Source organism: Chiloscyllium punctatum, chromosome 6 (genome assembly GCF_047496795.1).
Source record: "Chiloscyllium punctatum isolate Juve2018m chromosome 6, sChiPun1.3, whole genome shotgun sequence".
NCBI classification, from domain to species: domain Eukaryota; kingdom Metazoa; phylum Chordata; class Chondrichthyes; order Orectolobiformes; family Hemiscylliidae; genus Chiloscyllium; species Chiloscyllium punctatum.
Genome location: NC_092744.1, coordinates 112950466 through 113094644, shown reverse-complemented (window position 1 = coordinate 113094644; position 144179 = coordinate 112950466).

The window sequence follows — 144179 nt, the reverse complement described above, 5'->3', positions numbered from 1 at the left end:
CCCAATCTGTCAATGTAACACACCCAGGGAAGAGCAGACTGACCCCCACTCTGTCAATGGAACACACCCAGGGAAGGGCAGACTGACCCCACTCTGTCAATGTAACACACCCAGGGAAGAGCAGACTGACCCCACTCTGTCAATGTAACACACCCAGGGAAGTGCAGACTGACCCGACTCTGTCAATATAACACACCCAGGGAAGAGCAGACTGACCCCACTCTGTCAATGTAACACACACAGGGAAGAGCAGACTGACCCCACTCTGTCAATGTAACACACCCAGGGAAGTGCTTACTGACCCCACTCTGTCAATGTAACACAACCAGGGAAGTGCAGACTGACCCCACTCTGTCATTGTAACACACCCAGGGAAGAGCAGGCTGACCCCACTCTGTCAACGTGACACACCCAGGGAAGAGCAGACTGACCCCACTCTGTCAATGTAACACACCCAGGGAAGTGCACACTGACCCGACTCTGTCAATGTAACACACACAGGGAAGAGCAGACTGACTCCACTCTGTCAATGTAACACACCCAGGGAAGTGCAGACTGACCCCAATCTGTCAATGTAACACACACAGGGAAGAGCAGGCTGACCCCACTCTGTCAATGTAACACACCCAGGGAAGAGCAGACTGACCCCACTCTGTCAATGTAACACACCCAGGGAAGTGCACACTGACCCCACCCTATCAAAGTAACAAACCCAGGGAAGAGCAGACTGACCCCCACTCTGTCAATGTAACACACCCAGGGAAGGGCAGACTGACCCCACTCTGTCAATGTAACAAACCCAGGGAAGAACAGACTGACCCCAATCTGTCAATGTAACCCACCCAGGAAAGAGCAGACTGACCCCACTCTGTCAATGTAACTCACCCAGGGAAGAGCAGACTGACCCCACTCTGTCAATGTAACACACCCAGGGAAGAGCAGGCTGACCCCACTCTGTCAATGTAACACACCCAGGGAAGAGCAGACTGACCCCACTCTGTCAATGTAACACACCCAGGGAAGTGCACACTGACCCCACCCTATCAAAGTAACAAACCCAGGGAAGAGCAGACTGACCCCCACTCTGTCAATGTAACACACCCAGGGAAGGGCAGACTGACCCCACTCTGTCAATGTAACAAACCCAGGGAAGAACAGACTGACCCCAATCTGTCAATGTAACCCACCCAGGAAAGAGCAGACTGACCCCACTCTGTCAATGTAACTCACCCAGGGAAGAGCAGACTGACCCCACTCTGTCAATGTAACACACCCAGGGAAGAGCAGACTGACCCCACACTGTCAATGTAACACACCCAGGGAAGAGCAGACTGACCCCACTCTGTCAATGTAACACAGCTAGGGAAGAGCAGACTGACCCCACTGTGTCAATGTAACAAACTTGGGGAAGAGCAGACGGACCCCAATCTGTCAATGTAACACACCCAGGGAAGAGAAGACTGACCCCACTCTGTCAATGTAACCCTCCCAGGGAAGAGCAGACTGACCCCACTCTGTCAATGTAACACACCCAGGGAAGAGCAGACTGAACTCACTCTGTCAATGTAACACAACCAGGGAAGATCAGACTGACCCCACTCTGTCAATGTAACACACTCAGGGAAGAGCAGACTGACCCCACTCTGTCAATGTAACCCACCCATAAAAGAGCAGACTGTCCCCACTCTGTCAATGTGACACGCCCTGGGAAGAGCACACTGACCCAACTCTGTCAATGTAACAAACCCAGGGAAGAGCAGACTGACCTCACTCTGTCAATGTAACCCACCCAGAGAAGAGCAGAATGACCTCTTCTGCAAAGTTACTCACACAGTGAACTGCAGACTTCCCCACTCTGTCAATGTAACCCACCCAGTGAAGTGCACATTGACCCCACTCTGTCATTGTAACACACCCAGGGAAGAGCAGACTGACCCCACTCTGTCAATTTAACACACAATGGGAGAACAGACTGACCCCACTCTGTCAATTTAACACACCCAGGGAAGAGCAGACAGATACCACTCTGTCAATGTAACACACCAAGGGAAGAACAGACTGACCCCACTCTGTCAATTTAAGACACCCAGGGAAGAGCAGACTGACCCCACTCTGTCACTGTAAAACTCCCAGGGAAGGACAGACTGACGCCACTCTGTCAATGTAACTCACCCAGGGAAGAGCAGACTGACCCAACACTGTCAATTTAACACACCCAAGGAAGAACAGACTGACCCCACTCTGTCAATGTAACAAACCCAGGGAAGAGCAGACTGACCTCACTCTGTCAATGTAACCCACCCAGGGAAGAGCAGACTGACCCCACTCTGTCAATGTAACACACCCAGGGAAGAGCAGACTGACCTCACTCTGTCAATGTAACACACCTAGGGAAGAGCAGACTGACCCCACTCTGTCAATGTAACACACCCAGGGAAGAGCAGACTGAACTCACTCTGTCAATGTAACTGACCCAGAGAAGAGCAGAATGACCGCTTCTGCAAAATTACTCACACAGTCAACTGCAGTCTTACACCACTCTGTCAATGTAACACAACCAGGGAAGAGTTGACAGACCATACTCTGTAAATGTAACAAACGCAGGGAAGAGCAGACTGACCTCACTCTGTCAATGTAACACACCCAGGGAAGTGCAGACTGACCCCACTCTGTCAATGTAACAAACTTGGGGAAGAGCAGACTAACCCCAATCTCTCAATGTAACACACCCAGGGAAGAGCAGACTGACCCCACTGTGTCAATGTAACAAACCCAGGGAAGAGCAGACTGACCTCACTCTGCCAATGTTACACACCCAGGGAAGAGCAGACTGACCCCACTCTGTCAATGTAACCCACCCATAAAAGAGCAGACTGACCCCACTCTGTCAATGTGACACGCCCTGGGAAGAGCAGACTAACCACACTCTGTCAATGTAACACACCCATAAAAGAGCAGACTGTCCCCACTCTGTCAATGTGACACGCCCTGGGAAGAGCACACTGACCCAACTCTGTCAATGTAACAAACCCAGGGAAGAGCAGACTGAACTCACACTGTCAATGTAACCCACCCAGAGAAGAGCAGAATGTCCTCTTCCGCAAAATTACTCACACAGTGAACTGCAGACTTACCCCACTCTGTCAATGTAACCCACCCAGTGATGTGCACACTGACCCCACTCTGTCATCGTAACACACGCAGGGAAGAGCAGACAGATACCACTCTGTCAATGTAACACACCCAGGGGAGAGCAGACTGACACCACCCTGTCACTGTAACACTCCCAGGGAAGCACAGACTGACGCCACTCTGTCAATGTAACACACCCAGGGAAGAGCAGACTGACCCAACACTGTCAATTTAACACACCCAAGGAAGAACAGACTGACATCACTCTGTCAATGTAACACACTCAGGGAAGAGCAGACTGACCCCACTCTGTCAATGTAACACACCCAGGGAAGAGCAGACTGACCTCACTCTGCCAATGTTACACACCCAGGGAAGAGCAGACTGACCCCACTCTGTCAATGTAACCCACCCATAAAAGAGCAGACTGACCCCACTCTGTCAATGTGACACGCCCTGGGAAGAGCAGACTAACCACACTCTGTCAATGTAACACACCCATAAAAGAGCAGACTGTCCCCACTCTGTCAATGTGACACGCCCTGGGAAGAGCACACTGACCCAACTCTGTCAATGTAACAAACCCAGGGAAGAGCAGACTGAACTCACACTGTCAATGTAACCCACCCAGAGAAGAGCAGAATGTCCTCTTCCGCAAAATTACTCACACAGTGAACTGCAGACTTACCCCACTCTGTCAATGTAACCCACCCAGTGATGTGCACACTGACCCCACTCTGTCATCGTAACACACGCAGGGAAGAGCAGACAGATACCACTCTGTCAATGTAACCCACCCAGGAAAGAGCAGACTGACCCCACTCTGTCAATGTAACTCACCCAGGGAAGAGCAGACTGACCCCACTCTGTCAATGTAACACACCCAGGGAAGAGCAGACTGACCCCACACTGTCAATGTAACACACCCAGGGAAGAGCAGACTGACCCCACTCTGTCAATGTAACACAGCTAGGGAAGAGCAGACTGACCCCACTGTGTCAATGTAACAAACTTGGGGAAGAGCAGACGGACCCCAATCTGTCAATGTAACACACCCAGGGAAGAGAAGACTGACCCCACTCTGTCAATGTAACCCTCCCAGGGAAGAGCAGACTGACCCCACTCTGTCAATGTAACACACCCAGGGAAGAGCAGACTGAACTCACTCTGTCAATGTAACACAACCAGGGAAGATCAGACTGACCCCACTCTGTCAATGTAACACACTCAGGGAAGAGAAGACTGACCCCACTCTGTCAATGTAACCCACCCATAAAAGAGCAGACTGTCCCCACTCTGTCAATGTGACACGCCCTGGGAAGAGCACACTGACCCAACTCTGTCAATGTAACAAACCCAGGGAAGAGCAGACTGACCTCACTCTGTCAATGTAACCCACCCAGAGAAGAGCAGAATGACCTCTTCTGCAAAGTTACTCACACAGTGAACTGCAGACTTCCCCACTCTGTCAATGTAACCCACCCAGTGAAGTGCACATTGACCCCACTCTGTCATTGTAACACACCCAGGGAAGAGCAGACTGACCCCACTCTGTCAATTTAACACACAATGGGAGAACAGACTGACCCCACTCTGTCAATTTAACACACCCAGGGAAGAGCAGACAGATACCACTCTGTCAATGTAACACACCAAGGGAAGAACAGACTGACCCCACTCTGTCAATTTAAGACACCCAGGGAAGAGCAGACTGACCCCACTCTGTCACTGTAAAACTCCCAGGGAAGGACAGACTGACGCCACTCTGTCAATGTAACTCACCCAGGGAAGAGCAGACTGACCCAACACTGTCAATTTAACACACCCAAGGAAGAACAGACTGACCCCACTCTGTCAATGTAACAAACCCAGGGAAGAGCAGACTGACCTCACTCTGTCAATGTAACCCACCCAGGGAAGAGCAGACTGACCCCACTCTGTCAATGTAACACACCCAGGGAAGAGCAGACTGACCTCACTCTGTCAATGTAACACACCCAGGGAAGAGCAGACTGACCCCACTCTGTCAATGTAACACACCCAGGGAAGAGCAGACTGAACTCACTCTGTCAATGTAACTGACCCAGAGAAGAGCAGAATGACCGCTTCTGCAAAATTACTCACACAGTCAACTGCAGTCTTACACCACTCTGTCAATGTAACACAACCAGGGAAGAGTTGACAGACCATACTCTGTAAATGTAACAAACGCAGGGAAGAGCAGACTGACCTCACTCTGTCAATGTAACACACCCAGGGAAGTGCAGACTGACCCCACTCTGTCAATGTAACAAACTTGGGGAAGAGCAGACTAACCCCAATCTCTCAATGTAACACACCCATGGAAGAGCAGACTGACCCCACTGTGTCAATGTAACAAACCCAGGGAAGAGCAGACTGACCTCACTCTGCCAATGTTACACACCCAGGGAAGAGCAGACTGACCCCACTCTGTCAATGTAACCCACCCATAAAAGAGCAGACTGACCCCACTCTGTCAATGTGACACGCCCTGGGAAGAGCAGACTAACCACACTCTGTCAATGTAACACACCCATAAAAGAGCAGACTGTCCCCACTCTGTCAATGTGACACGCCCTGGGAAGAGCACACTGACCCAACTCTGTCAATGTAACAAACCCAGGGAAGAGCAGACTGAACTCACACTGTCAATGTAACCCACCCAGAGAAGAGCAGAATGTCCTCTTCCGCAAAATTACTCACACAGTGAACTGCAGACTTACCCCACTCTGTCAATGTAACCCACCCAGTGATGTGCACACTGACCCCACTCTGTCATCGTAACACACGCAGGGAAGAGCAGACAGATACCACTCTGTCAATGTAACACACCCAGGGGAGAGCAGACTGACACCACCCTGTCACTGTAACACTCCCAGGGAAGAACAGACTGACGCCACTCTGTCAATGTAACACACCCAGGGAAGAGCAGACTGACCCAACACTGTCAATTTAACACACCCAAGGAAGAACAGACTGACATCACTCTGTCAATGTAACACACTCAGGGAAGAGCAGACTGACCCCACTCTGTCAATGTAACACACCCAGGGAAGAGCAGACTGACCTCACTCTGCCAATGTTACACACCCAGGGAAGAGCAGACTGACCCCACTCTGTCAATGTAACCCACCCATAAAAGAGCAGACTGACCCCACTCTGTCAATGTGACACGCCCTGGGAAGAGCAGACTAACCACACTCTGTCAATGTAACACACCCATAAAAGAGCAGACTGTCCCCACTCTGTCAATGTGACACGCCCTGGGAAGAGCACACTGACCCAACTCTGTCAATGTAACAAACCCAGGGAAGAGCAGACTGAACTCACACTGTCAATGTAACCCACCCAGAGAAGAGCAGAATGTCCTCTTCCGCAAAATTACTCACACAGTGAACTGCAGACTTACCCCACTCTGTCAATGTAACCCACCCAGTGATGTGCACACTGACCCCACTCTGTCATCGTAACACACGCAGGGAAGAGCAGACAGATACCACTCTGTCAATGTAACCCACCCAGGAAAGAGCAGACTGACCCCACTCTGTCAATGTAACTCACCCAGGGAAGAGCAGACTGACCCCACTCTTTCAATGTAACACACCCAGGGAAGAGCAGACTGACCCCACACTGTCAATGTAACACACCCAGGGAAGAGCAGACTGACCCCACTCTGTCAATGTAACACAGCTAGGGAAGAGCAGACTGACCCCACTGTGTCAATGTAACAAACTTGGGGAAGAGCAGACGGACCCCAATCTGTCAATGTAACACACCCAGGGAAGAGAAGACTGACCCCACTCTGTCAATGTAACCCTCCCAGGGAAGAGCAGACTGACCCCACTCTGTCAATGTAACACACCCAGGGAAGAGCAGACTGAACTCACTCTGTCAATGTAACACAACCAGGGAAGATCAGACTGACCCCACTCTGTCAATGTAACACACTCAGGGAAGAGCAGACTGACCCCACTCTGTCAATGTAACCCACCCATAAAAGAGCAGACTGTCCCCACTCTGTCAATGTGACACGCCCTGGGAAGAGCACACTGACCCAACTCTGTCAATGTAACAAACCCAGGGAAGAGCAGACTGACCTCACTCTGTCAATGTAACCCACCCAGAGAAGAGCAGAATGACCTCTTCTGCAAAGTTACTCACACAGTGAACTGCAGACTTCCCCACTCTGTCAATGTAACCCACCCAGTGAAGTGCACATTGACCCCACTCTGTCATTGTAACACACCCAGGGAAGAGCAGACTGACCCCACTCTGTCAATTTAACACACAATGGGAGAACAGACTGACCCCACTCTGTCAATTTAACACACCCAGGGAAGAGCAGACAGATACCACTCTGTCAATGTAACACACCAAGGGAAGAACAGACTGACCCCACTCTGTCAATTTAAGACACCCAGGGAAGAGCAGACTGACCCCACTCTGTCACTGTAAAACTCCCAGGGAAGTACAGACTGACGCCACTCTGTCAATGTAACTCACCCAGGGAAGAGCAGACTGACCCAACACTGTCAATTTAACACACCCAAGGAAGAACAGACTGACCCCACTCTGTCAATGTAACAAACCCAGGGAAGAGCAGACTGACCTCACTCTGTCAATGTAACCCACCCAGGGAAGAGCAGACTGACCCCACTCTGTCAATGTAACACACCCAGGGAAGAGCAGACTGACCTCACTCTGTCAATGTAACACACCCAGGGAAGAGCAGACTGACCCCACTCTGTCAATGTAACACACCCAGGGAAGAGCAGACTGAACTCACTCTGTCAATGTAACTGACCCAGAGAAGAGCAGAATGACCGCTTCTGCAAAATTACTCACACAGTCAACTGCAGTCTTACACCACTCTGTCAATGTAACACAACCAGGGAAGAGTTGACAGACCATACTCTGTAAATGTAACAAACGCAGGGAAGAGCAGACTGACCTCACTCTGTCAATGTAACACACCCAGGGAAGTGCAGACTGACCCCACTCTGTCAATGTAACAAACTTGGGGAAGAGCAGACTAACCCCAATCTCTCAATGTAACACACCCAGGGAAGAGCAGACTGACCCCACTGTGTCAATGTAACAAACCCAGGGAAGAGCAGACTGACCTCACTCTGCCAATGTTACACACCCAGGGAAGAGCAGACTGACCCCACTCTGTCAATGTAACCCACCCATAAAAGAGCAGACTGACCCCACTCTGTCAATGTGACACGCCCTGGGAAGAGCAGACTAACCACACTCTGTCAATGTAACACACCCATAAAAGAGCAGACTGTCCCCACTCTGTCAATGTGACACGCCCTGGGAAGAGCACACTGACCCAACTCTGTCAATGTAACAAACCCAGGGAAGAGCAGACTGAACTCACACTGTCAATGTAACCCACCCAGAGAAGAGCAGAATGTCCTCTTCCGCAAAATTACTCACACAGTGAACTGCAGACTTACCCCACTCTGTCAATGTAACCCACCCAGTGATGTGCACACTGACCCCACTCTGTCATCGTAACACACGCAGGGAAGAGCAGACAGATACCACTCTGTCAATGTAACACACCCAGGGGAGAGCAGACTGACACCATCCTGTCACTGTAACACTCCCAGGGAAGAACAGACTGACGCCACTCTGTCAATGTAACACACCCAGGGAAGAGCAGACTGACCCAACACTGTCAATTTAACACACCCAAGGAAGAACAGACTGACATCACTCTGTCAATGTAACACACTCAGGGAAGAGCAGACTGACCCCACTCTGTCAATGTAACACACCCAGGGAAGAGCAGACTGACCTCACTCTGCCAATGTTACACACCCAGGGAAGAGCAGACTGACCCCACTCTGTCAATGTAACCCACCCATAAAAGAGCAGACTGACCACACTCTGTCAATGTGACACGCCCTGGGAAGAGCAGACTAACCACACTCTGTCAATGTAACACACCCATAAAAGAGCAGACTGTCCCCACTCTGTCAATGTGACACGCCCTGGGAAGAGCACACTGACCCAACTCTGTCAATGTAACAAACCCAGGGAAGAGCAGACTGAACTCACACTGTCAATGTAACCCACCCAGAGAAGAGCAGAATGTCCTCTTCCGCAAAATTACTCACACAGTGAACTGCAGACTTACCCCACTCTGTCAATGTAACCCACCCAGTGATGTGCACACTGACCCCACTCTGTCATCGTAACACACGCAGGGAAGAGCAGACAGATACCACTCTGTCAATGTAACACACCCAGGGGAGAGCAGACTGACACCACCCTGTCACTGTAACACTCCCAGGGAAGAACAGACTGACGCCACTCTGTCAATGTAACACACCCAGGGAAGAGCAGACTGACCCAACACTGTCAATTTAACACACCCAAGGAAGAACAGACTGACATCACTCTGTCAATGTAACACACTCAGGGAAGAGCAGACTGGCCCCACTCTGTCAATGTAACACACCCAGAGAAGAGCAGCATGACCCCAATCTGTCAATGTAACACACCCAGGGAAGAGAAGACTGACCCCAATCTGTCAATGTAACAAACCCAGGGAAGAGCAGACTGACCTCACTCTGTCAATATATCACACCCAGGGAAGAGCAGACTGACCCCACTCTGTCAATGTAACACACCCAGGGAAGAGCAGACTGAACTCACTCTGTCAATGTAACCCAACCAGAGTAGAGCAGACTGAACTCACCCTGTCACTGTAACACACCCAGGGAAGAGCAGACTGACCTCACTCTGTCAATGTAACCCACGCAGAGAAGAGCAGAATAACCGCTTCTGCAAAATTACTCACACAGTCAACTGCAGTCTTACCCCACTCTGTCAATGTAACACACCCAGGGAAGAGTAGACTGACCACACTCTGTAAATGTAACAAACCCAGGGAAGAGCAGACTGACCTCACTCTGTCAATGTAACACACCCAGGGAATTGCAGACTGACCCCACTCTGTCAATGTAACACACCCAGGGAAGAGCAGACTGACCCCACTCTGTCAATGTAACACACCCAGGGAAGTGCAGACTGACCCCACTGTGTCAATGTAACAAAACCAGGGAAGAGCAGACTGACCTCACTCTGCCAATGCAACACACCCAGGGAAGAGCAGACTGACCCCACACTGTCAATGTAACCCACCCATAAAAGAGCAGACTGACCCCACTCTGTCAATGTGACACGCCCTGGGAAGAGCACACTGACCCAACTCTGTCAATGTAACAAACCCAGGGAAGAGCAGACTGACCTCACTCTGTCAATGTAACCCACCCAGAGAAGAGCAGAATGATCTCTTCTGCAAAGTTACTCACACAGTGAACTGCAGACTTCCCCACTCTAACAATGTAACCCACCCAGTGAAGTGCAAATTGACCCCACTCTGTCATTGTAACACACCCAGGGTAGAGAAGACTGACCCCACTCTGTCAATGTAACACACAATGGGAGAACAGACTGACCCCACTCTGTCAATTTAACACACCCAGGGAAGAGCAGACAGATACCACTCTGTCAATGTAACACACCAAGGGAAGAACAGACTGACCCCACTCTGTCAATTTAAGACACCCAGGGAAGAGCAGACTGACCCCACTCTGTCAATGTAACACACCCAGGGGAGAGCAGACTGACACCACCCTGTCACTGTAACACTCCCAGGGAAGAACAGACTGACGCCACTCTGTCAATGTAACACACCCAGGGAAGAGCAGACTGACCCAACACTGTCAATTTAACACACCCAAGGAAGAACAGACTGACATCACTCTGTCAATGTAACACACTCAGGGAAGAGCAGACTGACCCCACTCTGTCAATGTAACACACCCAGGGAAGAGCAGACTGACCCCACTCTGTCACTTTAACACACCCAGGGAAGAGCAGACTGACCCCACTCTGTCAATGTAACACACCCAGGGAAGAGCAGACTGACCCCACTCTGTCACTTTAACACACCCAGGGGAGAGCAGACTGACACCACCCTGTCACTGTAAAACTCCCAAGGAAGAACAGACTGACCCCACTCTGTCAATGTAACACACTCAGGGAAGAGCAGACTGACCCCAATCTGTCAATGTAACACACCCAGGGAAGAGAAGACTGACCCCAATCTGTCAATGTAACACACCCAGGGAAGAGCAGACTGACCTCACTCTGTCAATGTAACCCACCCAGGGAAGAGCAGACTGACCCCACTCTGTCAATGTAACACACCCAGGGAAGAGCAGACTGACCTCACTCTGTCAATGTAACCCACCCAGGGAAGAGCAGACTGACCCCACTCTGTCAATGTAACACACCCAGGGAAGAGCAGACTGACCTCACTCTGTCAATGTAACACACCCAGGGAAGAGCAGACTGACCCCACTCTGTCAATGTAACACACCCAGGGAAGAGCAGACTGAACTCACTCTGTCAATGTAACTGACCCAGAGAAGAGCAGAATGACCGCTTCTGCAAAATTACTCACACAGTCAACTGCAGTCTTACACCACTCCGTCAATGTAACACACCTAGGGAAGAGTTGACAGACCATACTCTGTAAATGTAACAAACCCAGGGAAGAGCAGACTGACCTCACTCTGTCAATGTAACACACCCAGGGAAGTGCAGACTGACCCCACTCTGTGAATGTAACAAACTTGGGGAAGAGCAGACTAACCCCAATCTCTCAATGTAACACACCCAGGGAAGAGCAGACTGACCCCACTGTGTCAATGTAACAAACCCAGGGAAGAGCAGACTGACCTCACTCTGCCAATGTTAAACACCCAGGGAAGAGCAGACTGACCCCACTCTGTCAATGTAACCCACCCATAAAAGAGCAGACTGACCCCACTCTGTCAATGTAACACACCCAGGGAAGAGCAGACTGACCCCACTCTGTCAATGTAACACACCCAGGGAAGTGCACACTGACCCCACCCTATCAAAGTAACAAACCCAGGGAAGAGCAGACTGACCCCCACTCTGTAAATGTAACAAACCCAGGGAAGAGCAGACTGACCTCACTCTGTCAATGTAACACACCCAGGGAATTGCAGACTGACCCCACTCTGTCAATGTAACAAACTTGGGGAAGAGCAGACTAACCCCAATCTCTCAATGTAACACACCCAGGGAAGAGCAGACTGACCCCGCTGTGTCAATGTAACAAACCCAGGGAAGAGCAGACTGACCTCACTCTGCCAATGTTACACACCCAGGGAAGAGCAGACTGACCCCACTCTGTCAATGTAACCCACCCATAAAAGAGCAGACTGACCCCACTATGTCAATGTGACACGCCCTGGGAAGAGCAGACTAACCTCACTCTGTCAATGTAACACACCCATAAAAGAGCAGACTGACCCCACTCTGTCAATGTGACACGCCCTGGGAAGAGCACACTGACCCAACTCTGTCAATGTAACACACCCAAGGAAGAGCAGACTGACCAAACTCTGTCTATGTAACAAACCCAGGGAAGAGCAGACTGACCTCACTCTGTCAATGTAACCCACCCAGAGAAGAGCAGAATGTCCTCTTCCGCAAAATTACTCACACAGTGAACTGCAGACTTACCCCACTCTGTCAATGTAACCCACCCAGTGATGTGCACACTGACCCCACTCTGTCATTGTAACACACCCAGGGAAGAGCAGACAGATACCACTCTGTCAATGTAACACACCCAGGGGAGAGCAGACTGACACCACCCTGTCACTGTAACACTCCCAGGGAAGAACAGACTGACGCCACTCAGTCAATGTAACACACCCAGGGAAGAGCAGACTGACCCAACACTGTCAATTTAACACACCCAAGGAAGAACAGACTGACATCACTCTGTCAATGTAACACACTCAGGGAAGAGCAGACTGACCCCACTCTGTCAATGTAACACACCCAGGGAAGAGCAGACTGACCCCACTCTGTCACTTTAACACACCCAAGGAAGAACAGACTGACCCCACTCTGTCAATGTAACACACTCAGGGAAGAGCAGACTGACCTCACTCTGTCAATGTAACCCACCCAGAGAAGAGCAGAATGACCGCTTCTGCAAAATTACTCACACAGTGAACTGCAGACTTCCCCACTCTAACAATGTAACCCACCCAGTGAAGTGCAAATTGACCCCAATCTGTCAATGTAACACACCCAGGGAAGAGAAGACTGACCCCAATCTGTCAATGTAGCAAACCCAGGGAAGAGCAGACTGACCTCACTCTGTCAATGTAACACACTCAGGGAAGAGCAGACTGACCCCAATCTGTCAATGTAACACACCCAGGGAAGAGAAGACTGACCCCAATCTGTCTATGTAACCCACCCAGGGAAGAGCAGACTGACCTCACTCTGTCAATGTAACACACCCAGGGAAGAGCAGACTGACTCCACTCTGTCAATGTAACACACCCAGGGAAGAGCAGACTGAACTCACTCTGTCACTGTAACACACCCAGGGAAGAGCAGACTGACCTCACTCTGTCAATGTAACCCACCCAGAGAAGAGCAGAATGACCGCTTCTGCAAAATTACTCACACAGTCAACTGCAGTCTTACCCAACTCTGTCAATGTAACACACCCAGGGAGGAGCAGACTGAACCCACCCTGTCACTGAAACACACCCAGGGAAGAGCAGACTGTCCCCACTCTGTCAATTTAACAAACCCAGGGAAGAGCAGACTGACCTCACTCTGTCAATGTAACCCACCCAGAGAAGAGCAGAATAACCGCTTCTGCAAAAGTACTCACACAGTCAACTGCACTCTTACCCCACTCTGTCAATGTAACACACCCAGGGAAGAGTAGACTGACCACACTCTGTAAATGTAACAAACCCAGGGAAGAGCAGACTGACCTCACTCTGTCAATGTAACACACCCAGGGAATTGCAGACTGACCCCACACTGTCAATGTAACACACCCAGGGAAGAGCAGACTGACCTCACTCTGCCAATGTAACACACCCAGGGAAGAGCAGACTGACACCACTCTGTCAATGTAACCCACCCACAAAAGAGCAGACTGACCCCACTCTGTCAATGTGACACGCCCTGGGAAGAGCAGACTAACCTCATTCTGTCAATGTAACACACCCAGGGAAGCGCAGACTGACCCCACTCTGTCAATGTAACACACCCAGGGAAGAGCAAACTGACCCCACTCTGTCAATGAAACACACCCAGGGAAGAGCAGACTGACCCCACTCTGTCAATGTTACCCACCCAGGGAAGAGCAGTTTGACCCCACTCTGTCAATGTAACACACCCAGGGAAGAGCAGACTGACCCCACTGTGTCAATGTAACACACCCAGGGAAGAGCAGACTGACCCCACTCTGTCAATGTAACACACCCAGGGAAGAGCAGACTGACCCCACTCTGTCAATGTAACACAGCCAGAGAAGAGCAGACTGACCCCACTCTGTCAATGTGACACACACAGGGAAGAACAGACTGACCCCACTGTGTCAATGTAACAAACTTGGGGAAGAGCAGACTGACCCCAATCTGTCAATGTAACACACCCAGAGAAGAGAAGACTGACCCCACTCTGTCAATGTAACCCTCCCAGGGAAGAGCAGACTGACCCCACTCTTTCAATGTAACACACCCAGGGAAGAGCAGACTGAACTCACTCTGTCAATGTAACACAACCAGGGAAGATCAGACTGACCCCACTCTGTCAATGTAACACACCCAGGGAAGAGCAGACTGAGCCCACTCTGTCAATGTAACCCACCCATAAAAGAGCAGACTGTCCCCACTCTGTCAATGTGACACGCCCTGGGAAGAGCACACTGACCCAACTGTGTCAATGTAACACACCCAGGGAAGAGCAGACTGACCAAACTCTGTCAATGTAACAAACCCAGGGAAGAGCAGACTGACCTCACTCTGTCAATGTAACACACCCAGAGAAGAGCAGAATGACCTCTTCTGCAAAGTTACTCACACAGTGAACTGCAGACTTACCCCACTCTGTCAATGTAACCCACCCAGTGAAGTGCACATTGACCCCACTCTGTCTTTGTAACACACCCAGGGAAGAGCAGACTGACCCCACTCTGTCAATGTAACACACAATGGGAGAACAGACTGACCCTTCTGTCAATGTAACACACCCAGGGAAGAGCAGACAGATACCACTCTGTCAATGAAACACACCAAGGGAAGAACAGACTGACCCCACTCTGTCAATTTAACACACCCAGGGAAGAGCAGACTGACCCCACTCTGTCAATGTAACACACCCAGGGGAGAGCAGACTGACACCATCCTGTCACTGTAACACTCCCAGGGAAGAACAGACTAACGCCACTCTGTCAATGTAACACACCCAGGGAAGAGCAGACTGACCCAACACTGTCAATTTAACACACCCAAGGAAGAACAGACTGACATCACTCTGTCAATGTAACACACTCAGGGAAGAGCAGACTGACCCCACTCTGTCAATGTAACACACCCAGGGAAGAGCAGACTGACCCGACTCTGTCACTTTAACACACCCAGGGGAGAGCAGACTGACACCACCCTGTCACTGTAAAACTCCCAAGGAAGAACAGACTGACCCCACTCTGTCAATGTAACACACTCAGGGAAGAGCAGACTGACCCCAATCTGTCAATGTAACACACCCAGGGAAGAGAAGACTGACCCCAATCTGTCAATGTAGCAAACCCAGGGAAGAGCAGACTGACCTCACTCTGTCAATGTAACACACCCAGGGAAGAGCAGACTGACCCCACTCTGTCAATGTAACACACCCAGGGAAGAGCAGACTGAACTCACTCTGTCACTGTAACACACCCAGGGAAGAGCAGACTGACCTCACTCTGTCAATGTAACCCACCCAGAGAAGAGCAGAATGACCGCTTCTGCAAAATTGCTCACACAGTCAACTGCAGTCTTACCCAACTCTGTCAATGTAACACACCCAGGGAGGAGCAGACTGAACCCACCCTGTCACTGTAACACACCCAGGGAAGAGCAGACTGTCCCGACTCTGTCAATTTAACAAACCCAGGGAAGAGCAGACTGACCTCACTCTGTCAATGTAACCCACCCAGAGAAGAGCAGAATAACCGCTTCTGCAAAATTACTCACACAGTCAACTGCACTCTTACCCCACTCTGTCAATGTAACACACCCAGGGAAGAGTAGACTGACCACACTCTGTAAATGTAACAAACCCAGGGAAGAGCAGACTGACCTCACTCTGTCAATGTAACACACCCAGGGAAGAGCAGACTGACCCAACACTGTCAATTTAACACACCCAAGGAAGAACAGACTGACATCACTCTGTCAATGTAACACACTCAGGGAAGAGCAGACTGACCCCACTCTGTCAATGTAACACACCCAGGGAAGAGCAGACTGACCCCACTCTGTCACTTTAACACACCCAGGGGAGAGCAGACTGACACCACCCTGTCACTGTAAAACTCCCAAGGAAGAACAGACTGACCCCACTCTGTCAATGTAACACACTCAGGGAAGAGCAGACTGACCCCAATCTGTCAATGTAACACACCCAGGGAAGAGAAGACTGACCCCAATCTGTCAATGTAGCAAACCCAGGGAAGAGCAGACTGACCTCACTCTGTCAATGTAACACACCCAGGGAAGAGCAGACTGACCCCACTCTGTCAATGTAACACACCCAGGGAAGAGCAGACTGAACTCACTCTGTCACTGTAACACACCCAGGGAAGAGCAGACTGACCTCACTCTGTCAATGTAACCCACCCAGAGAAGAGCAGAATGACCGCTTCTGCAAAATTGCTCACACAGTCAACTGCAGTCTTACCCAACTCTGTCAATGTAACACACCCAGGGAGGAGCAGACTGAACCCACCCTGTCACTGTAACACACCCAGGGAAGAGCAGACTGTCCCCACTCTGTCAATTTAACAAACCCAGGGAAGAGCAGACTGACCTCACTCTGTCAATGTAACCCACCCAGAGAAGAGCAGAATAACCGCTTCTGCAAAATTACTCACACAGTCAACTGCACTCTTACCCCACTCTGTCAATGTAACACACCCAGGGAAGAGTAGACTGACCACACTCTGTAAATGTAACAAACCCAGGGAAGAGCAGACTGACCTCACTCTGTCAATGTAACACACCCAGGGAATTGCAGACTGACCCCACTCTGTCAATGTAACACACCCAGGGAAGAGCAGACTGACCTCACTCTGCCAATGTAACACACCCAGGGAAGAGCAGACTGACACCACTCTGTCAATGTAACCCACCCACAAAAGAGCAGACTGACCCCACTCTGTCAATGTGACACGCCCTGGGAAGAGCAGACTAACCTCATTCTGTCAATGTAACACACCCAGGGAAGCGCAGATTGACCCCACTCTGTCAATGTAACACACCCAGGGAAGAGCAAACTGACCCCACTCTGTCAATGAAACACACCCAGGGAAGAGCAGACTGACACCACTCTGTCAATGTTACCCACCCAGGGAAGAGCAGATTGACCCCACTCTGTCAATGTAACACACCCAGGGAAGAGCAGACTGACCCCACTCTGTCAATGTAACACACCCAGGGAAGAGCAGACTGACCCCACTCTGTCAATGTAACACACCCAGGGAAGAGCAGACTGACCCCACCCTGTCAATGTAACACAGCCAGGGAAGAGCAGACTGACCCCAGTCCGTCAATGTGACACACACAGGGAAGAACAGACTGACCCCACTGTGTCAATGTAACAAACTTGGGGAAGAGCAGACTGACCCCAATCTGTCAATGTAACACACCCAGAGAAGAGAAGACTGACCCCACTCTGTCAATGTAACCCTCCCAGGGAAGAGCAGACTGACCCCACTCTGTCAATGTAACACACCCAGGGAAGAGCACACTGAACTCAGTCTGTCAATGTAACACAACCAGGGAAGATCAGACTGACCCCACTCTGTCAATGTAACACACCCAGGGAAGAGCAGACTGAGCCCACTCTGTCAATGTAACCCACCCATAAAAGAGCAGACTGTCCCCACTCTGTCAATGTGACACGCCCTGGGAAGAGCACACTGACCCAACTGTGTCAATGTAACACACCCAGGGAAGAGCAGACTGACCAAACTCTGTCAATGTAACAAACCCAGGGAAGAGCAGACTGACCTCACTCTGTCAATGTAACACACCCAGAGAAGAGCAGAATGACCTCTTCTGCAAAGTTACTCACACAGTGAACTGCAGACTTACCCCACTCTGTCAATGTAACCCACCCAGTGAAGTGCACATTGACCCCACTCTGTCTTTGTAACACACCCAGGGAAGAGCAGACTGACCCCACTCTGTCAATGTAACACACAATGGGAGAACAGACTGACCCTTCTGTCAATGTAACACACCCAGGGAAGAGCAGACAGATACCACTCTGTCAATGAAACACACCAAGGGAAGAACAGACTGACCCCACTCTGTCAATTTAACACACCCAGGGAAGAGCAGACTGACCCCACTCTGTCAATGTAACACACCCAGGGGAGAGCAGACTGACACCATCCTGTCACTGTAACACTCCCAGGGAAGAACAGACTAACGCCACTCTGTCAATGCAACACACCCAGGGAAGAGCAGACTGACCCAACACTGTCAATTTAACACACCCAAGGAAGTACAGAATTTCCCCACCCTGTCAATGTAACACACTCAGGGAAGAGCAGACTGACCCCAATCTGTCAATGTAACACACCCAGGGAAGAGAAGACTGACCCCACTCTGTCAATGTAACAAACCCAGGGAAGAGCAGACTGACCTCACTCTGTCAATGTAACACACCCGTCGAAGAGCAGACTGACCCCTCTCTGTCAATGGAACACACCCAGGGAAGAGCAGACTGAACTCACTCTGTCAATGTAACACAACCAGGGAAGATCAGACTGACCCCACTCTGTCAATGTAACAAACCCAGGGAAGAGCAGACTGACCTCACTCTGTCAATGTAACACAACCAGGGAAGATCAGACTGACCCCACTCTGTCAATGCAACACACGCAGGGAAGAGCAGACTGAATTCATTCTGTCAATGTAACCCACCCATAAAAGAGCAGGCTGACCCCACTCTGTCAATGTGACACGTCCTGGGAAGAGCAGACTGACCACACTCTGTCAATGTAACACACACTGGGAAAAGCAGACTGACCCCCACTCTGTCAATGTAACACACCCAGGGGAGAGCAGACTGACACCACCCTGTCACTGTAACACTCGCAGGGCAGAACAGACTGACGCCACTCGGTCAATGTAACACACCCAGGGAAGAGCTGACTGACCCAACACTGTCAATTTAACACACCCAATGAAGAACAGACTGACATCACTCTGTCAATGTAACACACTCAGGGAAGAGCAGATTGACCCCAATCTGTCAATGTAACACACCCAGGAAAGAGAAGACTGACCCCAATCTGTCAATGTAACAAACCCAGGGAAGAGCAGACTGACCAAACTCTGTCAATGTAACAAACCCACAGAAGAGCAGACTGACCTCACTCTGTCAATGTAACCCACCCAGAGAAGAGCAGAATGACCTCTTCTGCAAAGTTACTCACACAGTGAACTGCAGACTTCCCCACTCTGTCAATGTAACCCACCCAGTGAAGTGCACATTGACCCCACTCTGTCATTGTAACACACCCATGGAAGAGCAGACTGACCCCACTCTGTCAATGTAACACACAATGGGAGAACAGACTGACCCCACTCTGTCAAAGTAACACACCCAGGGAAGAGCAGACAGATACCACTCTGTCACTTTAACACACCCAGGGGAGAGCAGACTGACACCACCCTGTTACTGTAAAACTCCCAGGGAAGAACAGACTGACGCCACTCTGTCAATGTAACACACCCAGGGAAGAGCAGATTGACCCAACACTGTTAATTTAACACACCCAAGGAAGAACAGACTGACCCCACTCTGTCAATGTAATACACTCAGGGAAGAGCAGACTGACCCCAATCTGTCAATGTAACACACCCAGGGAAGAGCAGACTGACCTCACTCTGTCAATGTAACACACCCAGGGAAGAGCAGACTGACCCCACTCTGTCAATGTAACACACCCAGGGAAGAGCAGACTGACCTCACTCTGTCAATGTAACACACCCAGGGAAGAGCAGACTGAACCCACCCTGTCACTGTAACACACCCAGGGAAGAGCAGACTAACCTCACTCTGTCAATGTAACACACCCATAAAAGAGCAGACTGACCCCACTCTGTCAATGTGACACGCCCTGGGAAGAGCACACTTACCAAACTCTGTCAATGTAACACACCCAGGGAAGAGCAGACTGACCAAACTCTGTCAATGTAACAAACCCAGGGAAGAGCAGACTGACCTCACTCTGTCAATGTAACCAACCCAGAGAAGAGCAGAATGTCCTCTTCTGCAAAATTACTCACACAGTGAACTGCAGACTTACCCCACTCTGTCAATGTAACCCACCCAGTGATGTGCACACTAACCCCACTCTGTCATTATAACACACCCAGGGAAGAGCAGACTGACCCCACTCTGTCAATGTAACACACAATGGGAGAACAGACTGACCCCACTCTGTCAATGTAACCCACCCATAAAAGAGCAGACTGACCCCACTCTGTCAATGTGACACGCCCTGGGAAGAGCAGACTGACCACACTCTGTCAATGCAACACACCCTGGGAAGAGCAGACTGACCCCCACTCTGTTAATGTAACACACCCAGGGAAGTGCGCACTGACCCCACTCTGTCATTGTAACACACCAAGGGAAGAGCAGAATGACCCCACAGTGTCAATGTAACACACTTGGGGAAGAGCAGACTGACCCCAATCAGTCAATGTAACACACCCAGGGAAGAGAAGACTGACCCCACTCTGTCAATGTAACCTTCGCAGGGAAGAGCAGACTGACCCCACTCTGACAATGTAACACACCCAGGGAAGAGCAGATTGACCCCACTCTGTCAATGTAACCCACCCATAAAAGAGCAGACTGACCTCACTCTGTCAATGTCACACAGCCAGGGAAGAGCAGACTGACCCCAATCTGTCAATGTAACACACCCAGGGAAAAACAGACTAACCCCACTGTGTCAATGTAACCAATTTGGGGAAGAGCAGACTGACCCCAATCTGTCAATGTAACACACCCAGGGAAGAGAAGACTGATAAAACTCTGTCAATGTAACCCTCCCAGCGAAGAGCAGACTGACCTCACTCTGTCAATGTAACCCACCCAGGGAAGAGCAGACTGACCCCACTCTGTCAATGTAACACACAATGGGAGAACAGACTGACCCCACTCTGTCAAAGTAACACACCCAGGGAAGAGCAGACAGATACCACTCTGTCAATGTAACACACCAAGGGAAGAACAGACTGACCCCACTCTGTCAATTTAACACACCCAGGGAAGAGCAGACTGACCCCACACTGTCAATGTAACACAGCCAGGGGAGAGCAGACTGACACCACCCTGTTACTGTAAAACTCCCAGGGAAGAACAGACTGACGCCACTCTGTCAATGTAACAGACCCAGGGAAGAGCAGATTGACCCAACACTGTTAATTTAACACACCCAAGGAAGAACAGACTGACCCCACTCTGTCAATGAAACACACCCAGGGAAGAGCAGACTGACACCACTTTGTCAATGTTACCCACCCAGGGAAGAGCAGATTGACCCCACTCTGTCAATGTAACACACCCAGGGAAGAGCAGACTGACCCCACTGTGTCAATGTAACACACCCAGGGAAGAGCAGACTGACCCCACTCTGTCAATGTAACACACCCAGGGAAGAGCAGACTGACCCCACTCTGTCAATGTAACACAGCCAGGGAAGAGCAGACTGACCCCACTCTGTCAATGCGACACACACAGGGAAGAACAGACTGACCCCACTGTGTGAATGTAACAAACTTGGGGAAGAGCAGACTGACCCCAATCTGTCAATGTAACACACCCAGAGAAGAGAACACTGACCCCACTCTGTCAATGTAACCCTCCCAGGGAAGAGCAGACTGACCCCACTCTGTCAATGTAACACACCCAGGGAAGAGCAGACTGAACTCAGTCTGTCAATGTAACACAACCAGGGAAGATCAGACTGACCCCACTCTGTCAATGTAACACACCCAGGGAAGAGCAGACTGACCCCACTCTGTCAATGTAACACACCCAGGGAAGAGCAGACTGAACTCAGTCTGTCAATGTAACACAACCAGGGAAGATCAGACTGTCCCCACTCTGTCAATGTGACACGCCCTGGGAAGAGCACACTGACCCAACTGTGTCAATGTAACACACCCAGGGAAGAGCAGACTGACCAAACTCTGTCAATGTAACAAACCCAGGGAAGAGCAGACTGACCTCACTCTGTCAATGTAACACACCCAGAGAAGAGCAGAATGACCTCTTCTGCAAAGTTACTCACACAGTGAACTGCAGACTTACCCCACTCTGTCAATGTAACCCACCCAGTGAAGTGCACATTGACCCCACTCTGTCTTTGTAACACACCCAGGGAAGAGCAGACTGACCCCACTCTGTCAATGTAACACACAATGGGAGAACAGACTGACCCTTCTGTCAATGTAACACACCCAGGGAAGAGCAGACAGATACCACTCTGTCAATGAAACACACCAAGGGAAGAACAGACTGACCCCACTCTGTCAATTTAACACACCCAGGGAAGAGCAGACTGACCCCACTCTGTCAATGTAACACACCCAGGGGAGAGCAGACTGACACCATCCTGTCACTGTAACACTCCCAGGGAAGAACAGACTAACGCCACTCTGTCAATGTAACACACCCAGGGAAGAGCAGACTGACCCAACACTGTCAATTTAACACACACAAGGAAGTACAGAATTTCCCCACCCTGTCAATGTAACACACTCAGGGAAGAGCAGACTGACCCCAATCTGTCAATGTAACACACCCAGGGAAGAGAAGACTGACCCCACTCTGTCAATGTAACAAACCCAGGGAAGAGCAGACTGACCTCACTCTGTCAATGTAACACACCCAGGGAAGAGCAGACTGACCCCTCTCTGTCAATGGAACACACCCAGGGAAGAGCAGACTGAACTCACTCTGTCAATGTAACACAACCAGGGAAGATCAGACTGACCCCACTCTGTCAATGCAACACACGCAGGGAAGAGCAGACTGAATTCATTCTGTCAATGTAACCCACCCATAAAAGAGCAGGCTGACCCCACTCTGTCAATGTGACACGTCCTGGGAAGAGCAGACTGACCACACTCTGTCAATGTAACACACACTGGGAAAAGCAGACTGACCCCCACTCTGTCAATGTAACACACCCAGGGGAGAGCAGACTGACACCACCCTGTCACTGTAACACTCGCAGGGCAGAACAGACTGACGCCACTCTGTCAATGTAACACACCCAGGGAAGAGCTGACTGACCCAACACTGTCAATTTAACACACCCAATGAAGAACAGACTGACATCACTCTGTCAATGTAACACACTCAGGGAAGAGCAGATTGACCCCAATCTGTCAATGTAACACACCCAGGAAAGAGAAGACTGACCCCAATCTGTCAATGTAACAAACCCAGGGAAGAGCAGACTGACCAAACTCTGTCAATGTAACAAACCCACAGAAGAGCAGACTGACCTCACTCTGTCAATGTAACCCACCCAGAGAAGAGCAGAATGACCTCTTCTGCAAAGTTACTCACACAGTGAACTGCAGACTTCCCCACTCTGTCAATGTAACCCACCCAGTGAAGTGCACATTGACCCCACTCTGTCATTGTAACACACCCAGGGAAGAGCAGACTGACCCCACTCTGTCAATGTAACACACAATGGGAGAACAGACTGACCCCACTCTGTCAAAGTAACACACCCAGGGAAGAGCAGACAGATACCACTCTGTAAATTTAACACACCCAGGGAAGAGCAGACTGACCCCACACTGTCAATGTAACACACCCAGGGGAGAGCAGACTGACACCACCCTGTTACTGTAAAACTCCCAGGGAAGAACAGACTGACGCCACTCTGTCAATGTAACACACCCAGGGAAGAGCAGATTGACCCAACACTGTTAATTTAACACACCCAAGGAAGAACAGACTGACCCCACTCTGTCAATGTAATACACTCAGGGAAGAGCAGACTGACCCCAATCTGTCAATGTAACACACCCAGGGAAGAGCAGACTGACCTCACTCTGTCAATGTTACACACCCAGGGAAGAGCAGACTGACCCCACTCTGTCAATGTAACACACCCAGGGAAGAGCAGACTGACCTCACTCTGTCAATGTAACACACCCAGGGAAGAGCAGACTGAACCCACCCTGTCACTGTAACACACCCAGGGAAGAGCAGACTAACCTCACTCTGTCAATGTAACACACCCATAAAAGAGCAGACTGACCCCACTCTGTCAATGTGACACGCCCTGGGAAGAGCACACTTACCAAACTCTGTCAATGTAACACACCCAGGGAAGAGCAGACTGACCAAACTCTGTCAATGTAACAAACCCAGGGAAGAGCAGACTGACCTCACTCTGTCAATGTAACCAACCCAGAGAAGAGCAGAATGTCCTCTTCTGCAAAATTACTCACACAGTGAACTGCAGACTTACCCCACTCTGTCAATGTAACCCACCCAGTGATGTGCACACTAACCCCACTCTGTCATTATAACACACCCAGGGAAGAGCAGACTGACCCCACTCTGTCAATGTAACACACAATGGGAGAACAGACTGACCCCACTCTGTCAATGTAACCCACCCATAAAAGAGCAGACTGACCCCACTCTGTCAATGTGACACGCCCTGGGAAGAGCAGACTGACCACACTCTGTCAATGCAACACACCCTGGGAAGAGCAGACTGACCCCCACTCTGTCAATGTAACACACCCAGGGAAGTGCGCACTGACCCCACTCTGTCATTGTAACACACCAAGGGAAGAGCAGAATGACCCCACAGTGTCAATGTAACACACTTGGGAAAGAGCAGACTGACCCCAATCAGTCAATGTAACACACCCAGGGAAGAGAAGACTGACCCCACTCTGTCAATGTAACCTTCGCAGGGAAGAGCAGACTGACCCCACTCTGACAATGTAACACACCCAGGGAAGAGCAGACTAACCCCACTCTGTCAATGTAACCCACCCATAAAAGAGCAGACTGACCTCACTCTGTCAATGTCACACAGCCAGGGAAGAGCAGACTGACCCCAATCTGTCAATGTAACACACCCAGGGAAAAACAGACTGACCCCACTGTGTCAATGTAACCAATTTGGGGAAGAGCAGACTGACCCCAATCTGTCAATGTAACACACCCAGGGAAGAGAAGACTGATAAAACACTGTCAATGTAACCCTCCCAGGGAAGAGCAGACTGACCTCACTCTGTCAATGTAACCCACCCAGTGAAGTGCACATTGACCCCACTCTGTCATTGTAACACACCCAGGGAAGAGCAGACTGACCCCACTCTGTCAATGTAACACACAATGGGAGAACAGACTGACCCCACTCTGTCAAAGTAACACACCCAGGGAAGAGCAGACAGATACCACTCTGTCAATGTAACACACCAAGGGAAGGACAGACTGACCCCACTCTGTCAATTTAACACACCCAGGGAAGAGCAGACTGACCCCACACTGTCAATGTAACACACCCAGGGGAGAGCAGACTGACACCACCCTGTTACTGTAAAACTCCCAGGGAAGAACAGACTGACGCCACTCTGTCAATGTAACAGACCCAGGGAAGAGCAGATTGACCCAACACTGTTAATTTAACAAACCCAAGGAAGAACAGACTGACCCCACTCTGTCAATGTAACACACTCAGGGAAGAGCAGACTGACCCCAATCTGTCAATGTAACACACCCAGGGAAGAGCAGACTGACCTCACTCTGTCAATGTAACACACCCAGGGAAGAGCAGACTGACCCCACTCTGTCAATGTAACACACCCAGGGAAGAGCAGACTGACCTCACTCGGTCAATGTAACACACCCAGGGAAGAGCAGACTGAACCCACCCTGTCACTGTAACACACCCAGGGAAGAGCAGACTAACCTCACTCTGTCAATGTAACACACCCATAAAAGAGCAGACTGACCCCACTCTGTCAATGTGACACGCCCTGGGAAGAGCACACTTACCAAACTCTGTCAATGTAACACACCCAGGGAAGAGCAGACTGACCAAACTCTGTCAATGTAACAAACCCAGGGAAGAGCAGACTGACCTCACTCTGTCAATGTAACCAACCCAGAGAAGAGCAGAATGTCCTCTTCTGCAAAATTACTCACACAGTGAACTGCAGACTTACCCCACTCTGTCAATGTAACCCACCCAGTGATGTGCACACTAACCCCATTCTGTCATTGTAACACACCCAGGGAAGAGCAGACTGACCGCACTCTGTCAATGTAACACACAATGGGAGAACAGACTGACCCCACTCTGTCAATGTAACCCACCCATAAAAGAGCAGACTGACCCCACTCTGTCAATGTGACACGCCCTGGGAAGAGCAGACTGACCACACTCTGTCAATGCAACACACCCTGGGAAGAGCAGACTGACCCCCACTCTGTCAATGTAACACACGCAGGGAAGTGCGCACTGACCCCACTCTGTCATTGTAACACACCAAGGGAAGAGCAGAATGACCCCACAGTGTCAATGTAACACACTTGGGGAAGAGCAGACTGACCCCAATCAGTCAATGTAACACACCCAGGGAAGAGAAGACTGACCCCACTCTGTCAATGTAACCCTCCCAGGGAAGAGCAGACTGACCCCACTCTGACAATGTAACACACCCAGGGAAGAGCAGATTGACCCCACTCTGTCAATGTAACCCACCCATAAAAGAGCAGACTGACCTCACTCTGTCAATGTCACACAGCCAGGGAAGAGCAGACTGACCCCAATCTGTCAATGTAACACACCCAGGGAAAAACAGACTGACCCCACTGTGTCAATGTAACCAACTTGGGGAAGAGCAGACTGACCCCAATCTGTCAATGTAACACACCCAGGGAAGAGAAGACTGACCCCACTCTGTCAATGTAACCCTCCCAGGGAAGAGCAGACTGACCTCACTCTGTCAATGTAACACACCCAGGGAAGAACAGACTGACCCCACTCTGTCAATGTAACAAACCCTGGGAGAACAGACTGACGCCACTCTGTCAATGGAAAACAGCTAGGGAAGGGCAGACTAACCTCACTCTGTCAATGTAACACACCCAGGGAAGAGCAAACTGACCCCACACTGTCAATGAAGCACACCCAGGGAAGAGCAGATTGACCCCACTCTGTCAATGTAACACACCCAGGGAAGAGCAGACTGACCCCACTGTGTCAATGTAACAAACTTGGGGAAGAGCAGACTGACCCCAATCTGTCAATGTAACACACCCAGGGAAGAGCAGACTGACCAAACTCTGTCAATGTAACAAACTCAGGGAAGAGCAGACTGACCTCACTCTTTCAATGTAACCCACCCAGAGAAGAGCAGAATGTCCTCTTCTGCAAAATGACTCACACAGTGAACTGCAGACTTACCCCACTCTGTCAATGTAACCAACCCAGTGATGTGCACACTGACACCACTCTGTCATTGTAACATACCCAGGGAAGAGCAGACTGACCGCACTCTGTCAATGTAACACACAATGGGAGAACAGACTGACCCCACTCTGTCAATGCAACACACCCAGGGAAGAGCAGACAGATACCAATCTGTCAATGTAACACACCAAGGGAAGAACATACTGACCCCACTCTGTCAATTTAAAACACCCAGGGAAGAGCAGACTGACCCCACTCTGTCAATGTAACACACCCAGGGGAGAGCAGACTGACACCACCCTGTCACTGAAACACTCCCAGGGAAGAACAGACTGACGCCACTCTGTCAATGTAACACACCCAGGGAAGATCAGACTGACCCAACACTGTCAATTTAACACACCCAAGGAAGAACAGACTGACCCCACTCTGTCAATGTAACACACCCAGGGAAGAGAAGACTGACCCCACTCTGTCAATGTAACAAAACCAGGGAAGAGCAGACTGAACTCACTCTGTCAATGTAACACACCCAGGGAAGAGCAGACTGACCCCACTCTGACAATGTAACACACCCAGGGAAGCGCAGACTAAACTCACTCTGTCAATGTAACACACCCAGGGAAGAGCATACTGACCCCACTCTGTCAATGTAACGCACCCTTAAAAGAGCAGACTTAACCCACTCTGTCAATGTGACACGCCCTGAGAAGAGCAGACTGACCCCACTCTGTCATTGTAACATAGCAAGGGAAGAGCAGACTGACCCCACTCTGTCAATGTAACAAACCCTGGGAGAACAGACTGACCCCACTCTGTCAATGTAACACACCCAGGGAAGAGCAGACTAACCCCACTCTGTCAATGTAACACACCCATAAAAGAGCAGACTGGCCCCACTCTGTCAATGTGACACGCCCTGGGAAGAGCAGACTGACCACACTCTGTCAATGTTACCCACCCAGGGACGAGCAGATTGACCCCACTCTGTCAATGTGACACGCCCTGGGAAGAGCAGACTGACCTCACTCTGTCAATGTAACACAGCCAGGGAAGAACAGACTGACCCCACTCTGTCAATGTAACAAACCCTGGGAGAACAGACTGACCCCACTCTGTCAATGTAACACACCCAGGGAAGAGCAGACTGACCCCACTCTGTCAATGAAACACACCCATGTAAGAGCAGACTGACCCCACTCTGTCAATGTTACCCACCCAGGGAAGAGCAGATTGACCCCACTCTGTCAATGTAACACACCCAGGGAAGAGCAGACTGAACCCACTTTGTCAATGTAACACACCCAGGGAAGAGCAGACAGACCCCACTCTGTCAATGTAACACACCCAGGGAAGAGCAGACTGACCCCACTCTGTCAATGTAACACAGCCAGGGAAGAGCAGACTGACACCACTCTGTCAATGTAACACACCCAGGGAAGAACAGACTGACCCCACTGTGTCAATGTAACAAACTTGGGGAAGAGCAGATTGACCCCAATCTGTCAATGTAACACACCCAGGGAAGAGCAGACGGACCCCACTCTGTCAATGTAACACACCCAGGGAAGAGCAGACTGACCCCACTCTGTCAATGTAACACAGCCAGGGAAGAGCAGACTGAACTCACTCTGTCAATGTAACACAACCAGGGAAGATCAGACTGACCCCACTCTGTCAATGTAACACACCCAGGGAAGAGCTGACTGACCCCACTCTGTCAATGTAACCCACCCATAAAAGAGCAGACTGTCCCCACTCTGTCAATGTAAAACACCCAGGGAAGAACAGACTGACCCCACTCTGTCAATGTAACAAACCCTGGGAGAACAGATTGACCCCACTCTGTCAATGTAACACACCCAGGGAAGAGCAGACTGACACCACTCTGTCAATGTATCACAGCCAGGGTAGAGAAGACTGACCCCACTCTGTCAATGTAACACACCCAGGGAAGAACAGACTGACCCCACTGTGTCAATGTAACAAACTTGGGGAAGGGCTGACTGACCCCAATCTGTCAATGTAACACACCCAGGGAAGAGAAGACTGACCCCACTCTGTCAATGTAAGCTTCCAGGGAAGAGCAGACTGACCCCACTCTGTCAATGTTACACACACAGAGAAGAGCAGACTGATCCCACTCTGTCAATGTAAAACACCCAGGGAAGAACAGACTGACCCCACTCTGTCAATGTAACACACCCAGGGAGGAGCAAGCTGACCCCACTCTGTCAATGTAACCCTCCCAGGGAAGAGAAGACTGAACTCACTCTGTCAATGTAACACAACCAGGGAAGATCAGACTGACCACACTCTGTCAATGTAACACACGCAGGGAAGAGCAGACTGAATTCATTCTGTCAATGTAACCCACCCATAAAAGAGCAGACTGACCCCACTCTGTCAATGTGACACGCCCTGACAAGAGCAGACTGACCACACTCTGTCAATGTAACACACCCTGGGAAGAGCAGACTGACCCCCACTCTGTCAATGTAACACACACAGGGAAGTGCACACTGACCCCACTCTGTCATTGTAACATAGCAAGGGAAGAGCAGACTGACCCACTCTGTCAATGTAACAAACCCTGGGAGAACAGACTGACCCCACTCTGTCAATGTAACACACCCAGGGAAGAGCAGACTGAACACACTCTGTCAATGTAACACACCCAGGGAAGAACAGACTGACTCCACTCTGTCAATGTAACAAACCCTGGGAGAACAGACTGACGCCACTCTGTCAATGGAACACAGCTAGGGAAGGGCAGACTAACCTCACTCTGTCAATGTAACACACCCAGGGAAGAGCAGACTGACCCCAATCTGTCAATGTAACACACCCAGGGAAGAGAAGACTGACCCCACTCTGTCAATGTAACCCTCCCAGGGAAGAGCAGACTGACCTCACTCTGTCAATGTAACACACCCAGGGAAGAACAGACTGACCCCACTCTGTCAATGTAACAAACCCTGGGAGAACAGACTGACGCCACTCTGTCAATGGAACACAGCTAGGGAAGGGCAGACTAACCTCACTATGTCAATGTAACACACCCAGGGAAGAGCAGACTGACACCACTCTGTCAATGTAACACACCCAGGGAAGAGCAAACTGACCCCACACTGACAATGAAACACACCCAGGGAAGAGCAGATTCACCCCTCTCTGTCAATGTAACACACCCAGGGAAGAGCAGACTGACCCCACTGTGTCAATGTAACAAACTTGGGGAAGAGCAGACTGACCCCAATCTGTCAATGTAACACACCCAGGGAAGAGAAGACTGAACCCACTCTGTCAATGTAACAAACCCAGGGAAGAGAAGACTGACCCCACTCTGTCAATGTGACACGCCCTGGGAAGAGCACACTGACCCAACTCTGTCAATGTAACACACCCAGGGAAGAGCGGACTGACCAAACTCTGTCAATGTAACAAACCCAGGGAAGAGCAGACTGAAACCACTCTGTCAATGTAACACACCCAGGGAAGAGCAGACTGACCCCACTCTGTTAATGTAACACACCCAGGCAATAGCAGACTGACCCCACTCTGTCAAAGTAACACACCCATAAAAGAGCAGACTGGCCCCACTCTGTCAATGTGACACACCCAGGGGAGAGCAGACTGACCACACTCTGTCAATGTTCCCCACCCAGGGAAGAGCAGATTGACCCCACTCTGTCAATGTGACACGCCCTGGGAAGAGCAGACTGACCTCACTCTGTCAATGTAACACAGCCAGGGAAGAACAGACTGACCCCACTCTGTCAATGTAACAAACCCTGGAAGAACAGACTGACCCCACTCTGTCAATGGAACACACCTAGGGAAGGGCAGACTGACCACACTCTGTCAATGTAACACACCCAGGGAAGAGCAGACTGACCCCACTCTGTCAATGTAACACACCCAGGGAAGAGCAGACCGACCCCACTCTGTCAATGAAACACACCCATGGAAGAGCAGACTGACCCCACTCTGTCAATGTAACACACCCAGGGAAGAGCAGACTGACCCCACTCTGTCAATGAAACACACCCATGGAAGAGCAGACTGACCCCACTCTGTCAATGTAACCCTCCCAGGGAAGAGCAGACTGAACTCACTCTGTCAATGTAACACAACCAGGGAAGATCAGACTGACCACACTCTATCAATGTAACACACGCAGGGAAGAGCAGACTGAATTCATTCTGTCAATGTAACCCACTCATAAAAGAGCAGACTGACCCCACTCTGTCAATGTGACACGCCCTGAGAAGAGCAGACTGACCACACTCTGTCAATGTAACACACCCTGGGAAGAGCAGACTGACCCCCACTCTGTCAATATAACACACGCAGGGAAGTGCACACTGACCCCACTCTGTCATTGTAACATAGCAAGGGAAGAGCAGACTGACCCCACTCTGTCAATGTAACAAACCCTGGGAGAACAGACTGACCCCACTCTGTCAATGTAACACACCCAGGGAAGAGCAGACTGAACCCACTCTGTCAATGTAACACACCCAGGGAAGAGCAGACTGACCCCACTCTGACAATGTAACACACCCTGGGAAGAGCAGACTGACCCCACTCTGTCAATGTAACAGACCCAGGGAAGAGCACACTGACCCCACTCTGTCAATGTAACACACCCAGGGAAGAACAGACTGACTCCACTCTGTCAATGTAACAAACCCTGGGAGAACAGACTGACGCCACTCTGTCAATGGAACACACCTAGGGAAGGGCAGACTGACCCCACTCCGTCAATGTAACACACCCAGGGAAGAGAAGACTGACCCCACTCTGTCAATGTAACCCTCCCAGGGAAGAGCAGACTGACCTCACTCTGTCAATGTAACACACCCAGGGAAGAACAGACTGACCCCACTCTGTCAATGTAACAAACCCAGGGAGAACAGTCTGACGCCACTCTGTCAATGAACACAGCTAGGGAAGGGCAGACTAACCTCACACTGTCAATGTAACACACCCAGGGAAGAGCAGACTGACACCACTCTGTCAATGTAACACACCCAGGGAAGAGCAAACTGACACCACACTGTCAATGAAACACACCCAGGGAAGAGCAGATTGACCCCACTCTGTCAATGTAACACACCCAGGGAAGAGCAGACTGACCCCACTGTGTCATAGTAACAAACTTGGGGAAGAGCAGACTGACCCCAATCTGTCAATGTAACACACCCAGGGAAGAGAAGACTGACCCCACTCTGTCAATGTAACAAACCCAGGGAAGAGCAGACTGACCCCACTCTGTCAATGTGACACGCCCTGGGAAGAGCACACTGACCCAACTCTGTCAATGTAACACACCCAGGGAAGAGCAGACTGACCAAACTCTGTCAATGTAACAAACCCAGGGAAGAGCAGACTGACCTCACTCTTTCAGTGTAACCCACCCAGAGAAGAGCAGAATGTCCTCTTCTGCAAAATTACTCACACAGTGAACTGGAGACTTACCCCACTCTGTCAATGTAACCAACCCAGTGATGTGCACACTGCCACCACTCTGTCATTGTAACACACCCAGAGAAGAGCAGACTGACCGCACTCTGTCAAATAACACACAATGGGAGCACAGACGGACCCCACTCTGTCAATGTAACACACCCAGGGAAGAGCAGACAGATACCACTCTGTCAATGTAACACACCAAGGGAAGAACAGACTGACCCCACACTGTCAATTTAAAACACCCAGAGAAGAGCAGACTGACCCCACTCTGTCAATGTAACACACCCAGGGAAGAGCAGACTGACCCAACACTGTCAATTTAACACACCCAAGGAAGAACAGACTGACCCCACTCTGTCAATGTAACACACCCAGTGATGTGCACACTGACACCACTCTTGTCAATGTAACACACCAAGGGAAGAACAGACTGACCCCACTCTGTCAATTTAAAACACCCAGGGGAGAGCAGACTGACACCACCCTGTCACTGTAACACTCCCAGGGAAGAACAGACTGACGCCACTCTGTCAATGTAACACACCCAGGGAAGAGCAGACTGACCCAACACTGTCAATTTAACACACCCAAGGAAGAACAGACTGACCCCACTCTGTCAATGTAACACACTCAGGGAAGAGCAGACTGACCCCAATCTGTCAATGTAACACACCCAGGGAAGAGCAGACTGACCCCAATCTGTCAATTTAACACACCCAGGGAAGAGAAGACTGACCCCACTCTCTCAATGTAACACACCCAGGGAAGCGCAGACTAAACTCACTCTGTCAATGTAACACAACCAGGGAAGATCAGACTGAACACACTCTGTCAATGTAACACACCCAGGGAAGAGCAGACTGACCCCACTCTGTCAATGTAACGCACCCTTAAAAGAGCAGACTTAACCCACTCTGTCAATGTGACACGCCCTGAGAAGAGCAGACTGACCACACTCTGTCAATGTAACACACCCTGGGAAGAGCAGACTGACCCCCTCTCTGTCAATGTAACACACACAGGGAAGTGCACACTGACACCACTCTGTCATTGTAACATAGCAAGGGAAGAGCAGACTAACCCCACTCTGTCAATGTAACAAACCCTGGGAGAACAGACTGACCCCACTCTGTCAATGTAACACACCCAGGGAAGAGCAGACTAACCCCACTCTGTCAATGTAACACACCCATAAAAGAGCAGACTGGCCCCACTCTGTCAATGTGACACGCCCTGGGAAGAGCAGACTGACCACACTCTGTCAATGTTACCCACCCAGGGAAGAGCAGATTGACCCCACTCTGTCAATGTGACACGCCCTGGGAAGAGCAGACTGACCTCACTCTGTCAATGTAACACAGCCAGGGAAAAACAGACTGACCCCACTCTGTCAATGTAACAAACCCTGGGAGAACAGACTGACCCCACTCTGTCAATGTAACACACCCAGGGAAGAGCAGACTGACCCCACTCTGTCAATGAAACACACCCATGGAAGAGCAGACTGACCCCACTCTGTCAATGTTACCCACCCAGGGAAGAGCAGACTGACCCCACTCTGTCAATGTAACACACCCAGGGAAGAGCAGACTGACCCCACTCTGTCAATGTAACACAGCCAGGGAAGAGCAGACTGACCCCACTCTGTCAATTTAACACACCCAGGGAAGAACAGACTGACCCCACTGTGTCAATGTAACAAACTTGGGGAAGAGCAGACTGACCCCAATCTGTCAATGTAACACACCCAGGGAAGAGAAGACTGACCCTACTCTGTCAATGTCACCCTCCCAGGGAAGAGCAGACTGACCCCACTCTGTCAATGTAACACACCCAGGGAAGAGCAGACTGAACTCACTCTGTCAATGTAACACAACCAGGGAAGATCAGACTGACCCCACTCTGTCAATGTAACACACCCAGGGAAGAGCAGACTGACCCCACTCTGTCAATGTAACCCACCCATAAAAGAGCAGACTGTCCCCACTCTGTCAATGTAAAACACCCAGGGAAGAACAGACTGACCCCACTCTGTCAATGTAACAAACCCTGGGAGAACAGATTGACCCCACTCTGTCAATGTAACACACCCAGGGAAGAGCAGACTGACACCACTCTGTCAATGTATCACAGCCAGGGTAGAGCAGACTGACCCCACTCTGTCTATGTAACACACCCAGGGAAGAACAGACTGACCCCACTGTGTCAATGTAACAAACTTGGGGAAGGGCTGACTGACCCCAATCTGTCAATGTAACACACCCAGGGAAGAGAAGACTGACCCCACTCTGTCAATGTAAGCCTCCAGGGAAGAGCAGACTGACCCCACTCTGTCAATGTTACACAAACAGAGAAGAGCAGACTGATCCCACTCTGTCAATGTAAAACACCCAGGGAAGAACAGACTGACCCCACTCTGTCAATGTAACACACCCAGGGAGGAGCAAGCTGACCCCACTCTGTCAATGTAACCCTCCCAGGGAAGAGAAGACTGAACTCACTCTGTCAATGTAACACAACCAGGGAAGATCAGACTGACCACACTCTGTCAATGTAACACACGCAGGGAAGAGCAGACTGAATTCATTCTGTCAATGTAACCCACCCATAAAAGAGCAGACTGACCCCACTCTGTCAATGTGACACGCCCTGACAAGAGCAGACTGACCACACTCTGTCAATGTAACACACCCTGGGAAGAGCAGACTGACCCCCACTCTGTCAATGTAACACACACAGGGAAGTGCACACTGACCCCACTCTGTCATTGTAACATAGCAAGGGAAGAGCAGACTGACCCACTCTGTCAATGTAACAAACCCTGGGAGAACAGACTGACCCCACTCTGTCAATGTAACACACCCAGGGAAGAGCAGACTGAACACACTCTGTCAATGTAACACACCCAGGGAAGAACAGACTGACTCCACTCTGTCAATGTAACAAACCCTGGGAGAACAGACTGACGCCACTCTGTCAATGGAACACAGCTAGGGAAGGGCAGACTAACCTCACTCTGTCAATGTAACACACCCAGGGAAGAGCAGACTGACCCCAATCTGTCAATGTAACACACCCAGGGAAGTGAAGACTGACCCCACTCTGTCAATGTAACCCTCCCAGGGAAGAGCAGACTGACCTCACTCTGTCAATGTAACACACCCAGGGAAGAACAGACTGACCCCACTCTGTCAATGTAACAAACCCTGGGAGAACAGACTGACGCCACTCTGTCAATGGAACACAGCTAGGGAAGGGCAGACTAACCTCACTATGTCAATGTAACACACCCAGGGAAGAGCAGACTGACACCACTCTGTCAATGTAACACACCCAGGGAAGAGCAAACTGACCCCACACTGACAATGAAACACACCCAGGGAAGAGCAGATTCACCCCTCTCTGTCAATGTAACACACCCAGGGAAGAGCAGACTGACCCCACTGTGTCAATGTAACAAACTTGGGGAAGAGCAGACTGACCCCAATATGTCAATGGAGCACACCCAGGGAAGAGAAGACTGACCCCACTCTGTCAATGTAACAAACCCAGGGAAGAGCAGACTGACCCCACTCTGTCAATGTGACACGCCCTGGGAAGAGCACACTGACCCAACTCTGTCAATGTAACACACCCAGGGAAGAGCAGACTGACCAAACTCTGTCAATGTAACAAACCCAGGGAAGAGCAGACTGAAACCACTCTGTCAATGTAACACACCCAGGGAAGAACAGACTGACCCCACTCAGTCAATGTAAAAAACCCAGGGAAGAGCAGACTGACCCCTCTCTGTCAATGTAACCCCCCCCGGGAAGAACAGACTGACTCCACTCTGTCAATGTAACCCCCCCAGGGAAGAGCAGACTGACCCCACTCTGTTAATGTAACACACCCAGGCAATAGCAGACTGACCCCACTCTGTCAAAGTAACACACCCATAAAAGAGCAGACTGGCCCCACTCTGTCAACGTGACAGGCCCTGGGAAGAGCAGACTGACCACACTCTGTCAATGTTCCCCACCCAGGGAAGAGCAGATTGACCCCACTCTGTCAATGTGACACGCCCTGGGAAGAGCAGACTGACCTCACTCTGTCAATGTAACACAGCCAGGGAAGAACAGACTGACCCCACTCTGTCAATGTAACAAACCCTGGGAGAACAGACTGACCCCACTCTGTCAATGGAACACACCTAGGGAAGGGCAGACTGACCACACTCTGTCAATGTAACACACCCAGGGAAGAGCAGACTGACCCCACTCTGTCAATGTAACACACCCAGGGAAGAGCAGACTGACCCCACTCTGTCAATGAAACACACCCATGGAAGAGCAGACTGACCCCACTCTGTCAATGTAACACACCCAGGGAAGAGCAGACTGACCCCACTCTGTCAATGAAACACACCCATGGAAGAGCAGACTGACCCCACTCTGTCAATGTAACCCTCCCAGGGAAGAGCAGACTGAACTCACTCTGTCAATGTAACACAACCAGGGAAGATCAGACTGACCACACTCTGTCAATGTAACACACGCAGGGAAGAGCAGACTGAATTCATTCTGTCAATGTAACCCACCCATAAAAGAGCAGACTGACCCCACTCTGTCAATGTGACACGCCCTGAGAAGAGCAGACTGACCACACTCTGTCAATGTAACACACCCTGGGAAGAGCAGACTGACCCCCACTCTGTCAATATAACACACAGGGAAGTGCACACTGACCCCACTCTGTCATTGTAACATAGCAAGGGAAGAGCAGACTGACCCCACTCTGTCAATGTAACAAACCCTGGGAGAACAGACTGACCCCACTCTGTCAATGTAACACACCCAGGGAAGAGCAGACTGAACCCACTCTGTCAATGTAACACACCCAGGGAAGAGCAGACTGACCCCACTCTGACAATGTAACACACCCTGGGAAGAGCAGACTGACCCCACTCTGTCAATGTAACAGACCCAGGGAAGAGCACACTGACCCCACTCTGTCAATGTAACACACCCAGGGAAGAACAGACTGACTCCACTCTGTCAATGTAACAAACCCTGGGAGAACAGACTGACGCCACTCTGTCAATGGAACACACCTAGGGAAGGGCAGACTGACCCCACTCCGTCAATGTAACACACCCAGGGAAGAGAAGACTGACCCCACTCTGTCAATGTAACCCTCCCAGGGAAGAGCAGACTGACCTCACTCTGTCAATGTAACACACCCAGGGAAGAACAGACTGACCCCACTCTGTCAATGTAACAAACCCAGGGAGAACAGTCTGACGCCACTCTGTCAATGAACACAGCTAGGGAAGGGCAGACTAACCTCACTCTGTCAATGTAACACCCCCAGGGAAGAGCAGACTGACACCACTCTGTCAATGTAACACACCCAGGGAAGAGCAAACTGACCCCACACTGTCAATGAAACACACCCAGGGAAGAGCAGATTGACCCCACTCTGTCAATGTAACACACCCAGGGAAGAGCAGACTGACCCCACTGTGTCATAGTAACAAACTTGGGGAAGAGCAGACTGACCCCAATCTGTCAATGTAACACACCCAGGGAAGGGAAGACTGACCCCACTCTGTCAATGTAACAAACCCAGGGAAGAGCAGACTGACCCCACTCTGTCAATGTGACACGCCCTGGGAAGAGCACACTGACCCAACTCTGTCAATGTAACACACCCAGGGAAGAGCAGACTGACCAAACTCTGTCAATGTAACAAACCCAGGGAAGAGCAGACTGACCTCACTCTTTCAGTGTAACCCACCCAGAGAAGAGCAGAATGTCCTCTTCTGCAAAATTACTCACACAGTGAACTGGAGACTTACCCCACTCTGTCAATGTAACCCACCCAGTGATGTGCACACTGCCACCACTCTGTCATTGTAACACACCCAGGGAAGAGCACACTGACCGCACTCTGTCAAATAACACACAATGGGAGCACAGACGGACCCCACTCTGTCAATGTAACACACCCAGGGAAGAGCAGACAGATACCACTCTGTCAATGTAACACACCAAGGGAAGAACAGACTGACCCCACACTGTCAAGTTAAAACACCCAGGGAAGAGCAGACTGACCCCACTCTGTCAATGTAACACACCCAGGGAAGAACACACTGATGCCACTCTGTCACTGTAACACACCCAGGGAAGAGCAGACTGACCCAACACTGTCAATTTAACACACCCAAGGAAGAACAGACTGACCCCACTCTGTCAATGTAACACACTCAGGGAAGAGCAGACTGACCAAACTCTGTCAATGTAACAAACCCAGGGAAGAGCAGACTGACCTCACTCTTTCAATGTAACCCACCCAGAGAAGAGCAGAATGTCCTCTTCTGCAAAATTACTCACACAGTGAACTGCAGACTTACCCCACTCTGTCAATGTAACCCACCCAGTGATGTGCACACTGACACCACTCTGTCATTGTAACACACCCAGGGAAGAGCAGACTGACCGCACACTGTCAATGTAACACACAATGGGAGAACAGACTGACCCCACTCTGTCAATTTAAAACACCCAGGGAAGAGCAGACTGACCCCACTCTTGTCAATGTAACACACCAAGGGAAGAACAGACTGACCCCACTCTGTCAATTTAAAACACCCAGGGGAGAGCAGACTGACACCACCCTGTCACTGTAACACTCCCAGGGAAGAACAGACTGACGCCACTCTGTCAATGTAACACACCCAGGGAAGAGCAGACTGACCCAACACTGTCAATTTAACACACCCAAGGAAGAACAGACTGACCCCACTCTGTCAATGTAACACACTCAGGGAAGAGCAGACTGACCCCAATCTGTCAATGTAACACACCCAGGGAAGAGCAGACTGACCCAACACTGTCAATTTAACACACACAGGGAAGAGAAGACTGACCCCACTCTGTCAATGTAACAAAACCAGGGAAGAGCAGACTGACCTCACTCTGTCAATGTAACACACCCAGGGAAGAGCAGACTGACCCCACTCTGACAATGTAACACACCCAGGGAAGCGCAGACTGAACTCACTCTGTCAATGTAACACACCCAGGGAAGAGCAGACTGACCCCACTCTGTCAATGTAACCCACCCATAAAAGAGCAGACTGACCCCACTCCGTCAATGTGACACGCCCTGAGAAGAGCAGCCTGACAACACTCTGTCAATGTAACACACCCTGGGAAGAGCAGACTGACCCCCACTCTGTCAATGTAACACACACAGGGAAGTGCACACTGACCCCACTCTGTCATTGTAACATAGCAAGGGAAGAGCAGACTGACCCCACTCTGTCAATGTAACAAACCCTGGGAGAACAGACTGACCCCACTCTGTCAATGTAACACACCCAGGGAAGAGCAGACTGACCCCACTCTGTCAATGAAACACACCCATGGAAGAGCAGACTGACCCCACTCTGTCAATGTTACCCACCCAGGGAAGAGCAGACTGACCCCACTCTGTCAATGTAACACACCCAGGGAAGAGCAGACTGACCCCACTCTGTCAATGTAACACAGCCAGGGAAGAGCAGACTGACCCCACTCTGTCAATGTAACACACCCAGGGAAGAGCAGACTGACCCCAATCTGTCAATTTAACACACCCAGGGAAGAGAAGACTGACCCCACTCTGTAAATGTAACAAACCCAGGGAAGAGCAGACTGACCTCACTCTGTCAATGTAACACACCCAGGGAAGAGCAGACTGACCCCACTCTGACAATGTAACACACCCAGGGAAGCGCAGACTGAACTCACTCTGTCAATGTAACACAACCAGGGAAGATCAGACTGACCACACTCTGTCAATGTAACACACCCAGGGAAGAGCAGACTGACCCCACTCTGTCAATGTAACCCACCCATAAAAGAGCAGACTGACCCCACTCTGTCAATGTGACACGCCCTGAGAAGAGCAGACTGACCCCCACTCTGTCAATGTAACACACACAGGGAAGTGCACACTGACCCCACTCTGTCATTGTAACATAGCAAGGGAAGAGCAGACTGACCCCACTCTGTCAATGTAACAAACCCTGGGAGAACAGACTGACCCAACTCTGTCAATGTAACCCACCCAGGGAAGAGCAGACTGAACCCACTCTGTCAATGTAATACACGCAGGGAAGAACAGACTGACCCCACTCAGTCAATGTAACACACCCAGGGAAGAGCAGACTGACCCCACTCTGTCAATGTAACACACCCTGGGAAGAGCAGAATGACCCCCACTCTGTCAATATAACACACACAGGGAAGTGCACACTGACCCCACTCTGTCATTGTAACATAGCAAGGGAAGAGCAGACTGACCCCACTCTGTCAATGTAACAAACCCTGGGAGAACAGACTGACCCCACTCTGTCAATGTAACACACCCAGGGAAGAGCAGACTGAACCCACTCTGTCAATGTAACACACCCAGGGAAGAGCAGACTGACCCCACTCTGACAATGTAACACACCCTGGGAAGAGCAGACTGACCCCACTCTGTTAATGTAACAGACCCAGGGAAGAGCACACTGACCCCACTCTGTCAATGTAACACACCCAGGGAAGAACAGACTGACTCCACTCTGTCAATGAAACAAACCCTGCGAGAACAGACTGCCGCCAATCTGTCAATGGAACACACCTAGGGAAGGGCAGACTGACCCCACTCTGTCAATGTAACACACCCATGGAAGAGAAGACTGACCCCACTCTGTCAATGTAACCCTCCCAGGGAAGAGCAGACTGACCTCACTCTGTCAATGTAACACACCCATGGAAGAACAGACTGACCCCACTCTGTCAATGTAACAAACCCAGGGAGAACAGTCTGACGCCACTCTGTCAATGAACACAGCTAGGGAAGGGCAGACTAACCTCACTCTGTCAATGTAACACACCCAGGGAAGAGCAGACTAACACCACTCTGTCAATGTAACACACCCAGGGAAGAGCAAACTGACCCCACACTGTCAATGAAACACACCCAGGGAAGAGCAGATTGACCCCACTCTGTCAATGTAACACACCCAGGGAAGAGCAGACTGACCCCACTGTGTCATAGTAACAAACTTGGGGAAGAGCAGACTGACCCCAATCTGTCAATGTAACACACCCAGGGAAGAGAAGACTGACCCCACTCTGTCAATGTAACAAACCCAGGGAAGAGCAGACTGACCCCACTCTGTCAATGTGACACGCCCTGGGAAGAGCACACTGACCCAACTCTGTCAATGTAACACACCCAGGGAAGAGCAGACTGACCAAACTCTGTCAATGTAACAAACCCAGGGAAGAGCAGACTGACCTCACTCTTTCAGTGTAACCCACCCAGAGAAGAGCAGAATGTCCTCTTCTGCAAAATTACTCACACAGTGAACTGGAGACTTACCCCACTCTGTCAATGTAACCCACCCAGTGAGTTGCACACTGCCACCACTCTGTCTTTGTAACACACCCAGGGAAGAGCAGACTGACCGCACTCTGTCAAATAACACGCAATGGGAGTACAGACGGACCCAACTCTGTCAATGTAACACACCCAGGGAAGAGCAGACAGATACCACTCTGTCAATGTAACATACCAAGGGAAGAACAGACTGACCCCACACTGTCAATTTAAAACACCCAGGGAAGAGCAGACTGACCCCACTCTGTCAATGTAACACACTCAGGGAAGAACAGACTGACGCCACTCTGTCACTGTATTTTCGCCCAGGGAAGAGCAGACTGACCCAACACTGTCAATTTAACACACCCAAGGAAGAACAGACTGACCCCACTCTGTCAATGTAACACACTCAGGGAAGAGCAGACTGACCAAACTCTGTCAATGTAACAAACCCAGGGAAGAGCAGACTGACCTCACTCTTTCAATGTAACCCACCCAGAGAAGAGCAGAATGTCCTCTTCTGCAAAATTACTCACACAGTGAACTGCAGACTTACCCCACTCTGTCAATGTAACCCACCCAGTGATGTGCACACTCACACCACTCTGTCATTGTAACACACCCAGGGAAGAGCAGACTGACCGCACTCTGTCAATGTAACACACAATGGGAGAACAGACTGACCCCACTCTGTCAATGTAACACACCCAGGGAAGAGCAGACAGTTACCACTCTGTCAATGTAACACACCAAGGGAAGAACAGACTGACCCCACTCTGTCAATTTAAAACACCCAGGGAAGAGCAGACTGACCCCACTCTTGTCAATATAACACACCAAGGGAAGAAAAGACTGACCCCACTCTGTCAATTTAAAACACCCAGGGGAGAGCAGACTGACACCACCCTGTCACTGTAACACTCCCAGGGAAGAACAGACTGACGCCACTCTGTCAATGTAACACACCCAGGGAAGAGCAGACTGACCCAACACTGTCAATTTAACACACCCAAGGAAGAACAGACTGACCCCACTCTGTCAATGTAACACACTCAGGGAAGAGCAGACTGACCCCAATCTGTCAATGTAACACACCCAGGGAAGAGCAGACTGACCCAACACTGTCAATTTAACACACCCAGGGAAGAGAAGACTGACCCCACTCTGTCAATGTAACAAAACCAGGGAAGAGCAGACTGACCTCACTCTGTCAATGTAACACACCCAGGGAAGAGCAGACTGACCCCACTCTGACAATGTAACACACCCAGGGAAGCGCAGACTGAACTCACTCTGTCAATGTAACACACCCAGGGAAGAGCAGACTGACCCCACTCTGTCAATGTAACCCACCCATAAAAGAGCAGACTGACCCCACTCCGTCAATGTGACACGCCCTGAGAAGAGCAGCCTGACAACACTCTGTCAATGTAACACACCCTGGGAAGAGCAGACTGACCCCCACTCTGTCAATGTAACACACAGGGAAGTGCACACTGACCCCACTCTGTCATTGTAACATAGCAAGGGAAGAGCAGACTGACCCCACTCTGTCAATGTAACAAACCCTGGGAGAACAGACTGACCCAACTCTGTCAATTTAACCCACCAGGGAAGAGCAGACTGAACCCACACTGTCAATGTAATACACCCAGGGAAGAACAGACTGACTCCACTCAGTCAATGTAACACACCCAGGGAAGAGCAGACTGACCCCACTCTGTCAATGTAACACACCCAGGGAAGAACAGACTGACTCCACTCTGTCAATGTAACCCCCCCAGGGAAGAGCAGACTGACCCCACTCTGTCAATGTAACACACCCAGGGAAGAACAGACTGACCCCACTCTGTCAATGTAACAAACCCTGGGAGAACAGACTGACCCCACTCTGTCAATGGAACACACCCAGGGAAGAGCAGACTGACCCAACACTGTCAATTTAACACACCCAGGGAAGAGAAGACTGACCCCACTCTGTCAATGTAACAAAACCAGGGAAGAGCAGACTGACCTCACTCTGTCAATGTAACACACTCAGGGAAGAGCAGACTGACCCCACTCTGACAATGTAACACACCCAGGGAAGCGCAGACTGAACTCACTCTGTCAATGTAACACACCCAGGGAAGAGCAGACTGACCCCACTCTGTCAATGTAACCCACCCATAAAAGAGCAGACTGACCCCACTCCGTCAATGTGACACGCCCTGAGAAGAGCAGCCTGACAACACTCTGTCAATGTAACACACCCTGGGAAGAGCAGACTGACCCCCACTCTGTCAATGTAACACACACAGGGAAGTGCACACTGACCCCACTCTGTCATTGTAACATAGCAAGGGAAGAGCAGACTGACCCCACTCTGTCAATGTAACAAACCCTGGGAGAACAGACTGACCCAACTCTGTCAATGTAACCCACCAGGGAAGAGCAGACTGACCCCACTGTGTCAATGTAATACACCCAGGGAAGAACAGACTGACTCCACTCAGTCAATGTAACACACCCAGGGAAGAGCAGACTGACCCCACTCTGTCAATGTAACACACCCAGGGAAGAACAGACTGACTCCACTCTGTCAATGTAACCCCCCCAGGGAAGAGCAGACTGACCCCACTCTGTCAATGTAACACACCCAGGGAAGAACAGACTGACCCCACTCTGTCAATGTAACAAACCCTGGGAGAACAGACTGACCCCACTCTGTCAATGGAACACACCTAGGGAAGAGCAGACTGACCCCACTCTGTCAATGTAACAGACACAGGGAAGAGCAGACTGACCCCACTCTGTCAATGAAACACACCCATGGAAGAGCAGACTGACCCCACTCTGTCAATGTTACCCACCCAGGGAAGAGCAGATTGACCCCACTCTGTCAATGTAACACACCCAGGGAAGAGCAGACTGAACCCACTTTGTCAATGTAACACACCCAGGGAAGAGCAGACTGACCCCACTCTGTCAATGTAACACACCCAGGGAAGAGCAGACTGACCCCACTCTGTCAATGTAACACAGCCAGGGAAGAGCAGACTGACCCCACTCTTTCAATGTAACACACCCAGGGAAGAACAGACTGACCCCACTGTGTCAATTTAACAAACTTGGGGAAGAGCAGACTGACCCCAATCTGTCAATGTAACACACCCAGGGAAGAGAAGACTTACCCCACTCTGTCAATGTCACCCTCCCAGGGAAGAGCAGACTGACCCCACTCTGTCAATGTAACACACCCAGGGAAGAGCAGACTGAACTCACTCTGTCAATGTAACACAACCAGGGAAGATCAGACTGACCCCACTCTGTCAATGTAACACACCCAGGGAAGAGCAGACTGACCCCACTCTGTCAATGTAACCCACCCATAAAAGAGCAGACTGTCCCCACTCTGTCAATGTAAAACACCCAGGGAAGAACAGACTGACCCCACTCTGTCAATGTAACAAACCCTGGGAGAACAGACTAACCTCACTCTGTCAATGTAACACACCCAGGGAAGAGCAGACTGAACCCACTTTGTCAATGTAACACACCCAGGGAAGAGCAGACTGACCCCACTCTGTCAATGTAACACACCCAGGGAAGAGCAGACTGACCCCACTCTGTCAATGTAACACAGCCAGGGAAGAGCAGACTGACCCCACTCTTTCAATGTAACACACCCAGGGAAGAACAGACTGACCCCACTGTGTCAATTTAACAAACTTGGGGAAGAGCAGACTGACCCCAATCTGTCAATGTAACACACCCAGGGAAGAGAAGACTTACCCCACTCTGTCAATGTCACCCTCCCAGGGAAGAGCAGACTGACCCCACTCTGTCAATGTAACACACCCAGGGAAGAGCAGACTGAACTCACTCTGTCAATGTAACACAACCAGGGAAGATCAGACTGACCCCACTCTGTCAATGTAACACACCCAGGGAAGAGCAGACTGACCCCACTCTGTCAATGTAACCCACCCATAAAAGAGCAGACTGTCCCCACTCTGTCAATGTAAAACACCCAGGGAAGAACAGACTGACCCCACTCTGTCAATGTAACAAACCCTGGGAGAACAGACTAACCTCACTCTGTCAATGTAACACACCCAGGGAAGAGCAGACTGAACCCACTTTGTCAATGTAACACACCCAGGGAAGAGCAGACTGACCCCACTCTGTCAATGTAACACACCCAGGGAAGAGCAGACTGACCCCACTCTGTCAATGTAACACAGCCAGGGAAGAGCAGACTGACCCCACTCTTTCAATGTAACACACCCAGGGAAGAACAGACTGACCCCACTGTGTCAATTTAACAAACTTGGGGAAGAGCAGACTGACCCCAATCTGTCAATGTAACACACCCAGGGAAGAGAAGACTTACCCCACTCTGTCAATGTCACCCTCCCAGGGAAGAGCAGACTGACCCCACTCTGTCAATGTAACACACCCAGGGAAGAGCAGACTGAACTCACTCTGTCAATGTAACACAACCAGGGAAGATCAGACTGAACCCACTTTGTCAATGTAACACACCCAGGGAAGAGCAGACTGACCCCACTCTGTCAATGTAACACACCCAGGGAAGAGCAGACTGACCCCACTCTGTCAATGTAACACAGCCAGGGAAGAGCAGACTGACCCCACTCTTTCAATGTAACACACCCAGGGAAGAACAGACTGACCCCACTGTGTCAATTTAACAAACTTGGGGAAGAGCAGACTGACCCCAATCTGTCAATGTAACACACCCAGGGAAGAGAAGACTTACCCCACTCTGTCAATGTCACCCTCCCAGGGAAGAGCAGACTGACCCCACTCTGTCAATGTAACACACCCAGGGAAGAGCAGACTGAACTCACTCTGTCAATGTAACACAACCAGGGAAGATCAGACTGACCCCACTCTGTCAATGTAACACACCCAGGGAAGAGCAGACTGACCCCACTCTGTCAATGTAACCCACCCATAAAAGAGCAGACTGTCCCCACTCTGTCAATGTAAAACACCCAGGGAAGAACAGACTGACCCCACTCTGTCAATGTAACAAACCCTGGGAGAACAGACTAACCTCACTCTGTCAATGTAACACACCCAGGGAAGAGCAGACTGACACCACTCTGTCAATGTAACACAGCCAGGGTAGAGCAGACTGACCCCACTCTGTCAATGTAACACACCCAGGGAAGAGCAGACTGACACCACTCTTTCAATGTAACACAGCCAGGGTAGAGCAGACTGACCCCACTCTGTTAATGTAACACACCCAGGGAAGAACAGACTGACCCCACTGTGTCAATGTAACAAACTTGGGGAAGAGCAGACTGACCCCAATCTGTCAATGTAACACACCCAGGGAAGAGAAGACTGACCCCACTCTGTCAATGTAACCCTCCAGGGAAGAGCAGACTGACCCCACTCTGTCAATGTAAAACACCCAGGGAAGAACAGACTGACCCCACTCTGTCAATGTAACACACGCAGGGAGGAGCAAGCTGACCGCACTCTGTCAATGTAACCCTCACAGGGAAGAGCAGACTGACCTCACTCTGTCAATGTAACACATACAGTGAAGGGCAGACCGACCCCACTCTGTCAATGTAACACACCCAGGGAAGAGCTGACGGAACCCACTCTGTCAATTTAACGCAACCAGGTTTGAGCACACTGACCCCACTCTGTCAATGTAGCCCACCCAGGAAAGAGCAGACTGACCCCCTCTGTCAATGTAACACACACAGGGATGAGCAGATTGACCCAACTCTGTCAATGTAACCCACTCAGTTAAGAGCAGACTGACCCCAATCGGTCAATGTACCCTTCCCAGGGAAGAGCAAACAGACCGCACTCTGTCAATCGAACACACCCAGGGAAGAGCAGACTGACCCAACTCTGTCAATGTAACACACTAAGGGAAGAACAGACTGACCCCACTCTGTCAATGTAACACACTCTGTAAAGAGCAGACTGACCCCACTCTGTCAATGTAAAACACACAGGGAAGGGCAGACCGACCCCACTCTGACAATGGAACACACCCAGGGAAGAGCAGACTGACCCCACTCTGTCAATGTAACACACCCAGGGAAGAGCAGACTGACACTTCTCTGTGAATGCAACACATCCAGGGAAGTGCATACTGAGCCCATTCTGTTAATTTAACACCCCAAGGGAAGAGCAGACTGACCCCACTCTTTCAATGTAACACCCACAGTGAAGTGCAGACTGACCACACTCTGTTAATGTAACTCACCTAGGGAAGATCCAACTGACCCCACTCTGTCAATGTAACACATCCAGGGAAGGTCAGACTGACCCCATTCTGTCAATCTAACACTCACAGGGAAGAGCAGACTGACCCCACTCTGTCAATGTTGCACACAGGGAATAGCAGACTGACCCCACTTTGTCAATGTAACACACCCAGGGAAGAGCAGACTGACACAACTCTGTCAATGTAACACACCCATGGAAGAACAGACTGACCCAACTCTGTCAATGTAACACACACATGGAAGAACAGACTGACCCCACTCTGTCAATCTAACACACACAGGGAATAGCAGACTGACCCCACTCTGTCAATGTAACACACCCATGGAAGAACAGACTGACCCCACTATGTCAATGTAACACACCCTGTAAAGAGCAGACTGACCCCACTCTGTCAATGTAACACACACAGGGAAGAGCTGACTGACCCCATTCTGTCAATTTAACGCATCCAGGTTTGAGCACACTGACCCCACTCTGTCAACGTAACACACACAGGGAAGGGCAGACCAACCTAACTCTGTCAATGTAACACACCCTGTAAAGAGCAGACTGACCCCACTCTGTCAATGTAACCACCCAGGTTTGAGCACACTGACCCCACACTGTCAATGTAACCCACCCAGGAAAGAGCAGACTGACCCCACTCTGTCAATGTAACACATACAGGGAAGAGCAGACTGACCCCACTCTGTCGATGTAACACCCCCAGGGAAGAGCAGACTGACCCAACTCTGTCAATATAACACACCCAGGGTAGAGCAGACTGACCCCATTCTATCAAAGTAATACACGCAGGGAAGAGCAGACAGACCCCACTCTGTCAATGTAGCACACCCAGTGAAGAGCAGACTGACCTCACTCTGTAAATTTAACACCCCCAGGGAAGAGCAGACTGACCCCACTCTTTCAATGTAACACACCCAGGGAAGAGCAGACTGACCCCACTCTGTCAATTTAACACCCCCAGGGAAGAGCAGACTGACCCCACCCTTTCAATGGAACACCCCCATGGAAGAGCAGACTGACCCCACTCTGTCAATGTAAGACCCCCAGGGAAGAGCAGACTGAGCACCCTCTGTCAATGTAACACACACAGGGAAGGGCAGACTGACCCCCCTCTGTCAATGTAGCACACCAGGGGAAGAGCAGACTGACCCCAATCTGTCAATGTAACACACCCAGGAAAGGGCTGACTGACCCCCCTCTGTCAATGTAACACACCCAGGTAAGAGCAGACCGACCCCACTCTGTCAATGTTTCACACAGGGAATAGCAGACTGACCCCACTCTGTCAATGTAACACACACATGGAAGAACAGACTGAACCCACTATGTCAAAGTAACACACCCTGTAAAGAGCAGACTGACCCCACTCTGTCAATGTAACACACACAGGGAAGAGCTGACTGGCCCCACTCTGTCGATGTAACACCCCCAGGGAAGAGCAGAGTGACCCAACTCTGTCAATATAACACACCCAGGAAAGAGCAGACTGACCCCACTCTATCAATGTAACACACCCAGGGAAGAGCAGACTGACCCCACTCTGTCAATGTAACACCGACAGGGAAGATCAGACTGACCCCACACTGTCAATGTAACACACCCAGGGAAGAGCAGACTGACCCCAATATGTCAATGTCACTCAAAAAGGGAAGAGCAGACTGACCCCACTCTGTCAATGTAACACACCCAGGGAAGAGCAGACTGACCCCACTCTGTCAATTTAAGACACCCACGGAATAGCACACTGACCCCTCTCTGTCAATGTAACCCACCCAGGAAAGAGCAGACTGACACCACTCTGTCAATGTAACACTACCAGGAAAGAGCAGACTGACCCCACTGTGTCAATGTAACACACCGAGGGAAGAGCAGACTGACCCCACTCTGTCAATGTAACACACCCAGTGAAGAGCAGACTGACCCCACTCTGTCAATATAACACACCCAGGGAAGAGCAGACTGGCCCCACTCTGTCAATGTAACACACCCAGGGAAGTGCAGACTGACGCCACTGTGTCAATTTAACACACCCAGGGAAGAGCAGACTGACCGAACTCTGTCAATGTAACACACCCAGGGAAGAGCAGACTGGCCCCACTCTGTCAATAAAACACCCCCAGGGTAGAGCAGACTCACCCCACTCTGTCGATGTAACACCCCAAGGGAAGAGCAGACGGACCCAACTCTGTCAATATAACACTCCCAGGGAAGAGCAGACTGACCCCATTCTATCAAAGTAACACCCCCAGGGAAGAGCAGACTGACCCCACTCTGTCAATGTAACACACAGGGAAGAGCAGACTGACCCCACTCTGTCAATGTAACACACCCAGGGAAGAGCAGACTGACCCAACTCTGTCAATGTAACACACACATGGAAGAACAGACTGTCCCCACTCTGTCAATGTAACACACTCTGTAAAGAGCAGACTGACCCCACTCTGTCAATGTAAAACACACAGGGAAGGGCAGACCGACCCTACTCTGACAATGTAACACACCCAGGGAAGAGCAGACTGACCCTTCTCTGTGAATGCAACACATCCAGGGAAGGGCAGACTGACCCCATTCTGTTAATTTAACACCCCCAGGGAACAGCAGACTGACCCCACTCTTTCAATGTAACACACACAGGGAAGTGCAGACTGACCCCACTCTGTTAATGTAACTCACCCAGGGAAGAACAGACTGACACAACTCTGTCAATGTAACACACCCATGGAAGAACAGACTGACCCCACTATGTCAATGTAACACACCCTGGAAAGAGCAGACTGACCCCACTCTGTCAATGTAACACACACAGGGAAGAGCTGACTGACCCCACTCTGTCAATTTAACGCACCCAGGTTTGAGCACACTGACGCCACTCTGTCAACGTAACACACACAGGGAAGGGCAGACCAACCAAACTCTGTCAATGTAACACACCCTGCAATGAGCAGACTGAAACCACTCTGTCAATGTAACACACCCAGGTTTGAGCACACTGACCCCACTCTGTCAATGTAACCCACCCAGGAAAGAGCAGACTGACCCCACTCTGTCAATGTAACACACACAGGGAAGAGCAGACTGACCCCACTCTGTCAATGTAACACACACAGGGAAGAGCAGACTGACCCCACTCTGTCAATCTAACACACCCAGGGAAGAGCAGACTGGCCCACCTCTGTCAATAAAACACCCCCAGGGAAGAGCAGACTCACCCAACTCTGTCGATGTAACACCCCCAGGGAAGAGCAGACTGACCCAACTCTGTCAATATTACACACCCAGGGAAGAGCAGACTGACCCCATTCTAGCAAAGTAACACACCCAGGGAAGAGCAGACTGACCCGACTCCGTCAATGTAACACACCCACGGAAGAGCAGACTGAACTCACTCTGTCAATTTAACACCCCCAGGGAAGAGCAGACTGACCGCACTCTTTCAATTTAACACTCCCAGGGAAGAGCAGACTGACTCCACTCTGTCAATGTAAGACCCCCAGGGAAGAGCAGACTGAGCACACTCTGTCAATGTAACACACCCAGGGAAGAGCAGACTGACCCCACTCTGTCAATGTAACAGACCCAGGGAAGAGCAGACTGACCCCACTCTGTCAATGTAACACACCCAGGGAAGGCCAGACTGACCCCCCTCTGTAAATGTAACACACCCAGGGAAGAGCAGACTGACCCCACTCTGTCAATGTAACCCACCCTGGAAAGAGCAGACTGACCCCACTCTGTCAATGTAACACTACCAGGAAAGAGCAGACTGACCCCACTGTGTAAATGTAACACACCCAGGGAAGAGCAGACTGACCCCACTCTGTCAATGCAACTCACAAAGGGAAGAGCAGACTGACCCCACTCTGTCAATGTAACACCCAGGGAAGAGCAAACTGATTCCACTCTGTCGATATAACACACCCAGGGAAGAGCAGACTCACCACACTCTGTCAACGTAACCCACCCAGGGAAGAGCAGACTGACCCTTCTCTGTCAATGTATCACACCCAGGGAAGAGCAGACTGACCCCATTCTATCAAAGTAACACCCCCAGGGTAGAGCAGACTGACCCCACTCTGTCAATGTAACACACAGGGAAGAGCAGACTGACTCCACTCTGTCAATGTAACACACCCAGGGAAGAACAGACTGACCCAACTCTGTCAATGTAACACACACATGGAAGAACAGACTGACCCCACTCTGTCAATGTAACACACTCTGTAAAGAGCAGACTGACCCCGCTCTGTCAATGTAACACACCCAGGGAAGAGCAGACTGACCCCACTCTGTTAATGTAACTCACCCAGGGAAGATCCAACTGACCCCACTCTGTCAATGTAACACATCCAGGGAAGGTCAGACTGACCCCATTCTGTCAATCTAACACACACAAGGAAGAGCAGACTGACCCCACTCTGTCAATGTAACACATCCAGGGAAGTTCAGACTGACCCCACTCTGACAATGTAACACACCCAGGGAAGAGCAGACTGACCCTTCTCTGTGAATGCAACACATCCAGGGAAGGGCAGACTGACCTCATTCTGTTGATTTAACACCCCCAGGGAAGAGCAGACTGACCCCACTCTTTCAATGTAACACCCACAGTGAAGTGCAGACTGACCCCACTCTGTTAATGTAACACACCCATGGAAGAACAGACTGACCCAACTTTGTCAATGTAACACACCCATGGAAGAACAGACTGACCCCACTCTGTCAATCTAACACACACAGGGAAGAGCAGACTGACCCCACTCTGTCAATGTTACACACAGGGAATAGCAGACTGACCCCACTCTGTCAATGTAACACACCCAGGTAAGAGCAGACTGACACAACTCTGTCAATGTAACACACCCATGGAAGAACAGACTGACCCCACTATGTCAATGTAACATACCCTGTAAAGAGCAGACTGACCCCACTCTGTCAATGTAACACACACAGGGAAGGGCAGACCAACCTAACTCTGTCAATGTTACACACCCTGTAAAGAGCAGACTGACCCCACTCTGTCAATGTAACACACACAGGGAAGAGCTGACTGACCCCACTCTGTCAATTTAACGCATCCAGGTTTGAGCACACTGACCCCACTCTGGCAACGTAACACACACAGGGAAGGGCAGACCAACCTAACTCTGTCAATGTAACACACCCTGCAAAGAGCAGACTGACCCCACTCTGTCAATGTAACCACCCAGGTTTGAGCACACTGACCCCACACTGTCAATGTAACCCACCCAGGAAAGGGCAGACTGACCCCACTCTGTCAATGTAACACACACAGGGAAGAGCAGACTGACCCCACTCTGTCGATGTGACACCCCCAGGGAAGAGAGACTGACGCAACTCTGTCAATATAACACACCCAGGGAAGAGCAGACTGACCCCATTCTATCAAAGTAATACACGCAGGGAAGAGCAGACAGACCCCACTCTGTCAATGTAACACACCCAGAGAAGAGCAGACTGACCCCACTCTGTCAATGCAACTCACAAAGGGAAGAGCAGACTGACCCCACTCTGTCAATGTAACACCCAGGGAAGAGCAAACTGATTCCACTCTGTCGATATAACACACCCAGGGAAGAGCAGACTCACCACACTCTGTCAACGTAACCCACCCAGGGAAGAGCAGACTGACCCTTCTCTGTCAATGTATCACACCCAGGGAAGAGCAGACTGACCCCATTCTATCAAAGTAACACCCCCAGGGTAGAGCAGACTGACCCCACTCTGTCAATGTAACACACAGGGAAGAGCAGACTGACTCCACTCTGTCAATGTAACACACCCAGGGAAGAACAGACTGACCCAACTCTGTCAATGTAACACACACATGGAAGAACAGACTGACCCCACTCTGTCAATGTAACACACTCTGTAAAGAGCAGACTGACCCCGCTCTGTCAATGTAACGCACCCAGGGAAGAGCAGACTGACCCCACTCTGTTAATGTAACTCACCCAGGGAAGATCCAACTGACCCCACTCTGTCAATGTAACACATCCAGGGAAGGTCAGACTGACCCCATTCTGTCAATCTAACACACACAGGGAAGAGCAGACTGACCCCACTCTGTCAATGTAACACATCCAGGGAAGTTCAGACTGACCCCACTCTGACAATGTAACACACCCAGGGAAGAGCAGACTGACCCTTCTCTGTGAATGCAACACATCCAGGGAAGGGCAGACTGACCTCATTCTGTTGATTTAACACCCCCAGGGAAGAGCAGACTGACCCCACTCTTTCAATGTAACACCCACAGTGAAGTGCAGACTGACCCCACTCTGTTAATGTAACACACCCATGGAAGAACAGACTGACCCAACTTTGTCAATGTAACACACCCATGGAAGAACAGACTGACCCCACTCTGTCAATCTAACACACACAGGGAAGAGCAGACTGACCCCACTCTGTCAATGTTACACACAGGGAATAGCAGACTGACCCCACTCTGTCAATGTAACACACCCAGGTAAGAGCAGACTGACACAACTCTGTCAATGTAACACACCCATGGAAGAACAGACTGACCCCACAATGTCAATGTAACACACCCAGGGAAGAGCAGACTGACCCCACTCTGTCAATGTAACACACACAGGGAAGAGCTGACTGACCCCACTCTGTCAATTTAACGCATCCAGGTTTGAGCACACTGACCCCACTCTGTCAACGTAACACACACAGGGAAGGGCAGACCAACCTAACTCTGTCAATGTAACACACCCTGCAAAGAGCAGACTGACCCCACTCTGTCAATGTAACCACCCAGGTTTGAGCACACTGACCCCACACTGTCAATGTAACCCACCCAGGAAAGAGCAGACTGACCCCACTCTGTCAATGTAACACACACAGGGAAGAGCAGACTGACCCCACTCTGTCGATGTAACACCCCCAGGGAAGAGCAGACTGACGCAACTCTGTCAATATAACACACCCAGGGAAGAGCAGACTGACCCCATTCTATCAAAGTAATACACGCAGGGAAGAGCAGACAGACCCCACTCTGTCAATGTAACACACCCAGAGAAGAGCAGACTGACCTCACTCTTTCAATTTAACACCCCCAGGGAAGAGCAGACTGACCCCACTCTTTCAATGTAACACACCCAGGGAAGAGCAGACTGACCCCACTCTGTCAATTTAACACCCCCAGGGAAGAGCAGACTGACCCCACCCTTTCAATGTAACACCCCCAGGGAAGAGTAGACTGACCCCACTCTGTCAATGTAAGACCCCCAGGGAAGAGCAGACTGAGCACACTCTGTCAATGTAACACACACAGGGAAGGGCAGACTGACCCCCCTCTGTCAATGTAGCACACCCAGGGAAGAGCAGACTGACCCCAATCTGTCAATGTAACACACCCAGGAAAGGGCTGACTGACCCCCCTCTGTCAATGTAACACACCCAGGGAAGAGCAGACCGACCCCAACTCTGTCAATGTAACACACCCAGGGAAGAGCACACTGACCCCACTCTGTCAACGTAACCCACCCAGGAAAGAGCAGACTGACCCCACTCTATCAATGTAACACCGACAGGGAAGATCAGACTGACCCCACACTGTCAATGTAACACACCCAGGGAAGAGCAGACTGACCCCAATCTGTCAATGTAACTCAAAAAGGGAAGAGCGGACTGACCCCACTCTGTCAATGTAACACAACCAGGGAAGAGCAGACTGACCCAACTCTGTCAATTTAAGACACCCAGAGAATAGCACACTGACCCGTCTCTGTCAATGTAACCCACCCAGGAAAGAGCAGACTGACCCCACTCTGTCAATGTAACACTACCAGGAAAGAGCAGACTGACCCCACTGTGTCAATGTAACACACCCAGGGAAGAGCAGACTGACCCCACTCTGTCAATGTAACACACCCAGTGAAGAGCAGACTGACCCCACTCTGTCAATATAACACACCCAGGGAAGAGCAGACTGGCCCCACTCTGTCAATATAACACACCCAGGGAAGAGCAGACTGACCACATTCTAGCAAAGTAACACACCCAAGGAAGAGCAGACTGACCTCACTCTGTCAATTTAACACCCCCAGGGAAGAGCAGACTGACCCCACTCTGTCAATGTAACAGACCCAGGGAAGAGCAGACTGAGCACACTCTGTCAATGTAACACACCCAGGGAAGAGCAGACTGACCCCACTCTGTCAATGTAACAGACCCAGGGAAGAGCAGACTGACCCCAATCTGTCAGTGTAACACACCCAGGGAAGGGCAGACTGACACCCCTCTGTCAATGTAACACACCCAGGGAAGAGCAGACCGACCCCACTCTGTCAATGTAACACACCCAGGGAAGAGCAGACTGACCCCACTCTGTCAATGTAACCCACCCTGGAAAGAGCAGACTGACCCCACTCTGTCAATGTAACACTACCAGGAAAGAGCAGACTGACCCCACTGTGTCAATGTAACACACCCAGGGAAGAGCAGACTGACCCCACTCTGTCAATGAAACTCACAAAGGGAAGAGCAGACTGACCCCACTCTGTTAATGTAACACACCCAGGGAAGAGCAAACTGATTCCACTCTGTCGATATAAAACACCCAGGGAAGAGCAGACTCACCCCACTCTGTCAATGTAACCCACCCAGGGAAGAGCAGACTGACCCTTCTCTGTCAATGTATCACATCGAGGGAAGAGCAGACTGACCCCATTCTATCAAAGTAACACCCCCAGGGAAGAGTAGACTGACCCCACTCTGTCAATGTAACACACAGGGAAGGGCAGACTGAGCACACTCTGTCAATGTAACACACCCAGGGAAGAGCAGACTGACCCCACTCTGTCAATGTAACAGACCCAGGGAAGAGCAGACTGACCCCAATCTGTCAGTGTAACACACCCAGGGAAGGGCAGACTGACCCCCCTCTGTCAATGTAACACGCCCAGGGAAGAGCCGACCGACCCCACTCTGTCAATGTAACACACCCAGGGAAGAGCAGACTGACCCCACTCTGTCAATGTAACCCACCCTGGAAAGAGCAGACTGACCCCACTATGTCAATGTAACACTACCAGGAAAGAGCAGACTGACCCCACTGTGTCAATGTAACACCCCCAGGGAAGAGCAGACTGACCCCACTCTGTCAATGTAACACACAGGGAAGAGCAGACTGACTCCACTCTGTCAATGTAACACACCCAGGGAAGAGCAGACTGACCCAACTCTGTCAATGTAACACACACATGGAAGAACAGACTGACCCCACTCTGTCAATGTAACACACTCTGTAAAGAGCAGACTGACCCCACTCTGTCAATGTAACACACCCAGGGAAGAGCAGACTGACCCAACTCTGTCAATATAACACACCCAGGGAAGAGCAGACTGGCCCCACTCTGTCAATAAAACACCCCCAGGGAAGGGGAGACCAACCTAACTCTGTCGATGTAACACCCCCAGTGAAGAGCAGACTGACCCACTCTGTCAATGTAACACACCCAGGGAAGAGCAGACTGACCCCACTCTGTCAATGTAACACACCCAGGGAAGAGCAGACTGACCCCACTCTGTCACTGTAACACACCCACGGAAGAGCAGACTGACCTCACTCTGTTAATTTAACACCCCCAGGGAAGAGCAGACTGACCGCACTCTTTCAATGTAACACCCCCAGGGAAGAGCAGACTGACTCCGCTCTGTCAATGTAAGACCCCCAGGGAAGGCAGACCGAGCACACTCTGTCAATGTAACACACGCAGGGAAGAGCAGACTGACCCCACTCTGTCAATGTAACAGACCCAGGGAAGAGCAGACTGACCCCAATCTGTCAGTGTAACACACCCAGGGAAGGGCAGACTGACCCCCCTCTGTCAATGTAACACGCCCAGGGAAGAGCAGACTGACCCCAATCTGTCAGTGTAACACACCCAGGGAAGGGCAGATTGACCGCCCTCTGTCAATGTAACACACCCAGGGAAGAGCAGACCGACCCCACTCTGTCAATGTAACACACCCAGGGAAGAGCAGACTGACCCCACTCTGTCAATGTAACCCACCCTGGAAAGAGCAGACTGACCCCACTCTGTCAATGTAACACTACCAGGAAAGAGCAGACTGACCCCACTGTGTCAATGTAACACACGCAGGGAAGAGCAGACTAACCCCACTCTGTCAATGAAACTCACAAAGGGAAGAGCAGACTGACCCCACTCTGTTAATGTAACACACTCAGGGAAGAGCAAACTGATTCCACTCTGTCGATATAAAACACCCAGGGAAGAGCAGACTCACCCCACTCTGTCAATGTAACACACCCAGGGAAGAGCAGACTGACCCTTCTCTGTCAATGTATCACACCCAGGGAAGAGCAGACTGACCCCATTCTATCAAAGTAACACCCCCAGGGAAGAGCAGACTGACCCCACTCTGTCAATGTAACACACAGGGAAGAGCAGACTGACTCCACTCTGTCAATGTAACACACCCAGGGAAGAGCAGACTGACCCCACTCTGTCAATGTAACACACCCAGTGAAGAGCAGACTGACCCCACTCTGTCAATATAACACACCCAGGTAAGAGCAGACTGGCCCCACTCTGTCAATGTAACACACCCAGGGAAGAGCAGACTGACCCCACTGTGTCAATGTAACACACCCAGGGAAGAGCAGACTGACCCCACTCTGTCAATGTAACACACACAGGGAAGAGCTGACTGACCCCACTCTGTCAATTTAACGCATCCAGGTTTGAGCACACTGACCCCACTCTGTCAACGTAACACACACAGGGAAGGGCAGACCAACCTAACTCTGTCAATGTAACACACCCTGCAAAGAGCAGACTGACCCCACTCTGTCAATGTAACCACCCAGGTTTGAGCACACTGACCCCACACTGTCAATGTAACCCACCCAGGAAAGAGCAGACTGACCCCACTCTGTCAATGTAACACACACAGGGAAGAGCAGACTGACCCCACTCTGTCGATGTAACACCCCCAGGGAAGAGCAGACTGACGCAACTCTGTCAATATAACACACCCAGGGAAGAGCAGACTGACCCCATTCTATCAAAGTAATACACGCAGGGAAGAGCAGACAGACCCCACTCTGTCAATGTAACACACCCAGAGAAGAGCAGACTGACCTCACTCTTTCAATTTAACACCCCCAGGGAAGAGCAGACTGACCCCACTCTTTCAATGTAACACACCCAGGGAAGAGCAGACTGACCCCACTCTGTCAATTTAACACCCCCAGGGAAGAGCAGACTGACCCCACCCTTTCAATGTAACACCCCCAGGGAAGAGTAGACTGACCCCACTCTGTCAATGTAAGACCCCCAGGGAAGAGCAGACTGAGCACACTCTGTCAATGTAACACACACAGGGAAGGGCAGACTGACCCCCCTCTGTCAATGTAGCACACCCAGGGAAGAGCAGACTGACCCCAATCTGTCAATGTAACACACCCAGGAAAGGGCTGACTGACCCCCCTCTGTCAATGTAACACACCCAGGGAAGAGCAGACCGACCCCAACTCTGTCAATGTAACACACCCAGGGAAGAGCACACTGACCCCACTCTGTCAACGTAACCCACCCAGGAAAGAGCAGACTGACCCCACTCTATCAATGTAACACCGACAGGGAAGATCAGACTGACCCCACACTGTCAATGTAACACACCCAGGGAAGAGCAGACTGACCCCAATCTGTCAATGTAACTCAAAAAGGGAAGAGCGGACTGACCCCACTCTGTCAATGTAACACAACCAGGGAAGAGCAGACTGACCCCACTCTGTCAATTTAAGACACCCAGAGAATAGCACACTGACCCGTCTCTGTCAATGTAACCCACCCAGGAAAGAGCAGACTGACCCCACTCTGTCAATGTAACACTACCAGGAAAGAGCAGACTGACCCCACTGTGTCAATGTAACACACCCAGGGAAGAGCAGACTGACCCCACTCTGTCAATGTAACACACCCAGTGAAGAGCAGACTGACCCCACTCTGTCAATATAACACACCCAGGGAAGAGCAGACTGGCCCCACTCTGTCAATATAACACACCCAGGGAAGAGCAGACTGACCACATTCTAGCAAAGTAACACACCCACGGAAGAGCAGACTGACCTCACTCTGTCAATTTAACACCCCCAGGGAAGAGCAGACTGACCCCACTCTGTCAATGTAACAGACCCAGGGAAGAGCAGACTGAGCACACTCTGTCAATGTAACACACCCAGGGAAGAGCAGACTGACCCCACTCTGTCAATGTAACAGACCCAGGGAAGAGCAGACTGACCCCAATCTGTCAGTGTAACACACCCAGGGAAGGGCAGACTGACACCCCTCTGTCAATGTAACACACCCAGGGAAGAGCAGACCGACCCCACTCTGTCAATGTAACACACCCAGGGAAGAGCAGACTGACCCCACTCTGTCAATGTAACCCACCCTGGAAAGAGCAGACTGACCCCACTCTGTCAATGTAACACTACCAGGAAAGAGCAGACTGACCCCACTGTGTCAATGTAACACACCCAGGGAAGAGCAGACTGACCCCACTCTGTCAATGAAACTCACAAAGGGAAGAGCAGACTGACCCCACTCTGTTAATGTAACACACCCAGGGAAGAGCAAACTGATTCCACTCTGTCGATATAAAACACCCAGGGAAGAGCAGACTCACCCCACTCTGTCAATGTAACCCACCCAGGGAAGAGCAGACTGACCCTTCTCTGTCAATGTATCACATCGAGGGAAGAGCAGACTGACCCCATTCTATCAAAGTAACACCCCCAGGGAAGAGTAGACTGACCCCACTCTGTCAATGTAACACACAGGGAAGGGCAGACTGAGCACACTCTGTCAATGTAACACACCCAGGGAAGAGCAGACTGACCCCACTCTGTCAATGTAACAGACCCAGGGAAGAGCAGACTGACCCCAATCTGTCAGTGTAACACACCCAGGGAAGGGCAGACTGACCCCCCTCTGTCAATGTAACACGCCCAGGGAAGAGCCGACCGACCCCACTCTGTCAATGTAACACACCCAGGGAAGAGCAGACTGACCCCACTCTGTCAATGTAACCCACCCTGGAAAGAGCAGACTGACCCCACTATGTCAATGTAACACTACCAGGAAAGAGCAGACTGACCCCACTGTGTCAATGTAACACCCCCAGGGAAGAGCAGACTGACCCCACTCTGTCAATGTAACACACAGGGAAGAGCAGACTGACTCCACTCTGTCAATGTAACACACCCAGGGAAGAGCAGACTGACCCAACTCTGTCAATGTAACAAACACATGGAAGAACAGACTGACCCCACTCTGTCAATGTAACACACTCTGTAAAGAGCAGACTGACCCCACTCTGTCAATGTAACACACCCAGGGAAGAGCAGACTGACCCAACTCTGTCAATATAACACACCCAGGGAAGAGCAGACTGGCCCCACTCTGTCAATAAAACACCCCCAGGGAAGGGGAGACCAACCTAACTCTGTCGATGTAACACCCCCAGTGAAGAGCAGACTGACCCACTCTGTCAATGTAACACACCCAGGGAAGAGCAGACTGACCCCACTCTGTCAATGTAACACACCCAGGGAAGAGCAGACTGACCCCACTCTGTCACTGTAACACACCCACGGAAGAGCAGACTGACCTCACTCTGTTAATTTAACACCCCCAGGGAAGAGCAGACTGACCGCACTCTTTCAATGTAACACCCCCAGGGAAGAGCAGACTGACTCCGCTCTGTCAATGTAAGACCCCCAGGGAAGGCAGACCGAGCACACTCTGTCAATGTAACACACGCAGGGAAGAGCAGACTGACCCCACTCTGTCAATGTAACAGACCCAGGGAAGAGCAGACTGACCCCAATCTGTCAGTGTAACACACCCAGGGAAGGGCAGACTGACCCCCCTCTGTCAATGTAACACGCCCAGGGAAGAGCAGACTGACCCCAATCTGTCAGTGTAACACACCCAGGGAAGGGCAGATTGACCGCCCTCTGTCAATGTAACACACCCAGGGAAGAGCAGACCGACCCCACTCTGTCAATGTAACACACCCAGGGAAGAGCAGACTGACCCCACTCTGTCAATGTAACCCACCCTGGAAAGAGCAGACTGACCCCACTCTGTCAATGTAACACTACCAGGAAAGAGCAGACTGACCCCACTGTGTCAATGTAACACACCCAGGGAAGAGCAGACTAACCCCACTCTGTCAATGAAACTCACAAAGGGAAGAGCAGACTGACCCCACTCTGTTAATGTAACACACTCAGGGAAGAGCAAACTGATTCCACTCTATCGATATAAAACACCCAGGGAAGAGCAGACTCACCCCACTCTGTCAATGTAACACACCCAGGGAAGAGCAGACTGACCCTTCTCTGTCAATGTATCACACCCAGGGAAGAGCAGACTGACCCCATTCTATCAAAGTAACACCCCCAGGGAAGAGCAGACTGACCCCACTCTGTCAATGTAACACACAGGGAAGAGCAGACTGACTCCACTCTGTCAATGTAACACACCCAGGGAAGAGCAGACTGACCCCACTCTGTCAATGTAACACACCCAGTGAAGAGCAGACTGACCCCACTCTGTCAATATAACACACCCAGGTAAGAGCAGACTGGCCCCACTCTGTCAATGTAACACACCCAGGGAAGAGCAGACTGACCCCACTGTGTCAATGTAACACACCCAGGGAAGAGCAGACTGACCCCACTCTGTCAATTTAACACCCCCAGGGAAGAGCAGACTGACCCCACCCTTTCAATGTAACACCCCCAGGGAAGAGTAGACTGACCCCACTCTGTCAATGTAAGACCCCCAGGGAAGAGCAGACTGAGCACACTCTGTCAATGTAACACACACAGGGAAGGGCAGACTGACCACCCTCTGTCAATGTAGCACCCCCAGGGAAGAGCAGACTGACCCCAATCTGTCAATGTAACACACCCAGGAAAGGGCTGACTGACCCCCCTCTGTCAATGTAACACACCCAGGGAAGAGCAGACCGACCCCAACTCTGTCAATGTAACACACCCAGGGAAGAGCACACTGACCCCACTCTGTCAACGTAACCCACCCAGGAAAGAGCAGACTGACCCCACTCTATCAATGTAACACCGACAGGGAAGATCAGACTGACCCCACACTGTCAATGTAACACACCCAGGGAAGAGCAGACTGACCCCAATCTGTCAATGTAACTCAAAAAGGGAAGAGCGGACTGACCCCACTCTGTCAATGTAACACAACCAGGGAAGAGCAGACTGACCCCACTCTGTCAATTTAAGACACCCAGGGAATAGCACACTGACCCGTCTCTGTCAATGTAACCCACCCAGGAAAGAGCAGACTGACCCCACTCTGTCAATGTAACACTACCAGGAAAGAGCAGACTGACCCCACTGTGTCAATGTAACACACCCAGGGAAGAGCAGACTGACCCCACTCTGTCAATGTAACACACCCAGTGAAGAGCAGACTGACCCCACTCTGTCAATATAACACACCCAGGGAAGAGCAGACTGGCCCCACTCTGTCAATATAACACACCCAGGGAAGAGCAGACTGACCCCATTCTAGCAAAGTAACACACCCACGGAAGAGCAGACTGACCTCACTCTGTCAATTTAACACCCCCAGGGAAGAGCAGACTGACCCCACTCTGTCAATGTAACAGACCCAGGGAAGAGCAGACTGAGCACACTCTGTCAATGTAACACACCCAGGGAAGAGCAGACTGACCCCACTCTGTCAATGTAACAGACCCAGGGAAGAGCAGACTGACCCCAATCTGTCAGTGTAACACACCCAGGGAAGGGCAGACTGACACCCCTCTGTCAATGTAACACACCCAGGGAAGAGCAGACCGACCCCACTCTGTCAATGTAACACACCCAGGGAAGAGCAGACTGACCCCACTCTGTCAATGTAACCCACCCTGGAAAGAGCAGACTGACCCCACTCTGTCAATGTAACACTACCAGGAAAGAGCAGACTGACCCCACTGTGTCAATGTAACACACCCAGGGAAGAGCAGACTGACCCCACTCTGTCAATGAAACTCACAAAGGGAAGAGCAGACTGACCCCACTCTGTTAATGTAACACACCCAGGGAAGAGCAAACTGATTCCACTCTGTCGATATAAAACACCCAGGGAAGAGCAGACTCACCCCACTCTGTCAATGTAACCCACCCAGGGAAGAGCAGACTGACCCTTCTCTGTCAATGTATCACATCGATGGAAGAGCAGACTGACCCCATTCTATCAAAGTAACACCCCCAGGGAAGAGTAGACTGACCCCACTCTGTCAATGTAACACACAGGGAAGGGCAGACTGAGCACACTCTGTCAATGTAACACACCCAGGGAAGAGCAGACTGACCCCACTCTGTCAATGTAACAGACCCAGGGAAGAGCAGACTGACCCCAATCTGTCAGTGTAACACACCCAGGGAAGGGCAGACTGACCCCCCTCTGTCAATGTAACACGCCCAGGGAAGAGCCGACCGACCCCACTCTGTCAATGTAACACACCCAGGGAAGAGCAGACTGACCCCACTCTGTCAATGTAACCCACCCTGGAAAGAGCAGACTGACCCCACTATGTCAATGTAACACTACCAGGAAAGAGCAGACTGACCCCACTGTGTCAATGTAACACCCCCAGGGAAGAGCAGACTGACCCCACTCTGTCAATGTAACACACAGGGAAAGCAGACTGACTCCACTCTGTCAATGTAACACACCCAGGGAAGAGCAGACTGACCCAACTCTGTCAATGTAACACACACATGGAAGAACAGACTGACCCCACTCTGTCAATGTAACACACTCTGTAAAGAGCAGACTGACCCCACTCTGTCAATGTAACACACCCAGGGAAGAGCAGACTGACCCAACTCTGTCAATATAACACACCCAGGGAAGAGCAGACTGGCCCCACTCTGTCAATAAAACACCCCCAGGGAAGGGGAGACCAACCTAACTCTGTCGATGTAACACCCCCAGTGAAGAGCAGACTGACCCCACTCTGTCAATGTAACACACCCAGGGAAGAGCAGACTGACCCCACTCTGTCAATGTAACACACCCAGGGAAGAGCAGACTGACCGCACTCTTTCAATGTAACACCCCCAGGGAAGAGCAGACTGACTCCGCTCTGTCAATGTAAGACCCCCAGGGAAGGCAGACCGAGCACACTCTGTCAATGTAACACACGCAGGGAAGAGCAGACTGACCCCACTCTGTCAATGTAACAGACCCAGGGAAGAGCAGACTGACCCCAATCTGTCAGTGTAACACACCCAGGGAAGGGCAGACTGACCCCCCTCTGTCAATGTAACACGCCCAGGGAAGAGCAGACTGACCCCAATCTGTCAGTGTAACACACCCAGGGAAGGGCAGATTGACCGCCCTCTGTCAATGTAACACACCCAGGGAAGAGCAGACCGACCCCACTCTGTCAATGTAACACACCCAGGGAAGAGCAGACTGACCCCACTCTGTCAATGTAACCCACCCTGGAAAGAGCAGACTGACCCCACTCTGTCAATGTAACACTACCAGGAAAGAGCAGACTGACCCCACTGTGTCAATGTAACACACCCAGGGAAGAGCAGACTAACCCCACTCTGCCAATGAAACTCACAAAGGGAAGAGCAGACTGACCCCACTCTGTTAATGTAACACACTCAGGGAAGAGCAAACTGATTCCACTCTGTCGATATAAAACACCCAGGGAAGAGCAGACTCACCCCACTCTGTCAATGTAACCCACCCAGGGAAGAGCAGACTGACCCTTCTCTGTCAATGTATCACACCCAGGGAAGAGCAGACTGACCCCATTCTATCAACGTAACACCCCCAGGGAAGAGCAGACTGACCCCACTCTGTCAATGTAACACACAGGGAAGAGCAGACTGACTCCACTCTGTCAATGTAACACACCCAGGGAAGAGCAGACTGACCCCACTCTGTCAATGTAACACACCCAGTGAAGAGCAGACTGACCCCACTCTGTCAATATAACACACCCAGGGAAGAGCAGACTGGCCCCACTCTGTCAATGTAACACACCCAGGGAAGAGCAGACTGACCCCACTGTGTCAATGTAACACACCCAGGGAAGAGCAGACTGACCGAACTCTGTCAATGTAACACACCCAGGGAAGAGCAGACTGGCCCCACTCTGTCAATAAAACACCCCCAGGGAAGAGCAGACTCACCCCACTCTGTCGATGTAACACCCCCAGTGAAGAGCAGACTGACCTCACTCTGTCAATTTAATACCCCCAGGGAAGAGCAGACTGACCGCAATCTTTCAATGTAACACCCCCAGGGAAGAGCAGACTGACTCCACTCTGTCAATGTAACACACCCAGGGAAGAGCAGACTGACCCCACTCTGTCAATGTAACAGACCCAGGGAAGAGCAGACTGACCCCAATCTGTCAGTGTAACACACCCAGGGAAGGGCAGACTGACCCCCCTCTGTCAATGTAACACGCCCAGGGAAGAGCAGACCGACCCCAATCTGTCAATCTAACACACCCAGGGAAGAGCAGACTGACCCCACTCTGTCAATGTAACCCACCCTGGAAAGAGCAGACTGACCCCACTCTGTCAATGTAACACTACCAGGAAAGAGCAGACTGACCCCACTGTGTCAATGTAACACACCCAGGGATGAGCAGACTGACCCCACTCTGTCAATGAAACTCACAAAGGGAAGAGCAGACTGACCCTTCTCTGTCAATGTAACACACCCAGGGAAGGGCAGACTGACCCCACTCTGTCAACGTAACCCACCCAGGAAAGAGCAGACTGACCCCACTCTATCAATGTAACACACCCAGGGAAGAGCAGACTGACCCAACTCTGTCAATGTAACACCGACAGGGACGATCAGACTGACCCCACACTGTCAATGTAACACACCCAGGGAAGAGCAGACTGACCCCAATCTGTCAATGTAACTCAAAAAGGGAAGAGCAGACTGACCCCACTCTGTCAATGTAAAACACCCAGGGAAGAGCAGACTGACCCCACTCTGTCAATTTAAGACACCCAGGGAATAGCACACTGACCCCTCTCTGTCAATGTAACCCACCCAGGAAAGAGCAGACTGACCCCACTCTGTCAATGTAACACTACCAGGAAAGAGCAGACTGACCCCACTGTGTCAATGTAACACACCCAATGAAGAGCAGACTGACCCCACTCTGTCAATGTAACACACCCAGTGAAGAGCAGACTGACCCCACTCTGTCAATATAACACACCCAGGGAAGAGCAGACTGGCCCCACTCTGTCAATGTAACACACCCAGGGAAGAGCAGAATGACCCCACTGTGTCAATGTAACACACCCAGGGAAGAGCAGACTGACCGAACTCTGTCAATGTGACACACCCAGGGAAGAGCAGACTGGCCCCACTCTGTCAATAAAACACCCCCAGGGAAGAGCAGTCTCACCCCACTCTGTCGATGTAACAGACCCAGGGAAGAGCAGACTGACCCCAATCTGTCAGTGTAACACACCCAGGGAAGGGCAGACTGACCCCCCTCTGTCAATGTAACACGCCCAGGGAAGAGCAGACCGACCCCAATCTGTCAATCTAACACACCCAGGGAAGAGCAGACTGACCCCACTCTGTCAATGTAACCCACCCTGGAAAGAGCAGACTGACCCCACTCTGTCAATGTAACACTACCAGGAAAGAGCAGACTGACCCCACTGTGTCAATGTAACACACCCAGGGATGAGCAGACTGACCCCACTCTGTCAATGAAACTCACAAAGGGAAGAGCAGACTGACCCTTCTCTGTCAATGTAACACACCCAGGGAAGGGCAGACTGACCCCACTCTGTCAACGTAACCCACCCAGGAAAGAGCAGACTGACCCCAATCTATCAATGTAACACACCCAGGGAAGAGCAGACTGACCCAACTCTGTCAATGTAACACCGACAGGGACGATCAGACTGACCCCACACTGTCAATGTAACACACCCAGGGAAGAGCAGACTGACCCCAATCTGTCAATGTAACTCAAAAAGGGAAGAGCAGACTGACCCCACTCTGTCAATGTAAAACACCCAGGGAAGAGCAGACTGACCCCACTCTGTCAATTTAAGACACCCAGGGAATAGCACACTGACCCCTCTCTGTCAATGTAACCCACCCAGGAAAGAGCAGACTGACCCCACTCTGTCAATGTAACACTACCAGGAAAGAGCAGACTGACCCCACTGTGTCAATGTAACACACCCAATGAAGAGCAGACTGACCCCACTCTGTCAATATAACACACCCAGGGAAGAGCAGACTGGCCCCACTCTGTCAATGTAACACACCCAGGGAAGAGCAGAATGACCCCACTGTGTCAATGTAACACACCCAGGGAAGAGCAGACTGACCGAACTCTGGCAATGTGACACACCCAGGGAAGAGCAGACTGGCCCCACTCTGTCAATAAAACACCCCCAGGGAAGAGCAGTCTCACCCCACTCTGTCGATGTAACACCCCCAGGGAAGAGCAGACTGACCCAACTCTGTCAATATAACACACCCTTGGAAGAGCAGACTGACCCCATTCTATCAAAGTAACACCCCCAGGGAAGAGCAGACTGACCCCACTCTGTCAATGTAACACATAGGGAAGAGCAGACTGACCCCACTCTGTCAATGTAACACACCCAGGGAAGAGCAGACTGACCCCACTCTGTCAATTTAAGACACCCAGGGAATAGCACACTGACCCCTCTCTGTCAATGTAACCCACCCAGGAAAGAGCAGACTGACCCCACTCTGTCAATGTAACACTACCAGGAAAGAGCAGACTGACCCCACTCTGTCAATGTAACACACCCAGTGAAGAGCAGACTGACCCCACTCTGTCAATATAACACACCCAGGGAAGAGCAGACTGGCCCCACTCTGTCAATGTAACACACCCAGGGAAGAGCAGAATGACCCCACTGTGTCAATGTAACACACCCAGGGAAGAGCAGACTGACCGAACTCTGTCAATGTGACACACCCAGGGAAGAGCAGACTGGCCCCACTCTGTCAATAAAACACCCCCAGGGAAGAGCAGTCTCACCCCACTCTGTCGATGTAACACCCCCAGGGAAGAGCAGACTGACCCAACTCTGTCAATATAACACACCCTTGGAAGAGCAGACTGACCCCATTCTATCAAAGTAACACCCCCAGGGAAGAGCAGACTGACCCCACTCTGTCAATGTAACACATAGGGAAGAGCAGACTGACCCCACTCTGTCAATGTAACACACCCAGGGAAGAGCAGACTGACCCAACTCTGTCAATGTAACAAACACATGGAAGAACAGACTGACCCCACTCTGTCAATGTAACACACTCTGTAAAGAGCAGACTGACCCCACTCTGTCAATGTAAAACACACAGGGAAGGGCAGACCGACCCTACTCTGACAATATAACACACCCAGGGAAGAGCAGAGTGACCCTTCTCTGTCAATAAAACACCCCCAGGGAAGAGCAGACTCACCCCACTCAGTCGATGTAACACCCCCAGTGAAGAGCAGACTGACCCAACTCTGTCAATATAACACACCCAGGGAAGAGCAGACTGACCCCATTCTAGCAAAGTAACACACCCAGGGAAGAGCAGACTGACCCCACTCTGTCACTGTAACACACCCACGGAAGAGCAGACTGACCTCACTCTGTCAATTTAACACCCCCAGGGAAGAGCAGACTGACCGCACTCTTTCAATGTAACACACACAGGGAAGAGCAGACTGACCCCACTCTGTTAATGTAACACACAGGGAAGAGCAGACCGACCCCACTCTGTCAATGTAACACACCCAGGGAAGAGCTGACGGACCCCACTCTGTCAATTTAACGCACCCAGGTTTGAGCACACTGACCCCACTCTGTCAATGTAGCCCACCCAGGAAAGAGCAGACTGACCCCCTCGGTCAATGTAACACACACAGGGATGAGCAGATTGACCCAACTCTGTCAATGTAACCCACTCAGTTAAGAGCAGACTGACCCCAATCAGTCAATGTAACCTTCCCAGGGAAGAGCAAACAGACCGCACTCTGTCAATGGAACACACCCAGGGAAGAGCAGACTGACCCAACTCTGTCAATGTAACACACTCAAGGAAGAACAGACTGACCCCACTCTGTCAATGTAACATACTCTGTAAAGAGCAGACTGACCCCACTCTGTCAATGTAAAACACACAGGGAAGGGCAGACCGACCCCACTCTGACAATGGAACACACCCAGGGAAGAGCAGACTGACCCCACTCTGTCAAAGTAACACACCCAGGGAAGAGCAGACTGACCCTTCTCTGTGAATGCAACACATCCAGGGAAGGGCATACTGACCCCATTCTGTTAATTTAACACCCCCAGGGAAGAGCAGACTGACCCCACTCTTTCAATGTAACACCCACAGTGAAGTGCAGACTGACCCCACTCTGTTAATGTAACTCACCCAGGGAAGATCCAACTGACCCCACTCTGTCAATGTAACAATTCCAGGGAAGGTCAGACTGACCCATTCTGTCAATCTAACACACACAGGGAATAGCAGACTGACCCCATCTGTCAATGTTACACACAGGGAATAGCAGACTGACCCCACTCTGTCAATGTAACACACCCATGGAAGAACAGACTGACCCAACTCTGTCAATGTAACACACACATGGAAGAACAGACTGACCCCACTATGTCAATGTAACACACCCTGTAAAGAGCAGACTGACCCCACTCTGTCAATGTAACACACACAGGGAAGAGCTGACTGACCCCACTCTGTCAATTTAACGCATCCAGGTTTGAGCACACTGACACCACTCTGTCAACGTAACACACACAGGGAAGGGCAGACCAACCTAACTCTGTCAATGTAACACACCCTGCAAAGAGCAGACTGACCCCACTCTGTCAATGTAACAGACACAGGTTTGAGCACACTGACCCCACTCTGTCAATGTAACCCACCCAGGAAAGAGCAGACTGACCCCACTCTGTCAATGTAACACACACAGGGAAGAGCAGACTGACCCCACTCTGTCAATGTAACACACCCAGGGAAGAGCAGACTGACCCCACTCTGTCAATATAACACACCCAGGGAAGAGCAGACTGGCCCCACTCTGTCAATAAAACACCCCCAGGGAAGAGCAGACTCACCCCACTCTGTCGATGTAACACCCCCAGGGAATAGCAGACTGACCCAACTCTGTCAATATAACACACCCAGGGAAGAGCAGACTGACCCCATTCTAGCAAAGTAACACACCCAGGGAAGAGCAGACTGACCCCACTCTGTCACTGTAACACACCCACGGAAGAGCAGACTGACCTCACTCTGTCAATTTAACACCCCCAGGGAAGAGCAGACTGACCGCACTCTTTCAATGTAACAGACCCAGGGAAGAGCAGACTGAGCACACTCTGTCAATGTAACACACCCAGGGAAGAGCAGACTGACCCCACTCTGTCAATGTAACAGACCCAGGGAAGAGCAGACTGACCCCAAACTGTCAGTGTAACAATCCCAGGGAAGGGCAGACTGAACCCCTCTGTCAATGTAACACACCCAGTGAAGAGCAGACCGACCCCACTCTGTCAATGTAACACACCCAGGGAAGAGCAGACTGACCCCACTCTGTCAATGTAACCCACCCTGGAAAGAGCAGACTGACCCCACTCTGTCAATGTAACACTACCAGGAAAGAGCAGACTGACCCCACTGTGTCAATGTAACACACCCAGGGAAGAGCAGACTGACCCCACTCTGTCAATGAAACTCACAAAGGGAAAAGCAGACTGACCCCACTCTGTTAATGTAACACACCCAGGGAAGAGCAAACTGATTCCACTCTGTCGATATAAAACACCCAGGGAAGAGCAGACTCACCCCACTCTGTCAATGTAACCCACCCAGGGAAGAGCAGACTGACCCTTCTCTGTCAATGTATCACACCCAGGGAAGAGCAGACTGACCCCATTCTATCAAAGTAACACCCCCAGGGAAGAGCAGACTCACCACACTCTGTCAATGTAACACACAGGGAAGAGCAGACTGACTCCACTCTGTCAATGTAACACACCCAGGGAAGAGCAGACTGACCCAACTCTGTCAATGTAACACACACATGGAAGAACAGACTGACCCCACTCTGTCAATGTAACACACTCTGTAAAGAGCAGACTGACCCCACTCTGTCAATGTAACACCCCCAGTGAAGAGCAGACTGACCCAACTCTGTCAATATAACACACCCAGGGAAGAGCAGACTGACCCCATTCTAGCAAAGTAACACACCCAGGGACGAGCAGACTGACCCCACTCTGTCACTGTAACACACCCACGGAAGAGCAGACTGACCTCACTCTGTCAATTTACCACCCCCAGAGAAGAGCAGACTGACCGCACTCTTTCAATGTAACACCCACAGGGAAGAGCAGACTGACTCCACTCTGTCAATGTAAGACCCCCAGGGAAGAGCAGACTGACTCCACTGTGTCAATGTAACACACCCAGGAAAGAGCAGACTGACCGAACTCTGGCAATGTAACACACCCAGGGAAGAGCAGACTGGCCCCACTCTGTCAATAAAACACACCCAGGGAAGAGCAGACTCACCCCACTCTGTCAATGTAACACCCCCAGGGAAGAGCAGACTGACCCAACTCTGTCAATATAATACACCCAGGGAAGAGCAGACTGACCCCATTCTATCAAAGTAACACCCCCAGGGAAGAGCAGACTGACCCCACTCTGTCAATGTAACACACAGGGAAGAGCAGACTGACCCCACTCTGTCAATGTCACACACCCAGGGAAGAGCAGACTGACCCAACTCTGTCAATGTAACACACACATGGAAGAACAGACTGACCCCACTCTGTCAATGTAACACACTCTGTAAAGAGCAGACTGACCCCACTCTGTCAATGTAAAACACACAGGGAAGGGCAGACCGACCCTACTCTGACAATGTAACACACCCAGGGAAGAGCAGACTGACCCTTCTCTGTGAATGCAACACATCCAGGGAAGGGCAGACTGACCCCACTCTGTCAATGTAACACCCCCAGGGAAGAGCAGACTGACCCCACTCTTTCAATGTAACACACACGGGGAAGTGAAGACTGACCCCACTCTGTTCATGTAACTCACCCAGGGAAGAGCAGACTGACACAACTCTGTCAATGTAACACACCCATGGAAGAACAGACTGACCCCACTATGTCAATGTAACACACACAGGAAAGAGCACACTGACCCCACTCTGTCAACGTAACACACACAGGGAAGGGCAGACCAACCTAACTCTGTCAATGTAACACACCCTGTAAAGAGCAGACTGACCCCACTCTGTCAATGTAACACACACAGGGAAGAGCTGACTGACCCCACTCTGACAATTTAACGCACCCAGGTTTGAGCACACTGACCCCACTCTGTCAACGTAACACACACAGGGAAGGGCAGACCAACCTAACTCTGTCAATGTAACACACCCTGCAAAGAGCAGACTGACCCCACTCTGTCAATGTAACAGACCCAGGTTTGAGCACACTGACCCCACTCTGTCAATGTAACCCACCCAGGAAAGAGCAGACTGACCCCACTCTGTCAATGTAACACACCCAGGGAAGAGCAGACTGACCCCACTCTGTCAATGTAACACACCCAGGGAAGAGCAGACTGAACCCACTCTGTCAATATAACACACCCAGGGAAGAGCAGACTCACCCCACTCTGTCGATGTAACACCCCCAGGGAATAGCAGACTGACCCAACTCTGTCAATATAACACACCCAGATAAGAGCAGACTGACCCCATTCTAGCAAAGTAACACACCCAGGGAAGAGCAGACTGAACCCACTCTGTCACTGTAACACACCCACGGAAGAGCAGACTGACCTCACTCTGTCAATTTAACACCCCCAGGGAAGAGCAGACTGACCCCACTCTTTCAATGTAACACACACATGGAAGAACAGACTGACCCCACTCTGTCAATGTAACACACTCTGTAAAGAGCAGAATGACCCCACTCTGTCAATGTAAAATACACAGGGAAAGGCAGACCGACCCTACTCTGACAATGTAACACACCCAGGGAAGAGAAGACTGACCCTTCTCTGTTAATGCAACACATCCAGGGAAGGGCAGACTGACCCCATTCTGTTAATTTAACACCCCCAGGGAACAGCAGACTGACCCCACTCTTTCAATGTAACACACACAAGGAAGTGCAGACTGACCCCACTCTGTTAATGTAACTCACCCAGGGAAGAGCAGACTGACACAACTCTGTCAATGTAACACACCCATGGAAGAACAGACTGACCCCACTATGTCAATGTAACACACCCTGTAAAGAGCAGACTGACCCCACTCTGTCAATGTAACACACACAGGGAAGAGCTGACTGACCCCACTCTGTCAACTTAACGCACCCAGGTTTGAGCACACTGACCCCACTCTGTCAACGTAACACACACAGGGAAGGGCAGACCAACCTAACTCTGTCAATGTAACACACCCTGCAAAGAGCAGACTGACCCCACTGTGTCAATGTAACACACCCAGGTTTGAGCACACTGACCCCACTCTGTCAATGTAACCCACCCAGGAAAGAGCAGACTGACCCCACTCTGTCAATGTAACACACACAGGGAAGAGCAGACTGACCCCACTCTGTCAATGTAACACACCCAGGGAAGAGCAGACTGACCCCACTCTGTCAATAAAACACCCCCAGGGAAGAGCAGACTCACCCCACTCTGTCGATGTAACACCCCCAGGGAAGAGCAGACTGACCCAACTCTGTCAATATAACACACCCAGGGAAGAGTAGACTGACCCCATTCTAGCAAAGTAACACACCCAGGGAAGGGCAGACCAACCTAACTCTGTCAATGTAACACACCCTGTAAAGAGCAGACTGACCCCACTCTGTCAATGTAACACACACAGGGAAGAGCTGACTGACCCCACTCTGACAATTTAACGCACCCAGGTTTGAGCACACTGACCCCACTCTGTCAACGTAACACACACAGGGAAGGGCAGACCAACCTAACTCTGTCAATGTAACACACCCTGCAAAGAGCAGACTGACCCCACTCTGTCAATGTAACAGACCCAGGTTTGAGCACACTGACCCCACTCTGTCAATGGAACCCACCCAGGAAAGAGCAGACTGACCCCACTCTGTCAATGTAACACACCCAGGGAAGAGCAGACTGACCCCACTCTGTCAATGTAACACACCCAGGGAAGAGCAGACTGAACCCACTCTGTCAATATAACACACCCAGGGAAGAGCAGACTGGCCCCACTCTGTCAATATAACACACCCAGGGAAGAGCAGACTGACCCCATTCTAGCAAAGTAACACACCCAGGGAAGAGCAGACTGACCCCACTCTGTCACTGTAACACACCCACGGAAGAGCAGACTGACCTCACTCTGTCAATTTAACACCCCCAGGGAAGAGCAGACTGACCGCACTCTTTCAATGTAACACACACAGGGAAGAGCAGACTGACCCCACTCTGTTAATGTAACACACAGGGAAGAGCAGACCGACCCCACTCTGTCAATGTAACACACCCAGGGAAGAGCTGACGGACCCCACTCTGTCAATTTAACGCACCCAGGTTTGAGCACACTGACCCCACTCTGTCAATGTAGCCCACCCAGGAAAGAGCAGACTGACCCCCTCGGTCAATGTAACACACACAGGGATGAGCAGATTGACCCAACTCTGTCAATGTAACCCACTCAGTTAAGAGCAGACTGACCCCAATCAGTCAATGTAACCTTCCCAGGGAAGAGCAAACAGACCGCACTCTGTCAATGGAACACACCCAGGGAAGAGCAGACTGACCCAACTCTGTCAATGTAACACACTCAAGGAAGAACAGACTGACCCCACTCTGTCAATGTAACATACTCTGTAAAGAGCAGACTGACCCCACTCTGTCAATGTAAAACACACAGGGAAGGGCAGACCGACCCCACTCTGACAATGGAACACACCCAGGGAAGAGCAGACTGACCCCACTCTGTCAATGTAACACACCCAGGGAAGAGCAGACTGACCCTTCTCTGTGAATGCAACACATCCAGGGAAGGGCATACTGACCCCATTCTGTTAATTTAACACCCCCAGGGAAGAGCAGACTGACCCCACTCTTTCAATGTAACACCCACAGTGAAGTGCAGACTGACCCCACTCTGTTAATGTAACTCACCCAGGGAAGATCCAACTGACCCCACTCTGTCAATGTAACACATCCAGGGAAGGTCAGACTGACCCATTCTGTCAATCTAACACACACAGGGAAGAGCAGACTGACCCCATCTGTCAATGTTACACACAGGGAATAGCAGACTGACCCCACTCTGTCAATGTAACACACCCATGGAAGAACAGACTGACCCAACTCTGTCAATGTAACACACACATGGAAGAACAGACTGACCCCACTATGTCAATGTAACACACCCTGTAAAGAGCAGACTGACCCCACTCTGTCAATGTAACACACACAGGGAAGAGCTGACTGACCCCACTCTGTCAATTTAACGCATCCAGGTTTGAGCACACTGACACCACTCTGTCAACGTAACACACACAGGGAAGGGCAGACCAACTTAACTCTGTCAATGTAACACACCCTGCAAAGAGCAGACTGACCCCACTCTGTCAATGTAACAGACACAGGTTTGAGCACACTGACCCCACTCTGTCAATGTAACCCACCCAGGAAAGAGCAGACTGACCCCACTCTGTCAATGTAACACACACAGGGAAGAGCAGACTGACCCCACTCTGTCAATGTAACACACCCAGGGAAGAGCAGACTGACCCCACTCTGTCAATATAACACACCCAGGGAAGAGCAGACTGGCCCCACTCTGTCAATAAAACACCCCCAGGGAAGAGCAGACTCACCCCACTCTGTCGATGTAACACCCCCAGGGAATAGCAGACTGACCCAACTCTGTCAATATAACACACCCAGGGAAGAGCAGACTGACCCCATTCTAGCAAAGTAACACACCCAGGGAAGAGCAGACTGACCCCACTCTGTCACTGTAACACACCCACGGAAGAGCAGACTGACCTCACTCTGTCAATTTAACACCCCCAGGGAAGAGCAGACTGACCGCACTCTTTCAATGTAACAGACCCAGGGAAGAGCAGACTGAGCACACTCTGTCAATGTAACACACCCAGGGAAGAGCAGACTGACCCCACTCTGTCAATGTAACAGACCCAGGGAAGAGCAGACTGACCCCAATCTGTCAGTGTAACAATCCCAGGGAAGGGCAGACTGACCCCCCTCTGTCAATGTAACACACCCAGTGAAGAGCAGACCGACACCACTCTGTCAATGTAACACACCCAGGGAAGAGCAGACTGACCCCACTCTGTCAATGTAACCCACCCTGGAAAGAGCAGACTGACCCCACTCTGTCAATGTAACACTACCAGGAAAGAGCAGACTGACCCCACTGTGTCAATGTAACACACCCAGGGAAGAGCAGACTGACCCCACTCTGTCAATGAAACTCACAAAGGGAAAAGCAGACTGACCCCACTCTGTTAATGTAACACACCCAGGGAAGAGCAAACTGATTCCACTCTGTCGATATAAAACACCCAGGGAAGAGCAGACTCACCCCACTCTGTCAATGTAACCCACCCAGGGAAGAGCAGACTGACCCTTCTCTGTCAATGTATCACACCCAGGGAAGAGCAGACTGACCCCATTCTATCAAAGTAACACCCCCAGGGAAGAGCAGACTGACCCCACTCTGTCAATGTAACACACAGGGAAGAGCAGACTGACTCCACTCTGTCAATGTAACACACCCAGGGAAGAGCAGACTGACCCAACTCTGTCAATGTAACACACACATGGAAGAACAGACTGACCCCACTCTGTCAATGTAACACACTCTGTAAAGAGCAGACTGACCCCACTCTGTCAATGTAACACCCCCAGTGAAGAGCAGACTGACCCAACTCTGTCAATATAACACACCCAGGGAAGAGCAGACTGACCCCATTCTAGCAAAGTAACACACCCAGGGACGAGCAGACTGACCCCACTCTGTCACTGTAACACACCCACGGAAGAGCAGACTGACCTCACTCTGTCAATTTACCACCCCCAGAGAAGAGCAGACTGACCGCACTCTTTCAATGTAACACCCACAGGGAAGAGCAGACTGACTCCACTATGTCAATGTAAGACCCCCAGGGAAGAGCAGACTGAGCACACTCTGTCAATGTAACACACCCAGGGAAGAGCAGACTGACCCCACTCTGTCAATGTAACAGACCCAGGGAAGAGCAGACTGACCCCAATCTGTCAATGTAACCCACCCTGGAAAGAGCAGACTGACCCCACTCTGTCAATGTAACACTACCAGGAAAGAGCAGACTGACCCCACACTGTCAATGTAACAGACCCAGGGAAGAGCAGACTGACCCCACTCTGTCAATGTAACAGACCCAGGGAAGAGCAGACTGACCCCAATCTGTCAATGTAACACACCCAGGGAAGGGCAGACTGACCCCACTCTGTCAACGTAACCCACCCAGGAAAGAACAGACTGACCCCACTCTATCAATGTAACACACCCAGGGAAGAGCAGACTGACCCCACTCTGTCAATGTAACACCGACAGGGAAGATCAGACTGACCCCACACTGTCAATGTAACACACCCAGGGAAGAGCAGACTGACCCCAATCTGTCAATGTAACTCAAAAAGGGAAGAGCAGACTGACCCCACTCTGTCAATGTAACACACCCAGGGAAGAGCAGACTGACCCCACTCTGTCAATTTAAGACACCCAGCGAATAGCACACTGACCCCTCTCTGTCAATGTAACCCACGCAGGAAAGAGCAGACTGACCCCACTCTGTCAATGTAACACTACCAGGAAAGAGCAGACTGACCCAACTGTGTCAATGTAACACACCCAGGGAAGAGCAGACTGACCCCACTCTGTCAATGTAACACACCCAGTGAAGAGCAGACTGACCCCACTCTGTCAAGATAACACACCCAGGGAAGAGCAGACTGGCCCCACTCTGTCAATGTAACACACCCAGGGAAGAGCAGACTGACTCCACTGTGTCAATGTAACACACCCAGGGAAGAGCAGACTGACCCAACTCTGTCAATGTAACACACACATGGAAGAACAGACTGACCCCACTCTGTCAATGTAACACACTCTGTAAAGAGCAGACTGACCCCACTCTGTCAATGTAAAACACACAGGGAAGGGCAGACCGACCCTACTCTGACAATGTAACACACCCAGGGAAGAGCAGACTGACCCTTCTCTGTGAATGCAGCACATCCAGGGAAGGGCAGACTGACCCCACTCTGTCAATGTAACACCCCCAGGGAAGAGCAGACTGACCCCACTCTTTCAATGTAACACACACGGGGAAGGGCAGACCAACCTAACTCTGTCAATGTAACACACCCTGTAAAGAGCAGACTGACCCCACTCTGTCAATGTAACACACACAGGGAAGAGCTGACTGACCCCACTCTGACAATTTAACGCACCCAGGTTTGAGCACACTGACCCCACTCTGTCAACGTAACACACACAGGGAAGGGCAGACCAACCTAACTCTGTCAATGTAACACACCCAGCAAAGAGCAGACTGACCCCACTCTGTCAATGTAACAGACCCAGGTTTGAGCACACTGAACCCACTCTGTCAATGTAACCCACCCAGGAAAGAGCAGACTGACCCGACTCTGTCAATGTAACACACCCAGGGAAGAGCAGACTGACCCCACTCTGTCAATGTAACACACCCAGGGAAGAGCAGACTGAACCCACTCTGTCAATATAACACACCCAGGGAAGAGCAGACTGGCCCCACTCTGTCAATAAAACACCCCCAGGGAAGAGCAGACTCACCCCACTCTGTCGATGTAACACCCCCAGGGAATAGCAGACTGACCCAACTCTGTCAATATAACACACCCAGATAAGAGCAGACTGACCCCATTCTAGCAAAGTAACACACCCAGGGAAGAGCAGACTGACCCCACTCTGTCACTGTAACACACCCACGGAAGAGCAGACTGACCTCACTCTGTCAATTTAACACCCCCAGGGAAGAGCAGACTGACCCCACTCTTTCAATGTAACACACACATGGAAGAACAGATTGACCCCACTCTGTCAATGTAACACACTCTGTAAAGAGCAGAATGACCCCACTCTGTCAATGTAAAATACACAGGGAAAGGCAGACCGACCCTACTCTGACAATGTAACACACCCAGGGAAGAGAAGACTGACCCTTCTCTGTTAATGCAACACATCCAGGGAAGGGCAGACTGACCCCATTCTGTTAATTTAACACCCCCAGGGAACAGCAGACTGACCCCACTCTTTCAATGTAACACACACAAGGAAGTGCAGACTGACCCCACTCTGTTAATGTAACTCACCCAGGGAAGAGCAGACTGACACAACTCTGTCAATGTAACACACCCATGGAAGAACAGACTGACCCCACTATGTCAATGTAACACACCCTGTAAAGAGCAGACTGACCCCACTCTGTCAATGTAACACACACAGGGAAGAGCTGACTGACCCCACTCTGTCAATTTAACGCACCCAGGTTTGAGCACACTGACCCCACTCTGTCAACGTAACACCCACAGGGAAGGGCAGACCAACCTAACTCTGTCAATGTAACACACCCTGCAAAGAGCAGACTGACCCCACTGTGTCAATGTAACACACCCAGGTTTGAGCACACTGACCCCACTCTGTCAATGTAACCCACCCAGGAAAGAGCAGACTGACCCCACTCTGTCAATGTAACACACACAGGGAAGAGCAGACTGACCCCACTCTGTCAATGTAACACACCCAGGGAAGAGCAGACTGACCCCACTCTGTCAATAAAACACCCCCAGGGAAGAGCAGACTCACCCCACTCTGTCGATGTAACACCCCCAGGGAAGAGCAGACTGACCCAACTCTGTCAATATAACACACCCAGGGAAGAGTAGACTGACCCCATTCTAGCAAAGTAACACACCCATGGAAGGGCAGACCAACCTAACTCTGTCAATGTAACACACCCTGTAAAGAGCAGACTGACCCCACTCTGTCAATGTAACACACACAGGGAAGAGCTGACTGACCCCACTCTGACAATTTAACGCACCCAGGTTTGAGCACACTGACCCCACTCTGTCAACGTAACACACACAGGGAAAGGCAGACCAACCTAACTCTGTCAATGTAACACACCCTGCAAAGAGCAGACTGACCCCACTCTGTCAATGTAACAGACCCAGGTTTGAGCACACTGACCCCACTCTGTCAATGTAACCCACCCAGGAAAGAGCAGACTGACCCCACTCTGTCAATGTAACACACCCAGGGAAGAGCAGACTGACCCCACTCTGTCAATGTAACACACCCAGGGAAGAGCAGACTGAACCCACTCTGTCAATATAACACACCCAGGGAAGAGCAGACTGGCCCCACTCTGTCAATAAAACACCCCCAGGGAAGAGCAGACTCACCCCACTCTGTCGATGTAACACCCCCAGGGAATAGCAGACTGACCCAACTCTGTCAATATAACACACCCAGATAAGAGCAGACTGACCCCATTCTAGCAAAGTAACACACCCAGGGAAGAGCAGACTGACCCCACTCTGTCACTGTAACACACCCACGGAAGAGCAGACTGACCTCACTCTGTCAATTTAACACCCCCAGGGAAGAGCAGACTGACCCCACTCTTTCAATGTAACACACACATGGAAGAACAGACTGACCCCACTCTGTCAATGTAACACACTCTGTAAAGAGCAGAATGACCCCACTCTGTCAATGTAAAATACGCAGGGAAAGGCAGACCGACCCTACTCTGACAATGTAACACACCCAGGGAAGAGAAGACTGACCCTTCTCTGTTAATGCAACACATCCAGGGAAGGGCAGACTGACCCCATTCTGTTAATTTAACACCCCCAGGGAACAGCAGACTGACCCCACTCTTTCAATGTAACACACACAAGGAAGTGCAGACTGACCCCACTCTGTTAATGTAACTCACCCAGGGAAGAGCAGACTGACACAACTCTGTCAATGTAACACACCCATGGAAGAACAGACTGACCCCACTATGTCAATGTAACACACCCTGTAAAGAGCAGACTGACCCCACTCTGTCAATGTAACACACACAGGGAAGAGCTGACTGACCCCACTTTGTCAATTTAACGCACCCAGGTTTGAGCACACTGACCCCACTCTGTCAACGTAACACAGACAGGGAAGGGCAGACCAACCTAACTCTGTCAATGGAACACACCCTGCAAAGAGCAGACTGACCCCACTGTGTCAATGTAACACACCCAGGTTTGAGCACACTGACCCCACTCTGTCAATGTAACCCACCCAGGAAAGAGCAGACTGACCCCACTCTGTCAATGTAACACACACAGGGAAGAGCAGACTGACCCCACTCTGTCAATGTAACACACCCAGGGAAGAGCAGACTGACCCCACTCTGTCAATAAAACACCCCCAGGGAAGAGCAGACTCACCCCACTCTGTCGATGTAACACCCCCAGGGAAGAGCAGACTGACCCAACTCTGTCAATATAACACACCCAGGGAAGAGTAGACTGACCCCATTCTAGCAAAGTAACACACCCAGGGAAGAGCAGACTGACCCCACTCTGTCACTGTAACACACCCACGGAAGAGCAGACTGACCTCACTCTGTCAATTTAACACCCCCAGGGAAGAGCAGACTGACCGCACTCTTTCAATGTAACACCCCCAGGGAAGAGCAGACTGACTCCACTCTGTCAATGTAAGACCCCCAGGGAAGAGCAGACTGAGCACACTCTGTCAATGTAACACACCCAGGGAAGAGCAGACTGACCCCTATCTGTCAGTGTAACACACCCAGGGAAGGGCAGACTGACCCCCCTCTGTCAATGTAACACTACCAGGAAAGAGCAGACTGACCCCACTGTGTCAATGTAACACACCCAGGGAAGAGCAGACTGACACAACTCTGTCAATGTAACACACCCATGGAAGAACAGACTGACCCCACTATGTCAATGTAACACACACAGGAAAGAGCACACTGACCCCACTCTGTCAACGTAACACACACAGGGAAGGGCAGACCAACCTAACTCTGTCAATGTTACACACCCTGTAAAGAGCAGACTGACCCCACTCTGTCAATGTAACACACACAGGGAAGAGCTGACTGACCCCACTCTGACAATTTAACGCACCCAGGTTTGAGCACACTGACCCCACTCTGTCAACGTAACACACACAGGGAAGGGCAGACCAACCTAACTCTGTCAATGTAACACACCCTGCAAAGAGCAGACTGACCCCACTCTGTCAATGTCACAGACCCAGGTTTGAGCACACTGACCCCACTCTGTCAATGTAACCCACCCAGGAAAGAGCAGACTGACCCCACTCTGTCAATATAACACACCCAGGGAAGAGCAGACTGACCCCACTCTGTCAATGTAACACACCCAGGAAAGAGCAGACTGAACCCACTCTGTCAATATAACACACCCAGGGAAGAGCAGACTGGCCCCACTCTGTCAATAAAACACCCCCAGGGAAGAGCAGACTCACCCCACTCTGTCGATGTAACACCCCCAGGGAATAGCAGACTGACCCAACTCTGTCAATATAACACACCCAGATAAGAGCAGACTGACCCCATTCTAGCAAAGTAACACACCCAGGGAAGAGCAGACTGACCCCACTCTGTCACTGTAACACACCCACGGAAGAGCAGACTGACCTCACTCTGTCAATTTAACACCCCCAGGGAAGAGCAGACTGACCCCACTCTTTCAATGTAACACACACATGGAAGAACAGACTGACCCCACTCTGTCAATGTAACACACTCTGTAAAGAGCAGAATGACCCCACTCTGTCAATGTAAAATACACAGGGAAAGGCAGACCGACCCTACTCTGACAATGTAACACACCCAGGGAAGAGAAGACTGACCCTTCTCTGTTAATGCAACACATCCAGGGAAGGGCAGACTGACCCCATTCTGTTAATTTAACACCCCCAGGGAACAGCAGACTGACCCCACTCTTTCAATGTAACACACACAAGGAAGTGCAGACTGACCCCACTCTGTTAATGTAACTCACCCAGGGAAGAGCAGACTGACACAACTCTGTCAATGTAACACACCCATGGAAGAACAGACTGACCCCACTATGTCAATGTAACACACCCTGTAAAGAGCAGACTGACCCCACTCTGTCAATGTAACACACACAGGGAAGAGCTGACTGACCCCACTCTGTCAATTTAACGCACCCAGGTTTGAGCACACTGACCCCACTCTGTCAACGTAACACACACAGGGAAGGGCAGACCAACCTAACTCTGTCAATGTAACACACCCTGCAAAGAGCAGACTGACCCCACTCTGTCAATGTAACACACCCAGGTTTGAGCACACTGACCCCACTCTGTCAATGTAACACACACAGGGAAGAGCAGACTGACCCCACTCTGTCAATGTAACACACCCAGGGAAGAGCAGACTGACCCCACTCTGTCAATAAAACACCCCCAGGGAAGAGCAGACTCACCCCACTCTGTCGATGTAACACCCCCAGGGAAGAGCAGACTGACCCAACTCTGTCAATATAACACACCCAGGGAAGAGCAGACTGAGCCCATTCTAGCAAAGTAACACACCCAGGGAAGAGCAGACTGACACCACTCTGTCACTGTAACACACCCACGGAAGAGCAGACTGACCTCACTCTGTCAATTTAACACCCCCAGGGAAGAGCAGACTGACCGCACTCTTTCAATGTAACACCCCCAGGGAAGAGCAGACTGACTCCACTCTGTCAATGTAAGACCCCCAGGGAAGAGCAGACTGAGCACACTCTGTCAATGTAACACACCCAGGGAAGAGCAGACTGACCCCTATCTGTCAGTGTAACACACCCAGGGAAGGGCAGACTGACCCCCCTCTGTCAATGTAACACACCCCGGGAAGAGCAGACTGACCCCACTGTGTCAATGTAACACACCCAGGGAAGAGCAGACTGACCACACTCTTTCAATGTAACACACCCAGGGAAGAGCAGACTGACCCCCCTCTGTCAATGTAACACACCCAGGGTAGAGCAAACTGATTCCACTCTGTCGATATAACACACCCAGGGAAGAGCAGACTCACCCCACTCTGTCAATGTAACCCACCCAGGGAAGAGGAGACTGACCCTTCTCTGTCAATGTATCACACCCAGGGAAGAGCAGACTGACCCCATTCTATCAAAGTAACACCCCCAGGGAAGAGCAGACTGACCCCACTCTGTCAATGTAACACACCCAGGGAAGAGCAGACTGACCCAACTCAGTCAATGTAACACACACATGGAAGAACAGACCGACCCCACTCTGTCAATGTAAAACACACAGGGAAGGGCAGACCGACCCTACTCTGACAATGTAACACACCCAGGGAAGAGCAGACTGACCCTTCTCTGTGAATGCAACACATCCAGGGAAGGGCAGACTGACCCCATTCTGTTAATTTAACACCCCCAGGGAAGAGCAGACTGACTCCACTCTTTCAATGTAACACACACAGGGAAGTGCAGACTGACCCCACTCTGTTAATGTAACTCACCCAGGGAAGAGCAGACAGACACAACTCTGTCAATGTAACACACCCATGGAAGAACAGACTGACCCCACTATGTCAATGTAACACACCCTGTAAAGAGCAGACTGACCCCACTCTGTCAATGTAACACACACAGGGAAGAGCTGACTGACCCCACTCTGTCAATTTAACGCACCCAGGTTTGAGCACACTGACCCCACTCTGTCAACGTAACACACACAGGGAAGGGCAGACCAACCTAACTCTGTCAATGTAACACACCCTGTAAAGAGCAGACTAACCCCACTCTGTCAATGTAACACACCCAGGTTTGAGCACACTGACCCCACTCTGTCAATGTAACCCACCCAGGAAAGAGCAGACTGACCCCACTCTGTCAATGTAACACACACAGGGAAAAGCAGACTGACCCCACTCTGTCAATGTAACACACCCAGGGAAGAGCAGACTGACCCCACTCTGTCAATATAACACACCCAGGGAAGAGCAGACTGGCCCCACTCTGTCAATAAAACACCCCCAGGGAAGAGCAGACTCACCCCACTCTGTCGATGTAACATCCCCAGGGAAGAGCAGACTGACCCAACTCTGTCAATATATCAAACCCAGGGAAGAGCAGACTGACCCCATTCTAGCAAAGTAACACACCCAGTGAAGAGCAGACTGACCTCACTCTGTCAATTTAACACCCCCAGGGAAGAGCAGACTGACCGCACTCTTTCAATGTAACACCCCCAGGGAAGAGCAGACTGACTCCACTCTGTCAATGTAAGACCCCCAGGGAAGAGCAGACTGACCCCACTCTGTCAATATAACACACCCAGGGAAGAGCAGACTGGCCCCACTCTGTCAATAAAACACCCCCAGGGAAGAGCAGACTCACCCCACTCTGTCGATGTAACACCCCCAGGGAAGAGCACACTGACCCAACTCTGTCAATATTACACACCCAGGGAAGAGCAGACTGACCCCATTCTAGCAAAGTAACACACGCAGGGAAGAGCAGACTGACGCCACTCTGTCACTGTAACACACCCACGGAAGAGCAGACTGACCTCACTCTGTCAATTTAACACCCCCAGGGAAGAGCAGACTGACCGCACTCTTTCAATGTAACACACCCAGGGAAGAGCAGACTGACTCCACTCTGTCAATGTAACACACCCAGGGAAGAGCAGACTGACCCCACTCTGTCAATGTAACAGACCCAGGGAAGAGCAGACTGACCCCAATCTGTCAGTGTAACACACCCAGGGAAGGCCAGACTGACGCCCCTCTGTCAATGTAAAACACACAGGGAAGAGCAGACCGACCCCACTCTGTCAATGTAACACACCCAGGGAAGAGCAGACTGACCCCACTCTGTCAATGTAACCCACCCAGGAAAGAGCAGACTGACCCCACTCTGTCAATGTAACACTACCAGGAAAGAGCAGACTGACCCCACTGTGTCAATGTAACACACCCAGGGAAGAGCAGACTGACCCCACTCTGTCAATGAAACTCACAAAGGGAAGAGCAGACTGACCCCACTCTGTTAATGTAACACACCCAGAAGAGCAAACTGATTCCACTCTGTCGATATAACACACCCAGAGAAGAGCAGACTCACCCCACTCTGTCAATGTAACCCACCCAGGGAAGAGCAGACTGACCCTTCTCTGTCAATGTATCACACCCAGGGAAGAGCAGACTGATCCCACTCTGTCAATGTAACACACCCAGGGAACAGCAGACTGACCCTTCTCTGTCAATATAACACCCCCAGGGAAGAGCAGACTGACCCCATTCTGTCAATCTAACACACCCAGGGAAGAGCAGACTGACCCCACTCTGTCAATGTAACACACACAGGGAAGAGCAGACTGACGCCACTCTGTCAATGTAACACACAGGCAGGAGCAGGCTGACCCCACTCTGTCACTGTAACACACCCACGGAAGAGCAGACTGACCTCACTCTGTCAATTTAACACCCCCAGGGAAGAGCAGACTGACCCCACTCTTTCAATGTAACACACACATGGAAGAACCGACTGACCCCACTCTGTCAATGTAACACACTCTGTAAAGAGCAGACTGACACCACTCTGTCAATGTAAAACACACAGGGAAGGGCAGACCGACACTACTCTGACAATGTAACACACCCAGGGAAGAGAAGACTGACCCTTCTCTGTGAATGCAACACATCCAGGGAAGGGCAGACTGACCCCATTCTGTTAATTTAACACCCCAGGGAACAGCAGACTGACCCCACTCTTTCAATGTAACACACACAAGGAAGTGCTGACTGACCCCACTCTGTTAATGTAACTCACCCAGGGAAGCGCAGACTGACCGCACTCTTTCAATGTAACACCCCCAGGGAAGAGCAGACTGACTCCACTCTGTCAATGTAAGACTACCAGGGAAGAGCAGACTGACCCCACTCTGTCAATATAACACACCCAGGGAAGAGCAGACTGGCCCCACTCTGTCAATAAAACACCCCCAGGGAAGAGCAGACTCACCCCACTCTGTCGATGTAACACCCCCAGGGAAGAGCACACTGACCCAACTCTGTCAATATTACACACCCAGGGAAGAGCAGACTGACCCCATTCTAGCAAAGTAACACACGCAGGGAAGAGCAGACTGACCCCACTCTGTCACTGTAACACACCCACGGAAGAGCAGACTGACCTCACTCTGTCAATTTAACACCCCCAGGGAAGAGCAGACTGACCGCACTCTTTCAATGTAACACACCCAGGGAAGAGCAGACTGACTCCACTCTGTCAATGTAACACACCCAGGGAAGAGCAGACTGACCCCACTCTGTCAATGTAACAGACCCAGGGAAGAGCAGACTGACCCCAATCTGTCAGTGTAACACACCCAGGGAAGGCCAGACTGACGCCCCTCTGTCAATGTAAAACACACAGGGAAGAGCAGACCGACCCCACTCTGTCAATGTAACACACCCAGGGAAGAGCAGACTGACCCCACTCTGTCAATGTAACCCACCCAGGAAAGAGCAGACTGACCCCACTCTGTCAATGTAACACTACCAGGAAAGAGCAGACTGACCCCACTGTGTCAATGTAACACACCCAGGGAAGAGCAGACTGACCCCACTCTGTCAATGAAACTCACAAAGGGAAGAGCAGACTGACCCCACTCTGTTAATGTAACACACCCAGAAGAGCAAACTGATTCCACTCTGTCGATATAAAACACCCAGAGAAGAGCAGACTCACCCCACTCTGTCAATGTAACCCACCCAGGGAAGAGCAGACTGACCCTTCTCTGTCAATGTATCACACCCAGGGAAGAGCAGACTGATCCCACTCTGTCAATGTAACACACCCAGGGAACAGCAGACTGACCCTTCTCTGTCAATATAACACCCCCCAGGAAGAGCAGACTGACCCCATTCTGTCAATCTAACACACCCAGGGAAGTGCAGACTGACCCCACTCTGTCAATGTAACACACACAGGGAAGAGCAGACTGACTCCACTCTGTCAATGTAAGACCCCCAGGGAAGAGCAGACTGAGCACACTCTGTCAATGTAACACACCCAGGGAAGAGCAGACTGACCCCTATCTGTCAGTGTAACACACCCAGGGAAGGGCAGACTGACCCCCCTCTGTCAATGTAACACTACCAGGAAAGAGCAGACTGACCCCACTGTGTCAATGTAACACACCCAGGGAAGAGCAGACTGACCACACTCTTTCAATGTAACACACCCAGGGAAGAGCAGACTGACCCCCCTCTGTCAATGTAACACACCCAGGGAAGAGCAGACTGACCCCACTCTGTCAATGTAACCCACCCAGGAAAGAGCAGACTGACCCCACTCTGTCAATGTAACACTACCAGGAAAGAGCAGACTGACCCCACTGTGTCAATGTAACACACCCAGGGAAGAGCAGACTGACCCCACTCTGTCAATGAAACTCACAAAGGGAAGAGCAGACTGACCCCACTCTGTTAATGTAACACGCCCAGAAGAGCAAACTGATTCCACTCTGTCGATATAAAACACCCAGAGAAGAGCAGACTCACCCCACTCTGTCAATGTAACCCACCCAGGGAAGAGCAGACTGACCCTTCTCTGTGAATGTATCACACCCAGGGAAGAGCAGACTGATCCCACTCTGTCAATGTAACACACCCAGGGAACAGCAGACTGACCCTTCTCTGTCAATATAACACCCCCCAGGAAGAGCAGACTGACCCCATTCTGTCAATCTAACACACCCAGGGAAGTGCAGACTGACCCCACTCTGTCAATGTAACACACACAGGGAAGAGCAGACTGACTCCAAACTGTCAATGTAAGACCCCCAGGGAAGAGCAGACTGAGCACACTCTGTCAATGTAACACACCCAGGGAAGAGCAGACTGACCCCTATCTGTCAGTGTAACACACCCAGGGAAGGGCAGACTGACCCCCCTCTGTCAATGTAACACTACCAGGAAAGAGCAGACTGACCCCACTGTGTCAATGTAACACACCCAGGGAAGAGCAGACTGACCACACTCTTTCAATGTAACACACCCAGGGAAGAGCAGACTGACCCCCCTCTGTCAATGTAACACACCCAGGGTAGAGCAAACTGATTCCACTCTGTCGATATAACACACCCAGGGAAGAGCAGACTCACCCCACTCTGTCAATGTAACCCACCCAGGGAAGAGCAGACTGACCCTTCTCTGTCAATGTATCACACCCAGGGAAGAGCAGACTGACCCCACTCTGTCAATGTAACACACCCAGGGAAGAGCAGACTGACCCAACTCAGTCAATGTAACACACACATGGAAGAACAGACTGACCCCACTCTGTCAATGTAAAACACACAGGGAAGGGCAGACCGACCCTACTCTGACAATGTAACACACCCAGGGAAGAGCAGACTGACCCTTCTCTGTGAATGCAACACATCCAGGGAAGGGCAGACTGACCCCATTCTGTTAATTTAACACCCCCAGGGAAGAGCAGACTGACTCCACTCTTTCAATGTAACACACACAGGGAAGTGCAGACTGACCCCACTCTGTTAATGTAACTCACCCAGGGAAGAGCAGACAGACACAACTCTGTCAATGTAACACACCCATGGAAGAACAGACTGACCCCACTATGTCAATGTAACACACCCTGTAAAGAGCAGACTGACCCCACTCTGTCAATGTAACACACACAGGGAAGAGCTGACTGACCCCACTCTGTCAATTTAACGCACCCAGGTTTGAGCACACTGACCCCACTCTGTCAACGTAACACACACAGGGAAGGGCAGACCAACCTAACTCTGTCAATGTAACACACCCTGTAAAGAGCAGACTGACCCCACTCTGTCAATGTAACACACCCAGGTTTGAGCACACTGACCCCACTCTGTCAATGTAACCCACCCAGGAAAGAGCAGACTGACCCCACTCTGTCAATGTAACACACACAGGGAAAAGCAGACTGACCCCACTCTGTCAATGTAACACACCCAGGAAAGAGCAGACTGACCCCACTCTGTCAATATAACACACCCAGGGAAGAGCAGACTGGCCCCACTCTGTCAATAAAACACCCCCAGGGAAGAGCAGACTCACCCCACTCTGTCGATGTAACACCCCCAGGGAAGAGCAGACTGACCCAACTCTGTCAATATATTAAACCCAGGGAAGAGCAGACTGACCCCATTCTAGCAAAGTAACACACGCAGGGAAGAGCAGACTGACCCCACTCTGTCACTGTAACACACCCACGGAAGAGCAGACTGACCTCACTCTGTCAATTTAACACCCCCAGGGAAGAGCAGACTGACCGCACTCTTTCAATGTAACACCCCCAGGGAAGAGCAGACTGACTCCACTCTGTCAATGTAAGACCCCCAGGGAAGAGCAGACTGACCCCACTCTGTCAATATAACACACCCAGAGAAGAGCAGACTGGCCCCACTCTGTCAATAAAACACCCCCAGGGAAGAGCAGACTCACCCCACTCTGTCGATGTAACACCCCCAGGGAAGAGCACACTGACCCAACTCTGTCAATATTACACACCCAGGGAAGAGCAGACTGACCCCATTCTAGCAAAGTAACACACGCAGGGAAGAGCAGACTGACGCCACTCTGTCAATGTAACAGACCCAGGGAAGAGCAGACTGACCCCAATCTGTCAGTGTAACACACCCAGGGAAGGGCAGACTGACCCCCCTCTGTCAATGTAACACACCCAGTGAAGAGCAGACCGACCCCACTCTGTCAATGTAACACACCCAGGGAAGAGCAGACTGACCCCACTCTGTCAATGTAACCCACCCTGGAAAGAGCAGACTGACCCCACTCTGTCAATGTAACACTACCAGGAAAGAGCAGACTGACCCCACTGTGTCAATGTAACACACCCAGGGAAGAGCAGACTGACCCCACTCTGTCAATGAAACTCACAAAGGGAAGAGCAGACTGACCCCACTCTGTTAATGTAACACACCCAGGGAAGAGCAAACTGATTCCACTCTGTCGATATAAAACACCCAGGGAAGAGCAGACTCACCCCACTCTGTCAATGTAACCCACCCAGGGAAGAGCAGACTGACCCTTCTCTGTCAATGTATCACACCCAGGGAAGAGCAGACTGACCCCATTCTATCAAAGTAACACCCCCAGAGAAGAGCAGACTGACCCCACTCTGTCAATGTAACACACAGGGAAGAGCAGACTGACTCCACTCTGTCAATGTAACACACCCAGGGAAGAGCAGACTGACCCAACTCTGTCAATATAACACACACATGGAAGAACAGACTGACCCCACTCTGTCAATGTAACACACTCTGTAAAGAGCAGACTGACCCCACTCTGTCAATGTAACACACCCAGGGAAGAGCAGACTGACCCCACTCTGTCAATATAACACACCCAGGGAAGAGCAGACTGGCCCCACTCTGTCAATAAAACACCCCCAGGTAAGAGCAGACTCACCCCACTCTGTCGATGTAACACCCCCAGGGAAGAGCAGACTGACCCAACTCTGTCAATATAACACACCCAGGGAAGAGCAGACTGACCCCACTCTGTCACTGTAACACACCCACGGAAGAGCAGACTGACCTCACTCTGTCAATTTACCACCCCCAGAGAAGAGCAGACTGACCGCACTCTTTCAATGTAACACCCCCAGGGAAGAGCAGACTGACTCCAATCTGTCAATGTAAGACCCCCAGGGAAGAGCAGACTGAGCACACTCTGTCAATGTAACACACCCAGGTTTGAGCACACTGACCCCACTCTGTCAATGTAACCCACCCAGGAAAGAGCAGACTGACCCCACTCTGTCAATGTAACACACACAGGGAAGAGCAGACTGACCCCACTCTGTCAATGTAACACACCCAGGGAAGAGCAGACTGACCCCACTCTGTCAATAAAACACCCCCAGGGAAGAGCAGACTCACCCCACTCTGTCGATGTAACACCCCCAGGGAAGAGCAGACTGACCCAACTCTGTCAATATAACACACCCAGGGAAGAGCAGACTGACCCCATTCTAGCAAAGTAACACACCCAGGGAAGAGCAGACTGACCCCACTCTGTCACTGTAACACACCCACGGAAGAGCAGACTGACCTCACTCTGTCAATTTAACACCCCCAGGGAAGAGCAGACTGACCGCACTCTTTCAATGTAACACCCCCAGGGAAGAGCAGACTGACTCCACTCTGTCAATGTAAGACCCCCAGGGAAGAGCAGACTGAGCACACTCTGTCAATGTAACACACCCAGGGAAGAGCAGACTGACCCCTATCTGTCAGTGTAACACACCCAGGGAAGGGCAGACTGACCCCCCTCTGTCAATGTAACACTACCAGGAAAGAGCAGACTGACCCCACTGTGTCAATGTAACACACCCCGGGAAGAGCAGACTGACCACACTCTTTCAATGTAACACACCCAGGGAAGAGCAGACTGACCCACCTCTGTCAATGTAACACACCCAGGGTAGAGCAAACTGATTCCACTCTGTCGATATAACACACCCAGGGAAGAGCAGACTGACCCCATTCTATCAAAGTAACACCCCCAGGGAAGAGCAGACTGACCCCACTCTGTCAATGTAACACACCCAGGGAAGAGCAGACTGACCCAACTCAGTCAATGTAACACACACATGGAAGAACAGACTGACCCCACTCTGTCAATGTAAGACACTCTGTAAAGAGCAGACTGACCCCACTCTGTCAATGTAAAACACACAGGGAAGGGCAGACCGACCCTACTCTGACAATGTAACACACCCAGGGATGAGCAGACTGACCCTTCTCTGTGAATGCAACACATCCAGGGAAGGGCAGACTGACCCCATTCTGTTAATTTAACACCCCCAGGGAAGAGCAGACTGAGCCCACTCTTTCAATGTAACACACACAGGGAAGTGCAGACTGACCCCACTCTGTTAATGTAACTCACCCAGGGAAGAGCAGACAGACACAACCCTGTCAATGTAACACACCCATGGAAGAACAGACTGACCCCACTATGTCAATGTAACACACCCTGTAAAGAGCAGACTGACCCAACTCTGTCAATGTAACACACACAGGGAAGAGCTGACTGACCCCACTCTGTCAATTTAACGCACCCAGGTTTGAGCACACTGACCCCACTCTGTCAACGTAACACACACAGGGAAGGGCAGACTGACCCCACTCTGTCAATGTAACACACCCTGTAAAGAGCAGACTGACCCCACTCTGTCAATGTAACACACCCAGGTTTGAGCACACTGACCCCACTCTGTCAATGTAACCCACCCAGGAAAGAGCAGACTGACCCCACTCTGTCAATGTAACACACACAGGGAAGAGCAGACTGACCCCACTCTGTCAATGTAACACACCCAGGGAAGAGCAGACTGACCCCACTCTGTCAATATAACACACCCAGGGAAGAGCAGACTGGCCCCACTCTGTCAATAAAACACCCCCAGGGAAGAGCAGACTCACCCCACTCTGTCGATGTAACACCCCCAGGGAAGAGCAGACTGACCCAACTCTGTCAATATATCAAACCCAGGGAAGAGCAGACTGACCCCATTCTAGCAAAGTAACACACGCAGGGAAGAGCAGACTGACCCCACTCTGTCACTGTAACACACCCACGGAAGAGCAGACTGACCTCACTCTGTCAATTTAACACCCCCAGGGAAGAGCAGACTGACCGCACTCTTTCAATGTAACACCCCCAGGGAAGAGCAGACTGACTCCACTCTGTCAATGTAAGACCCCCAGGGAAGAGCAGACTGACCCCACTCTGTCAATATAACACACCCAGGGAAGAGCAGACTGGCCCCACTCTGTCAATAAAACATCCCCAGGGAAGAGCAGACTCACCCCACTCTGTCGATGTAACACCCCCAGGGAAGAGCACACTGACCCAACTCTGTCAATATTACACACCCAGGGAAGAGCAGACTGACCCCATTCTAGCAAAGTAACACACGCAGGGAAGAGCAGACTGACCCCACTCTGTCACTGTAACACACCCACGGAAGAGCAGACTGACCTCACTCTGTCAATTTAACACCCCCAGGGAAGAGCAGACTGACCGCACTCTTTCAATGTAACACACCCAGGGAAGAGCAGACTGACTCCACTCTGTCAATGTAACACACCCAGGGAAGAGCAGACTGACCCCACTCTGTCAATGTAACAAACCCAGGGAAGAGCAGACTGACCCCAATCTGTCAGTGTAACACACCCAGGGAAGGCCAGACTGACGCCCCTCTGTCAATGTAAAACACACAGGGAAGAGCAGACCGACCCCACTCTGTCAATGTAACACACCCAGGGAAGAGCAGACTGACCCCACTCTGTCAATGTAACCCACCCAGGAAAGAGCAGACTGACCCCACTCTGTCAATGTAACACTACCAGGAAAGAGCAGACTGACCCCACTGTGTCAATGTAACACACCCAGGGAAGAGCAGACTGACCCTTCTCTGTCAATGAAACTCACAAAGGGAAGAGCAGACTGACCCCACTCTGTTAATGTAACACACCCAGAAGAGCAAACTGATTCCACTCTGTCGATATAACACACCCAGGGAAGAGCAGACTCACCCCACTCTGTCAATGTAACCCACCCAGGGAAGAGCAGACTGACCCTTCTCTGTCAATGTATCACACCCAGGGAAGAGCAGACTGATCCCACTCTGTCAATGTAACACACCCAGGGAACAGCAGACTGACCCTTCTCTGTCAATATAACACCCCCAGGGAAGAGCAGACTGACCCCATTCTGTCAATCTAACACACCCAGGGAAGTGCAGACTAACCCCACTCTGTCAATGTAACACACACAGGGAAGAGCAGACTGACGCCACTCTGTCAATGTAACACACAGGCAGGAGCAGGCTGACCCCACTCTGTCAATGGAACACACCCAGGGAAGAGCAGACTGACCCCACTCTGTCAATGTAACACACCCTGTAAAGAGCAGACCGACCCCACTCTGTCAATGTAACACACCCAGGGAAGAGCTGACGGACCCCACTCTGTCAATTTAACGCACCCAGGTTTGAGCACACTGACCCCACTCTGTCAATGTAACACACCCTGTAAAGAGCAGACTGACCCCACTCTGTCAATGTAACACACACAGGGAAGAGCAGACTGACCCAACTCTGTCAATGTAACCCACTCAGTTAAGAGCAGACTGACCCCACTCGGTCAATGTAACCAACCCAGGGAATAGCAAACAGACCGCACTCTGTCAATGGAACACACCCAGGGAAGAGCAGACGGACCCAACTCTGTCAATGTAACACACTTAGGGAAGAACAGACTGACCCCACTCTGTCAATGTTACACACTCTGTAAAGAGCAGACTGACCCCACTCTGTCAATGTAAAACACACAGGGAAGGGCAGACCGACCCCACTCTGACAATGTAACACACCCAGGGAAGAGCAGACTGACCCCATTCTGTTAATTTAACACCCCGATTAAAGAGCAGACTGACCCCACTCTTTCAATGTAACACCCACAGGGAAGTGCAGACTGAGCCCACTCTGTCAATGTAACACATCCAGGGAAGGGCAGACTGACCCCATTCTGTCAATCTAACACACACAGGGAAGAGCAGACTGACCCCACTCTGTCAATGTTACACACAGGGAATAGCAGACTGACCCCACTCTGTCAATGTAACACACCCATGGTAGAACAGACTGACCCCACTATGTCAATGTAACACACCCTGTAAAGAGCAGACTGACCCCACTCTGTCAATGTAACACACACAGGGAAGAGCTGATTGAGCCCACTTTGTCAATTTAACGCATCCAGGTTTGAGCACACTGACCCCACTCTGTCAACGTAATACACACAGGGAAGGGCAGACCAACCTAACTCTGTCAATGTAACACACCCTGCAAAGAGCAGACTGACCCCACTCTGTCAATGTAACAGACACAGGTTTGAGCACACTGACCCCACTCTGTCAATGTAACCCACCCAGGAAAGAGCAGACTGACCCCACTCTGTCAATGTAACACACACAGGGAAGAGCAGACTGACCCCACTCTGTCAATGTAACACACCCAGGGAAGAGCAGACTGACCCCACTCTGTCAATATAACACACCCAGGGAAGAGCAGACTGGCCCCACTCTGTCAATAAAACACCCCAGGGAAGAGCAGACTCACCCCACTCTGTCGATGTAACACCCCCAGGGAAGAGCAGACTGACCCAACTCTGTCAATATAACACACCCAGGGAAGAGCAGACTGACCCCATTCTAGCAAAGTAACACACCCAGGGAAGAGCAGACTGACCCCACTCTGTCACTGTAACACACCCAGGTTTGAGCACACTGACCCCACTCTGTCAATGTAACACACACAGGGAAGAGCAGACTGACCCCACTCTGTCAATGTAACACACCCAGGGAAGAGCAGACTGACCCCACTCTGTCAATAAAACACCCCCAGGGAAGAGCAGACTCACCCCACTCTGTCGATGTAACACCCCCAGGGAAGAGCAGACTGACCCAACTCTGTCAATATAACACACCCAGGGAAGAGCAGACTGACCCCATTCTAGCAAAGTAACACACCCAGGGAAGAGCAGACTGACCCCACTCTGTCACTGTAACACACCCACGGAAGAGCAGACTGACCTCACTCTGTCAATTTAACACCCCCAGGGAAGAGCAGACTGACCGCACTCTTTCAATGTAACACACCCAGGGAAGAGCAGACTGACTCCACTCTGTCAATGTAACACACCCAGGGAAGAGCAGACTGACCCCACTCTGTCAATGTAACAAACCCAGGGAAGAGCAGACTGACCCCAATCTGTCAGTGTAACACACCCAGGGAAGGCCAGACTGACGCCCCTCTGTCAATGTAAAACACACAGGGAAGAGCAGACCGACCCCACTCTGTCAATGTAACACACCCAGGGAAGAGCAGACTGACCCCACTCTGTCAATGTAACCCACCCAGGAAAGAGCAGACTGACCCCACTCTGTCAATGTAACACTACCAGGAAAGAGCAGACTGACCCCACTGTGTCAATGTAACACACCCAGGGAAGAGCAGACTGACCCCACTCTCTCAATGAAACTCACAAAGGGAAGAGCAGACTGACCCCACTCTGTTAATGTAACACACCCAGAAGAGCAAACTGATTCCACTCTGTCGATATAACACACCCAGGGAAGAGCAGACTCACCCCACTCTGTCAATGTAACCCACCCAGGGAAGAGCAGACTGACCCTTCTCTGTCAATGTATCACACCCAGGGAAGAGCAGACTGATCCCACTCTGTCAATGTAACACACCCAGGGAACAGCAGACTGACCCTTCTCTGTCAATATAACACCCCCAGGGAAGAGCAGACTGACCCCATTCTGTCAATCTAACACACCCAGGGAAGTGCAGACTAACCCCACTCTGTCAATGTAACACACACAGGGAAGAGCAGACTGACGCCACTCTGTCAATGTAACACACAGGCAGGAGCAGGCTGACCCCACTCTGTCAATGGAACACACCCAGGGAAGAGCAGACTGACCCCACTCTGTCAATGTAACACACCCTGTAAAGAGCAGACCGACCCCACTCTGTCAATGTAACACACCCAGGGAAGAGCTGACGGACCCCACTCTGTCAATTTAACGCACCCAGGTTTGAGCACACTGACCCCACTCTGTCAATGTAACACACCCTGTAAAGAGCAGACTGACCCCACTCTGTCAATGTAACACACACAGGGAAGAGCAGACTGACCCAACTCTGTCAATGTAACCCACTCAGTTAAGAGCAGACTGACCCCACTCGGTCAATGTAACCAACCCAGGGAATAGCAAACAGACCGCACTCTGTCAATGGAACACACCCAGGGAAGAGCAGACGGACCCAACTCTGTCAATGTAACACACTTAGGGAAGAACAGACTGACCCCACTCTGTCAATGTTACACACTCTGTAAAGAGCAGACTGACCCCACTCTGTCAATGTAAAACACACAGGGAAGGGCAGACCGACCCCACTCTGACAATGTAACACACCCAGGGAAGAGCAGACTGACCCCATTCTGTTAATTTAACACCCCGATTAAAGAGCAGACTGACCCCACTCTTTCAATGTAACACCCACAGGGAAGTGCAGACTGAGCCCACTCTGTCAATGTAACACATCCAGGGAAGGGCAGACTGACCCCATTCTGTCAATCTAACACACACAGGGAAGAGCAGACTGACCCCACTCTGTCAATGTTACACACAGGGAATAGCAGACTGACCCCACTCTGTCAATGTAACACACCCATGGTAGAACAGACTGACCCCACTATGTCAATGTAACACACCCTGTAAAGAGCAGACTGACCCCACTCTGTCAATGTAACACACACAGGGAAGAGCTGATTGAGCCCACTTTGTCAATTTAACGCATCCAGGTTTGAGCACACTGACCCCACTCTGTCAACGTAATACACACAGGGAAGGGCAGACCAACCTAACTCTGTCAATGTAACACACCCTGCAAAGAGCAGACTGACCCCACTCTGTCAATGTAACAGACACAGGTTTGAGCACACTGACCCCACTCTGTCAATGTAACCCACCCAGGAAAGAGCAGACTGACCCCACTCTGTCAATGTAACACACACAGGGAAGAGCAGACTGACCCCACTCTGTCAATGTAACACACCCAGGGAAGAGCAGACTGACCCCACTCTGTCAATATAACACACCCAGGGAAGAGCAGACTGGCCCCACTCTGTCAATAAAACACCCCAGGGAAGAGCAGACTCACCCCACTCTGTCGATGTAACACCCCCAGGGAAGAGCAGACTGACCCAACTCTGTCAATATAACACACCCAGGGAAGAGCAGACTGACCCCATTCTAGCAAAGTAACACACCCAGGGAAGAGCAGACTGACCCCACTCTGTCACTGTAACACACCCAGGTTTGAGCACACTGACCCCACTCTGTCAATGTAACACACACAGGGAAGAGCAGACTGACCCCACTCTGTCAATGTAACACACCCAGGGAAGAGCAGACTGACCCCACTCTGTCAATAAAACACCCCCAGGGAAGAGCAGACTCACCCCACTCTGTCGATGTAACACCCCCAGGGAAGAGCAGACTGACCCAACTCTGTCAATATAACACACCCAGGGAAGAGCAGACTGACCCCATTCTAGCAAAGTAACACACCCAGGGAAGAGCAGACTGACCCCACTCTGTCACTGTAACACACCCACGGAAGAGCAGACTGACCTCACTCTGTCAATTTAACACCCCCAGGGAAGAGCAGACTGACCGCACTCTTTCAATGTAACACACCCAGGGAAGAGCAGACTGAGCACACTCTGTCAATGTAACACACCCAGGGAAGAGCAGACTGACCCCACTCTGTCAATGTAACAGACCCAGGGAAGAGCAGACTGACCCCAATCTGTCAGTGTAACACACCCAGGGAAGGGCAGACTGACCCCCCTCTGTCAATGTAACACACCCAGTGAAGAGCAGACCGACCCCACTCTGTCAATGTAACACACCCAGGGAAGAGCAGACTGACCCCACTCTGTCAATGTAACCCACCCTGGAAAGAGCAGACTGACCCCACTCTGTCAATGTAACACTACCAGGAAAGAGCAGAGTGACCCCACTGTGTCAATGTAACACACCCAGGGAAGAGCAGACTGACCCCACTCTGTCAATGAAACTCACAAAGGGAAGAGCAGACTGACCCCACTCTGTTAATGTAACACACCCAGGGAAGAGCAAACTGATTCCACTCTGTCGATATAAAACACCCAGGGAAGAGCAGACTCACCCCACTCTGTCAATGTAACCCACCCAGGGAAGAGCAGACTGACCCTTCTCTGTCAATGTATCACACCCAGGGAAGAGCAGACTGACCCCATTCTATCAAAGTAACACCCCCAGGGAAGAGCAGACTGACCCCACTCTGTCAATGTAACACACAGGGAAGAGCAGACTGACTCCACTCTGTCAATGTAACACACCCAGGGAAGAGCAGACTGAACCAACTCTGTCAATATAACACACACATGGAAGAACAGACTGACCCCACTCTGTCAATGTAACACACTCTGTAAAGAGCAGACTGACCCCACTCTGTCAATGTAACACACCCAGGGAAGAGCAGACTGACCCCACTCTGTCAATATAACACACCCAGGGAAGAGCAGACTGGCCCCACTCTGTCAATAAAACACCCCCAGGTAAGAGCAGACTCACCCCACTCTGTCGATGTAACACCCCCAGGGAAGAGCAGACTGACCCAACTCTGTCAATATAACACACCCAGGGAAGAGCAGACTGACCCCACTCTGTCACTGTAACACACCCACGGAAGAGCAGACTGACCTCACTCTGTCAATTTACCACCCCCAGAGAAGAGCAGACTGACCGCACTCTTTCAATGTAACACCCCCAGGGAAGAGCAGACTGACTCCAATCTGTCAATGTAAGACCCCCAGGGAAGAGCAGACTGAGCACACTCTGTCAATGTAACACACCCAGGTTTGAGCACACTGACCCCACTCTGTCAATGTAACCCACCCAGGAAAGAGCAGACTGACCCCACTCTGTCAATGTAACACACACAGGGAAGAGCAGACTGACCCCACTCTGTCAATGTAACACACCCAGGGAAGAGCAGACTGACCCCACTCTGTCAATAAAACACCCCCAGGGAAGAGCAGACTCACCCCACTCTGTCGATGTAACACCCCCAGGGAAGAGCAGACTGACCCAACTCTGTCAATATAACACACCCAGGGAAGAGCAGACTGACCCCATTCTAGCAAAGTAACACACCCAGGGAAGAGCAGACTGACCCCACTCTGTCACTGTAACACACCCACGGAAGAGCAGACTGACCTCACTCTGTCAATTTAACACCCCCAGGGAAGAGCAGACTGACCGCACTCTTTCAATGTAACACCCCCAGGGAAGAGCAGACTGACTCCACTCTGTCAATGTAAGACCCCCAGGGAAGAGCAGACTGAGCACACTCTGTCAATGTAACACACACAGGGAAGAGCAGACTGACCCCTATCTGTCAGTGTAACACACCCAGGGAAGGGCAGACTGACCCCCCTCTGTCAATGTAACACACCCCGGGAAGAGCAGACTGACCACTCTCTTTCAATGTAACACACCCAGGGAAGAGCAGACTGACCCCCCTCTGTCAATGTAACACACCCAGGGTAGAGCAAACTGATTCCACTCTGTCGATATAACACACCCAGGGAAGAGCAGACTCACCCCAATCTGTCAATGTAACCCACCCAGGGAAGAGCAGACTGACCCTTCTCTGTCAATGTATCACACCCAGGGAAGAGCAGACTGACCCCATTCTATCAAAGTAAAACCCCCAGGGAAGAGCAGACTGACCCCACTCTGTCAATGTAACACACCCAGGGAAGAGCAGACTGACCCAACTCAGTCAATGTAACACACACATGGAAGAACAGACTGACCCCACTCTGTCAATGTAAGACACTCTGTAAAGAGCAGACTGACCCCACTCTGTCAATGTAAAACACACAGGGAAGGGCAGACCGACCCTACTCTGACAATGTAACACACCCAGGGATGAGCAGACTGACCCTTCTCTGTGAATGCAACACATCCAGGGAAGGGCAGACTGACCCCATTCTGTTAATTTAACACCCCCAGGGAAGAGCAGACTGACCCCACTCTTTCAATGTAACACACACAGGGAAGTGCAGACTGACCCCACTCTGTTAATGTAACTCACCCAGGGAAGAGCAGACAGACACAACCCTGTCAATGTAACACACCCATGGAAGAACAGACTGACCCCACTATGTCAATGTAACACACCCTGTAAAGAGCAGACTGACCCCACTCTGTCAATGTAACACACACAGGGAAGAGCTGACTGACCCCACTCTGTCAATTTAACGCACCCAGGTTTGAGCACACTGACCCCACTCTGTCAACGTAACACACACAGGGAAGGGCAGACTGACCCCACTCTGTCAATGTAACACACCCTGTAAAGAGCAGACTGACCCCACTCTGTCAATGTAACACACCCAGGTTTGAGCACACTGACCCCACTCTGTCAATGTAACCCACCCAGGAAAGAGCAGACTGACCCCACTCTGTCAATGTAACACACACAGGGAAGAGCAGACTGACCCCACTCTGTCAATGTAACACACCCAGGGAAGAGCAGACTGACCCCACTCTGTCAATATAACACACCCAGGGAAGAGCAGACTGGCCCCACTCTGTCAATAAAACACCCCCAGGGAAGAGCAGACTCACCCCACTCTGTCGATGTAACACCCCCAGGGAAGAGCAGACTGACCCAACTCTGTCAATATATCAAACCCAGGGAAGAGCAGACTGACCCCATTCTAGCAAAGTAACACACGCAGGGAAGAGCAGACTGACCCCACTCTGTCACTGTAACACACCCACGGAAGAGCAGACTGACCTCACTCTGTCAATTTAACACCCCCAGGGAAGAGCAGACTGACCGCACTCTTTCAATGTAACACCCCCAGGGAAGAGCAGACTGACTCCACTCTGTCAATGTAAGACCCCCAGGGAAGAGCAGACTGACCCCACTCTGTCAATATAACACACCCAGGGAAGAGCAGACTGGCCCCACTCTGTCAATAAAACATCCCCAGGGAAGAGCAGACTCACCTCACTCTGTCGATGTAACACCCCCAGGGGAGAGCACACTGACCCAACTCTGTCAATATTACACACCCAGGGAAGAGCAGACTGACCCCATTCTAGCAAAGTAACACACGCAGGGAAGAGCAGACTGACCCCACTCTGTCACTGTAACACACCCACGGAAGAGCAGACTGACCTCACTCTGTCAATTTAACACCCCCAGGGAAGAGCAGACTGACCGCACACTTTCAATGTAACACACCCAGGGAAGAGCAGACTGACTCCACTCTGTCAATGTAACACACCCAGGGAAGAGCAGACTGACCCCACTCTGTCAATGTAACAAACCCAGGGAAGAGCAGACTGACCCCAATCTGTCAGTGTAACACACCCAGGGAAGGCCAGACTGACGCCCCTCTGTCAATGTAAAACACACAGGGAAGAGCAGACCGACCCCACTCTGTCAATGTAACACACCCAGGGAAGAGCAGACTGACCCCACTCTGTCAATGTAACCCACCCAGGAAAGAGCAGACTGACCCCACTCTGTCAATGTAACACTACCAGGAAAGAGCAGACTGACCCCACTGTGTCAATGTAACACACCCAGGGAAGAGCAGACTGACCCCACTCTGTCAATGAAACTCACAAAGGGAAGAGCAGACTGACCCCACTCTGTTAATGTAACACACCCAGAAGAGCAAACTGATTCCACTCTGTCGATATAACACACCCAGGGAAGAGCAGACTCACCCCACTCTGTCAATGTAACCCACCCAGGGAAGAGCAGACTGACCCTTCTCTGTCAATGTAACACACCCAGGGAAGAGCAGACTGATCCCACTCTGTCAATGTAACACACCCAGGGAACAGCAGACTGACCCTTCTCTGTCAATATAACACCCCCAGGGAAGAGCAGACTGACCCCATTCTGTCAATCTAACACACCCAGGGAAGTGCAGACTGACCCCACTCTGTCAATGTAACACACACAGGGAAGAGCAGACTGACGCCACTCTGTCAATGTAACACACAGGCAGGAGCAGGCTGACCCCACTCTGTCAATGGAACACACCCAGGGAAGAGCAGACTGACCCCACTCTGTCAATGTAACACACCCTGTAAAGAGCAGACCGACCCCACTCTGTCAATGTAACACACCCAGGGAAGAGCTGACGGACCCCACTCTGTCAATTTAACGCACCCAGGTTTGAGCACACTGACCCCACTCTGTCAATGTAACACACCCTGTAAAGAGCAGACTGACACCACTCTGTCAATGTAACACACACAGGGAAGAGCAGACTGACCCAACTCTGTCAATGTAACCCACTCAGTTAAGAGCAGACTGACCCCACTCGGTCAATGTAACCAACCCAGGGAATAGCAAACAGACCGCACTCTGTCAATGGAACACACCCAGGGAAGAGCAGACGGACCCAACTCTGTCAATGTAACACACTTAGGGAAGAACAGACTGACCCCACTCTGTCAATGTTACACACTCTGTAAAGAGCAGACTGACCCCACTCTGTCAATGTAAAACACACAGGGAAGGGCAGACCGACCCCACTCTGACAATGTAACACACCCAGGGAAGAGCAGACTGACCCCATTCTGTTAATTTAACACCCCGATTAAAGAGCAGACTGACCCCACTCTTTCAATGTAACACCCACAGGGAAGTGCAGACTGAGCCCACTCTGTCAATGTAACACATCCAGGGAAGGGCAGACTGACCCCATTCTGTCAATCTAACACACACAGGGAAGAGCAGACTGACCCCACTCTGTCAATGTTACACACAGGGAATAGCAGACGGACCCCACTCTGTCAATGTAACACACCCATGGTAGAACAGACTGACCCCACTATGTCAATGTAACACACCCTGTAAAGAGCAGACTGACCCCACTCTGTCAATGTAACACACACAGGGAAGAGCTGATTGAGCCCACTTTGTCAATTTAACGCATCCAGGTTTGAGCACACTGACCCCACTCTGTCAACGTAATACACACAGGGAAGGGCAGACCAACCTAACTCTGTCAATGTAACACACCCTGCAAAGAGCAGACTGACCCCACTCTGTCAATGTAACAGACACAGGTTTGAGCACACTGACCCCACTCTGTCAATGTAACCCACCCAGGAAAGAGCAGACTGACCCCACTCTGTCAATGTAACACACACAGGGAAGAGCAGACTGACCCCACTCTGTCAATGTAACACATCCAGGGAAGAGCAGACTGACCCCACTCTGTCAATATAACACACCCAGGGAAGAGCAGACTGGCCCCACTCTGTCAATAAAACACCCCCAGGGAAGAGCAGACTCACCCCACTCTGTCGATGTAACACCCCCAGGGAATAGCAGACTGACCCAACTCTGTCAATATAACACACCCAGGGAAGAGCAGACTGACCCCATTCTAGCAAAGTAACACACCCAGGGAAGAGCAGACTGACCCCACTCTGTCACTGTAACACACCCACGGAAGAGCAGACTGACCTCACTCTGTCAATTTAACACCCCCAGGGAAGAGCAGACTGACCGCACTCTTTCAATGTAACACACCCAGGGAAGAGCAGACTGAGCACACTCTGTCAATGTAACACACCCAGGGAAGAGCAGACTGACCCCACTCTGTCAATGTAACAGACCCAGGGAAGAGCACACTGACCCCAATCTGTCAGTGTAACACACCCAGGGAAGGGCAGACTGACCCCCCTCTGTCAATGTAACACACCCAGTGAAGAGCAGACCGACCCCACTCTGTCAATGTAACACACCCAGGGAAGAGCAGACTGACCCCACTCTGTCAATGTAACCCACCCTGGAAAGAGCAGACTGACCCCACTCTGTCAATGTAACACTACCAGGAAAGAGCAGACTGACCCCACTGTGTCAATGTAACACACCCAGGGAAGAGCAGACTGACCCCACTCTGTCAATGAAACTCACAAAGGGAAGAGCAGACTGACCCCACTCTGTTAATGTAACACACCCAGGGAAGAGCAAACTGATTCCACTCTGTCGATATAAAACACCCAGGGAAGAGCAGACTCACCCCACTCTGTCAATGTAACCCACCCAGGGAAGAGCAGACGACCCTTCTCTGTCAATGTATCACACCCAGGGAAGAGCAGACTGACCCCATTCTATCAAAGTAACACCCCCAGGGAAGAGCAGACTGACCCCACTCTGTCAATGTAACACACAGGGAAGAGCAGACTGACTCCACTCTGTCAATGTAACACACCCAGGGAAGAGCAGACTGACCCAACTCTGTCAATATAACACACACATGGAAGAACAGACTGACCCCACTCTGTCAATGTAACACACTCTGTAAAGAGCAGACTGACCCCACTCTGTCAATGTAACACACCCAGGGAAGAGCAGATGACCCCACTCTGTCAATATAACACACCCAGGGAAGAGCAGACTGGCCCCACTCTGTCAATAAAACACCCCCAGGTAAGAGCAGACTCACCCCACTCTGTCGATGTAACACCCCCAGTGAAGAGCAGACTGACCCAACTCTGTCAATATAACACACCCAGGGAAGAGCAGACTGACCCCATTCTAGCAAAGTAACACACCCAGGGACGAGCAGACTGACCCCACTCTGTCACTGTAACACACCCACGGAAGAGCAGACTGACCTTACTCTGTCAATTTACCACCCCCAGAGAAGAGCAGACTGACCGCACTCTTTCAATGTAACACCCCCAGGGAGAACAGCAGGCTGACTCCAAACTGTCAATGTAAGACCCCCAGGGAAGAGCAGACTGAGCACACTCTGTCAATGTAACACACCCAGGGAAGAGCTGACTGACCCCACTCTGTCAATGTAACAGACCCAGGGAAGAGCAGACTGACCCCAATCTGTCAGTGTACCACACCCAGGGAAGGGCAGACCGACCCCACTCTGTCAATGTAACACACCCAGGGAAGAGCAGACTGACCCCACTCTGTCAATGTAACCCACCCTGGAAAGAGCAGACTGACCCCACTCTGTCAATGTAACACTACCAGGAAAGAGCAGACTGACCCTTATCTGTCAATGTAACACACCCAGAGAAGGGCAGACTGACCCCACTCTGTCAACGTAACCCACCCAGGAAAGAGCAGACTGACCCCACTCTATCAATGTAACACACCCAGGGAAGAGCAGACTGACCCCACTCTGTCAATGTAACACCGACAGGGAAGATCAGACTGACCCCACACTGTCAATGTAAGGCACCCAGGGAAGAGCAGACTGACCCCAATCTATCAATGTAACTCAAAAAGGGAAGAGCAGACTGACCCCACTCTGTCAATGTAACACACCCAGGGAAGAGCAGACTGACCCCACTCTGTCAATTTAAGACACCCAGGGAATAGCACACTGACCCCTCTCTGTCAATGTAACCCACCCAGGAAAGAGCAGACTGACCCCACTCTGTCAATGTAACACTACCAGGAAAGAGCAGACTGACCCCACTGTGTCAATGTAACACACCCAGGGAAGAGCAGACTGACCCCACTCTGTCAATGTAACACACCCAGTGAAGAGCAGACTGACCCCACTCTGTCAATATATCACACCCAGGGAAGAGCAGACTGGCCCCACTCTGTCAATGTAACACACCCAGGGAAGAGCAGACTGACCCCACTGTGTCAATGTAACACACCCAGGGAAGAGCAGACTGGCCCCACTCTGTCAATGTAACACACCCAGGGAAGAACAGACTGACCCCACTATGTCAATGTAACACACACAGGGAAGAGCTGACTGACCCCACTCTGTCAATTTAACGCACCCAGGTTTGAGCACACTGACCCCACTCTGTCAACGTAACACACACAGGGAAGGGCAGACCAACCTAACTCTGTCAATGTAACACACCCTGTAAAGAGCAGACTGACCCCACTCTGTCAATGTAACAGACCCAGGTTTGAGCACACTGACCCCACTCTGTCAATGTAACCCACCCAGGAAAGAGCAGACTGACCCCACTCTGTCAATGTAACACACACAGGGAAGAGCAGACTGACCCCACTCTGTCAATGTAACACACCCAGGGAAGAGCAGACTGAACCTACTCTGTCAATATAACACACCCAGGGAAGAGCAGACTGGCCCCACTCTGTCAATAAAACACCCCCAGGGAAGAGCAGACTCACCCCACTCTGTCGATGTAACACCCCCAGGGAATAGCAGACTGACCCAACTCTGTCAATATAACACACCCAGATAAGAGCAGACTGACCCCATTCTAGCAAAGTAACACACCCAGGGAAGAGCAGACTGACCCCACTCTGTCACTGTAACACACCCACGGAAGAGCAGACTGACCTCACTCTGTCAATTTAACACCCCCAGGGAAGAGCAGACTGACCCCACTCTTTCAATGTAACACACACATGGAAGAACAGACTGACCCCACTCTGTCAATGTAACACACTCTGTAAAGAGCAGACTGACCCCACTCTGTCAATGTAAAACACACAGGGAAGGGCAGACCGACCCTACTCTGACAATGTAACACACCCAGGGAAGAGAAGACTGACCCTTCTCTGTGAATGCAACACATCCAGGGAAGGGCAGACTGACCCCATTCTGTTAATTTAACACCCCCAGGGAAGAGCAGACTGACCCCACTCTTTCAATGTAACACACACAAGGAAGTGCAGACTGACCCCACTCTGTTAATGTAACTCACCCAGGGAAGAGCAGACTGACACAACTCTGTCAATGTAACACACCCATGGAAGAACAGACTGACCCCACTATGTCAATGTAACACGCCCTGTAAATAGCAGACTGAACCCACTCTGTCAATGTAACACACACAGGGAAGAGGTGACTGACCCCACTCTGTCAATTTAACGCACCCAGGTTTGAGCACACTGACCCCACTCTGTCAACGTAACACACACAGGGAAGGGCAGACCAACCTAAATCTGTCAATGTAACACACCCTGCAAAGAGCAGACTGACCCCACTCTGTCAATGTAACACACCCAGGTTTGAGCACACTGACCCCACTCTGTCAATGTAACCCACCCAGGAAAGAGCAGACTGAACCCACTCTGTCAATGTAACACACACAGGAAAGAGCAGACTGACCCCACTCTGTCAATATAACAAACCCAGGGAAGAGCAGACTGACCCCATTCTAGCAAAGTAACACACGCAGGGAAGAGCAGACTGACCCCACTCTGTCAATATAACACACCCAGGGAAGAGCAGACTGGCCCCACTCTGTCAATAAATCACCCCCAGGGAAGAGCAGACTCACCCCACTCTGTCGATGTAACACCCCCAGGGAAGAGCAGACTGACCCAACTCTGTCAATATAACACACCCAGGGAAGAGCAGACTGACCCCATTCTTGCAAAGTAACACACCCAGGGAAGAGCAGACTGACCCCACTCTGTCACTGTAACACACCCACGGAAGAGCAGACTGACCTCACTCTGTCAATTTAACACCCCCAGGGAAGAGCAGACTGACCGCACTCTTTCAATGTAACACCCCCAGGGAAGAGCAGACTGACTCCACTCTGTCAATGTAAGACCCCCAGGGAAGAGCAGACTGAGCACACTCTGTCAATGTAACACACCCAGGGAAGAGCAGACTGACCCCTATCTGTCAGTGTAACACACCCAGGGAAGGGCAGACTGACCCCCCTCTGTCAATGTAACACTACCAGGAAAGAGCAGACTGACCCCCCTGTGTCAATGTAACACACCCAGGGAAGAGCAGACTTACCCCACTCTTTCAATGTAACACACCCAGGGAAGAGCAGACTGACCCCCCTCTGTCAATGTAACACACCCAGGGTAGAGCAAACTAATTCCACTCTGTCGATATAACACACCCAGGGAAGAGCAGACTCACCCCAATCTGTCAATGTAACCTACCCAGGGAAGAGCAGACTGACCCTTCTCTGTCAATGTATCACACCCAGGGAAGAGCAGACTGACCCCATTCTATCAAAGTAACACCCCCAGGGAAGAGCAGGCTGACCCCACTCTGTCAATGTAACACACCCAGGGAAGAGCAGACTGACCCAACTCAGTCAATGTAACACACACATGGAAGAACAGACTGACCCCACTCTGTCAATGTAACACACTCTGTAAAGAGCAGACTGACCCCACTCTGTCAATGTAAAACACACAGGGAAGGGCAGACCGACCCTACTCTGACAATGTAACACACCCAGGGAAGAGCAGACTGACCCTTCTCTGTGAATGCAACACATCCAGGGAAGGGCAGACTGACCCCATTCTGTTAATTTAACACCCCCAGGGAAGAGCAGACTGACCCCACTCTTTCAATGTAACACACACAGGGAAGTGCAGACTGACCCCACTCTGTTAATGTAACTCACACAGGGAAGAGCAGACAGACACAGCTCTGTCAATGTAACACACCCATGGAAGAACAGACTGACCCCACTATGTCAATGTAACACACCCTGTAAAGAGCAGACTGACCCCACTCTGTCAATGTAACACACACAGTGAAGAGCTGACTGACCCCACTCTGTCAATTTAACGCACCCAGGTTTGAGCACACTGACCCCACTCTGTCAACGTAACACACACAGGGAAGGGCAGACCAACCTAACTCTGTCAATGTAACACACCCTGTAAAGAGCAGACTGACCCCACTCTGTCAATGTAACACACCCAGGTTTGAGCACACTGACCCCACTCTGTCAATGTTACCCACCCAGGAAAGAGCAGACTGACCCCACTCTGTCAATGTAACACACACAGGGAAGAGCAGACTGACCCCACTCTGTCAATGTAACACACCCAGGGAAGAGCAGACTGACCCCACTCTGTCAATATAACACACCCAGGGAAGAGCAGACTGGCCCCACTCTGTCAATAAAACACCCCCAGGGAAGAGCAGACTCACCCCACTCTGTCGATGTAACACCCCCAGGGAAGAGCAGACTGACCCCACTCTGTCAATGTAACAGACCCAGGGAAGAGCAGACTGACCCCAATCTGTCAGTGTAGCACACCCAGGGAAGGCCAGACTGACGCCCCTCTGTCAATGTAAAACACACAGGGAAGAGCAGACCGACCCCACTCTGTCAATGTAACACACCCAGGGAAGAGCAGACTGACCCCACTCTGTCAATGTAACCCACCCAGGAAAGAGCAGACTGACCCCACTCTGTCAATGTAACACTACCAGGAAAGAGCAGACTGACCCCACTGTGTCAATGTAACACACCCAGGGAAGAGCAGACTGACCCCACTCTGTCAATGAAACTCACAAAGGGAAGAGCAGACTGACCCCACTCTGTTAATGTAACACACCCAGAAGAGCAAACTGATTCCACTCTGTCGATATAACACACCCAGGGAAGAGCAGACTCACCCCACTCTGTCAATGTAACCCACCCAGGGAACAGCAGACTGACCCTTCTCTGTCAATATAACACCCCCAGGGAAGAGTAGACTGACCCCATTCTGTCAATCTAACACACCCAGGGAAGTGCAGACTGACCCCACTCTGTCAATGTAACACACACAGGGAAGAGCAGACTGACGCCACTCTGTCAATGTAACACACAGGCAGGAGCAGGCTGACCCCACTCTGTCAATGGAACACACCCAGGGAAGAGCAGACTGACCCCACTGTGTCAATGTAACACACCCTGTAAAGAGCAGACCGACCCCACTCTGTCAATGTAACACACCCAGGGAAGAGCTGACGGACCCCACTCTGTCAATTTAACGCACCCAGGTTTGAGCACACTGACCCCATTCTGTCAATGTAGCCCACCCAGGAAAGAGCAGACTGACCCCACTCTGTCAATGTAACACACACAGGGAAGAGCAGACTGACCCAACTCTGTCAATGTAACCCACTCAGTTAAGAGCAGACTGACCCCACTCGGTCAATGTAACCAACCCAGGGAAAAGCAAACAGACCGCACTCTGTCAATGGAACACACCCAGGGAAGAGCAGACGGACCCAACTCTGTCAATGTAACACACTTAGGGAAGAACAGACTGACCCCACTCTGTCAATGTAACACACTCTGTAAAGAGCAGACTGACCCCACTCTGTCAATGTAAAACACACAGGGAAGGGCAGACCGACCCCACTCTGACAATGTAACACACCCAGGGAAGAGCAGACTGACCCCATTCTGTTAATTTAACACCCCGATTAAAGAGCAGACTGACCCCACTTTTTCAATGTAACACCCACAGGGAAGTGCAGACTGAGCCCACTCTGTCAATGTAACACATCCAGGGAAGGGCAGACTGACCCCATTCTGTCAATCTAACACACACAGGGAAGAGCAGACTGACCCCACTCTGTCAATGTTACACACAGGGAATAGCAGACTGACCCCACTCTGTCAATGTAACACACCCATGGTAGAACAGACTGACCCCACTATGTCAATGTAACACACCCTTTAAAGAGCAGACTGACCCCACTCTGTCAATGTAACACACACAGGGAAGAGCTGATTGAGCCCACTTTGTCAATTTAACGCATCCAGGTTTGAGCACACTGACCCCACTCTGTCAACGTAATACACACAGGGAAGGGCAGACCAACCTAACTCTGTCAATGTAACACACCCTGCAAAGAGCAGACTGACCCCACTCTGTCAATGTAACAGACACAGGTTTGAGCACACTGACCCCACTCTGTCCATGTAACCCACCCAGGAAAGAGCAGACTGACCCCACTCTGTCAATGTAACACACACAGGGAAGAGCAGACTGACCCCACTCTGTCAATGCAACACACCCAGGGAAGAGCAGACTGACCCCACTCTGTCAATATAACACACCCAGGGAAGAGCAGACTGGCCCCACTCTGTCAATAAAACACCCCCAGGGAAGAGCAGACTCACCCCACTCTGTCGATGTAACACCCCCAGGGAAGAGCAGACTGACCCAACTCTGTCAATATAACACACCCAGGGAAGAGCAGACTGACCCCATTCTAGCAAAGTAACACACCCAGGGAAGAGCAGACTGACCCCACTCTGTCACTGTAAAACACCCACGGAAGAGCAGACTGACCTCACTCTGTCAATTTAACACCCCCAGGGAAGAGCAGACTGACCGCACTCTTTCAATGTAACAGACCCAGGGAAGAGCAGACTGAGCACACTCTGTCAATGTAACACACCCAGGGAAGAGCAGACTGACCCCACTCTGTCAATGTAACAGACCCAGGGAAGAGCAGACTGACCCCAATCTGTCAGTGTAACACACCCAGGGAAGGGCAGACTGACCCCCCTCTGTCAATGTAACAAACCCAGTGAAGAGCAGACCGACCCCACTCTGTCAATGTAACACACCCAGGGAAGAGCAGACTGACCCCACTCTGTCAATGTAACCCACCCTGGAAAGAGCAGACTGACCCAACTCTGTCAATGTAACACTACCAGGAAAGAGCAGACTGACCCCACTGTGTCAATGTAACACACCCAGGGAAGAGCAGACTGACCCCACTCTGTCAATGAAACTCACAAAGGGAAGAGCAGACTGACCCCACTCTGTTAATGTAACACACCCAGGGAAGAGCAAACTGATTCCACTCTGTCGATATAAAACACCCAGGGAAGAGCAGACTCACCCCACTCTGTCAATGTAACCCACCCAGGGAAGAGCAGACTGACCCAACTCTGTCAATATAACAAACCCAGGGAAGAGCAGACTGACCCCATTCTATCAAAGTAACACCCCCAGGGAAGAGCAGACTGACCCCACTCTGTCAATGTAACACACCCAGGGAAGAGCAGACTGACCCAACTCAGTCAATGTAACACACACATGGAAGAACAGACTGACCCCACTCTGTCAATGTAACACACTCTGTAAAGAGCAGACTGACCCCACTCTGTCAATGTAAAACACACAGGGAAGGGCAGACCGACCCTACTCTGACAATGTAACACACCCAGGGAAGAGCAGACTGACCCTTCTCTGTGAATGCAACACATCCAGGGAAGGGCAGACTGACCCCATTCTGTTAATTTAACACCCCCAGGGAAGAGCAGACTGACCCCACTCTTTCAATGTAACACACACAGGGAAGTGCAGACTGACCCCACTCTGTTAATGTAACTCACCCAGGGAAGAGCAGACAGACACAGCTCTGTCAATGTAACACACCCATGGAAGAACAGACTGACCCCACTATGTCAATGTAACACACCCTGTAAAGAGCAGACTGACCCCACTCTGTCAATGTAACACACACAGGGAAGAGCTGACTGACCCCACTCTGTCAATTTAACGCACCCAGGTTTGAGCACACTGACCCCACTCTGTCAACGTAACACACACAGGGAAGGGCAGACCAACCTAACTCTGTCAATGTAACACACCCTGTAAAGAGCAGACTGACCCCACTCTGTCAATGTAACACACCCAGGTTTGAGCACACTGACCCCACTCTGTCAATGTTACCCACCCAGGAAAGAGCAGACTGACCCCACTCTGTCAATGTAACACACACAGGGAAGAGCAGACTGACCCCACTCTGTCAATGTAACACACCCAGGGAAGAGCAGACTGACCCCACTCTGTCAATATAACACACCCAGGGAAGAGCAGACTGGCCCCACTCTGTCAATAAAACACCCCCAGGGAAGAGCAGACTCACCCCACTCTGTCGATGTAACACCCCCAGGGAAGAGCAGACTGACCCCACTCTGTCAATGTAACAGACCCAGGGAAGAGCAGACTGACCCCAATCTGTCAGTGTAGCACACCCAGGGAAGGCCAGACTGACGCCCCTCTGTCAATGTAAAACACACAGGGAAGAGCAGACCGACCCCACTCTGTCAATGTAACACACCCAGGGAAGAGCAGACTGACCCCACTCTGTCAATGTAACCCACCCAGGAAAGAGCAGACTGACCCCACTCTGTCAATGTAACACTACCAGGAAAGAGCAGACTGACCCCACTGTGTCAATGTAACACACCCAGGGAAGAGCAGACTGACCCCACTCTGTCAATGAAACTCACAAAGGGAAGAGCAGACTGACCCCACTCTGTTAATGTAACACACCCAGAAGAGCAAACTGATTCCACTCTGTCGATATAACACACCCAGGGAAGAGCAGACTCACCCCACTCTGTCAATGTAACCCACCCAGGGAACAGCAGACTGACCCTTCTCTGTCAATATAACACCCCCAGGGAAGAGTAGACTGACCCCATTCTGTCAATCTAACACACCCAGGGAAGTGCAGACTGACCCCACTCTGTCAATGTAACACACACAGGGAAGAGCAGACTGACGCCACTCTGTCAATGTAACACACAGGCAGGAGCAGGCTGACCCCACTCTGTCAATGGAACACACCCAGGGAAGAGCAGACTGACCCCACTGTGTCAATGTAACACACCCTGTAAAGAGCAGACCGACCCCACTCTGTCAATGTAACACACCCAGGGAAGAGCTGACGGACCCCACTCTGTCAATTTAACGCACCCAGGTTTGAGCACACTGACCCCATTCTGTCAATGTAGCCCACCCAGGAAAGAGCAGACTGACCCCACTCTGTCAATGTAACACACACAGGGAAGAGCAGACTGACCCAACTCTGTCAATGTAACCCACTCAGTTAAGAGCAGACTGACCCCACTCGGTCAATGTAACCAACCCAGGGAAAAGCAAACAGACCGCACTCTGTCAATGGAACACACCCAGGGAAGAGCAGACGGACCCAACTCTGTCAATGTAACACACTTAGGGAAGAACAGACTGACCCCACTCTGTCAATGTAACACACTCTGTAAAGAGCAGACTGACCCCACTCTGTCAATGTAAAACACACAGGGAAGGGCAGACCGACCCCACTCTGACAATGTAACACACCCAGGGAAGAGCAGACTGACCCCATTCTGTTAATTTAACACCCCGATTAAAGAGCAGACTGACCCCACTTTTTCAATGTAACACCCACAGGGAAGTGCAGACTGAGCCCACTCTGTCAATGTAACACATCCAGGGAAGGGCAGACTGACCCCATTCTGTCAATCTAACACACACAGGGAAGAGCAGACTGACCCCACTCTGTCAATGTTACACACAGGGAATAGCAGACTGACCCCACTCTGTCAATGTAACACACCCATGGTAGAACAGACTGACCCCACTATGTCAATGTAACACACCCTTTAAAGAGCAGACTGACCCCACTCTGTCAATGTAACACACACAGGGAAGAGCTGATTGAGCCCACTTTGTCAATTTAACGCATCCAGGTTTGAGCACACTGACCCCACTCTGTCAACGTAATACACACAGGGAAGGGCAGACCAACCTAACTCTGTCAATGTAACACACCCTGCAAAGAGCAGACTGACCCCACTCTGTCAATGTAACAGACACAGGTTTGAGCACACTGACCCCACTCTGTCCATGTAACCCACCCAGGAAAGAGCAGACTGACCCCACTCTGTCAATGTAACACACACAGGGAAGAGCAGACTGACCCCACTCTGTCAATGCAACACACCCAGGGAAGAGCAGACTGACCCCACTCTGTCAATATAACACACCCAGGGAAGAGCAGACTGGCCCCACTCTGTCAATAAAACACCCCCAGGGAAGAGCAGACTCACCCCACTCTGTCGATGTAACACCCCCAGGGAAGAGCAGACTGACCCAACTCTGTCAATATAACACACCCAGGGAAGAGCAGACTGACCCCATTCTAGCAAAGTAACACACCCAGGGAAGAGCAGACTGACCCCACTCTGTCACTGTAAAACACCCACGGAAGAGCAGACTGACCTCACTCTGTCAATTTAACACCCCCAGGGAAGAGCAGACTGACCGCACTCTTTCAATGTAACAGACCCAGGGAAGAGCAGACTGAGCACACTCTGTCAATGTAACACACCCAGGGAAGAGCAGACTGACCCCACTCTGTCAATGTAACAGACCCAGGGAAGAGCAGACTGACCCCAATCTGTCAGTGTAACACACCCAGGGAAGGGCAGACTGACCCCCCTCTGTCAATGTAACAAACCCAGTGAAGAGCAGACCGACCCCACTCTGTCAATGTAACACACCCAGGGAAGAGCAGACTGACCCCACTCTGTCAATGTAACCCACCCTGGAAAGAGCAGACTGACCCAACTCTGTCAATGTAACACTACCAGGAAAGAGCAGACTGACCCCACTGTGTCAATGTAACACACCCAGGGAAGAGCAGACTGACCCCACTCTGTCAATGAAACTCACAAAGGGAAGAGCAGACTGACCCCACTCTGTTAATGTAACACACCCAGGGAAGAGCAAACTGATCCAACTCTGTCGATATAAAACACCCAGGGAAGAGCAGACTCACCCCACTCTGTCAATGTAACCCACCCAGGGAAGAGCAGACTGACCCTTCTCTGTCAATGTATCACACCCAGGGAAGAGCAGACTGACCCCATTCTATCAAAGTAAAACCCCCAGGGAAGAGCAGACTGACCCCACTCTGTCAATGTAACACACAGGGAAGAGCAGACTGACTCCACTCTGTCAATGTAACACCCCCAGGGAAGAGCAGACTGACCCCACTCTGTCAATGTAACACACAGGGAAGAGCAGACTGACTCCACTCTGTCAATGTAACACACCCAGGGAAGAGCAGACTGACCCAACTCTGTCAATGTAACACACACATGGAAGAACAGACTGACCCCACTCTGTCAATGTAACACACTCTGTAAAGAGCAGACTGACCCCACTCTGTCAATGTAACACACCCAGGGAAGAGCAGACTGACCCCACTCTGTCAATGTAACACACCCAGGGAAGAGCAGACTGACCCCACTCTGTCAATAAAACACCCCCAGGTAAGAGCAGACTCACCCCACTCTGTCGATGTAACACCCCCAGTGAAGAGCAGACTGACCCAACTCTGTCAATATAACACACCCAGGGAAGAGCAGACTGACCCCATTCTAGCAAAGTAACACACCCAGGGACGAGCAGACTGACCCCACTCTGTCACTGTAACACACCCACGGAAGAGCAGACTGACCTCACTCTGTCAATTTACCACCCCCAGAGAAGAGCAGACTGACCGCACTCTTTCAATGTAACACCCCCAGGGAAGAGCAGACTGACTCCAATCTGTCAATGTAAGACCCCCAGGGAAGAGCAGACTGAGCACACTCTGTCAATGTAACACACCCAGGGAAGAGCAGACTGACCCCACTCTGTCATTGTAACAGACCCAGGGAAGAGCAGACTGACCCCAATCTGTCAGTGTAACACACACAGGGAAGGGCAGACCGACCCCCCTCTGTCAATGTAACACACCCAGGGAAGAGCAGACTGACCCCACTCTGTCAATGTAACCCACCCTGGAAAGAGCAGACTGACCCCACTCTGTCAATGTAACACTACCAGGAAAGAGCAGACTGACCCTTCTCTGTCAATGTAACACACCCAGAGAAGGGCAGACTGACCCCACTCTGTCAACGTAACCCACCCAGGAAAGAGCAGACTGACGCCACTCTATCAATGTAACACACCCAGGGAAGAGCAGACTGACCCCACTCTGTCAATGTAACACCGACAGGGAAGATCAGACTGACCCCACACTGTCAATGTAACACACCCAGGGAAGAGCAGACTGACCCCAATCTGTCAATGTAACTCAAAAAGGGAAGAGCAGACTGACCCCACTCTGTCAATGTAACAAACCCAGGGAAGAGCAGACTGACACCACTCTGTCAATTTAAGACACCCAGGGAATAGCACACTGACCCCTCTCTGTCAATGTAACCCACCCAGGAAAGAGCAGACTGACCCCACTCTGTCAATGTAACACTACCAGGAAAGAGCAGAATGACCCCACTGTGTCAATGTAACACACCCAGGGAAGAGCAGACTGACCCCACTCTGTCAATATAACACACCCAGTGAAGAGCAGACTGACCCCACTCTGTCAATATAACACACCCAGGGAAGAGCAGACTGGCCCCACTCTGTCAATGTAACACACCCAGGGAAGAGCAGACTGACCCCACTGTGTCAATGTAACACACCCAGGGAAGAGCAGACTGACCGAACTCTGTCAATGTATCACACCCAGGGAAGAGCAGACTGGCCCCACTCTGTAAATAAAACACCCCCAGGGAAGAGCAGACTCACCCCACTCTGTCAATGTAACACCCCCAGGGAAGAGCAGACTGACGCAACTCTGTCAATATAACACACCCAGGGAAGAGCTGACTGACCCCATTCTATCAAAGTAACACCCCCAGGGAAGAGCAGACTGACCCCACTCTGTCAATGTAACACACAGGGAAGAGCAGACTGACCCCACTCTGTCAATGTAACACACCCAGGGAAGAGCAGACTGACCCAACTCTGTCAATGTAACACACACATGGAAGAACAGACTGACCCCACTCTGTCAATGTAACACACTCTGTAAAGAGCAGACTGACCCCACTCTGTCAATGTAAAACACACAGGGAAGGGCAGACCGACCCTACTCTGACAATGTAACACACCCAGGGAAGAGCAGACTGACCCTTCTCTGTGAATGCAACACATCCAGGGAAGGGCAGACTGACCCCACTCTGTCAATGTAACAGACCCAGGGAAGAGCAGACTGACCCCACTCTTTCAATGTAACACACACAGGGAAGTGCAGACTGACCCCACTCTGTTAATGTAACTCACCCGGGGAAGAGCAGACTGACACAACTCTGTCAATGTAACACACCCATGGAAGAACAGACTGACCCCACTATGTCAATGTAACACACACAGGGAAGAGCTGACTGACCCCACTCTGTCAATTTAACGCACCCAGGTTTGAGCACACTGACCCCACTCTGTCAACGTAGCACACACAGGGAAGGGCAGACCAACCTAACTCTGTCAATGTAACACACCCTGTAAAGAGCAGACTGACCCCACTCTGTCAATGTAACAGACCCAGGTTTGAGCAGACTGACCCCACTCTGTCAATGTAACCCACCCAGGAAAGAGCAGACTGACCCCACTCTGTCAATGTAACACACACAGGGAAGAGCAGACTGACCCCACTCTGTCAATGTAACACACCCAGGGAAGAGCAGACTGACCCCACTCTGTCAATATAACACACCCAGGGAAGAGCAGACTGGCCCCACTCTGTCAATAAAACACCCCCAGGGAAGAGCAGACTCACCACACTCTGTCGATGTAACACCCCCAGGGAATAGCAGACTGACCCAACTCTGTCAATATAACACACCCAGATAAGAGCAGACTGACCCCATTCTAGCAAAGTAACACACCCAGGGAAGAGCAGACTGACCCCACTCTGTCACTGTAACACACCCACGGAAGAGCAGACTGACCTCACTCTGTCAATTTAACACCCCCAGGGAAGAGCAGACTGACCCCACTCTTTCAATGTAACACACACATGGAAGAACAGACTGACCCCACTCTGTCAATGTAACACACTCTGTAAAGAGCAGACTGACCCGACTCTGTCAATGTAAAACACACAGGGAAGGGCAGACCGACCCTACTCTGACAATGTAACACACCCAGGGAAGAGAAGACTGACCCTTCTCTGTGAATGCAACACATCCAGGGAAGGGCAGACTGACCCCATTCTGTTAATTTAACACCCCCAGGGAAGAGCAGACTGACCCCACTCTTTCAATGTAACACACACAAGGAAGTGCAGACTGACCCCACTCTGTTAATGTAACTCACCCAGGGAAGAGCAGACTGACACAACTCTGTCAATGTAACACACCCATGGAAGAACAGACTGACCACACTATGTCAATGTAACACGCCCTGTAAAGAGCAGACTGACCCCACTCTGTCAATGTAACACACACAGGGAAGAGGTGACTGACCCCACTCTGTCAATTTAACGCACCCAGGTTTGAGCACACTGACCCCACTCTGTCAACGTAACACACACAGGGAAGGGCAGACCAACCTAACTCTGTCAATGTAACACACCCTGCAAAGAGCAGACTGACCCCACTCTGTCAATGTAACACACCCAGGTTTGAGCACACTGACCCCACTCTGTCAATGTAACCCACCCAGGAAAGAGCAGACTGACCCCACTCTGTCAATGTAACACACACAGGGAAGAGCAGACTGACCCCACTCTGTCAATGTAACACACCCAGGGAAGAGCAGACTGACCCCACTCTGTCAATAAAACACCCCCAGGGAAGAGCAGACTCACCACACTCTGTCGATGTAACACCCGCAGGGAATAGCAGACTGACCCAACTCTGTCAATATAACACACCCAGGGAAGAGCAGACTGACCCCAATCTGTCAATGTAACTCAAAAAGGGAAGAGCAGACTGACCCCACTCTGTCAATGTAACAAACCCAGGGAAGAGCAGACTGACACCACTCTGTCAATTTAAGACACCCAGGGAATAGCACACTGACCCCTCTCTGTCAATGTAACCCACCCAGGAAAGAGCAGACTGACCCCACTCTGTCAATGTAACACTACCAGGAAAGAGCAGAATGACCCCACTGTGTCAATGTAACACACCCAGGGAAGAGCAGGCTGACCCCACTCTGTCAATATAACACACCCAGTGAAGAGCAGACTGACCCCACTCTGTCAATATAACACACCCAGGGAAGAGCAGACTGGCCCCACTCTGTCAATGTAACACACCCAGGGAAGAGCAGACTGACCCCACTGTGTCAATGTAACACACCCAGGGAAGAGCAGACTGACCGAACTCTGTCAATGTAACACACCCAGGGAAGAGCAGACTGGCCCCACTCTGTAAATAAAACACCCCCAGGGAAGAGCAGACTCACCCCACTCTGTCAATGTAACACCACCAGGGAAGAGCAGACTGACCCAACTCTGTCAATATAACACACCCAGGGAAGAGCAGACTGACCCCATTCTATCAAAGTAACACCCCCAGGGAAGAGCAGACTGACCCCACTCTGTCAATGTAACACACAGGGAAGAGCAGACTGACCCCACTCTGTCAATGTAACACACCCAGGGAAGAGCAGACTGACCCAACTCTGTCAATGTAACACACACATGGAAGAACAGACTGACCCCACTCTGTCAATGTAACACACTCTGTAAAGAGCAGACTGACCCCACTCTGTCAATGTAAAACACACAGGGAAGGGCAGACCGACCCTACTCTGACAATGTAACACACCCAGGGAAGAGCAGACTGACCCTTCTCTGTGAATGCAACACATCAAGGGAAGGGCAGACTGACCCCACTCTGTCAATGTAACACCCCCAGGGAAGAGCAGACTGACCCCACTCTTTCAATGTAACACACACAGGGAAGTGCAGACTGACCCCACTCTGTTAATGTAACTCACCCAGGGAAGAGCAGACTGACACAACTCTGTCAATGTAACACACCCATGGAAGAACAGACTGACCCCACTATGTCAATGTAACACACCCTGTAAAGAGCTGACTGACCCCACTCTGTCAATTTAACGCACCCAGGTTTGAGCACACTGACCCCACTCTGTCAACGTAGCACACACAGGGAAGGGCAGACCAACCTAACTCTGTCAATGTAACACACCCTGTAAAGAGCAGACTGACCCCACTCTGTCAATGTAACAGACCCAGGTTTGAGCACACTGACCCCACTCTGTCAATGTAACCCACCCAGGAAAGAGCAGACTGACCCCACTCTGTCAATGTAACACACCCAGGGAAGAGCAGACTGACCCCACTCTGTCAATGTAACACACCCAGGGAAGAGCAGACTGACCCCACTCTGTCAATATAACACACCCAGGGAAGAGCAGACTGGCCCCACTCTGTCAATAAAACACCCCCAGGGAAGAGCAGACTCACCACACTCTGTCGATGTAACACCCCCAGGGAATAGCAGACTGACCCAACTCTGTCAATATAACACACCCAGGGAAGAGCAGACTGACCCCATTCTAGCAAAGTAACACACCCAGGGAAGAGCAGACTGACCCCACTCTGTCACTGTAACACACCCACGGAAGAGCAGACTGACCTCACTCTGTCAATTTAACACCCCCAGGGAAGAGCAGACTGACCCCACTCTTTCAATGTAACACACACATGGAAGAACAGACTGACCCCACTCTGTCAATGTAACACACTCTGTAAAGAGCAGACTGACCCCACTCTGTCAATGTAAAACACACAGGGAAGGGCAGACCGACCCTACTCTGACAATGTAACACACCCAGGGAAGAGAAGACTGACCCTTCTCTGTGAATGCAACACCCCCAGGGAAGAGCAGACTGACCCCACTCTTTCAATGTAACACACACAAGGAAGTGCAGACTGACCCCACTCTGTTAATGTAACTCACCCAGGGAAGAGCAGACTGACACAACTCTGTCAATGTAACACACCCATGGAAGAACAGACTGACCCCACTATGTCAATGTAACACGCCCTGTAAAGAGCAGACTGACCCCACTCTGTCAATGTAACACACACAGGGAAGAGGTGACTGACCCCACTCTGTCAATTTAACGCACCCAGGTTTGAGCACACTGACCCCACTCTGTCAACGTAACACACACAGGGAAGGGCAGACCAACCTAACTCTGTCAATGTAACACACCCTGCAAAGAGCAGACTGACCCCACTCTGTCAATGTAACACACCCAGATTTGAGCACACTGACCCCACTCTGTCAATGTAACCCACCCAGGAAAGAGCAGACTGACCCCACTCTGTCAATGTAACACACACAGGGAAGAGCAGACTGACCCCACTCTGTCAATGTAACACACCCAGGGAAGAGCAGACTGACCCCACTCTGTCAATATAACACACCCAGGGAAGAGCAGACTGGCCCCACTCTGTCAATAAAACACCCCCAGGGAAGAGCAGACTCACCACACTCTGTCGATGTAACACCCCCAGGGAAGAGCAGACTGACCCAACTCTGTCAATATAACACACCTAGATAAGAGCAGACTGACCCCATTCTAGCAAAGTAACACACCCAGGGAAGAGCAGACTGACCCCACTCTGTCACTGTAACACACCCACGGAAGAGCAGACTGACCTCACTCTGTCAATTTAACACCCCCAGGGAAGAGCAGACTGACCGCACTCTTTCAATGTAACACCCCCAGGGAAGAGCAGACTGACTCCACTCTGTCACTGTAAGACCCCCAGGGAAGAGCAGACTGAGCACACTCTGTCAATGTAACACACCCAGGGAAGAGCAGACTGACCCCTATCTGTCAGTGTAACACACCCAGGGAAGGGCAGACTGACCCCCCTCTGTCAATGTAACACTACCAGGAAAGAGCAGACTGACCCCCCTGTGTCAATGTAACACACCCAGGGAAGAGCAGACTGACCCCACTCTTTCAATGTGACACACCCAGGGAAGAGCAGACTGACCCCCCTCTGTCAATGTAACACACCCAGGGTAGAGCAAACTGATTCCACTCTGTCGATATAACACACCCAGGGAAGAGCAGACTCACCCCACTCTGTCAATGTAACCCACCCAGGGAAGAGCAGACTGACCCTTCTCTGTCAATGTATCACACCCAGGGAAGAGCAGACTGACCCCATTCTATCAAAGTAACACCCCCAGGGAAGAGCAGACTGACCCCACTCTGTCAATGTAACACACCCAGGGAAGAGCAGACTGACCCAACTCAGTCAATGTAACACACACATGGAAGAACAGACTGACCCCACTCTGTCAATGTAACACACTCTGTAAAGAGCAGACTGACCCCACTCTGTCAATGTAATACACACAGGGAAGGGCAGACCGACCCTACTCTGACAATGTAACACACCCAGGGAAGAGCAGACTGACCCTTCTCTGTGAATGCAACACATCCAGGGAAGGGCAGACTGACCCCATTCTGTTAATTTAACACCCCCAGGGAAGAGCAGACTGACCCCACTCTTTCAATGTAACACACACAGGGAAGTGCAGACTGACCCCACTCTGTTAATGTAACTCACCCAGGGAAGAGCAGACAGACACAACTCTGTCAATGTAACACACCCATGGAAGAACAGACTGACCCCACTATGTCAATGTAACACACCCTGTAAAGAGCAGACTGACCCCACTCTGTCAATGTAACACACACAGGGAAGAGCTGACTGACCCCACTCTGTCAATTTAACGCACCCAGGTTTGAGCACACTGACCCCACTCTGTCAACGTAACACACACAGGGAAGAGCAGACCAACCTAACTCTGTCAATGTAACACACCCTGTAAAGAGCAGACTGACCCCACTCTGTCAATGTAACACACCCAGGTTTGAGCACACTGACCCCACTCTGTAAATGTAACCCACCCAGGAAAGAACAGACTGACCCCACTCTGTCAATGTAACACACACAGGGAAGAGCAGACTGACCCCACTCTGTCAATGTAACACACACAGGGAAGAGCAGACTGACCCCACTCTGTCACTGTAACACACCCACGGAAGAGCAGACTGACCTCACTCTGTCAATTTAACACCCCCAGGGAAGAGCAGACTGACCCCACTCTTTCAATGTAACACACACATGGAAGAACAGACTGACCCCACTCTGTCAATGTAACACACTCTGTAAAGAGCAGACTGACCCCACTCTGTCAATGTAAAACACACAGGGAAGGGCAGACCGACCCTACTCTGACAATGTAACACACCCAGGGAAGAGAAGACTGACCCTTCTCTGTGAATGCAACACCCCCAGGGAAGAGCAGACTGACCCCACTCTTTCAATGTAACACACACAAGGAAGTGCAGACTGACCCCACTCTGTTAATGTAACTCACCCAGGGAAGAGCAGACTGACACAACTCTGTCAATGTAACACACCCATGGAAGAACAGACTGACCCCACTATGTCAATGTAACACGCCCTGTAAAGAGCAGACTGACCCCACTCTGTCAATGTAACACACACAGGGAAGAGGTGACTGACCCCACTCTGTCAATTTAACGCACCCAGGTTTGAGCACACTGACCCCACTCTGTCAACGTAACACACACAGGGAAGGGCAGACCAACCTAACTCTGTCAATGTAACACACCCTGCAAAGAGCAGACTGACCCCACTCTGTCAATGTAACACACCCAGATTTGAGCACACTGACCCCACTCTGTCAATGTAACCCACCCAGGAAAGAGCAGACTGACCCCACTCTGTCAATGTAACACACACAGGGAAGAGCAGACTGACCCCACTCTGTCAATGTAACACACCCAGGGAAGAGCAGACTGACCCCACTCTGTCAATATAACACACCCAGGGAAGAGCAGACTGGCCCCACTCTGTCAATAAAACACCCCCAGGGAAGAGCAGACTCACCCCACTCTGTCGATGTAACACCCCCAGGGAAGAGCAGACTGACCCAACTCTGTCAATATAACACACCTAGATAAGAGCAGACTGACCCCATTCTAGCAAAGTAACACACCCAGGGAAGAGCAGACTGACCCCACTCTGTCACTGTAACACACCCACGGAAGAGCAGACTGACCTCACTCTGTCAATTTAACACCCCCAGGGAAGAGCAGACTGACCGCACTCTTTCAATGTAACACCCCCAGGGAAGAGCAGACTGACTCCACTCTGTCACTGTAAGACCCCCAGGGAAGAGCAGACTGAGCACACTCTGTCAATGTAACACAACAAGGCAAGAGCAGACTGACCCCTATCTGTCAGTGTAACACACCCAGGGAAGGGCAGACTGACCCCCCTCTGTCAATGTAACACTACCAGGAAAGAGCAGACTGACCCCCCTGTGTCAATGTAACACACCCAGGGAAGAGCAGACTGACCCCACTCTTTCAATGTAACACACCCAGGGAAGAGCAGACTGACCCCCCTCTGTCAATGTAACACACCCAGGGTAGAGCAAACTGATTCCACTCTGTCGATATAACACACCCAGGGAAGAGCAGACTCACCCCACTCTGTCAATGTAACCCACCCAGGGAAGAGCAGACTGACCCTTCTCTGTCAATGTATCACACCCAGGGAAGAGCAGACTGACCCCATTCTATCAAAGTAACACCCCCAGGGAAGAGCAGACTGACCCCACTCTGTCAATGTAACACACCCAGGGAAGAGCAGACTGACCCAACTCAGTCAATGTAACACACACATGGAAGAACAGACTGACCCCACTCTGTCAATGTAACACACTCTGTAAAGAGCAGACTGACCCCACTCTGTCAATGTAAAACACACAGGGAAGGGCAGACCGACCCTACTCTGACAATGTAACACACCCAGGGAAGAGCAGACTGACCCTTCTCTGTGAATGCAACACATCCAGGGAAGGGCAGACTGACCCCATTCTGTTAATTTAACACCCCCAGGGAAGAGCAGACTGACCCCACTCTTTCAATGTAACACACACAGGGAAGTGCAGACTGACCCCACTCTGTTAATGTAACTCACCCAGGGAAGAGCAGACAGACACAACTCTGTCAATGTAACACACCCATGGAAGAACAGACTGACCCCACTATGTCAATGTAACACACCCTGTAAAGAGCAGACTGACCCCACTCTGTCAATGTAACACACACAGGGAAGAGCTGACTGACCCCACTCTGTCAATTTAACGCACCCAGGTTTGAGCACACTGACCCCACTCTGTCAACGTAACACACACAGGGAAGAGCAGACCAACCTAACTCTGTCAATGTAACACACCCTGTAAAGAGCAGACTGACCCCACTCTGTCAATGTAACACACCCAGGTTTGAGCACACTGACCCCACTCTGTAAATGTAACCCACCCAGGAAAGAACAGACTGACCCCACTCTGTCAATGTAACACACACAGGGAAGAGCAGACTGACCCCACTCTGTCAATGTAACACACCCAGGGAAGAGCAGACTGACCATACTCTGTCAATATAACACACCCAGGGAAGAGCAGACTGGCCCCACTCTGTCAATAAAACACCCCCAGGGAAGAGCAGACTCACCCCACTCTGTCGATGTAACACCCCCAGGGAAGAGCAGACTGACCCAACTCTGTCAATATAACAAACCCAGGGAAGAGCAGACTGACCCCATTCTAGCAAAGTAACACACGCAGGGAAGAGCAGACTGACCCCACTCTGTCACTGTAACACACCCACGGAACAGCAGACTGACCTCACTCTGTCAATTTAACACCCCCAGGGAAGAGCAGACTGACCGCACTCTTTCAATGTAACTCCCCCAGGGAAGAGCAGACTGACTCCACTCTGTCAATGTAAGACCCCCAGGGAAGAGCAGACTGACCCCACTCTGTCAATATAACACACCCAGGGAAGAGCAGACTGGCCCCACTCTGTCAATAAAACACCCCCAGGGAAGAGCAGACTCACCCCACTCTGTCGATGTAACACCCCCAGGGAAGAGCACACTGACCCAACTCTGTCAATATTACACACCCAGGGAAGAGCAGACTGACCCCATTTAGCAAAGTAACACACGCAGGGAAGAGCAGACTGACCCCACTCTGTCACTGTAACACACCCACGGAAGAGCAGACTGACCTCACTCTGTCAATTTAACACCCCCAGGGAAGAGCAGACTGACCGCACTCTTTCAATGTAACACACCCAGGGAAGAGCAGACTGACTCCACTCTGTCAATGTAACACACCCAGGGAAGAGCAGACTGACCCCACTCTGTCAATGTAACAGACCCAGGGAAGAGCAGACTGACCCCAATCTGTCAGTGTAACACACCCAGGGAAGGCCAGACTGACGCCCCTCTGTCAATGTAAAACACACAGGGAAGAGCAGACCGACCCCACTCTGTCAATGTAACACACCCAGGGAAGAGCAGACTGACCCCACTCTGTCAATGTAACCCACCCAGGAAAGAGCAGACTGACCCCACTCTGTCAATGTAACACTACCAGGAAAGAGCAGACTGACCCCACTGTGTCAATGTAACACACCCAGGGAAGAGCAGACTGACCCCACTCTGTCAATGAAACTCACAAAGGGAAGAGCAGACTGACCCCACTCTGTTAATGTAACACACCCAGAAGAGCAAACTGATTCCACTCTGTCGATATAACACACCCAGGGAAGAGCAGACTCACCCCACTCTGTCAATGTAACCCACCCAGGGAAGAGCAGACTGACCCTTCTCTGTCAATGTATCACACCCAGGGAAGAGCAGACTGATCCCACTCTGTCAATGTAACACACCCAGGGAACAGCAGACTGACCCTTCTCTGTCAATATAACACCCCCAGGGAAGAGCAGACTGACCCCATTCTGTCAATCTAACACACCCAGGAAAGAGCAGACTGACCCCCCTGTGTCAATGTAACACACCCAGTGAACAGCAGACTGACCCCACTCTTTCAATGTAACACACCCAGGGAAGAGCAGACTGACCCCCCTCTGTCAATGTAACACACCCAGGGTAGAGCAAACTGATTCCACTCTGTCGATATAACACACCCAGGGAAGAGCAGACTCAACCCACTCTGTCAATGTAACCCACCCAGGGAAGAGCAGACTGACCCTTCTCTGTCAATGTATCACACCCAGGGAAGAGCAGACTGACCCCACTCTGTCAATGTAACACACCCAGGGAAGAGCAGACTGACCCAACTCAGTCAATGTAACACACACATGGAAGAACAGACTGACCCCACTCTGTCAATGTAACATACACTGTAAAGAGCAGACTGACCCCACTCTGTCAATGTAAAACACACAGGGAAGGGCAGACCGACCCTACTCTGACAATGTAACACACCCAGGGAAGAGCAGACTGACCCTTCTCTGTGAATTCAGCACATCCAGGGAAGGGCAGACTGACCCCATTCTGTTAATTTAACACCCCCAGGGAAGAGCAGACTGACCCCACCCTTTCAATGTAACACACACAGGGAAGTGCAGACTGACCCCACTCTGTTAATGTAACTCACCCAGGGAAGAGCAGACAGACACAACTCTGTCAATGTAACACACCCATGGAAGAACAGACTGACCCCACTATGTCAATGTAACACGCCCTGTAAAGAGCAGACTGACCCCACTCTGTCAATGTAACACACACAGGGAAGAGGTGACTGACCCCACTCTGTCAATTTAACGCACCCAGGTTTGAGCACACTGACCCCACTCTGTCAACGTAACACACACAGGGAAGGGCAGACCAACCTAACTCTGTCAATGTAACACACCCTGCAAAGAGCAGACTGACCCCACTCTGTCAATGTAACACACCCAGGTTTGAGCACACTGACCCCACTCTGTCAATGTAACCCACCCAGGAAAGAGCAGACTGACCCCACTCTGTCAATGTAACACACACAGGGAAGAGCAGACTGACCCCACTCTGTCAATGTAACACACCCAGGGAAGAGCAGACTGACCCCACTCTGTCAATATAACACACCCAGGGAAGAGCAGACTGGCCCCACTCTGTCAATAAAACACCCCCAGGGAAGAGCAGACTCACCCCACTCTGTCGATGTAACACCCCCAGGGAAGAGCAGACTGACCCAACTCTGTCAATATAACACACCCAGATAAGAGCAGACTGACCCCATTCTAGCAAAGTAACACACCCAGGGAAGAGCAGACTGACCCCACTCTGTCACTGTAACACACCCACGGAAGAGCAGACTGACCTCACTCTGTCAATTTAACACCCCCAGGGAAGAGCAGACTGACCGCACTCTTTCAATGTAACACCCCCAGGGAAGAGCAGACTGACTCCACTCTGTCACTGTCAGACCCCCAGGGAAGAGCAGACTGAGCACACTCTGTCAATGTAACACACCCAGGGAAGAGCAGACTGACCCCTATCTGTCAGTGTAACACACCCAGGGAAGGGCAGACTGACCCCCCTCTGTCAATGTAACACTACCAGGAAAGAGCAGACTGACCCCCCTGTGTCAATGTAACACACCCAGGGAAGAGCAGACTGACCCCACTCTTTCAATGTAACACACCCAGGGAAGAGCAGACTGACCCCCCTCTGTCAATGTAACACACCCAGGGTAGAGCAAACTGATTCCACTCTGTCGATATAACACACCCAGGGAAGAGCAGACTCACCCCACTCTGTCAATGTAACCCACCCAGGGAAGAGCAGACTGACCCTTCTCTGTCAATGTATCACACCCAGGGAAGAGCAGACTGACCCCATTCTATCAAAGTAACACCCCCAGGGAAGAGCAGACTGACCCCACTCTGTCAATGTAACACACCCAGGGAAGAGCAGACTGACCCAACTCAGTCAATGTAACACACACATGGAAGAACAGACTGACCCCACTCTGTCAATGTAACACACTCTGTAAAGAGCAGACTGACCCCACTCTGTCAATGTAAAACACACAGGGAAGGGCAGACCGACCCTACTCTGACAATGTAACACACCCAGGGAAGAGCAGACTGACGCTTCTCTGTGAATGCAACACATCCAGGGAAGGGCAGACTGACCCCATTCTGTTAATTTAACACCCCCAGGGAAGAGCAGACTGACCCCACTCTTTCAATGTAACACACACAGGGAAGTGCAGACTGACCCCATTCTAGCAAAGTAACACACCCAGGGAAGAGCAGACTGACCCCACTCTGTCACTGTAACACACCCACGGAAGAGCAGACTGACCTCACTCTGTCAATTTAACACCCCCAGGGAAGAGCAGACTGACCCCACTCTTTCAATGTAACACACACATGGAAGAACAGACTGACCCCACTCTGTCAATGTAACACACTCTGTAAAGAGCAGACTGACCCCACTCTGTCAATGTAAAACACACAGGGAAGGGCAGACCGACCCTACTCTGACAATGTAACACACCCAGGGAAGAGAAGACTGACCCTTCTCTGTGAATGCAACACCCCCAGGGAAGAGCAGACTGACCCCACTCTTTCAATGTAACACACACAAGGAAGTGCAGACTGACCCCACTCTGTTAATGTAACTCACCCAGGGAAGAGCAGACTGACACAACTCTGTCAATGTAACACACCCATGGAAGAACAGACTGACCCCACTATGTCAATGTAACACGCCCTGTAAAGAGCAGACTGACCCCACTCTGTCAATGTAACACACACAGGGAAGAGGTGACTGACCCCACTCTGTCAATTTAACGCACCCAGGTTTGAGCACACTGACCCCACTCTGTCAACGTAACACACACAGGGAAGGGCAGACCAACCTAACTCTGTCAATGTAACACACCCTGCAAAGAGCAGACTGACCCCACTCTGTCAATGTAACACACCCAGGTTTGAGCACACTGACCCCACTCTGTCAATGTAACCCACCCAGGAAAGAGCAGACTGACCCCACTCTGTCAATGTAACACACACAGGGAAGAGCAGACTGACCCCACTCTGTCAATGTAACACACCCAGGGAAGAGCAGACTGACCCCACTCTGTCAATATAACACACCCAGGGAAGAGCAGACTGGCCCCACTCTGTCAATAAAACACCCCCAGGGAAGAGCAGACTCACCCCACTCTGTCGATGTAACACCCCCAGGGAAGAGCAGACTGACCCAACTCTGTCAATATAACACACCTAGATAAGAGCAGACTGACCCCATTCTAGCAAAGTAACACACCCAGGGAAGAGCAGACTGACCCCACTCTGTCACTGTAACACACCCACGGAAGAGCAGACTGACCTCACTCTGTCAATTTAACACCCCCAGGGAAGAGCAGACTGACCGCACTCTTTCAATGTAACACCCCCAGGGAAGAGCAGACTGACTCCACTCTGTCACTGTAAGACCCCCAGGGAAGAGCAGACTGAGCACACTCTGTCAATGTAACACACCCAGGGAAGAGCAGACTGACCCCTATCTGTCAGTGTAACACACCCAGGGAAGGGCAGACTGACCCCCCTCTGTCAATGTAACACTACCAGGAAAGAGCAGACTGACCCCCCTGTGTCAATGTAACACACCCAGGGAAGAGCAGACTGACCCCACTCTTTCAATGTAACACACCCAGGGAAGAGCAGACTGACCCCCCTCTGTCAATGTAACACACCCAGGGTAGAGCAAACTGATTCCACTCTGTCGATATAACACACCCAGGGAAGAGCAGACTCACCCCACTCTGTCAATGTAACCCACCCAGGGAAGAGCAGACTGACCCTTCTCTGTCAATGTATCACACCCAGGGAAGAGCAGACTGACCCCATTCTATCAAAGTAACACCCCCAGGGAAGAGCAGACTGACCCCACTCTGTCAATGTAACACACCCAGGGAAGAGCAGACTGACCCAACTCAGTCAATGTAACACACACATGGAAGAACAGACTGACCCCACTCTGTCAATGTAACACACTCTGTAAAGAGCAGACTGACCCCACTCTGTCAATGTAAAACACACAGGGAAGGGCAGACCGACCCTACTCTGACAATGTAACACACCCAGGGAAGAGCAGACTGACCCTTCTCTGTGAATGCAACACATCCAGGGAAGGGCAGACTGACCCCATTCTGTTAATTTAACACCCCCAGGGAAGAGCAGACTGACCCCACTCTTTCAATGTAACACACACAGGGAAGTGCAGACTGACCCCACTCTGTTAATGTAACTCACCCAGGGAAGAGCAGACAGACACAACTCTGTCAATGTAACACACCCATGGAAGAACAGACTGACCCCACTATGTCAATGTAACACACCCTGTAAAGAGCAGACTGACCCCACTCTGTCAATGTAACACACACAGGGAAGAGCTGACTGACCCCACTCTGTCAATTTAACGCACCCAGGTTTGAGCACACTGACCCCACTCTGTCAACGTAACACACACAGGGAAGAGCAGACCAACCTAACTCTGTCAATGTAACACACCCTGTAAAGAGCAGACTGACCCCACTCTGTCAATGTAACACACCCAGGTTTGAGCACACTGACCCCACTCTGTAAATGTAACCCACCCAGGAAAGAACAGACTGACCCCACTCTGTCAATGTAACACACACAGGGAAGAGCAGACTGACCCCACTCTGTCAATGTAACACACCCAGGGAAGAGCAGACTGACCATACTCTGTCAATATAACACACCCAGGGAAGAGCAGACTGGCCCCACTCTGTCAATAAATCACCCCCAGGGAAGAGCAGACTCACCCCACTCTGTCGATGTAACACCCCCAGGGAAGAGCAGACTGACCCAACTCTGTCAATATAACAAACCCAGGGAAGAGCAGACTGACTCCACTCTGTCAATGTAAGACCCCCAGGGAAGAGCAGACTGACCCCACTCTGTCAATATAACACACCCAGGGAAGAGCAGACTGGCCCCACTCTGTCAATAAAACACCCCCAGGGAAGAGCAGACTCACCCCACTCTGTCGATGTAACACCCCCAGGGAAGAGCAGACTGACCCCACTCTGTCAATGTAAGACCCCCAGGGAAGAGCAGACTGACCCCACTCTGTCAATATAACACACCCAGGGAAGAGCAGACTGGCCCCACTCTGTCAATAAAACACCCCCAGGGAAGAGCAGACTCACCCCACTCTGTCGATGTAACACCCCCAGGGAAGAGCACACTGACCCAACTCTGTCAATATTACACACCCAGGGAAGAGCAGACTGACCCCATTCTAGCAAAGTAACACACGCAGGGAAGAGCAGACTGACCCCACTCTGTCACTGTAACACACCCACGGAACAGCAGACTGACCTCACTCTGTCAATTTAACACCCCCAGGGAAGAGCAGACTGACCGCACTCTTTCAATGTAACACCCCCAGGGAAGAGCAGACTGACTCCACTCTGTCAATGTAAGACCCCCAGGGAAGAGCAGACTGACCCCACTCTGTCAATATAACACACCCAGGGAAGAGCAGACTGGCCCCACTCTGTCAATAAAACACCCCCAGGGAAGAGCAGACTCACCCCACTCTGTCGATGTAACACCCCCAGGGAAGAGCACACTGACCCAACTCTGTCAATATTACACACCCAGGGAAGAGCAGACTGACCCCATTTAGCAAAGTAACACACGCAGGGAAGAGCAGACTGACCCCACTCTGTCACTGTAACACACCCACGGAAGAGCAGACTGACCTCACTCTGTCAATTTAACACCCCCAGGGAAGAGCAGACTGACCGCACTCTTTCAATGTAACACACCCAGGGAAGAGCAGACTGACTCCACTCTGTCAATGTAACACACCCAGGGAAGAGCAGACTGACCCCACTCTGTCAATGTAACAGACCCAGGGAAGAGCAGACTGACCCCAATCTGTCAGTGTAACACACCCAGGGAAGGCCAGACTGACGCCCCTCTGTCAATGTAAAACACACAGGGAAGAGCAGACCGACCCCACTCTGTCAATGTAACACCCCCAGGGAAGAGCAGACTGACCCCACTCTGTCAATGTAACCCACCCAGGAAAGAGCAGACTGACCCCACTCTGTCAATGTAACACTACCAGGAAAGAGCAGACTGACCCCACTGTGTCAATGTAACACACCCAGGGAAGAGCAGACTGACCCCACTCTGTCAATGAAACTCACAAAGGGAAGAGCAGACTGACCCCACTCTGTTAATGTAACACACCCAGAAGAGCAAACTGATTCCACTCTGTCGATATAACACACCCAGGGAAGAGCAGACTCACCCCACTCTGTCAATGTAACCCACCCAGGGAAGAGCAGACTGACCCTTCTCTGTCAATGTATCACACCCAGGGAAGAGCAGACTGATCCCACTCTGTCAATGTAACACACCCAGGGAACAGCAGACTGACCCTTCTCTGTCAATATAACACCCCCAGGGAAGAGCAGACTGACCCCATTCTGTCAATCTAACACACCCAGGAAAGAGCAGACTGACCCCCCTGTGTCAATGTAACACACCCAGTGAACAGCAGACTGACCCCACTCTTTCAATGTAACACACCCAGGGAAGAGCAGACTGACCCCCCTCTGTCAATGTAACACACCCAGGGTAGAGCAAACTGATTCCACTCTGTCGATATAACACACCCAGGGAAGAGCAGACTCAACCCACTCTGTCAATGTAACCCACCCAGGGAAGAGCAGACTGACCCTTCTCTGTCAATGTATCACACCCAGGGAAGAGCAGACTGACCCCATTCTATCAAAGTAACACCCCCAGGGAAGAGCAGACTGACCCCACTCTGTCAATGTAACACACCCAGGGAAGAGCAGACTGACCCAACTCAGTCAATGTAACACACACATGGAAGAACAGACTGACCCCACTCTGTCAATGTAACATACTCTGTAAAGAGCAGACTGACCCCACTCTGTCAATGTAAAACACACAGGGAAGGGCAGACCGACCCTACTCTGACAATGTAACACACCCAGGGAAGAGCAGACTGACCCTTCTCTGTGAATGCAGCACATCCAGGGAAGGGCAGACTGACCCCATTCTGTTAATTTAACACCCCCAGGGAAGAGCAGACTGACCCCACCCTTTCAATGTAACACACACAGGAAGTGCAGACTGACCCCACTCTGTTAATGTAACTCACCCAGGGAAGAGCAGACAGACACAACTCTGTCAATGTAACACACCCATGGAAGAACAGACTGACCCCACTATGTCAATGTAACACGCCCTGTAAAGAGCAGACTGACCCCACTCTGTCAATGTAACACACACAGGGAAGAGGTGACTGACCCCACTCTGTCAATTTAACGCACCCAGGTTTGAGCACACTGACCCCACTCTGTCAACGTAACACACACAGGGAAGGGCAGACCAACCTAACTCTGTCAATGTAACACACCCTGCAAAGAGCAGACTGACCCCACTCTGTCAATGTAACACACCCAGGTTTGAGCACACTGACCCCACTCTGTCAATGTAACCCACCCAGGAAAGAGCAGACTGACCCCACTCTGTCAATGTAACACACACAGGGAAGAGCAGACTGACCCCACTCTGTCAATGTAACACACCCAGGGAAGAGCAGACTGACCCCACTCTGTCAATATAACACACCCAGGGAAGAGCAGACTGGCCCCACTCTGTCAATAAAACACCCCCAGGGAAGAGCAGACTCACCCCACTCTGTCGATGTAACACCCCCAGGGAAGAGCAGACTGACCCAACTCTGTCAATATAACACACCCAGATAAGAGCAGACTGACCCCATTCTAGCAAAGTAACACACCCAGGGAAGAGCAGACTGACCCCACTCTGTCACTGTAACACACCCACGGAAGAGCAGACTGACCTCACTCTGTCAATTTAACACCCCCAGGGAAGAGCAGACTGACCGCACTCTTTCAATGTAACACCCCCAGGGAAGAGCAGACTGACTCCACTCTGTCACTGTCAGACCCCCAGGGAAGAGCAGACTGAGCACACTCTGTCAATGTAACACACCCAGGGAAGAGCAGACTGACCCCTATCTGTCAGTGTAACACACCCAGGGAAGGGCAGACTGACCCCCCTCTGTCAATGTAACACTACCAGGAAAGAGCAGACTGACCCCCCTGTGTCAATGTAACACACCCAGGGAAGAGCAGACTGACCCCACTCTTTCAATGTAACACACCCAGGGAAGAGCAGACTGACCCCCCTCTGTCAATGTAACACACCCAGGGTAGAGCAAACTGATTCCACTCTGTCGATATAACACACCCAGGGAAGAGCAGACTCACCCCACTCTGTCAATGTAACCCACCCAGGGAAGAGCAGACTGACCCTTCTCTGTCAATGTATCACACCCAGGGAAGAGCAGACTGACCCCATTCTATCAAAGTAACACCCCCAGGGAAGAGCAGACTGACCCCACTCTGTCAATGTAACACACCCAGGGAAGAGCAGACTGACCCAACTCAGTCAATGTAACACACACATGGAAGAACAGACTGACCCCACTCTGTCAATGTAACACACTCTGTAAAGAGCAGACTGACCCCACTCTGTCAATGTAAAACACACAGGGAAGGGCAGACCGACCCTACTCTGACAATGTAACACACCCAGGGAAGAGCAGACTGACGCTTCTCTGTGAATGCAACACATCCAGGGAAGGGCAGACTGACCCCATTCTGTTAATTTAACACCCCCAGGGAAGAGCAGACTGACCCCACTCTTTCAATGTAACACACACAGGGAAGTGCAGACTGACCCCACTCTGTTAATGTAACTCACCCAGGGAAGAGCAGACAGACACAACTCTGTCAATGTAACACACCCATGGAAGAACAGACTGACCCCACTATGTCAATGTAACACACCCTGTAAAGAGCAGACTGACCCCACTCTGTCAATGTAACACACACAGGGAAGAGCTGACTGACCCCACTCTGTCAATTTAACGCACCCAGGTTTGAGCACACTGACCCCACTCTGTCAACGTAACACACACAGGGAAGGGCAGACCAACCTAACTCTGTCAATGTAACACACCCTGTAAAGAGCAGACTGACCCCACTCTGTCAATGTAACACACCCAGGTTTGAGCACACTGACCCCACTCTGTAAATGTAACCCACCCAGGAAAGAACAGACTGACCCCACTCTGTCAATATAACACACCCAGGGAAGAGCAGACTGGCCCCACTCTGTCAATAAAACACCCCCAGGGAAGAGCAGACTCACCCCACTCTGTCGATGTAACACCCCCCAGGGAAGAGCACACTGACCCAACTCTGTCAATATTACACACCCAGGGAAGAGCAGACTGACCCCATTTAGCAAAGTAACACACGCAGGGAAGAGCAGACTGACCCCACTCTGTCACTGTAACACACCCACGGAAGAGCAGACTGACCTCACTCTGTCAAGTTAACACCCCCAGGGAAGAGCAGACTGACCGCACTCTTTCAATGTAACACACCCAGGGAAGAGCAGACTGACTCCACTCTGTCAATGTAACACACCCAGGGAAGAGCAGACTGACCCCACTCTGTCAATGTAACAGACCCAGGGAAGAGCAGACTGACCCCAATCTGTCAGTGTAACACACCCAGGGAAGGCCAGACTGACGCCCCTCTGTCAATGTAAAACACACAGGGAAGAGCAGACCGACCCCACTCTGTCAATGTAACACACCCAGGGAAGAGCAGACTGACCCCACTCTGTCAATGTAACCCACCCAGGAAAGAGCAGACTGACCCCACTCTGTCAATGTAACACTACCAGGAAAGAGCAGACTGACCCCACTGTGTCAATGTAACACACCCAGGGAAGAGCAGACTGACCCCACTCTGTCAATGAAACTCACAAAGGGAAGAGCAGACTGACCCCACTCTGTTAATGTAACACACCCAGAAAAGCAAACTGATTCCACTCTGTCGATATAACACACCCAGGGAAGAGCAGACTCACCCCACTCTGTCAATGTAACCCACCCAGGGAAGAGCAGACTGACCCTTCTCTGTTAATGTATCACACCCAGGGAAGAGCAGACTGATCCCACTCTGTCAATGTAACACACCCAGGGAACAGCAGACTGACCCTTCTCTGTCAATATAACACCCCCAGGGAAGAGCAGACTGACCCCATTCTGTCAATCTAACACACCCAGGAAAGAGCAGACTGACCCCCCTGTGTCAATGTAACACACCCAGTGAACAGCAGACTGACCCCACTCTTTCAATGTAACACACCCAGGGAAGAGCAGACTGACCCCCCTCTGTCAATGTAACACACCCAGGGTAGAGCAAACTGATTCCACTCTGTCGATATAACACACCCAGGGAAGAGCAGACTCAACCCACTCTGTCAATGTAACCCACCCAGGGAAGAGCAGACTGACCCTTCTCTGTCAATGTATCACACCCAGGGAAGAGCAGACTGACCCCATTCTATCAAAGTAACACCCCCAGGGAAGAGCAGACTGACCCCACTCTGTCAATGTAACACACCCAGGGAAGAGCAGACTGACCCAACTCAGTCAATGTAACACACACATGGAAGAACAGACTGACCCCACTCTGTCAATGTAACATACTCTGTAAAGAGCAGACTGACCCCACTCTGTCAATGTAAAACACACAGGGAAGGGCAGACCGACCCTACTCTGACAATGTAACACACCCAGGGAAGAGCAGACTGACCCTTCTCTGTGAATGCAGCACATCCAGGGAAGGGCAGACTGACCCCATTCTGTTAATTTAACACCCCCAGGGAAGAGCAGACTGACCCCACTCTTTCAATGTAACACACACAGGGAAGTGCAGACTGACCCCACTCTGTTAATGTAACTCACCCAGGGAAGAGCAGACAGACACAACTCTGTCAATGTAACACACCCATGGAAGAGCAGACTGACCCCACTATGTCAATGTAACACACCCTGTAAAGAGCAGACTGACCCCACTCTGTCAATGTAACACACACAGGGAAAAGCTGACTGACCCCACTCTGTCAATTTAACGCACCCAGGTTTGAGCACACTGACCCCACTCTGTCAACGTAACACACACAGGGAAGGGCAGACCAACCTAACTCTGTCAATGTAACACACCCTGTAAAGAGCAGACTGACCCCACTCTGTCAATGTAACACACCCAGGTTTGAGCACACTGACCCCACTCTGTCAATGTAACCCACCCAGGAAAGAGCAGACTGACCCCACTCTGTCAATGTAACACACACAGGGAAGAGCAGACTGACCCCACTCTGTCAATGTAACACACCCAGGGAAGAGCAGACTGACCCCACTCTGTCAATATAACACACCCAGGGAAGAGCAGACTGGCCCCACTCTGTCAATGTAACACACCCAGGGAACAGCAGACTGACCCTTCTCTGTCAATATAACACCCCCAGGGAAGAGCAGACTGACCCCATTCTGTCAATCTAACACACCCAGGGAAGTGCAGACTGACCCCACTCTGTCAATGTAACACACACAGGGAAGAGCAGACTGACGCCACTCTGTCAATGTAACACACAGGCAGGAGCAGGCTGACCCCACTCTGTCAATGGAACACACCCAGGGAAGAGCAGACTGACCCCACTCTGTCAATGTAACACACCCTGTAAAGAGCAGACCGACTCCACTCTGTCAATGTAACACACCCAGGGAAGAGCTGACGGACCCCACTCTGTCAATGTAACACACACATGGAAGAACAGACTGACCCCACTCTGTCAATGTAACACACTCTGTAAAGAGCAGACTGACCCCACTCTGTCAATGTAACACACTCTGTAAAGAGCAGACTGACCCCACTCTGTCAATGTAAAACACACAGGGAAGGGCAGACCGACCCTACTCTGACAATGTAACACACCCAGGGAAGAGCAGACTAACGCTTCTCTGTGAATGCAACACATCCAGGGAAGGGCAGACTGACCCCATTCTGTTAATTTAACACCCCCAGGGAAGAGCAGACTGACCCCACTCTTTCAATGTAACACACACAGGGAAGTGCAGACTGACCCCACTCTGTTAATGTAACTCACCCAGGGAAGAGCAGACAGACACAACTCTGTCAATGTAACACACCCATGGAAGAACAGACTGACCCCACTATGTCAATGTAACACACCCTGTAAAGAGCAGACTGACCCCACTCTGTCAATGTAACACACACAGGGAAGAGCTGACTGACCCCACTCTGTCAATTTAACGCACCCAGGTTTGAGCACACTGACCCCACTCTGTCAACGTAACACACACAGGGAAGGGCAGACCAACCTAACTCTGTCAATGTAACACACCCTGTAAAGAGCAGACTGACCCCACTCTGTCAATGTAACACACCCAGGTTTGAGCACACTGACCCCACTCTGTAAATGTAACCCACCCAGGAAAGAACAGACTGACCCCACTCTGTCAATGTAACACACACAGGGAAGAGCAGACTGACCCCACTCTGTCAATGTAACACACCCAGGGAAGAGCAGACTGACCATACTCTGTCAATATAACACACCCAGGGAAGAGCAGACTGGCCCCACTCTGTCAATAAAACACCCCCAGGGAAGAGCAGACTCACCCCACTCTGTCGATGTAACACCCCCAGGGAAGAGCACACTGACCCAACTCTGTCAATATTACACACCCAGGGAAGAGCAGACTGACCCCATTCTAGCAAAGTAACACACGCAGGGAAGAGCAGACTGACCCCACTCTGTCACTGTAACACACCCACGGAAGAGCAGACTGACCTCACTCTGTCAATTTAACACCCCCAGGGAAGAGCAGACTGACCGCACTCTTTCAATGTAACACCCCCAGGGAAGAGCAGACTGACTCCACTCTGTCA